This window comes from Sciurus carolinensis, chromosome 10 (assembly GCF_902686445.1).
Source record: "Sciurus carolinensis chromosome 10, mSciCar1.2, whole genome shotgun sequence".
NCBI classification, from domain to species: domain Eukaryota; kingdom Metazoa; phylum Chordata; class Mammalia; order Rodentia; family Sciuridae; genus Sciurus; species Sciurus carolinensis.
Window position 1 is genome coordinate 140,269,601 of NC_062222.1, and position 138,552 is coordinate 140,408,152.

Here is a 138,552-nt window from a genome sequence, read left to right on the forward strand (position 1 = left end):
CTCCAGGCGTGTGCAGTGCCAGGAGAGGGCCTCCTGTCCCCCGCTGGACGGCTGCTTGCCCTTGGGAGGGGTGCTGCCAGGGGCTGTTCCAAAGGATCGCGGGCCTGGAAGGCGGCTTCAGAGGGTGGACAGGAGCCGGCGCTGCCTCAGGAAAGCCTCGGAGCTGTGATGTGGACCTCCCACGCACCCCTCGCCTGGGAAGGAGGCTGCTGGCAGGAGGCAGCCTTGGCCTCTGCCAGTGTGAAGCGGCATCCAGTGACCAAAGGCCTAGCGTCATGCAGTGGTCCGGCCAGAGCCCTGAGGGCGTGAAGTGGCACACGTGGATGTGGGAAGGACCTGTGGGGTTTGCTGGTGATCAGCTGTGTACAAATAAGCCAGCCTGCGTCTGGAACAGACCAGTCTGCAGGCTCGCTGCACGTGAGCCCTGTGCTGACCAACCCACAGAAAGAAATGCCAGCAGAAGCCCATCATTACTGGACCCCACAACATGCAAAGTGCCAGCAGGGCCCTGCTCTGCCCTCTGACGCCTCCATCCCGCTACCGAACACGCAGGGCCGACCACTGATGACCCCACAGTGAACACCCCAGCTGGCAGCAGCCTGGGGCCGTGGCCCAGCACGGGGCTCAGCAAGGAGGCGCGGGTCACCTGTTTATTTGGGGGTGGTGGCAAACATCGTAGAATGCACACACTCCCGCTTAATAAACAAGTCCATTGCAAACCGAGTTCTAGCTGTTTATTTTTAGTGACTCTAACAATTCTTTTTCCAAAATTCACATGGAATACCAAAGTCCTTCGATCCTGAGGCCAGAGCCTCAGGCAGTCTTAAAAACACACGCAGGGCCCACAGGCAGTTCTGACTCGGAGGACAAGCTCCCCGGCACCAGGCTGGGTGTGCCCGTGCTGCCAGGAGACGTGGCCCAGGGCCCCAGTCATGGGGCTTGCCCTCTGGTTAGGGGGTTCGGGAGCCACCAGTGCAGGTCCCAGGTGACCAACCGGCTGGTGGGCTACCTTCAGCCTGCACTGCCCTGGTGCCGGTGGGGTTGGGTTGCGACTGGGGATCCCGCAGCCCCTCCTGTGCAGGGGACACTGAGCCCCAGCGCAGGGCCTGCCAGGCAGGGTGAACAGCCCGGGGTGGGGCCCCGCCCCTGCCCCCTGCCAGAGCCTCCTGGAGCTGCGGGTGCTGAGCACCCCAGGCCGGGTGGGCTCAATGCAGTGCTAACAGGCGGGAGGCAGGGCACAGCGTGCTAACCAGGAGGCCGAAGGACAGACTGGAATGGGAGGTCCATCAGCGCCGGACCCGTGGCGGCCCGGGTGCTGTGGGAGAGCCAAGCGGGAGCCCTGGGAGAGGGCCTCGGGCACTCGGGCAGGCGGGCGAGGGGGCGGGGGCTGCACAGGGCGGGCGCAGGCTCCTGCCCCTCCACGGACGCTTCCTTTCCTGTGACCCTTCGGCTCTCCGCCTGGGCAGGGGGAGGAAGGGAGGCCTGCGGGCCACTCCTGGTGGAGACTGTGGGGAGGCAGAGTCGTCTCCAGGCAACCTGAGCTGGGACAGGACGGGGCTTTTCAGCCCGTGACCCGAGCCCACCCTGGCTGGGTCCCCAGGCTGAACAGGCCCCAGGGAAGTCATGAAGCACCCCAGCTGCTCCGGCCAGAGCGCAGAGGAAGCTGCAGAATTGATTTTCCAGCAAAACACAGTGCACTCAAGCAGAAGAGTAGAGGGAGCCAGCTGCCCGCCCACCCCTCTGCTGGCCAGCCCTGCAGTAAAGAAAACCATCTGGTCTGTTGGGCTGGTGCCCACAGCCCGGAGGAGGACCTCTGGCCCCTCTGACCAGCGCTGCCCCTAGGCTGGCCCTGCAGGCCTCTTGCTGCCTGGCCCGCACCCCTTGGCCCTGAGCCCTGCTGCCTCATGGTGGCCCTGGCAGGGCTGGCTTGGCCTGGCAGCTGTGGCCCAGAATGGCTGTTGCCCTGAGCACCACCACCTGGTGAACCCAACTCTGCCCCCGGCCCCACGCCTGGCTGTCACCTACGCCTGAGCCCCTGACCACTCGCCTGGCCACCACGGCTGTCTCTGTCCTCTGTGGTCCGCCCTCCAGCCCCAGGACGTTAGGATGTCCCTGGTGGGCTGTCTGGGCACCCTGGAGCGATGTTCAGGACACACAGGAGGACAGGCCGAGCAGGCCCTGCCCAGGCTTGGGCAGCTTCCGAGTCTCCCCGACAGTTCCCGCCTGCAGGGCAGCGTCTCTGCTTTCCTCTCTTCGGATGGGTATCTTCATGGTGCCCACACTGGCAGGCTCTGCCCAGGAGTCCACTGCCCCCTGCTGGCTCTGTCTTCGAGGCTTCCACCCTCGCTCTTCGGTGTGCGGCTGGTCCTGGGTGACCAGGCGCGACTGTGGATCCTCAGGGAAGGGCCTGCACCCCGATCCGCACGTGTGATCTGGGGCTGCCGGCTACGCATCTGGCCAGGAGTGCCCGCATCCCACGGCAGGCAGACCCACTTTGCCGTCCACTCGGCGACAGGCCACCAGGAGGGCAGCAGTGCCCCCTGCCCTCCGTCCTCCTCATGACCTGGCTTGCTCCCCGGGTCTTCTGCCTGGGGATCCTGGCTGGTCCTTCGTCCGCCCGGCTGTGAGGGTTCTGTGAGGACACAGGAGTCTGCTCTGCCACTGTCCATCGTTCCCGCCCACGCTCGTCTCTCCTTCTCGCTGGAGGCCCAGGGCAGGGGCTGTCTGTCCCCAGCTCAAGTCTTATTCCTCGATTATGTGGGGAACATCGGATCAATGGGTGTGGTCAGATGCCATCACTCGGGTGGCAGACCTGGGCCCTGCTCCTGGGCCGAGCTGAACCATGAGCCCCTCACTTAAGAGGAGCCCCCACCCAGAGCCTGGGGCCCAAGAGCCCTGCAGGCCCTGTGTCTGCCTGCCCGGAGGGGAGGGCGCAGCCCAGATGGAGGCCACAGTGTCCCGTGGGCCTCAGGAAGAGTGTCCCAGGGGGTCCTGGGGGAGCCAGCAGGAGCGGCCAGGGGCTGGGGCGGCAGGCTCACTGCTCACTCTTGAGGAACAAGGGCTTTGATCCAAGATGGCTACTGTGTGGATTCACTGGTCCAGAAACCAAGCTTTCCCATGGAGGAGACTCCAAGGCCAGCAGGGCTCCAGGCTGGGCTGGCATTCGGCACCTGCTGCCGCTCCCAGGGCCAAAAACTGAGGGGTCCCGGGGCCGTGCTGGGTCGGGCGGGGCGGGGCTCAGGATGTGGGCACGTGGCCTCCGTCTGGCAGTCCTGAGAGGTCAGAGCTGGGGGTCCCCAGGCTTCCCTACCCCCATGCCTTGCCCATCCCTGAGGGGGACCAATCAGGTCCCCACAGCCCCAGAGCAGGGGACAATCACTAGCCACTCCCTAGGAAACCCAGCATAGGATGGCTCTTGGGACCAGTTCAAGTGTCCAGCTAGCCCCATGGGTCACACTGCCAACCCCAGCCTTGCTGGGAGGGGTGGGAGCTGGCTCCCATTCACGAGGTGGAGCCCCTCACGTGACCTTATTCGACGTCAGGCAGAACACTGAGACCCAGCCCCAGGGCTGTGGAGCCCCCGACCCCACCCCACAGACACCCCAACCTCTGCCCTCACCCCCTAGCTCAGGGTGAAGACCTGCGGTGGGTGGGCATCCAAGTCTGCCTGTGACACAAGGGTGCCCACCGCAGGGCAGGGGCTGCCCACTCCGCCCAGTGCCTGCCTCCACCTTTCAGCCTCGGGAAAGGCCCTGTGAAGACGGGCTCTGGTGACTCCCAGGGCCCGCACGCCGAGGGCCCCAGGGCAAGCCTGGCTCAGTGCAGAGACCAGGCAACCTGTCCCAACCACCAGCCCTGCACCCTGCTTCCTGGGGTCGGGCCTGGGGAAGGGGCTGGCAGGAGGGGTCCCACCCGGGGGAGCCACGACCCTGCCCCTCCAAGGGAGGTGCCCCGCCCGCCTGACAGGTCCTGCCCCTGGGGCTCAGCGCCCCCACACGGGAGGGCTGGTAAATTAGCAGCCAGGACCTCAGCCCCTGGCCCCCACCCAACAGGAGCAGGGCAGTGCAGGCTGAGGACACGTCCCCACCCCGTTCTCACTTGTCACCTGCACTGGTGGCTCCCAGACACCCTGAGCAGAGTGCCACAGCTGCTTGTCAGCCCTGCCTGCACTGGGGAGGCAGTGGAGGGAGGCTGGCCCTCATGGGGGGCTTGACCTCCTTTCTCCATGAACTGTGCCTGGGCTCCTCCCCCTGCAGCCAGGGAGAGCCAGGAGCCAGGAGCCAGAGCCAGGGGTGTGGGGCAGGCAGAGGAGGCTCAGCCAGGGTGTCCAGGGTGCCGTTGGTGAGGGGACCATGGGGCAGCCGTGACCAGGGTGGGAGACCCTGCCATCCTGCTGGGGAGCCGCAGGGTTCCCAGGACCCAGGACGCTGTGCCCTCCCTGCCTCATGTCCCTGTCTGGAGAGGGGGTCACAGTCCCCCAGGCCTGCCATTAGCCCAAGGGGACTGTTAGCAGCCAGGTGCCCCTGGTCCAGAGGCAGCTGAGGCTCAGGGTGGGAGCCAGCTTTCCAATAAAAGTGGCGAGTGCTTTAGCAAATGCAGAACCCTGGACGTCGCTTAGGAAAAAACCTGTCCATGGGCCCAGCCCATGGCAGGGACGAGGGTGGGAGTGGCTGGGGTGGACACAGAGGGCAGCCTCAAACCTCACCTCCACTGGGCGGGCCTCCTGGTTGGCCTCTGTAAGGACAAGACCTCTGCCTGTGCCCCTCTGGCCATGGCCGGCACTGGGGAGGCTGGTCTGACCTCTTCTCCAGCTGACCCTGGCTGGGTGTCAGCTGGGCCCCTGACCCGCCACGTCTCTGTCAGTGCAGCCCCTTCCTCCTGTCCCCTCCCCTGGATCACTCACCTTCAGCAATTCACCTGCCCTCCACTGGTGACCAAAGCCTCCGGCTGACATGCCTACCCCACGCCGGGGTCCAGCCTGGGCTTCGGGTTGCTCCCTGTGCTCAGACCACAGCCCCCAGGGGCACCAGACAGGGACTCCAAGCCAGCCCCTCCTCCAGAGCTGGCAGCAGCTGCCCACTGCCCACAGTGTGGGGAGGACTCCTGGCAGGAGAAGCGGTCGCGCCCCAGATGAGAACCACATGCTGGCTGGCCCCCCGCCCCCGCTGCCCCCGGGCACCTCCTGGCCCAGGGATGGGAGGCAGCGGGCCTCTGCAAGAGGGCACAGGTGGGGTCGGGGAGGGCCCTGCGTCCTGCTGCCCGAGCCCTGACCCCTGTGCTGTGGGGTCCGAGCGGCCCCGTCAGAGCGGAGGCCGCGCCATCCTCCAAGGGCCTACCTCCCACCCCTGAGTGGCTCTGAGGTGGGACGCGCCCCCAGCAGGGGCCCTGGGGTCGCTGGAGTGGGAGGACAGGCAGGCAGGGCAGGGGGGGCCGCCTCCGACCTGAGCAGCACCAGGCGCTCTGGCCCCCTGGGCACCCGCCTGTCTGGGGCCTGGACTCCGTTAGCGACCCTGGGTCCTAACGCCCACCAAGTGTCCCTGAGTGCCAGGCACCATGCCCTCCTGAAAAGCCCTCTGTCCTACAGGTGGCACTGGCCCAGCACTGCTGGTCAGAGGAGGACCCACCTGGGAGGTGCCTCCCACAGCACCAGCGCATGCATGGGCCTCATCCAGCCTGGCGGTAACTGTCCAGCTGCCCAGAGCATGTTCTCTTCCCTGGGACCTTGGCTGGGAGTGGCCTGTCCACCCACAGCCCACTGTCCACTGGGGCCTGAGCCTCAAGTCCTGCTCAGGCAGCCCTGGGCACTGGGCCTCCTGCCTCCGCAGCCAGCCAGGCCTCCCCTACCAAGACTCCGGGATGGGCTGGGCACACATGTGGGCCTCCTCCTGGCTCCTGCAGGCCTCAGAAAGACCAGCAGCAGACGCGGGTGGGCCCGGGAGGTGCCTGCGCTCTGCCAGCCCCACACCCAAGCCACCGCAGGAGGAGCTGCGCGCCGGGCGGAGCCCTCAGAGCGCACCAGGCCCGTCTGCCAAGAGGCCCACGCAGACCTGTCGGGGGTCAGGGAGAAGCACCGCGGAGCTTCTCTGTAACTGGGCGAGTTGACCGTGAGAAGCACCAAGGGCTCTGGCATCACCGCCAGGAGGGAGCCTGCCTCGGGGCGTCCACGCCCTGGCCCTGTGTGGACGGAGGGCCACAGGCAGGGGCCCAGAGCTCACCGCCAGGGCTGAACTGATGATGGGGGTGCGGCCAGGGCGGGGCGAACAGCTAAACTGCCCACTGCCCACTGCCCACTGCCCACTGCCCACTCAGGTTTTTAATCCTACCAATGTGGCCGAGGGCATCCAGACCCGTCGCCTTGGTTGGGTGCCCTTCCGAGGCAGACCCGAGCTGAGCCGTCCTCGCGTGCCGCCGAAGGCCTGCGTCAGGAGCCCTTGCGGCTCCTCCATTAAGAAACGAGCAGCAGAACTCACGGAGCCCAAGGGATGGAGCAGACAGGTCCCCGAGCCTCCGCACCACAGGCGAGCAGGAAGATGCTCACAGCACCGGCTGCCGCTTGGAACCCAAGGCGATGCTCCTCACACCTGTGTGCTGGGCCCCAGGGCAGGCGCGCGGAGGGGATGCTCGTGCACTGCTAGCCTGCGGAGCAGTCCGGGGTGGCCTGAGACCAGAGGGCAGCCTCACAACTGGCAGTGCAGAAATCTGGGCTTCCAGAGAGGAGTACAGTACAAGCCCAAGGCGGGAACAGCCTCAGCATGCATCAGCTTCTGAACTCGGGCTGTGCTACCCACCGTGAAATAGTATTCACCCATAAAAAGGACTGGAGCCCTGATGCTCGCAGCACAGGAGACACAGCTCAGGAACCCTGCGCAGAGTGAAGAAGGCAGGCAGAGCCACGTCCCTTCCCGTTACCTCAGGTGCCCAGAGTGCACAGCTCCACAGAGGCCATTGGTGCCTCAGGGGAGACTCAGTCCATCCCTGTGGCTGCAACAACACAGCTTGGTGTGGGACAGTCATAAGTTCACGCCTCACGTCCTGGGTGGGGGCCAGACCCAGGCCTGGGGACGCTGCTCCACCGTGGCGCGCTCTCTGGCTCAGCAGCGGGGCGCCTGCCTGGCCTGAGCAAGGGCTTCCTTCCCCAGCACCACCACAGGAGATGAAGGAGAGGGTGGTGGGAGCTGGCTGGGCCTCCAGCCCGAGACAGACACAGGGAGGCTGTCCTCGCCAGGCCTGACCCGGGCCTGCAGCCTCTGGTGCTGAGAGGCCGGGGTCTGTGTCCCTGGTGGCAGCAGGGACAACAACTGAGATGCACATTCCGACCGCAGCAGGAGCCGCGGGGAGCAGGCTGCCCTGGGTGCAGGGAGGTGGTCAGCCGCCGCAGGTATGCCCTTCCTCCCTGGCCGCCTCCTCTCAGGGCCTCCTCCTCGTGCAGTCTGCAGGGTCAGGTTCAGGGCGCCCGCCTGGCGGCTGGGGGTCCCCGACGGGGTCCTGTGAAGGTGGACACCACGCCCTTCGGGAGGCAGGGCTCGCCCGCCAGGTGACGTGCACACACCAGGGGAGGCCGTCCACACCTGGCCTGCAGTGCGGCAGCCCCGGGGTTCCCACTGGAAAGCAAAGAGTGGCCGCGGAGGTGGAGTGGATGCTGTGCTGATGGGGAGCAGCTGTCCACTGCGGGGGCGGCCAGTGGAAAGCACATTCCCCACGCAGTTAGCTCATAGTTTACACATTCCAGGCAGATTGATAAGGTCAGGGCAGGGAGCAGCTCGGAGTGGACGGGTCCTCAGGGTGCAGAGCCAACCCGCCCATGCCAGAGCCTCTGAGGCCTGGGTCTGCCACGTGTGGTGCTGTCCAGAGCCGGGGGCCTGTCCTCCCAGGGCGGGTCTCCCCTGCTCGGCAGCCCTGTGCCCAAGCCCAGGCCCAGCCTGGACGGCGCCCCCACACTGTCCCATCCAGGCCCCTGCCCATCCCTCCAGCTCCTCCAGCTCCGTCTCGCCGGCCACCAGCCCCAGCTCTGGCTCTGCCTGGCGGTCAGCACTGGCGCTGGTCCCTGAGGTTTCCCAGCAGGCCGGGCTGCTGGAAAGAGCGCCTCACGGCTGGCGCTCAGGAGCGTGGGTGCTGGAGCCCGGGCAGCAACCTGGCGGTTGCAGGCCAGGGCCTCCTGCTGTGGGCAGGCGGGGACGGTGCCCGAGCTGGAAGGGGGCTTGAGGCCCTGCGCTCGGCCCTTCCCGGGCGCCGCCAGCGTGGTGTCTCTGGCCCTGGCCACTGTTTCTGTCATGTGAGTGGAGGGCTCGCTCCCGGGCGGCCCAAGGCGAGTGCTGACCTGCCTCGCGCCTGTGGGGCCCGGGCAAGTGCAGGGGAGCAGGGGCCACTGGAAGGACGGGCCTCAGAGGCGGGTGGGCGCTCGGAGCCTGCGCCTGCTCCCCTCTCGGCCACCCCACCCAGGACTGCGGCTGAGGGCAGCAGGGGCAGGCCGCCCACTCTGGAGCCCCCGCCCGTGGCCAGAGGACCTGGTCCAGCCTGCACGCGACTCTGGTGGCCCTGGGCGTTCCCACGGCTCCTGTCCCCGGTGTCCCCAAGGGCTTTGCCCCTCTGTGCTGCCCCTCCCGTGACTAGACCTCCCTAGTTTTAAACGGAAGCTGCAGGGAGTCTGGTTCAGGGTCACGTCGTCCACAGCACGGTTCCTCGGCCGGTTCTCGCCCTGGTGCCTTTGTTAGGTCTCCTGGGCATCCGCGGTCAGGCCTGTGTCCCTCCACGTAGCTTTGTGACCGTGTAGAACGGTCTCCTCCGCCTTACTGAGCACTGCGGAGCACGGCCAGATGTCCTTCTGCTTCCCTGCGTCCGACTCTGGCTCCGGGGCACTCTGCGAGTGTCCAGCAGGCCCCACGCCTCATGCTGAGCAGTCCCCAGGCACGGGCGCCCGGCCCACCGGCCACTCCCAACGTTGTCTTGAGCTGTGTTGGGAGTGGGTCACCCCTGGTTCTCGTTTTGCCCGCACCAGGCTTTCGAATCTTCTCGCTCTGGCTTCACCAGCCTCGTTACGGGTTCTCCTTTCCTCACGCCCGAGCCGAGCGGAGGCTGGGACCGCAGTGGGTGTGGGTGTGCAGTGGGCGGCCCTGACTGCTCACCGGGGTCCCTTCCGGCTTCCCGACTCCACTGGCCACACCTTCCCCGCCTGAAGTCGCCGAGGTCGTCTGCCTCCACGGCCACCCTGGGTCTGTGTTGGGCCAGGCTGTCTTCCAGCCTCCTCCCTGCCTGGCCTCCCCACCCTTCCTACACTTATGGGCCTCTAAACCTCGGCCTCCACAAGAGCTGGGGAGTCCTTTCCTCATCCAGCTTTGGGGCAGGGTGGGGGCTCTGCTATAGAAAAACACCCGATCATTTCTTCTTTCTTCTTTTCTACTTCATTGCTTTTCAGTTTTATCTTTGTAACTCTCTCTCTACTTTCCATAGTTATTGTTTTCCCTGGATTTTGTCAAAATGGAGATGGAACCCCTCATGTCTACCCTGCGTTCTGTGCACACTCCTGCATTGCCCAGCTGTCCAGAGAGTGCAGTTCAGGTCTGACCGCTGCTTCACCTGGGGGGGCTGGGAATGTGTGTGTCAGCTTCTGAGTGGTGAGGTTTGGGGAAGAAGGTGTCACTGCTTATATTTTAAATTTTGTTGAACTATAATAAGGTCATTTAAAAAAATCTGCTTTTTAGTGCACCAGGTTTTCTCTGCAGCGGGATGTGTAACAGACGTGGACTTACAAAAGTACTGCATTTTCTCTGTCAGGAAAGCACAGGGCCTGATGGGGCTCAGCGCAGCCCCTGCCTGACCTGCCAGTTGACTTTATGTGTTTAGCTGCTGTGTTGTTTAGCGCCTAGAGGTTTATGGCTTGTGTCTTGGTCACTCCCAACACTGTTCTTGCTCATCGATGTGCACTTAGTGTGTGCTCACGTGATGCACAGGCTCCTTGCTGGCTCCCAGGTTTCCTATTGTCCTCTGCCCTCTGTGCTGGCTCACAGTCAGCTCCTGGCCTCCCTGGTGCTTCTGCTGGGCAGGACACAGAGATGGCATGTGCCCTGGCATCTTCTTTCCTGTCCACAGGTGGCTATTCTGGGCTGGTGTGGGTGGCTGATCCGAGGACGGTATTGCACTGTCCTTTGCTCCTGTACTGCAGGTGAGGATGCCCTTGTGGTCCTCCTGCCTCGGGGGCCAGCACCTTGCCTTTGCCCTGGCTGCCCCACCCTTCCCTGGAGGGTGCAGGGCACCGCGGGCAGTGGCTGTGATGCAGCACGCTCTGCCCACGGCACTGCGAACACAGCGTCCATCCCCTGTCCCTCTCTGAGCCTGCGGAGCTCATTCTCCTTCTTCCTTCTTCCTTCTTCCTGCTGGGCTGGCCCATCACCTGGGTTGGGCCCCTCTCGTGGTCAGCATGTGGATGTCAACAACAGGGTGGCTCACATGTCACCCTCTGTTGGGGTGGACAGGAGTGGGCACAGCCCCCCGGGAGGGCGAGTCCCTCCACCACCGCTGTGAGGCTGCCTGAGCCTCCGAGGGCCTGCCCTGCCTGCAGGCCCCCACAGGAGCTGCTGCAGGCCAAGCCCTGGGGGACGGGCCCAGCTATGCTGTGCTCTTGAGGCAGGTGAAGGCCCCAGGGGAGGCCAGGTGCAGGTGCAGGGGCTGCTGTTTTTGTGCCTTTCTGTAAGTTGAACTTATTTCAGAAGTAATCTCTTCCATGTCTTGGGGATAGAGCCTTGTCCCCCTAGCGCTCCCTCCAGGCTGACCAGGCTCTGCCCAGAGGATACCCACGCTCCCCTCAGGGGGGCTACAACTGCACCACCTGCCCAGCTGGAGCCCAGGCTCAGGCCTGTGCAGGCTGTGTTCCCTCTGCCAAGGTGGACACGTGGGCTCTGTGTCCCCATCCTGCAGACAGGAGGGCACCGCGGTAGGCCCAGGTCCACTCCAGGGCTGTCCTCTGGAGCACGGAGGCAGCAGCTCTCAGCGGGGCTGAGGGCCTACTCCTGGGGCCCAGGGGACAGAGCAGCCAGGAGCAGTCCCAGGGACTGAGGACTCAGGGGGACTGTGGCCTGCCCTGGCCCTGGTGTGGTGGGCGACTCAGCACGTCCCAGCATCTGTGGGGCAAGAGGCCACCAGATCAGCCCGCCCTGCGCCGCCAGAAGCTGCTGAGGGGCTGCGGCTGGTCCAGGTGCCTCTGGGGAGAAGAGGACCGGGCAGCAGTACGCCTCCTTAGGACGGCCACCCGGCCAGGCGGTCAGGGAGCACCCAGGGAGGAAGCAGGGGAATGGGCGCCACGCGGGAGCTCCCCTGGCAGAGCCAGGACAGGGTGGACGGGCCCTGGCTGCAGAGCCAGCTGGGCCTCTGGGAGGCAGGACAGGGTGCCCTCCCCTGCTGCCCCAGCCCTGAGCTGCTGGCCTGGGTGGGCGGCTGTGGGCTGGGCCTGGGCCAGGCAGCCCAGCGGCAGGGGCCTGGTGTTTTTCCTTCCACTGGCTCTGGTCCTGCCGGCCGAGCAAGTGCTGACCCACATTCCCCTCGAGCAGGGTGGAAAGTAGGCCACCAGCGAGGCTGGAGCCAGGCAGCCTGCTCAGATTTTCCAGGCCGGGAAGTAGGTCCCGAGCAGGAGGGGCCTCCCTGGGTCTCTGACGGGCGGTGCAGGCAGCGGAGGCCGAGGGAGGGACCGCAGCCGTTCTGGAGTCACCCCCACCCCACGACCTCCGCCATCCAGAAACCGCCCCGCTGTGGGGCTGGGGCAGGGGTGGGGGCAGCGGCTGGAGGCCCTGGCTCCCCCGGCCGGGCACTCTGCCCTTCCTGTCCCTCTGCCCATGGTGTGGACCCTGGGCACCCCGTGCGGCAGAACTGGGGGGAGGCTGGGCACTGACTGGAGGCCCAACAGACCCAGTGCCTCCTCGGGGTCGGGGTGCGGAGGTTCTTTGCTCCCACAAGCCCTGTGCTGTGCTCAAAGCAGGGCTGCTGCCTCCGCACCAAGGCCCCATGGCTGTCAGGCCTGTCCTCGTCCCAACCCCCCGGGGGGCTCACGGGCCGTGAGGCTGTGGGAGCAGCTGCTGGGGACAGAGAGGCTGCCCAGCAATGACCTGCAGCCCCACCCAGACAGGAGGAGGGAGGCCGTCCATGCCACCCAGCCCTGTCCTTGTCCCCTTGCCAGAAAGGCGCGTGTCCCAAGAGTGTCCCCACTGCTCTGGGAGGTGGACCTGGGGACAGCGGGCTGGGGTGCACTCAGAGGAGCCAGGCCTGTCTTCCCACGGTCCTCAGCCCTCTGCGGCGTGGCCTCCCTCCCCACTCCTGCCCCCAGGTGGGGGTCCTGGAGAAGGGTCAGGCCCTGGCCTACGGGCGTCTCTCCCCCTCACGACGGTCAACCCAGGAGGTTCACAGTGACCACAGGTGTGTGGGGCCTGGGATGGGACTGGGCAGGGCTGGCAGAAGGCCCTCAGGCCACTGGGTTGCCGTGTCCACAGGCGGTACCCTCCATAGCAGCGCCCAGGGCCTCCAGCAGGACATGCCCCCAGGCCGGCAGCAGGGTCAGCCTCGGACACTGGCTGCGCGTGTGTGTGCTGAGCGTGACCCTGGGCTCCATGCAGGCGTGCGTGTGCCCCCATGCCCACAGCGTGGGGCACATGCCCCTGCAGCCTCTGCACCTGGACACAGGTCTGACACCCTGGCCTGGCTCCTCCCTCCTGGGTGCTGGCCCCGCTGCTGGCGCGGCCTAGGCTGTGTCGTTGGCAAGTGCCCACCTGCCAGGGGCGTCTGCTGATGGTGCCGCAGGGCCAGGCAGGACGGGCGCTCTGCAGCTCGCAGCCCCACCCTCCCGCCGCGGCGCTCCGCTTTCCTGGGATCCTGCGCCAGTGGTCTGACGGGGACAGGCCCAGCCTCCCTGCCTCTGCCTGGGGCTCGGTGTGCCTGGGTCACCCTCTGCGCCCCGTGGCCCACGGCTGTCCCCGCCACCCTTCCCGATGTGGAGGTGTGGACAGACGGCCTCCTGTGCACTCGCAGCCTTTGCTCCCTGGTGCCCGCGGAGCCAGTGCCCAGGCCTGATGCAGCCCCAGCTCTGCCAGAGGCGCTGAGCCGGTGACAGAGGAGCTGGCAGACGCTGTGCATGCTGCAGCCATGTCCCAGCGCAAGCCCCTGCCCAGGAGCTCCGCCAAGCCTGCCGGGTGAGAGGCTGGGCTGACTCAGAACTTGGACTGGGTCCACTCTCGGCAAAGCCGCTCAGCCCGCCTGTGGGTCACGAGGCCGGGTGATCTCCGTGGGGAGGCATGTCAGACTGTGGGGCCGAGGGCCATCTGTGAGCCCGGCCCCACCCCACGCCCTGCAGAGGGAGAGACTGAGGCCTGGAGGAAGCGGCAGGCCTGGCAGCCGAGGAGGGGCCTGCTCCAGAGCCCTCTCCTCCACTCCAGCAGGGCAGGAGAAGCAGGCCAGGGCTGCCAACTTGGCTCCTTGTGGGTGGATCGCTGCTGCCCACACCCAGAGCCCTGGAAATGGGGCCCACGTGGGCTGGGGCCACCCTCCTGGCCCAAAACGCACGGCCTTGGGCCCGGGCTGCGCGCCCCCAGGCAGGTCCAGACCCTGCCTCCCCTCCCCTCCAGAGGCGCCTCTCTCCTGCCCTCTGCACAGGAGCCTGTAGGTGACCCCACTCGATGCCCCAGGCCTTAACTGTGTTTTGAGATGCCCTGCCACGTGACTGGCCCTCCCTAGGATGGGTCCCCAGGCACAGAGGTCATGTAGGCCATCATGAGCCCCCGCCCTCCCCGGCCCTGCTCTGGCCCTGCATCCTGAGGGTCAAGGCCTGGAACGGGTTGGAAAGCTTGTCCCCCACACCACTTCCCACTGGCTGCTAGGAGCTGATGGGGCAGGGGTTTTGGGCCAGGTGTTCCTACAGCCCTGGATGTAAGCACATCTCCAAAGCTCATGGCTGCTGTGTGGCTGCTGCACAGAGACAGTGACCTCCAGCCCTGTGTGCCCTGGGACCTTCCTGATCCCCATCAAGAGGGTAGATCAGGAGCAGCTACTCACCTCCTTCCTGGCTCCTGCTCCGTTAGGAACAGATCCACGATGTTGGGGAGAAGCCCAGGCCAAGTGTAACGGTTAATCTGAATTGTCAACTCGATTGGATTGAGAGATGCGGGTGATTAAGAGGCGTCTGGGTGTGTCCACGAGGGCGGGTCTGGGAATGGCTGGAATGGGGGACAGTGACGTGCAGTGGAGGTCCTTCCTAAGCATGGCCAGCACTGCACAAGAGGATGGGGCTTGGATGGAGAGAAGTTGGAAGACAAGGAAGCAGATGCAGATGCAGCTCGGCTCTTCTTGAACGGGTTCTTGATCGCTGCTTTGATCATCTGAGGACATCGGACTCTCGCTTCTTCACTCTTCCAAAGCAGACTCTGCCAGCGATTCTCAGGTAGTTTCCAGAAGCCCTGGTCTCGGACTAGGGTAGCAGTGCTGATCCCTCTTGTTCCGGGGCTTCTACCTCTTGGACTGCGTAGCTGCTGGTTCTTCCAGCTCTCCAGCTGCAGAAGGCCATTGTGGACAATGCAGCCTCTGGTCGTGTGAGCCCATCCAATAAATCCCCTTTTGTAATCACGCTTCCTGTAGGTTCTGTTCCTCTAGAGAACCCAACTAATGCACCAAGGCCACACATAGGGTTCTGGTCCCCGGCCCAGTGAGGGCCCAGCAGAGAACTCTTTGGCCTTTAAACTACCATCGTGACAGCAAGAGAGACCAGTGTCCACTTGAGTCCTGTCCTGGTGTGGACTTGGTCAAAACGGTTGCCATGGCTTGAAGCCATTGGATTTGGGTAGTTGTGCAGTAGGAAGTGGCCAGGGTGGACCCCGCGCAGGTCCCAGGTGCTGCCCGCAGGCTGCTGTCCCTCCTGTCCTGGATCCTTCTGGTAGACAGTGTTTGCGGTTCTGGGTACAAAAGCCCAAGAAGGCCCTCAGGTCACTGTGGACCTTGCTTAGCCTCCTGTAAAGTGAGCCCTGAAGCCGGCTCCCGGGGCTGCTGTGCTTCCAGAACATTCTGTGGTGAGGTGTGGGCAGTCAGGCCTTCTGCTCTGCCAGGGGCTCTTCCAAGGGTCTTGGTGCTGTTGGTCCTGAATCTCACCCCACTTTACAGTGAGGGAGGAAGTTAGTCGAGGACCAAGGCCAGTCCCTCCCTCAGTCCTCTCCGGGGGGAGTCCTCGGAGGGTCCTGGAAGTGCTGCACCATGGGGACACTGGACGAACGGGCCGATGTCAAAATCAAGACTTTCCTGCCCTCCGGAAGCCATCATGAGAGGAGGAGGGGCCGTTCAGACAGGGGCCTCAACAGGGTGTGCGCACGCTGCCTGCGGAGACCCTCACAGACGCCCAGGAAGAGCAGCACCACCGTGGAACCTGTAGCCATGTGGGTGAGGTCACGGGAGGCCAGTGAAATGACCGTCGGATGCCGCGGTCCACAGGCAGGCTCCACAAGCTAGACGGGGTGCACCCCTGCCAGGAGGCAGGGTGCCAAAGGAGGCTTGCTCTTGGGCCTCTCCTGGAGGCCGCCTACGCGGATGCACCTGCAATTGCCGGCACTGGCTCTGGCCCTCGCTGCAGCCCACAGGACGGTGGCAGCCACCCCTGCCAATGCAGCACCCCAGATCTCCAGCAGAGCATCTTCTTCGCTTGGGGCACCAACCGCGTGCTGGGGCCATGGGTGGAAGCAGTCATCCTCTCCTGCTGCTCAGCCCCGAAGCCACGGCCCACGCTGCCTCCCAGGATCTGCCTGCTGGACGCGGGGTGCCTGCTCCTCCCATGTGGCATAGTGATCCCAGGGCTCACTGACCTGCACCAGGGGCAGGGAACCCCTTGTGTGGCGGGATGGGCTCTGTCCTCGCCCGCAGGGGCAGGTCCAGCGGCTGCGAGGTCACATGAGTGTGTTTCGATGCCCGTCGTTTCTCTTGAGTGCCGCCCAGTGCCAGCCCCGCCGTGCACCTCGCTCACACCAGCCACACACGGCAGCGCCAGGCGCAGAGCTCCCTCAGCCACCGCTCTGTGCCACGCCGCAGGCCTGCGGCGTGGAGGTCCCAGCGAGCTTGTGGGTAGGATGACCGAGGCGTCCCCAGATGGAATGCAAATTCCAGGGGTGTCAGACAGGCCCGGGAGTGGGCTGTCCGCGTCATGGCCTTGCTGTGGATGTTCTGGGGAGGTGGCACTGTTCTCCTGTCTCCTTCGTTGGTGACGTACGAGAGCCTGACTCCTCCTCATCCTCAACGGCTCATTTACCCTCCGCCTCACGGAGAGCCTGCTGCTGTGGTTTGGATTGGGGTTTCACCAGGACTGGAGCTCAGCACCCTCTCATTTGTGTGTTGCCGTCTGTATGTCTGCTTTGGGGAAACGCCCCTTCCAATCCCTTGGGAGAAATGTCCCTTCCGCTTTTTGTTGGGTTGTCTTCTATCGTTGGGTTGTAGGGCTCTTTATATATTCTGGATCATGAACTCTACAGATGGCTCTACCCATATCGTGACTTGCTTTTGTCCTTCCTGACACTGCACTTTGAAGTACAAAGTGTATTTTAGGTTCTGATGAAGAATGATCTGTTTTTCTTTGCTTGTGCTTTGGATGTCACAGCTAAGATCACATAAGGTCAAAGAAATTCACACCCACGAACTCTTGTAAGAGTTGTATACCTTTAGTGTCTACTGTTTGGTCTTTGCTCTATTTTGAGTTAATATTTTTATAGGGCATGAGGTAGAAGTCTAAATTTATTTATTTTTGCATGTGAGTCTCCAGTTGTCTCCGTATGAATTCAAATTGCACATGAATTTTAGGATCAGTTTTTTCTTTTGCTGCAAAAACAAAGCAGTTGCAATTTTTATAGGAATCACACTGACTCTGTAGTTGAATGCAGGCATGACTGCTGTCTAGTGATACCGGTCCTTCAGCCGTGCATGAGATGCCTTTCCACTCATTAAGGTCTTCTTTGATCTCTTCTAACAATGTCTTGCAGTCTTTAGTGCACAAGTTTTGCACTCACTTCATTCCTAAGTATTTGTGTGTGCTGGTACTGCGGATGGAGTCGTGTCCTTACATTTGTCTTCATCTTGTTCATCACTGGCGTGCAGACATGCCACTCATGTTCGCGTGTCGCTCCCGTGTCTGATCTTGCTGAACTGAGGCACCAGCTCCAGTGTGTGTGTTTGCTGTTTGCAAAATCACGCCATCTGCAAGCGAGGCAGGTTTTCTCCTTCCTGGACAACCCGCATGGCTTTCTTCATCTTCTTGCCTAATTGCCCTGGCTGGGACAGCTCGCAGGGTGCTGGGTGGACGAGCTTGCCTTGGTCCTCAGGTTGAGGGAAGGCCCAGTCCCACCTGTGAGCGCGTGGACTGTGCCCCTTCCGAGCTGCCTTTCCGCGGTGCCTTCCGTGTGAACCAAGTCGGCGCTCACTCTGTGGGCTGTCGTTTCTGGGCTCAGTTTGCTGGTGTTCTGTGGAAAGTTGAGGGACTATCATCGTAAGCTCTGTCTGCAACTTTCCTTCCTCACGGTGGCTTTGCCCGGCTCCAGGATGCTCAGCTCTCTCTCCCGCTGCTGGGCTTCTGCTCCGACTGCTGTTGCTGACTTAGTCTCTGTGTCGGTCTCTGCAGAGTCTCTGCTTCTTCTTGAGTCAGTTTCCACTCTTTCCCTTTCTAGGAAGTCACACATTCATCTGGGTTGTCTGATCAGTTGGCGTGAAGTTGTTTGTAGCTTCTGTCACACATCTTTTTATTTCTGTGAGGTTGTTCCTAGTGTCTCCTGTTTCAATCCTGATTTTAGCAGTCTGAGTCTTCTCTCTTTCTCTTGGTCTAACTGTTCAATTCTTGATCTTTTTACAGAACCGAGGCTTCTGTGACGTTCTCAGGGAGCTGCCGGTCCTGCGCGGCCGGCTCCCTGGCTGGCTTCTGCAGGCTGCTGCCTGCACACCTGCCCGCCTCCAGCAGGGCTGGCAATTCCCTGCGTGCTGCTTCGCCTCCTCCAGGTCTTAGACCCTCGTTTTCATTTCCGAGGGTCTTGCAGTATTTTCTAACTTTTCTTGTTATTCCGTCTTTGAGGTTCAGTTACTAAAACAATGTTTCGTTTCAGCACATTTTTAAGATTTCTCAAATTTCTGTCACCGAGTTCTGATTTCATTCCACTATGGTGATTTTAATCGTTGTAACTTGTTAAGACTCACTCTGGGCGTGACCTGAGGTCTGACCTGGGGGGCACGCCGTGCACTGGGGACAGCGGGTTTTCTGTTGGGGGGACAGCTCCTCAGAGCCTGCCGGGCCTGCAGTCACGTCCTCCAGGTCTTCTATCTTTTGGGGACCACAATGGGTATCTTAATTTGCGACAACCAGTTTGGGGTCCACCTGATTGAAAGGGTGTGTAAGCCTCATGTGAGCTCTGCTCCTGCTTCCTCCCTTGGGCTGCCACCCTGACAGAAAGTGGGTCTTTGTCCCCTACCGTCCCTCAGCACAGATTGACAGGTGTCGCTCCATGCACTTGTCTTTCAGGTCAGAAGAAAAGAGCTGTGAACACAAGGCCTGCCATGCTGTTAAGACTTCTCCCAGTCTGGAGGTCATTGCTGTCGTGCCGGGGATTGAACCCAGGGTGCTCTGAAGCGGAGCCACCTCCCCAGGCCTTCTTGGTTTTAATCTTGATTCAGGGCCTCGCTCAGTTGCTGAGGCTTGGAACTTGCGACCCTCCTGCCTCAGCCTCCCACGGGGCTGGGATTGCAGGCCTGGCCACCACGCTGCTCCACACCCATCTTGGCTGGAGAAGACTCATGAAGTCCGCTCCCCTGGCCGTTGAAACCGCACACCGTGATGGAGCTGAGTAGGGTCACCGCTGTGGGACCGCGCCCCCGCCTTGCAAACCCGACAGGCACACTGACCAAGCAGTGTTATGGGCGCAACTTAAGAACAGACCGATCACCACTGAGAAGTCCAAATTTGAGAGTCTTTATCAAGCTGGCCGCTGACTGTCCCACACAATGTCCCCAAAAATGGCTATTGGGAGAACGGCCCCAACCAAAGGGGTTCTTATACCAAAAATCACATCAATCATAAGTGTCTGTTGCTATGATTCAAAATTACAAACTAACATCATGAGATCATCGACAGAGGGGGAGGTGGGTCAAGCTGACCCTCACCTAGGTACAAACTAAAGAATGGTCACTAACATCCACACGATTACCGTTTACATGGTACATTGGTTACTACATAGGAGTTGCCATTGTTATTATTAAACATGTCACACCAAGTAACTGATGATGGGGACAGAGGCGGGTGTTCCCATGGGAGAAGCTTGTTTCCTACGTAACATGGAGTCTCAGAGCAACATGGAGTCTGTGTAGTCACCTTAGAGTCTGGCCTAGGACATTCTCATGGAGCAGATCTGTCAGCCCATCACAGCAGCTGCCATGCCCACCCGGACAGGCCCCTCCACGTCTGCCCCTGACCGTGACCAAGGGTCTCCTGCAGGTGAGTCAGGCCCGCTTTTGTGAAGGTCACATGACCTGGGGGTCCTCCGGGCAGGCGAGCCGGGACTCCCTTCCTTTAGTGGGCCAGTCCCTCTGTGGGGCACTGCTGCGGCTCAGGCTGCGTCCGCTGCTGGACCCCAGGTGACTGACCTTTAGCCTGTGTGCGGGTCGCGGGCAGCTCAGATCCTGGCCTCTGAGGCTCTGTGGCCCTGCAGAGCACTGCCCGTGCTTCCCCTCTTGGTGACTCTTGTCCTGTCCTGGTGGTCTGCTGTGGCCACCTCCAGGAGTGTGGTGCTGCCTGAGGGCGGCGCTGGGCAGGCTCTGGGGCTGCTTGTGCAGGGCGGCAGGGGCTTCTGTGCGAGTGCGACTTGGGCCTTTCTTCTCCTGGCTGCTGGGCTCCAGGCTATGCGGGGCCAGTGCCCCTCAGACATGTCCACTCTGCCAGGGTCTCCTTGCCCGTGGGCGCCGTGCTGACCTTCACCAGAAGGGGGCTGCCTCCTGCCTCCCTCCTGGGGGGGCTGCCTCCTGCCTCCCTCCTGGGCTGCCTCCTGCCTCCCTCCTGGGGCTGCCTCCTGCCTCCCTCCTGGGCTGCCTCCTGCCTCCCCTCCTGGGGGGGCTGCCTCCTGCCTCCCTCCTGGGCTGCCTCCTGCCTCCCTCCTGGGCTGCCTCCTGCCTCCCTCCTGGGGGGCTGCCTACTGCCTCCCTCCTGGGGAGGCTGCCTCCTGCCTCCCTCCTGGGGGGGCTGCCTCCTGCCTCCCTCCTGGGCTGCCTCCTGCCTCCCTCCTGGGGGGGGGGCTGCCTCCGGCCTCCCTCCTGGGGGGGGGGCTGCCTCCGGCCTCCCTCCTGGGCTGCCTCCTGCCTCCCTCCTGGGGAGCTGCCTCCCGCCTCCCTCCTGGGCTGCCTCCTGCCTCCCTCCTGGGGAGCTGCCTCCCGCCTCCCTCCTGGGCTGCCTCCTGCCTCCCTCCTGGGGCTGCCTCCTGCCTCCCTCCTGGGCTGCCTCCTGCCTCCCTCCTGGGGGGGCTGCCTCCTGCCTCCCTCCTGGGCTGCCTCCTGCCTCCCTCCTGGGGGGGCTGCCTCCTGCCTCCCTCCTGGGGCTGCCTCCTGCCTCCCTCCTGGGCTGCCTCCTGCCTCCCTCCTGGGGGGGCTGCCTCCTGCCTCCCTCCTGGGCTGCCTCCTGCCTCCCTCCTGGGGGGCTGCCTCCTGCCTCCCTCCTGGGGAGGCTGCCTCCTGCCTCCCTCCTGGGCTGCCTCCTGCCTCCCTCCTGGGGAGCTGCCTCCCGCCTCCCTCCTGGGCTGCCTCCTGCCTCCCTCCTGGGGCTGCCTCCTGCCTCCCTCCTGGGCTGCCTCCTGCCTCCCTCCTGGGGGGCTGCCTCCTGCCTCCCTCCTGGGCTGCCTCCTGCCTCCCTCCTGGGGGGGCTGCCTCCTGCCTCCCTCCTGGGCTGCCTCCTGCCTCCCTCCTGGGGGGGCTGCCTCCTGCCTCCCTCCTGGGCTGCCTCCTGCCTCCCTCCTGGGGGGGCTGCCTCCTGCCTCCCTCCTGGGCTGCCTCCTGCCTCCCTCCTGAGGGGCTGCCTCCTGCCTCCCTCCTGGGGAGGTGCCTCCTGCCTCCCTCCTGGGCTGCCTCCTGCCTCCCCTCCTGGGGGGGCTGCCTCCTGCCTCCCTCCTGGGCTGCCTCCTGCCTCCCTCCTGGGCTGCCTCCTGCCTCCCCTCCTGGCAGGGCTGCCTCCTGCCTCCCTCCTGGGCTGCCTCCTGCCTCCCTCCTGGGCTGCCTCCTGCCTCCCTCCTGGGGGGCTGCCTCCTGCCTCCCTCCTGGGGGGGCTGCCTCCTGCCTCCCTCCTGGGCTGCCTCCTGCCTCCCTCCTGGGGGGCTGCCTCCTGCCTCCCTCCTGGGCTGCCTCCTGCCTCCCTCCTGGGCTGCCTCCTGCCTCCCTCCTGGGGCTGCCTCCTGCCTCCCTCCTGGGCTGCCTCCTGCCTCCCTCCTGGGCTGCCTCCTGCCTCCCTCCTGGGGGGCTGCCTCCTGCCTCCCTCCTGGGGGGGCTGCCTCCTGCCTCCCTCCTTGGGGGGCTGCCTCCTGCCTCCCTCCGGGGGGGGGCTGCCTCCTGCCTCCCTCCTGGGGCTGCCTCCTGCCTCCCTCCTGGGCTGCCTCCTGCCTCCCTCCCTGGGGGGGCTGCCTCCTGCCTCCCTCCTGGGCTGCCTCCTGCCTCCCTCCTGGGCTGCCTCCTGCCTCCCTCCTGGGGCTGCCTCCTGCCTCCCTCCTGGGCTGCCTCCTGCCTCCCTCCTGGGCTGCCTCCTGCCTCCCTCCTGGGGGGGCTGCCTCCTGCCTCCCTCCTGGGCTGCCTCCTGCCTCCCTCCTGGGCTGCCTCCTGCCTCCCCTCCTGGGGGGGCTGCCTCCTGCCTCCCTCCTGGGGCTGCCTCCTGCCTCCCTCCTGGGCTGCCTCCTGCCTCCCTCCTGGGCTGCCTCCTGCCTCCCTCCTGGGGGGGCTGCCTCCTGTCTCCCTCCTGGGCTGCCTCCTGCCTCCCTCCTGGGCTGCCTCCTGCCTCCCTCCTGGGGGGGCTGCCTCCTGCCTCCCTCCTGGGCTGCCTCCTGCCTCCCTCCTGGGCTGCCTCCTGCCTCCCTCCTGGGCTGCCTCCTGCCTCCCTCCTGGGGGGCTGCCTCCTGTCTCCCTCCTGGGCTGCCTCCTGCCTCCCTCCTGGGCTGCCTCCTGCCTCCCTCCTGGGGGGGCTGCCTCCTGCCTCCCTCCTGGGGCTGCCTCCTGCCTCCCTCCTGGGGGGGCTGCCTCCTGTCTCCCTCCTGGGCTGCCTCCTGCCTCCCTCCTGGGCTGCCTCCTGCCTCCCTCCTGGGGCTGCCTCCTGCCTCCCTCCTGGGCTGCCTCCTGCCTCCCTCCTGGGCTGCCTCCTGCCTCCCTCCTGGGGGGCTGCCTCCTGCCTCCCTCTTGGGCTGCCTCCTGCCTCCCTCCTGGGCTGCCTCCTGCCTCCCCTCCTGGGGGGGCTGCCTCCTGCCTCCCTCCTGGGGTTGCCTCCTGCCTCCCTCCTGGGCTGCCTCCTGCCTCCCTCCTGGGCTGCCTCCTGCCTCCCTCCTGGGGGGGCTGCCTCCTGTCTCCCTCCTGGGCTGCCTCCTGCCTCCCTCCTGGGCTGCCTCCTGCCTCCCTCCTGGGGGGGCTGCCTCCTGCCTCCCTCCTGGGCTGCCTCCTGCCTCCCTCCTGGGCTGCCTCCTGCCTCCCTCCTGGGCTGCCTCCTGCCTCCCTCCTGGGGGGGCTGCCTCCTGTCTCCCTCCTGGGCTGCCTCCTGCCTCCCTCCTGGGCTGCCTCCTGCCTCCCTCCTGGGGGGGCTGCCTCCTGCCTCCCTCCTGGGCTGCCTCCTGCCTCCCTCCTGGGGGGGCTGCCTCCTGCCTCCCTCCTGGGCTGCCTCCTGCCTCCCTCCTGGGCTGCCTCCTGCCTCCCCTCCTGGGGGGGCTGCCTCCTGCCTCCCTCCTGGGGCTGCCTCCTGCCTCCCTCCTGGGCTGCCTCCTGCCTCCCTCCTGGGCTGCCTCCTGCCTCCCTCCTGGGGGGGCTGCCTCCTGTCTCCCTCCTGGGCTGCCTCCTGCCTCCCTCCTGGGCTGCCTCCTGCCTCCCTCCTGGGGGGGCTGCCTCCTGCCTCCCTCCTGGGCTGCCTCCTGCCTCCCTCCTGGGCTGCCTCCTGCCTCCCTCCTGGGCTGCCTCCTGCCTCCCTCCTGGGGGGGCTGCCTCCTGCCTCCCTCCTGGGCTGCCTCCTGCCTCCCTCCTGGGGGGGCTGCCTCCTGCCTCCCTCCTGGGCTGCCTCCTGCCTCCCTCCTGAGGGGCTGCCTCCTGCCTCCCTCCTGGGGAGGTGCCTCCTGCCTCCCTCCTGGGCTGCCTCCTGCCTCCCTCCTGGGCTGCCTCCTGCCTCCCCTCCTGGGGGGGCTGCCTCCTGCCTCCCTCCTGGGCTGCCTCCTGCCTCCCTCCTGGGCTGCCTCCTGCCTCCCCTCCTGGGGGGGCTGCCTCCTGCCTCCCTCCTGGGCTGCCTCCTGCCTCCCTCCTGGGCTGCCTCCTGCCTCCCTCCTGGGGGGCTGCCTCCTGTCTCCCTCCTGGGCTGCCTCCTGCCTCCCTCCTGGGGCTGCCTCCTGCCTCCCTCCTGGGCTGCCTCCTGCCTCCCTCCTGGGCTGCCTCCTGCCTCCCTCCTGGGCTGCCTCCTGCCTCCCTCCTGGGCTGCCTCCTGTCTCCCTCCTGGGCTGCCTCCTGCCTCCCTCCTGGGGGGCTGCCTCCTGCCTCCCTCCTGGGCTGCCTCCTGCCTCCCTCCTGGGGCTGCCTCCTGCCTCCCTCCTGGGCTGCCTCCTGCCTCCCTCCTGGGGAGGTGCCTCCTGCCTCCCTCCTGGGCTGCCTCCTGCCTCCCTCCTGGAGCTGCCTCCTGCCTCCCTCCTGGGCTGCCTCCTGCCTCCCCTCCCGGCTGGGGCGGTGCTACTCTTATGGCACGGTGCGTCCAGCGGCCCCGACTTGCTGCTCTTCACGTGGGCCCAGGTCCCAGCGTGTCGTCAGCGTGGCTCTCTTCCTGGATGTGTCGGCACCTCCCTGAGCCGTCCCCCGGCCCCTGGGGGGCTCTGCTTCCCTGCTCTGCTCTTTCCTGGGACCTCCACAACTACCTGTCACTGTGTGCGAGTGCTGATCATCATCCTCGGGGCTCTGTGGTCATCTCTCTTAGCTGTCTGGGGCTCCTCAAGGCTCCGAGTGGCTTTTAGAATGAGTTTTCCTACTTCTGTAAAATCACTATTGAGAGTGTTCTAGGGAGCGCATGGAATCCGTAGATCACACTCAACACTGTGAGCATCTAGCCGATATTTAGTCTGCCAATAGGAGAACGGGATCACTTCCGTTTCGTTAGATCTTCACACCTTCGGGGATGTTTTGTGGTTTCCATTGTGCAAGTCTTTTGCCTCCTTGCTAATTCCTGGGCATTCTATTTTATTTCTGATGCCATCGTATATGTCCTCATAATGTCCTTGCAGATTGTTCATAATTAACTATAGCAACACGGCTGATTTTTGAGCGTTGGCGTTGGCTTTGCTGTAGGTTCCTTGGTTGGATTCATTTTCTGGTCCTGCAGTTTGAACGTGTGGATCTGTGCAGGTGAGCGCTGTGTGCTGTGCAGGGATTCCACATAAGAGGCCCATCGTCTGCAAACGGTGACCATCGCCCTTCTCTGCAGTGCGGATGCCTGCCATTTCTCATCCTCTCCGAGGGCTCGGGTTTGAAGGAGAAGCTCTGCATGGGGCAGTGGAGGAAGAGCTTCTGTCCTTCTCTACTGAGATATTCGCTGTGGGCTTTTCACATCCAACCTTTCTTACGTAGACCCTGTCACTCCTGGTCTGTCAGGAGATCTGTAAAGGGACCACTGTCATGAGCGCGTGGGTTCCGCTAAGTGCCGTCTCTGCACCCTGGGTTGTGGGCGGTCCTGCTCCTTCAGCCGGCTGCTGCAAAGCAGGTCCTCCCAGCAGGCTGCTGCGCTGGGGTCCCGCCGTCCACGGGACGCTCTGCGGAGCTTCGTCTGGCTTTAGTGCAAGGTGACGCTGCCTCAGAGACAAGCCCCTTCCACTTCGCTTCTGTGGACATTCCAGGAGGGCTGGTTGTCACTGTCCCCTGCTCCTTGGTGGTGTCCCTGTGAGGAGGGCAGGCCCAGGCTCGCTCTGAGGGGACGTCCACACCGAGCCGCCGGCCCTCGGAGCTCAGGACTCTGCACGCCTCAGCCCAGGCAGGCGTGTGTCCTGTGGAGGGCCCTCCACCTCCTGCCTGCAGGCGTCCTCCACTGTCTGCCGCCCTGCGTCCCGCGTCCACCCTCACCACCGGCACAGGGGTTCCAGGCTCCTCCCTGCCCAGCCTGAAGGTCCCCCGGTCCCCTGGGCGGGCTCTCAGCGTGGCCGGCTGCTGTGCGCCTCCTGTTTCTCCGCCTGTGCACGTGCACCCCTCCCTGGCTCCGCCCGCTGAGCCTGTGGATTCAGCGTGGTTTCCTGTTCCTCCATGTGCCTTCTCGCCCCTGAGTTCTTGGGTCCTCTGGTTGCACGAGAGTGTGCTGTTTGATTTCCACAGCTTGTGGGTTCTCTGGCGTCTCCGTGTTGCTTCTCCTGTTGAAGGGGTGGCCCCGTGACCCCCGTCACTGTCTGTGGGTTCCCAGTCTGTGTCCTAACACGGGATCCAGCCCAGAACCCGTCCCAGGCACCCTGAGGCGTGTGTGCTGACCCAGGAAGAGTGCCCTGGGTGGTGGGGCCGACCTGCAGGGTCCCACCGCTGTGCCGGCCAGACGGGCACCTGGGGCCTCGCTGCTCGGCAGGACTTCTCCTGCCTTGGGTCTGGCGGGCCTGTCAGCAGGTGAGAGGGCCAGGTTGACTGCGCATGCCGTCCTCGTCTCCTCGGAGGCCTGCTTCCTGGCCGTTGGCCTGGCCTCCTGCCTCTTGCTGCTGTGGACATTGAGTGCCCACGCTGCCCTCCTGCTCACTGCCCCTCAGGGCTGTTTGCCAGCTTCTCCTACCTGTGACAAATGCCCGAGAAAAAGCTTGGCGGAGGGAGGTTTGGTTTGGCTCCTGGTTTCAGAGGGTTCCTTCCGGGCCTGCGGCTCTGGCTCTGGGCCTGAGATGGCAGAAAGCAAGATGGGGAAAGCGACTCAGCTCGGGGCAGCCAGGAAGGGAGACGGGGAGCAGAGGGGCCAGGGCAAGCCCACTCCCACCCTGCGGTCTGCACCAGACCCAGCAGCCCCTGGCAACATGAATCCGTCCACGGGTTGATCCGCCGAGGAGTTCCGAGGCCTGGAGATCCGATCGCTCGCCAGAGCCCCTCCCTGGACACAGCTGCACTGAGGACCCTGTCGACACAGGAGCCTGGACAATGCAGCCTGAGCGTCCCCGGCTGCCCCGGGCTGAGTCTGCGCCACCTGCCCTTTATCTCCGCTTGAGTCTCCTGCAGCCCTTTGGGTCCCGCGCACTTCCTGGAGACTAATCTGCTGTGGTCACAGGGCCTGCCTCGGCGTCCCCTTCATTTCTCGATGACGGTGTGTTTTCTCTCAGCACTTTGAATGAGCCATGTCCCAGTCCACTGGCCCTGCGTCCCCTGGCCAGGCCAGTGTGGCTCTCCTGTGGGAACCTGGCCAGGGCGTTTGCCTGCATGTCCCAGTGCTCTCCCTCTCCCGGTCCCGTGGACTCGGTTGGACGAGGTGCCTGTTTCCCTGCGTGCTGGGAAGCCTGGTGGACTGTCCCTCGCCGCCATGTCCGCTGGTGGCCACGTGCCCCTGCACTGCCCACTTTCTTCGCACTCTCCCTTTCCCAGGCCAGGTGCACCCAGCGCCCTCCTTCCTTAGTGCAGGGCTCGGACCTCCTGCTGGACCCTGGTGCTTCCCAGTGCTGCTCTCTCCGCGCAGCCGGGCCCTTCCCCTCGCTGCTTGGTGTCCACCACTCTTGAGGCTTCAGACACGCTTCCTTTATTTGTTGCGCACACTTGGAGTGCTGAAGTCTTTGTCCAGCAAGTCCAGCATCTGGACCCTGGAAGCCCAGTAGAGCTGCCTTCAGCCACTTAACACCTGCAGCACACCTGCCCGCTTGTTCTGGTTGGAATGGACTTTCTTCTTTGCAGGAACCCTCATCAAAAATAAAACCATGATGTGTGTGGTAGGCCCTGTCCAGGTGCTCCTCTGGGCTGGTCAGAGGCTTTCTCCCTGAGACCCAGACGGGCGGGGCAGACGACTCTGCACGGAAGAGTTCTTCAGGAAGGGACTGGGAGTGCACAGACCCTGGGGCATGAGCAAGCTGGGAGGTCCTCGTGCAGGGAGGCCTGAGGGGTGAAGGGAGAAGTGGGCAGTGTGCCGGGGAGAGCCAGAGGGACAGGAGCCCCGAGGGTGGGAGCAGCCTTCAGAGGCGGGGCACCTGCAGGACCTGGCCTGAGGTAAGTGTGTGTGCCTGCGAGGGCTGGCACGTGCGGTATCCACGGGGAGTTTTCAAATGCACAAGGCACCAGGCGATGGCTGCAGGAGACAGCCTCTCCCCGGTGGGGACTCCGTCTGAGTCAGCAGAAGTGCCCTGGGGCTGGCGCCAGGCCCAGGGAGGGGCCCTGCCAGCCCTCAAAGGGCTCTTGTCATGCAGGCTTGCGACCTGACCGGAGGGAACAAGGCCTGTGTGCTGCTCAGCACAGGGGCTCCTGGGGTCCCAGCCCACCAAGCTCCTCCCAGCTGAGCGCACAGCCGTCTCCCACTCCCGGGGGGAGGGGCTTCAGAGTGCCTGGCAGGGCCCACGCTGGCACCTTCCTGGGAGTGCTGGCTGTCGGTCACTCACAGTGACCACCAACCTGGGCTTCAGCAAGGCTAAAGGAGGCCTGGGGCGTGGGCCGGGCAGCAGGCCTGTGGCTGTGTGGGACAGGGAGCCCCAGGGCACCCCAGACCCCGGCCCACAGCAAGCCCTGCCCAGGCCCCCCCGGAACCCTAGCTCAGGCCAAGGCTGAGTGGCCTCCAGGAAAGCCCTGTCCTCAGAGGACCCCGGTCTTGCTGAGTAACAGAACCTGGTCTACAGAACGTGTCCTCCCATGGCCGACCTGCGGCCCCAGGCCTCTTGGGTCACTCTGTGTCCCCACCTCTGGGAGGCAGGAGGTGCTCAGATCCTGTTGAGTGAGTGGACTTGCTCTGTGTGTCCCTGGGGGACCCTGCAGGGTGTTATGGCGTGTGGGAAGATACAGCGCCTGTTACAGAGGAGCTGAGGATCAGAGGGTCTCCAGCGAGTCTGTGAAAGCAGACAGAGGTGCTACTCTCCACCGACCGGGCTCTCTGCCCCTGCAGACTCCAGCCCAGCCTCAGCCAGGGGCCAACGGGCATAGGAATGAGGTCCGCCTGTCCCCAGGCCTCCTGGGTGTCCCTCTCCAAACAGGCAGAGACTCCCATGCCCATCATGTCCAAGAACCTTCTCAGGTGTGTTTGGTGGGGGCACCTGGCCACAGGTGAGCTGCTCCCTGCCACCCACGCCTGACTCCGGGGCAGCCCTGCCAGGGACACCCGGGGCCTTTGTGCCCCCTGGCTGCAGCTCCCAGTGGAGCCCAGGCCTTGCAGTTTTCCTGAGGAGACGGGAGAGGAGCCTCCTAATGCCCCTGGGCTGTGACTGCTGTCCTTTGGGTCCTAGAACACGAGCAAGCGCAGCACTGCTGCCCAGGCCTGAGAAACAAACTTCCGGATCGACTTCAGTCTCGGTTGGAGCACCAGGGATCCCTCGGGCTACACGAGGTCAAGGCTGCTCCGGAGAGCATTCTTTCACTGTCCCTCTGGAACGGGGGCCGGTCCTGCCGAGGTGGGCACCCTTTTCCAGTGTCCCTGCAAGGAGTTCTTTATGGGCTTCAACTCACACATCTGGCAGTTGCCTGCAGAAGTGGACACGCGAACCCAGCTGTCTCCTATTAGGCCAGACAGTGAGGATTTGCCCAAGGTAGAACCAGACCATGTTGCTAAGGCTTTTATTTTGAAAAGAAGCTGTTTTTTTAATACAACATCATGTTGCTTATGCTAACACGCAATAGCTGAATTTTGTTCTTTTTAAGTGAATTAGTAAGTATTGTGAGCACTTATCTAGAATATGGTAAGCTCCACAGACATAACCCACTCCGACAAGTGCTGGTGGTATCTCAGTGGGACTCCTGCGTGGGACTGGCCTTTCCTGGAGGCCGCAGGCTAAATCGGTGTCAGTTACTTCTCTGTGGTCCCGGTGTTTATTTGAAGTGCAGGTTAGATCATTTGTGTTTGCATTCTATTCTTGTTGATTCTATTTATTCCCCAGTCTGTCTCTGTCTGCATATGAACGTAGGAGGGTTCTGAACCCTACGTGCTCTGTGGGCTTGAGGGCCCCTGGACCTGCGGGTGGGCTGGGACCAGCAGGCGGGCTGGGAGCACCGAGCTTTCCAGTTCCCGACTGACTGCGCAACTGGGGTTCTGTAAACATTTTCTTGACATCAGGCTGCAATAAAACTGCAGAATATCTTTGCCTGTCTCCCTGGAGGGGAAGCGGCGTGAGGTCCAAGCCAACCTTCCTCCTGTCTGTGCCACACAGACTTCTCGGGGTGTGTGGGGTGTCCATGGGGTGGCTGCAGAAAGCACTGTCCCACCAATGCAGGCCCCTAGGGAGGGTGCCCCCTCTCCATGGCTCATCCTTAGCCCTGAGTACCTCACTGTGGCCTGCTTCTGAGCCACTCTGGGAGAGACTGACCCCAGCTGCCCTCTGGCCAGCAGTGTGGACCTTCTGGGCTGTTCTGCACAGTTGCAGGCTGGATGGGAAAGAAGCGACTGTGTTTGTCTGACACCCAGGGCCCCAAAGGCCTGGGGTGCTGTGTTTGGAGCCCTGGGCGCCCCAGTCCCCCTTCCCTCTTTTCAGGTCACACCGTGGGCAAGGTAAGAATGGGCACTCTGTGGCCCCTGGCCCCAGCTCTCCCTGACTGAGTACATAGTGGCTTACAGCACCACTGGGGAGCCGGGAGCCCAGCGGAGCCGAGCCGGGAGTGCTGGGAAGGAGGGAGGGAGGGAGGAGGGCAGGAGGGAGGGACGAGGGGAAGACAAAGGAGCGGGTGCGGCCAGGGCCGGCGGGGGCGGGAGCAGCGCTGCTGGAGCAGGTCAGCCCAGTCAGCCCGCGGGAGGCTGAGAGCAGCAGGCGGACGGAGAAGCCCTCTCCCCCTCGTCTGCTGCCACTCTGGAACCAGGCAGGGCATAAGCAGGAGCTCTGGGTTCCAGTGGGGCCGGCAGCAGCCTCTCGCTCCTGTCAGGTGAGTACCCTGTCACCCAGGTCCCCGGGAAGTGCAGACCAGAGAAGGCCCTGGCCCCTGGGACCTCCCACAGCCCACACTGGCACGGCCACCCGAGCTCTGCTGCTCGCCTGCACACACCGTGCGCCACGCACCCGTGCCAGGCCCGGCTCCGGTGCCTGGAGGCACACCAGGGAGCCACGGCCGGCGAGTGCCAAGCCCACAGCCCCGTGGGCCTAGGCTTGGCCCAGCGCCCTCAGCAAGGCAGGGCGAGCGCTGGCCACCCCAGGGCCGTAAGGCTGCGGCTCCCTGAGGTCCTGGCAGGCACGTGGGCCGTCCTCTGGTGCGGGGTCCAGGGCGCGGGTGTGCACGGCCGGCTGGGAGCCCCTCTGCTCTCGCCCGGCCCTGTGGGCAGGGGCTCCCTGCTGTCCCTGTGTGCAGATGGAAAGCCTGAGCACCACCGCTGCCCGGGGCAGCTCCCTCTGGGCCCTCCTCCTGGCCACGCTCGGCTCCGCTGCCAGCCGGCCGCTGGGGGGAGAGGCTGTCTGCACGGCCCGGCCTCCGGCCAAGTACAGCATCACCTTCACGGGCAAGTGGAGCCAGACGGCCTTCCCCAAGCAGTACCCGCTCTTCCGGCCGCCCGCACAGTGGTCCTCCCTGCTGGGTAAGCGGCCGCCCCTGCCAGCAGGTTCCGCAGGCACTCGCCCCACTGGGAGGGCTCAGCACAGGCCGGTGCCCCACCCGCGCCCCATGCAGCTCGCCGCGATTCGGGGCGCTCTCGTCCAGCAGACCAAGATATTTGCTAAGCACCTACTGCATGCCAGCCAGTGACGTTCTGAGCTTGGCACATAGTGAGCAGCTGGGTGGCAGTCATGGGCAAGGTCAGCTGGACATCAGTCGCCCAGCCAGGGGCCCCTGCCATGTGCAGATACAGAATATCACCGTCTGCAAGTGGCAGGAGTGGACGAGGCTCCTTGCTTCCTGGCCGAGGGAGCTGGCAAGCGGGAAGGAAGGACATGGCTGGCATCCACCTGGGCTGGCCAACTGGGCTCACCTGGGGGGGCGGCTGCGGCCACCTGCTCACGCCCCGGCTGCTGCACAGGGGCCGCGCACAGCTCAGACTACAGCATGTGGAGGAAGGACACCTACGTCAGCAATGGGCTGCGGGACTTCGCGGAGCGTGGGGAGGCCTGGGCCCTGATGAGGGAGATGGAGGCCGCGGGAGAGAAGCTGCAGAGTGTGCACGCGGTGTTCTCGGCCCCCGCTGTCCCCAGCGGCACTGGGCAGACTTCCACGGAGCTGGAGGTGCAGCCCCGGCACTCGCTGGTGAGCTTGGCCCCAGGGTGGGCGGGGGTGCTGTCCAGGCTGCAGCCAGCTGAGCCTCTGCCACACAGGTGTCCTTCGCCGTGCGCATCGTCCCCAGCCCTGACTGGTTTGTGGGCGTGGACAGCCTGGACCTGTGCGAGGGAGGCCGCTGGAAGGAGCAGGCCTCCCTGGACCTCTACCCCCACGACGCGGGGACAGACAGTGGCTTCACCTTCTCTTCCCCCAACTTTGCCACCATCCCTCAGGACACTGTGACTGAGGTGAGTGGGCAGGGTGGCAGGGCTGGGCCTTGGGCTCCTGCCTCTGGAGGCGCTGTCCTCCCACCTGGCCGCTGGCCTTGAGGCAGGGAATGGAGTGAGACCGGGGTCCTGCAGGCCCCCTCCTGGCCTGCTTCCCAGCCTCCATTTCAAGGCTGCCTGGGGTGGGAGCCCAGCCCACAGCGTCTTACTGAGCCCCGTCCTCCTCCCTCGCCAGGCAGAGGGCACGCGAGCCAGCCCAGGGCTCAGGGGGAGGCCAAGGCGAGCGGGCCAGCTGTGCTGGGCATGGGTGTTGCTCAGACGAGGCCGACGGGGTCTACTTTCCAGCAGGGCCCAGCTGTACGCTGGATGCTGTGCAGTGGGTCACACACAGGAGGTGGACTTCCTGGACCCCTGTGCCAACGCCCCTCTTTCTCCCACACAGATAACGTCTTCCTCTCCCAGTCACCCAGCGAATTCCTTCTATTACCCGCGGTTGAAGTCTCTGCCCCCCATTGCCAGAGTGACCCTGGTGCGACTCCGGCAGAGCCCCAGGGCCTTTGTCCCTCCTGCCCTGGACCTGGTCAGCAGGGACAATGAGATCGTGGACAACCTCTCAGGTAATGTCCAGGCGTCCGATCCCCTGCACACTGCAGGTGGACAGGCTGGCAGAGACGAGGCAGCCACAGAGCCGGGAAGTGCACAGGTCCCTCGAGGAACACGTGTGGCCCCAGGCGCCAGCTCCCAGCGTCCCACCCTGGGACTCCGTGTCCACTGCTGGCCACATGGGAAAGAAGCCACAGCCGTCTGTGGCCTGAGCCACCAGGGGCTGTGACCCCACCACCCAGCAGTGCCACTTGGCCAGGCTTGTCCTTCATGGTCCCTGAGCGTGAGCCTCCCTGGGGCACCCAAGGGACGGCTGCCCTCGGGTCACACAGATCCGAGTCCCAGTAGCTGCGGGGGACGTGCCAGCATCACGGAGAAGGTGCTGCTGGTTCCTGGGGATGCAGGACGTGTCCAAACTGCAGGTGCAGCTCTCACATGTGCAGTTCAGAACACCCTCCGCCACGGCCCGGGCGTTAGAAAGAGGTCCCAGGGACGACGCCCACCAGAGGTGCCCACAGTGCTGGGGACGGATCAGAGTCTGCTCGGTTAGGCCCCATTTTCTCTTCATTGACCAAAGGAGCAGAGGGCAGCCAGAGGTGTCGCCTCTCACAGGGTGACAGCTGTCTCGGGGTGGCAGGTGCCTGGGTGGGGCAGCACCGGTGGGCCTGGAGGGGACTGTTCCCTTACTGCCGGCCGCCTCCAGCCCCGTGGGGTAGCCAGTAGCTGAGCTGTCCCAAGGCCGGGCTTCCCTCCCTGGACACAGGAGGGGCAGGGTGAGCCTCTCAGCTGCTTACAGGCCTTAAGAGAAGCAAGGGCTAGTTCAGCTGGCCTCGCAGACGTTCCTGGGGCCAGCCAGCGGCGTCGGCTGAGATCTGGCATGCCAGGAGCCTGCTCACCTCTGCCTTGCTGCCCCAGTGACGGGGGTCAGGCCTCCTCACAGCCTCTGTCCTCACGTGCGGCAGGTCAGGGCCTCACGGGAGGCTGGCTGGCACCATGGAGATTGAGTCACAGCCTAAGTCCGAGTGCCTCCCGTCCTGGGACTCCTGCCCCAGCTCTCAGAGGATGGTTCTGGGGTCCCGCCCACTCAATGGGGGGACAGCCTGTGTCCCTCACTTGTGCCACTGGGGGGAAGAGCCACGTGTGGCGGATCACCGGAGAGGCTCTGTCTGTCCCACGCATGGCGGGCATCCAGCCACGTGGCGTGGGACGTGTGGCAGTCAGGGCCAGGGGCAGAGGGCACAGTGCAGGGAAGGGCAGGCAGGGACAGTGTGGAGGAGGGACACAGAGAAGTGTGAGTGGGGAGGATGGGACGGGCTGGTCAGCGGGGACCACATTGTGGAGTGGGGGATGTGGTGTTCTAGAGAATTCCACTTAGAGCTGTCACCAGAGGGCACAGGCTCAAGCTGAGCCCTGCCACCCAACACCGCGGAGTCTAGGAGCACAACGGAATCCTGGTACCCTGCTCACACAGGCCCCAGGAAGGGCCTCACGCCAGCTCCTCACACCCACCGCGCCCGAGGCCGTGGGTTCTCTGCCTGGCACCTGCCACCATCCCCGGGGAGCAGACCCCACAGAGCTTCTGCTCCCCAGGGCAGAGGCCAGGCTGGGCAGCAGTGGGTGCCGCCCAGGAAGCTCCTACCAGGCCCAGGCCCCCCTTGTTTCCAGCTTGCAAGTGACCCCTGGTCTTTAGGCCGGAGAGGTCCGCGGTGAGGCCCAGGCCGCAAGCACTCACAGCCTGGGCCAGGGGCCCCGGCTGCCTGGGGCTCTCTCGTCCCCCCAGCCTGCTGCCCAGGGCCCTCTTTCTCAGGCCAGGTTCTGGGAATGCCCTGGGGTGTGTCTGCCTCGGAGGCCCCGGCTCCAGAGCGTCGTAGAAGACCCTGTCTCACCCTCTTGCTTTGGAGACGGCTGCTCTAGCAGAGGCCTGGCTGGGGCTTCCGGACACTCCAGGTCCTGCGCCAGCTCCCAGGCCTGGTCCTCGCCCTCCTTCCTGATCCCTCCAGCATCTGTGCTTGTTCTGGGGTCTCGTCCTTCAGCGGCACAGAGCGGGAAGCACGCTGAGGGTGTGTGAGAACCGAGCCTCGGCGTGAGGCCACCGCCCTGCCGCTGGCTGCTGGCACGCACATCTGGGCTCCTGGTCCCTGTGGGGGAGACCCTCCCTGGGCAGTGACCACAGAGAAGCGCTGTCCACCTGGCTGGACAATGGGAATTACCAGGTGCTTTAATTGTGATCCCAAACTGATGATTTTAAATTCCATGAATACAATGAGAACAGGACCCGGGAAGAAAGAAGAACAATACCAGAAATGCCTGTGTCCACCAGGACGAGGCCCACACCCCAAGGCTCACCAGGGTCCTCAGTCTTCAGCAACAAGCTGATCCGCGGGCCACTGTGGCCCACAGGACGGGCTGTGTCAGAGGCCCTCCACCTGGGGCAGCCTTCCCCAGGAGCCCCCGAGGCTGCCCTGCGGGGCTGTGCCCAGAGAGGCAGGACCGTCCTGCTCAGCAGCCCTGCTGGGCGGCAGGTGGAAGCGGGTTCCTGGACATGGCTTCTGCTTCTCCAAGCGCTCCTCACCCCCGCCCTGTGCTTGGTCCAGTTCCAGAAACGCCGCTGGACTGTGAGGTTTCCCTGTGGTCATCCTGGGGACTGTGTGGAGGCCCCTGTGGGAAGTTGAGCACCAAGAGAAGGACTCGCTATGTCCGCGTCCAGCCGGCCAACAACGGGACCCCCTGCCCTGAGCTGGAGGAAGAGGCTGAGTGTGTTCCTGATAACTGCGTCTAACCCAGAGCCCGCGCCCCACGACCCAGGTGGCCTCGGGCTCGTCAGCTCGGGCTACACAGGGCACCCAGGAGGACACGGCTGGCGGCTGAGGCCAGGAAGCCACATGCCACCCACTCCCGACCGCAGAGGGCCCCTGGTGGAGAGTGGGCGCGGGGCGGGCACAGGCCCTTCCTCGGGCACGCTGGCCCGAGGCTGTGGGTCCGCGCTCTGGATCACGTCCCTGTAAGGTCTTGCTGGGAGGCCACCTCCGCAGGAACACCCACCCCAACCGGGCGGTGGGAGAGGCCACGCCTGGAGCCCCCCCCCGAGCCCCGTGCACACAAGGCTGTGGAATACCTCGCACCCGGAGCCCCAGGCCACCCCCCCCCCACTCCTGGGGCGCCGCTGCCACCTCGAGCTGCTGCTGGCAGGGAGCAGGGTGGCCACACGAGATAAGGAGAGGGGCAGACTTGGACTTGGTATCCTGTCGCCACCTCTCTGCATTGGAATAAAGGCTCTCTGTCCCTGGTAAACACTGGTGGCCATCCCCACACCTCTCCTGGACCCCAGGGCAGAGGGACACTGGGTGTGTGGTGATAGGGGACACATTTGGGAGGACGGAGGGAGTGGGGAGGCCTGTCGCCAAAGCCTCAGAAGCAGCAGTCAGCACCAGAACTACTCCCAGAGCCCAGAGCACACAGCGGGGGGAAGGACGGGAGGCCCGGAGCACCTGCAGATGGCTGCAGCCACAGGGCCCTGGCTCTGTCCCCTCCCACGGAAACAGCTCTGCTGGCCACTAGCAGGCACCTGCAGGGATCTGAGCTCAGGGGCCACAACCTCCAGCCTCGAAGGTACCTTTGGTTGTTGGCTTTCTGTCACTGTGACAGAATACCTGAGGTCATCTTGGATCAGAGTGTAGAAGGTTTCAGCCCGTGGTCTGGCAGACCTATTGTTTTGGGACTTGTGGTGAGGCAGTGCATCCAGGTGAGGAGCCTGTGGGGTGGAGCTAAGCTATTTACGTCACAGCTGGAGTAGAAGAAAGGGAAGGGGCTGGGTCCCACTGTCCCTATCAAAGGCCCAGCCCCAGTGACCCACGACCTGCTGAAAGGCCCCACCTCCTGAAGGCCCACCGCCCCAGCAGCACCACCCCTGGGACTCTGCCGCACAGCTGCTGGGGCACACTCCAGCCCACGCTCTGCCGTGGGCTAGGGGTTTCCCGGCACCCTTGCTGCACATGCCAGAGCCCCCCAGTGCTGGAGCACCGTGGGCCACAGTATGGGCTAGAGGCACTTAGAAGATGGGACCCCCGGCCCTCCCCTAGCAGCCCAGACATGGGGATGGGCCCCCCTGCACCCAGGGGGCCTGGGAGCCCACTCTCAGGCTGGCTAAGACCCCTACCCCTGATACTTCCAGAGTCAGACCCCAGGTCCACTCCCACCACCCTGGACCCTGTCATCCTTGGAAAGTCCTGGACACAAGCCCAAGCTCACAGGGCCACAGCTGGTTTTCCTTAAAGTCTCCTGCAGGGCAAAACCTGAGGCATGAGGAGATGAAGGGAACAGCCTGGCCCGGAGGCTGCACTCTGCCCAGGATCAGGCACCCGGGAACCCCGCCCATGCGACCCACCACGCAGGGGCGCACGGCCCTGACGCCCTCGGCTGTGGGTCAGCAAACTGCAGGACCAGACTGCCAGCCACAGGGCTAGGATCATCTTACGTTGGGAGAGCACAGACAGCAGCTCAGGCCCAGAGTAGGAAGGCGCCAAGCTGATGGACTTAAACCTGAGCAGATGGACGACTGAATGCCGTCGAGAGAGGACGATCCTCAGACCAGACCTCGACCTGCCTCATGAACTGCAGGCTGTGGCAGGGCCTGCAGTCCTGTGGAACACCTCTGTGGCCCCATGTCTACTTCCCCGCCTCCTGTGGCATGGAGCTGGGCAGGCCCCAGGGAGGCTCTGTGCACAGAGAGCAGCAAGGGGCAAGGGTGGGAGAGGGAGGGCAGAGGACCCTGGAGTCACCCAGAAAGACCACGCGGGGCCCCAAGGTGTGCGACGGGCGATCCTGGGCCAATCTTGTTGCCCAGGCAACACAGACATACAGACCTGCATTTGACACACCTCCCACCGACAGCCCAGCAGCCGGCCTGGGGTGAGGAAGGCCAGTTCAAGGAGGGTCCACACTGTCCACACCAGAGGATCCTGGGTGGGGTCTGTGGCCGCATCATACACTGAACACTGAGCCTCCTGCAGTGCTCCATGGGCTGGTTGTGCAGGGGCGCTGGGCCCAGCGTGTGCAGCGAGAGGAGGAAGCCGTCAGCTGGGGGAAGCAGGAGAGTGGCCCCTGTGCTGGGCAACAGGCAGTGACGGGACCAGGGCCGGGCGTCTGTGGCGGGGCAGGAAGAAGGGAAGGTAGGGCCTTGAGAAATGAGAGGTGGGACTTGCTGGCAGACGGCAGGCGGAACACTCACACCCGCCCCACTGCAGCTTCTGGGCAGGACGTGTAGGTGGCACAACCCAGAGGCTGCCTGCTGCCTCCATTGACTGCAGGGCTGGCCCGTGCTCTGGGGAGATGCCCGCCCACAAACAGCTGGACTGCACTGGTGGAGACACCATCTGAGACGCTGCCTTTTCCAGAAGACCTCCCCTCTACTTCTCAAAGCAAGCAAGCAAGCAAATTGGATGGAGCTGCAGCAAGAGAGGCTGGGGTCCAGCCAGGGAAGGAGCCCTCAGGGCACTGGGAAGGGCGGGCTGCTGAAGGCCACTGAGCTGCACAAGAGCAGAGTCAAGACAGGGCTGAGCGGGCTTCAAGCCAGTGCCACCCGCAGTAGGGAAGACAGCGGAGACTGTCGACCAGAAGTCCCCAGCCCCCAAGATGGCCCTGCAGACCCCCACAATCACAGCGAGTCATGGACACAACACACTGATCATCTCAGACAAGAAAACAGTCTCCACCATGGATGGGCACCGGCAGAGTCAACAGAACCAGACAGCCCAGATCACTTAGGGAAACTGCAGAACTATATAAACAGGTAGTACAAAAGGACCGGTTGTTGAATGGCCGTTAGAAACAAATTTGGAAAGGAAAAACTACTAAATAACAAGCTATATCGGTGGCCCAAAGAGCTGAGTAGGCATGCGAGCACAGAGGGCGAGGCGTGGCTAGGGAACTGCCCACCCCTAGAGGGATGAGCGCTGCTAGCAAGAACCAGGGGTGGCAAGAGAGGCAGGTGTGGCCAGAGAGAACAGGGCGTGGCTAGGTGAGGCTAGGGAGCTGGGCGTGGCTGGAGTGGGCGTGGCCAGAGAGAACAGGGTGTGGCTAGGTGAGGCTAGGGAGCTGGGCGTGGCTGGAGTGGGCGTGGCCAGAGAGAACAGGGTGTGGCTAGGTGAGGCTAGGGAGCTGGGCGTGGCTGGAGTGGGTGTGGCCAGAGAGAACAGGGTGTGGCTAGGTGAGGCTAGGGAGCTGGGCGTGGCTGGAGACAGCCCTGGCTGTAGCTAGAGAGCTGGTGAGCGGGAAGATGGAGCTGAGGCTATCACACCCAGAATGCAGTGCAGACACAGCAGAAGGGACCCTTAAAGAAAATATGGAAGACAAAATGGGAAATTCCAGGATTCTTAAAAATTGTGACTCTGATGGAGATGATAGGCACGATGGAGAAGAGTCCGATTTCAAGTGAAAACAATGCAATGTAGAGAGCCGGTCAGAATAACAGTTGTCTGCAGAGCAGCACAGTGCATCCGCAACAGAACCAACCAGGGCAGCCCTGCCCCGCAGCATGTTGGAACTGAGTGCGGCGCACAGCGACCGTCAGGGCCCCGGGGAAGGGACACTTGTCCACGGGGGCGCTGCTGTTCAGTGACACAACTGCTCAGCAGCAGCCCGGTGGTCAGAGGCAGCTGGATTAGGCTTCCTAATGTCCAAGGCTACTGTCCACCCGAGCTGTGGCGCGCGAAGCACAGTCATTCGAAAATGGCAAAGGCTGCGAGTGCTTCACGCCAGGAGATCCGTCCTGAGGAAACTTCTCAAGGGTGCTTCAGGATGAAGCAAAACCATTCCGAGGGGATGGTCCCGGACTCTTAGATCTCAAACAGCGAAAGCATGACTTCCCCAGGGATGCAGGGAGAATGACCACAGTCTGGAAAGTCGGAAAGCAGTGGTGGAATCACAGGTCATTCCCAGGCCCCAGGAAAACACATTCAGGCTGGAAGTTCAGGTTCGAAAATTCAGAGCCAGGCAGATTTTTTACCCAGAGTCTTTGGACGCTCGGGGAACTGGCCTTCATTACCAGGTTCTGTGATGCCTCTGTGATTTTGTTACTGGACACAGCCGACCTGGGGAGGTAGGTGCACCCACACTTCCCACTCCAGGGAAGACAGGTCCCTAGAGCACTCCAGTAGCCGGGTGGGAGCTCCGAGGAGTTTCGGGTGCAATACAGCTTCCTCGCTGGGTGGAGCTCTGCTCAGGTGGCTTGCTTTACTTGTGTGAACTTTGGGAATCTGTGCTCTCAAGGAATTTGTTGATTTTGTCTAACATAACTCATTCATATTCATAATCTTCCTTTACTTTCCTCCTATGCTTGTAGGATTAATAGTGATGTCCCTTTCTCATTCTGACATTGGTAATTTGTGGTTTTTCTCCTTTTTCCTTATTGGTCCAGCTAAGTGTTTATTGAATTTATTAATCTTTTCAAAGAACCAGTTCTTTGTTTGATTACTTTCTTTAGTGTGTGTACATTTTGTTTTGATGATCTCCATACTTTAGTATCGCTCTAATATTTCCTTCCTTCTTCTTACTTTGGGTATAACTTGCTTTTCTTTTTCATTTGTGAAGGTGGGAATTTAGGTCATTCATTTAAAATTTTTTAATATAAGCATTGTAAGGTATACATGTAACTTTATAAGCACTGCTTAGGTACACATACAATATATTTGCATTGTAATTCAGTTAAAATATTCTCTTTCTTCCCTGCATCTTCCTTAATGTGTGGTTTGTGTAACTGTGTTTGATTTGCAGGTTCTGGAGGTTTGTCGTTTATGTTTTGTTACTGACACCTGATTCAGTGACATGTGGCCAGGAACACACTCTGACTTCGACCCTGCTGCACTTGAGGTGAGTGTGCAGCCGAGGTGTGGTCTGTCTGGGCAGAACCACTCTTCTCTGGAGGGCGCACAGTCCCTCTGAGGGTGCGCCTCACAGGTGTGGTCAGGCCCTGATGGGCCACGTGCGCTGCTGGTGCCCAGGATTCGCTAGCCTGCCCAACGCCCTTGCTGGCCTGTTGCTGGTGGAGGAAGCTGGGACCAGCGGCTGGAGCCCTGGCCTCCCTCTCTGGAGCCGTGTCCTGAGGTGCAGATGCGCTCCAGGTGCGGTCTTGCTGCATGGAGTGTCCCTCCGGGTCTGCCGAGTGCTCCCTCTGGTGGCCGCGGAGCCCTGGCTGCACACCCAGGTGCGCGCCTCTGGGACTGGGGCACACGGCAGGGCTCGCCTCCTTTTCTTGTGCACCATTTGGTTGCTGTTTGCCTTCGAAGAGCCGCCCTGCATCAAGCAAGTCTCAGCCACCTTTCCAACACCAGCTGCTCACTCTGTGTCCCTGTGCCACATGCTGGTGACCTGCCCCACGAGTCCAGCTTCTCGTTATCACTTATCTGTTAAGGTGTCTGTGATCGCTGATCTGCAGGGCTTCTGCTGTGACCATCTGGACTGTCCCAGGCCATGCCTAAATATGACAGCAACTCTGTCCACAGAGGCTATGCTCTGGCCCCTCCTGTCTCCAGCCCTCTCCTCTGACCTCCCTGTTCCTGAGACACAGCAGCATTGAGTCAGGACAGTGAACAGCCCCATGGTAGCCTCTAAGTGCCCAGGTGAAAGGAAGAGTCACACATCTCTCACTCTGAAGTCGGAAGCTAGGAAGGACTCGGCGAGGAAGGCATGGGAAACCAGGAGGGCTGAAGTCCAGGCCTCTTGCCCCAGGCAGTTTGCCAAGCTGTGGACGCAAGAGAAGTTCCTGAGTGAAACTAAAAGTGCTGCTCCAGTGAACATGTGGAGGCCAGGGAGCAGCGCAGCCTGCCCCTGGTGCCCAGGAAGCTGACCCGGGCAGAAGCCAGCCCACACCCCTCAGCCAGAGCCAGATGCAGAGCAAGGCCCAGACTCTCTTCAGTCCTGTGGTGGCCCAGAGAGGTGAGAGTGCTGTGCAGAGTGAGGGGCAGCAGGTTGGTCCAGGGCCTGAAGGGAGGAGGCCATCGTGCCACATGGCAGTGGACAGTGCCGAGTGAAGCAGGCCCTGGGAGGGGTTGTGCAGCCGCCCGGGGCCACCAGGCACTAAGGGAGGCAGCTGCGCTCACAGCCCAGGTGGGCAGATGGGAAGAGGGTGCCACCCGGGGCTCCACAGCAGGGGAGAAGTCAGTGCTGGCCCCACAGCTTGAAGGACAGATGGACTCTCTAGGGCACACCAAAGCTGGTGGCTCATTCCCCATTCTGAAAATCCCGGGGCCTGTAAGAACTCTGCCAGATCATTCTGCTGTGATTACAGTGGAGAAGCAAGGCGGGGTGACAGCGCGTCTGCTTATAACATGGCTCACTGAACATCTTGGGCCCACTGTTGAGACCTGCTCAGAAAAAGACTCCTGTCAAAGTACGAGCTGGGCCACGCCCTGGTCACCCAGGAGCTCTGGGGAGATGTACAATGAGGTGAGCCTGCTTCCCTGCTGCAGCCTGTGCCTCAGGGCCATTTTGACTTTCAAGTCTTGTTATTTAAGAAATACATTTTGTGCTGGGCATAGTGGTACCTGTCTGTAGTTCCAGTGGTTCAGGAGGCTGAGGCAGGAGGATTGCAAGTTCAACACCAGCCTCAGCAACTTAGTGACACCCTGTCCCAAAATAAAAAATTTAAAACACCAGGCTGGGGATGTCCTCAGTGGTAAGCGCTGCTGGGCTTGATCCCTGGTGCCAAACAAACAACAAAAAGTACAGTTTGTAAGGCCACGGAAATTCTTCCAAGGGATCAGGGAAAACTCAGTTGAAAACCTCCTGGTAAGGACTCCCCATTCCAGTTTTCAGCAAGGGCTTATGTGGTTCAAGAAGGAGGTGGGGTAGCCTCATTAACAGGAGTGTGAAGTGAGTCCACCCCCCACCCCCACCCCCCGACAAAGCCAAGAGCAGAGAAGCTTTGGAAAAATCAGTGACACCAGAGCTGACTCGGGGCTGGGTCGTGGCTCAGTGGCAGGGCGCTTGCCGAGCACGTGTGAGGCCCTGGGTTTGATCCTCAGCACCACATAAAAACAAGTAAATAAAGTCTAAAAAAACCCTGATTCCACAGACACGCAAATGATCACTAGGTAATACTGTGAACAACTAGATGCCAACAAGTTGGAAAATCTAGAAGGAAGGGGTAAAACTCCTGGACATATACAGTCAAAACCAAACTCAGAGAACACAGAGAACCTGCCCAGGCCTGTAACATGCAATGAGACTTAACTGGTGATAGAAAGTCCCTGAACAAAGAAAAGCCCAGGACCAGATGGCCTCGCTGTTGAATTTCACCAAACTTTTACAGAATTCATGCCAGTTCTTCTCAAACTATTCCAAAGTACAGAAAGGAGGGAACCTTTTCAAACTCACCCTATGAGACCAGCATTATCCTGACACCAAACCAGTCAAGGACACAACAACAACAACAAAAAATCCCAAAGACCAACATCCCTAATGAACATACATGCAAAAATTCTCAATGAAATCCCAGCAAATTAACAATGCATAAAAATGATCCACCATGATCAAGAGAAATTCATCCCAGGGATGCAAGGATGATTCGACATGGGTAAATCAATAAATGTAATACATCACAGTAAGACAACAAATAAATAAATAAATAAATAGGACCAGAGAGGAAAGGCAGAGATTGAATTACCCCTGTTTACAGGTTACATGATTTTATACATAGTCAAACCAAAACACTGTTAACTAATAAACAAAGTGAAAAGTTTGCAGGACAAACTTTAGAAGGAATCAACATACAAAAATCACTAACTTTTTAATACATCAATACTGAATTTGTTAAAAGATCAAGAAAGCAATCCCATTCACAATAGTTATCAAAAATATTTGGGGGCTGGGGAGATAGCTCAGTCAGTAGAGTGCTTGCCTTGCAAGCACAAGGCGCTGGGTTCAATCCCCAGCACCGCAAAAAAAAAAAAAAAAAAAAAAAAAAAATTGGGAATAAACTTAACCAAGGAAGTGAATGATCTCTAAATGAAAATTACAAATCACTGATAAAATAAACTGAAGAGGACACACAAAACAATGGAAAGATATCCAATGCTCATGGATTGAAAGAATTAATATTGTTAAAATGTCTGTACAACCCAAATTAATCAACCTGTATAGTCAATGCAATTCCTGTAGAAATCTCAATGATATTCTTCACAAAAATAGTTAAAAAAAAAAAAAGACACTTAAATTTTGTTTGGAACCATAAAGGACCGTAAGTAGCCAATACAATTCTGAGCAAAAAAGAAATAGAAAAGGCTGGGGGTATTACTATACATGACATCAAAACACACTATAAAGCAATAGTAATCCAAACAGCATGATATTGGCTTAAAAACAGACATATAGACAAATGGATCACAGAACCAGAAATAAATATACATATTTACAGTCAACTGCTTTTCAGAAAAGACAACATTGGAGGAACGAAAGGAAAATCTCTTCAGAATATGCAGAAGAAATAAACTAGATCCCTACCTCTCACCATATACCAAAATAAACTAAATATAGATTAAAGACTTTAGTGTATAAATATGAAGCTTCCAGAAGAAAATATAGGAAAAATATTTCAGGACAATTATCTGGGAAATTTTTTTTTTGGATATGACCCCAAAAGCAGAGGCAACAAAAGTGAAAACTGACAAATGAGATTATGTAAAACTAAAAAGCTTCTGTTCAGTAAAAAAAAATTCAAATTAAAGAGACAACCTACAGAATGAGAGAAAATATCTGTAAACTGTTCATCTGACAAGTGATTAATTTGCAGAATATGTAAAGAACTAAACAGAAAAATACTCACAAGTAACCCAATTAACATTTCTCAAAAGATATCCTGAAGGTCAATAAGTATAGGAAAAAAAAAAATCTCAACCTGACTAGTCATCAGGGAATTGCAAATCAAAACCACAATGAGATGTTATTTCACCCTAGTTAGAAAATCTGTTACCAAAAAGACAAAAAATAACAAATACTTGTGAGGATGTGGAGAAAGGGAAACACCACTGTTGGTGTGGATGTGAGTTAGTGCAGCCACTACAGAAGGTAGTATGGAGGGTCCTCAAAAAGTGAGCACTAGAGTCATTGCCAGGCAGCCCAGCTATCTCACTGCTGGGTACGTAGCCAAAGGAGACGAAACCAGTATGCTGAAGATACATCAGCACCGCCATGTTTATTGCAGCACTAGTCATGATGGCCAGCATGTGGAACCAAACGAAGTGTCCAGTGATGGGTGAATGGCTAAGGAAAATGTGTTACACATACACAATGGAGTATTACTCAGTCACAAAAGAGAATGAAATCCTGTCACTGGCAGTGTTATTGTTTGGATATGAGGTATCCCCCTAAAGCTCGTGTGTGAGACAATGCAAAAATATTCAGAGGTGAAATGATTGTGTTATGAGAGCCTTAAACTAATCAGTGGCTCAATCTATGGATTTGGCTTAACTGGGTAGTCACTGTAGACAGGTAGTGCGTGCCTGGAAGAAGTAGGTAACTCAGGATCATGTTTTTAGGGTTTATATTTTGTCCCTGGTGAGCAAAATGTTCTTTCTTTCTCCTTTCCCTTCCCTTTCCTTCCCTTCTCTTCCCTTTCCTTCCCTTCTCTTCCCTTTTCTTCCCTTCCCTTCCCTTCCCTTCCCTACCTTCTCTGTCTCCTTCCTGGTTGCCATGTCTTGAGTAGCTCCCCTCCACCACAGCCTTCCACTATGATGTTCTGGAGCTGTGGAGTCAGTCAAACATGGACTGAACCTCTGAAACCTTGAGCCAAAATAAGTTTTTCCTCCTCTACATTGTTCTTGCCAGGTATTTTGGTCACAGAGATGAAAAAGATAATGAGAACAGAAATTGGTACCAAGAAGTGGGATCATTGCTGTGACTAACCTGGCCATGAAGTCCAGAAGCCCCCGGAGATGGTTGTCAGTGTGGGAGTTTGAGAAGTTCAGAGGTGCAAGTTGGAAAAGCTTTAGAACATTGTAAATGAAGCTTAATTGGTAATTCTGGTGGGAGGTTCATAAGACCAGAATGCCCAAAGGACAGTGGACTGTAAAGACTAGTCTCAAGAGGTTTCAGAAGAGGAGGATTTTGGAGATTGGACTAGAGGTTGTTTGTGTTACATTCTGGCAAAGATGCTGTCCACATCTTAGCTGTGTCCTGAGAATTTCTGTGAGGCTTAATTTAAAGATAATGAACTAATTAATTTGGCAACAGAAATATAAGGCAGCATAGCATTCAGGCAGTGGGATGGATATTGCTAGTGGCTTTTAGAAAAATTAATTGTGATTATTAGGAGCAAAAAGCAGAGAAGGGAGATTTGAAAAACTTGCAGTTTGGCCAGAAAAGTGAGTGGAAAACCAGGGTTAAAGAGTGGTTGTTAAAGAGATTCTGGCCACTAAAGATTAATCCTAGTACTTTATTCAGAAACAATAGGAAAATAGTTTGAAGGCATCTTCGGAATTGGCAAGACCCAGCTCAGTCTCAAGAGTGTAAAAATAAAAATTCTTTTGAGCTTGGGAGTGATACAGGCCAAATTATATATTTTGTGCATGTATCGAATATGTAACAACAAATTCCAACATTATGTATAACTATAATGCACCAATTAAAACATGGAAAGAAAAGATACCTTTAAGAAGAAACCAGTGGGGCACCCTACTTGCACAGGGGGGCCTAGGGAGTTGTTTCACCATGCTCAGTCACCCAGGCACTCAGAGGCTACTGCAGCCTGAGTTCATTGCATTTTCCACTTGTTTCAAGAGTATTCACAGTTGCTTATTGAAGCATTCTTACATAGAATACATACATGCTAAAAAAGTGGCGTGTGTGAAAGCTGGTGGCATCCACTCAGGTCTGTGGCCCAGCTCACTGCACTGTGCCGGTGCCCCACGCCAGTTTCTGGATGCAGCCATGGAATTGCCTCATTCATGCAGGACAGTGAGCTGGGGTTGTGGGCTGGGGGTTCACAGGCTCTCTCTGCTCTTGTGGGACCTGCAGGGGCAGTCCTTAGCTCTGCCTGGCACTGCCAGGGAGGTGGTGAAGGGGTGGCTGTTGGCTTTTCGAGGGCTGGTGGAGCTGCAGCTGGACACTCTCCCAGAGCAAGGCAGGGCTGTGGGCACTCAGGCCTGTTCTGAGAGTCTACAAGTATCTCGAATTAGAAGAGGAGACACTGGATGCCAGAACCAAAGGACTAATCTATTGCTAGGTGATCTCATTCCTTTTCTTGTGTGTTTGTTTTATTTGTTTGGTAGAACCCAGGGCTTCGCCCTTGACAGGAGCTCTCTACCACCGAGCGATTTCACTCCTTTCCTTATGAGGAAACAGACCGAGTCTCCACAGGGTGAGGTCTCAGCGAGGCTCTGTTCTCCTCTCTTCACAGTCCAGAATGTTCTCATCCAGCAGCCCACCCCCCACACTGCCACACGGGCTCTCCGCCCTGCCTGCCTCCCCCTCCCACCTCCAGGACGCCCCCTTCACTCTTCCTCCCCTGCCTCCGCCAGGCAGTGGAAACCACAGACCACGGTCATTCCCCACCTGCTCCAGGCTCTGCCACAGGGCCCCGGTGCTCAGGCTCAGCCTCCTCCCTGGGCCTGGCACCGCCTCTCACCCAGCGGAACACTTCAAAACCCTTAAAAAGTAGTGGGCGGAAGTGGACTCTGACGGCACTGTGCCTGGAGAGGCCTGAAGGTCCAGGTGCCTTTTGATCTTGTCCCTGGGATTTGCTGCAGTCACCTGCCCAAGTGTGTGCACACGTGTTGCTTCTCACGACAATCAGTCTCACAAGGTCACCCAAGGAAACATATGCTTGCAAGAAGCAGTCACGTACCTCTGACCCAGGCCATAGAAAGCACAGCTGCCACCGGCCTCAGCCAGGGCCATGCGAGTGCAAGCAGTTCTTGTGTGTCTCAGCCTCTCGCCTTTGGCTGCTTTTTATCTCCATGCAGGGGAACAAGAGCAGAAATGCCTAATAGAAGATGTTCCAGGGGACACGTGGGTAGCAGGTAGGTGACGCGTACTCGGCTGGAGGCTGACTCGGATCTCTTCCCGTCTACTACTGGGCAGTGAGCATAGTGCTGGTGGCTCTCTCTCCACCATTCACCAAGTGGCACGAAGCCGATGCGAAATAGGCTCAGGAGTGAATTGAGTTATTCTTAAAGCAGGAGATGCGACCCAACACCAAGCTTGATCTCTTCTTCTGGGTGTCAGGTTTCCATGAGCTAAAGAATCTCTGCTGGCATGTAACATGTTAATTGTGGTTGAGCAGCCAAAACACGTGAGAGGTCTTCAGACTGGTCCAGTAAAGCAGGACACACAGCAGGAGTCCACATGGCTCCCGGAGCCCATGGGCAGGGGCACCCGGGCAGACCCAGACGGCCCGCCAGGCAGACTGCCCTTAAGTCCTGTCACAGCGACCTCTGCACATTCCTGTGCTGCAAGCACATCCTCACGCAGTCGAGCTCGGCCCCCCTTCCGAGGAAGAAACCAGTGCCTGGCAGTCTCGACCTTGCACGGGAAATCTGGCACGATGCCCGACACTCAAGTCACAATCAGTATCGAGCTCTCGGATCTCAATGCAAAAGAAAAGAAAGGTGCACTGTAGATCTAGAGGCACCCTAAGTCCTGTTTTACATCGTATCATTTTATGTCCACTCACTCTCCACCTGGGGCAGCTGAGCCCTGCCTTCAGACCGTCTGGACCACTAGGCTTCAGCCCTAGGAACCAGTCCTGTTCTCGAGTCAAGGCCCAGCCTGCAAAAATCAAAGAAACGCAGCAAGCCCGGAGGGTAGGGCGAGGACGGGCAGTGCCTGGGATGACCGGGGGCCAGCAGACAGGCCGGGCACCGCAGTACTGGAGCCTTCCTGCTGTCAGGGTCAGCGAGGGGAGCAGCGTTCTGACCTGCCCCTGTCCATGGCTAGCAAGCTCCTCAGCCTCCCTGCTTTTGTCCACTGTGACTATGACGGTGACGGTGGTGCCTGCTCTTTCTAGCTGTGGGGACCGTGTATCTGCAGGCCCTTCGAGCCCGCCAGCACACAGGGGGCAGCAGGCTCTGTCTGGCGGGTACCCAGAGGAAGCGCCTCCTGGGTGAGCCCTGGGCCCCTGGTCTTCTTTGGGTAGCTTGTGGATTTTTCTGCCTGCCTTTTAAGGGGCAGAGGGGGAGTAAGAGGGACAGAGTAACTCCTGTCTGCCTGCTGTCCTGCGGCCACTGACTGAACAGACCTGGCCAGTGGCACCTTGCGGCCGTGGGCTGCAGTCACAGAACCACAGAGATGCCTGAGCCGTGTGAGCAGGGGCCTTGGTGTGGCCTGAGGGCACCCCGTCTCAACCCCAGCTCTCAGCTACCGTCAGGAGCTCAGGCCTGGCTCCCGGGACACTGTTTCTGCCACTCCTCCCTCACCCCTTGCCCTGGCTCTTCCCCAGTTGCAACTGCCCTCTCCTCCCTGTGTCTGTGCCTCCGAGTCTGCCACCCCACTCTGAGGTCTCCTCAGCATCCCTCGCATAGCTCTGCAGACTTAGGGTTGGGGAGCAGGGAGGCCAGGCGAGCTCTGGGCCCAGGAACGGGGCCTAGGTGTCACCAGTGCATGGACCTAGGTGTCACCAGTGCATGGGTCTAGGTGTCACCAGTGCATGGACCTAGGTGTCACCAGTGCATGGGCCTAGGTGTCACCAGTGCACGGGCCTAGGTGTCACCAGTGCATGGACCTAGGTGTCACCAGTGCAAGGACCTAGGTGTCACCAGTGCACGGGCCTAGGTGTCACCAGTGCAAGGACCTAGGTGTCACCAGTGCAAGGGCCTAGGTGTCACCAGTGCACGGACCTAGGTGTCACCAGTGCACGGACCTAGGTGTCACCAGTGCACGGGCCTAGGTGTCACCAGTGCAAGGACCTAGGTGTCACCAGTGCACGGACCTAGGTGTCACCAGTGCACGGACCTAGGTGTCACCAGTGCAAGGACCTAGGTGTCACCAGTGCAAGGACCTAGGTGTCACCAGTGCAAGGACCTAGGTGTCACCAGTGCACGGGCCTAGGTGTCACCAGTGCAAGGACCTAGGTGTCACCAGTGCACGGACCTAGGTGTCACCAGTGCACGGACCTAGGTGTCACCAGTGCAAGGACCTAGGTGTCACCAGTGCAAGGACCTAGGTGTCACCAGTGCAAGGACCTAGGTGTCACCAGTGCACGGACCTAGGTGTCACCAGTGCAAGGACCTAGGTGTCACCAGTGCAAGGACCTAGGTGTCACCAGTGCAAGGACCTAGGTGTCACCAGTGCAAGGACCTAGGTGTCACCAGTGCACGGACCTAGGTGTCACCAGTGCACGGGCCTAGGTGTCACCAGTGCACGGACCTAGGTGTCACCAGTGCACGGGCCTAGGTGTCACCAGTGCACGGGCCTAGGTGTCACCAGTGCATGGATCCAGGTGAAGGCTGAGCCCCAGCAGGGTGGGGGACCTGCAGCAGACGCCCCAGAGGGCCACCACCCGGGAGCAGGATCAGGCCCAGGATCAGGATGGAGCTGCAGCGGGCCGGCCCCAATGGCTGGGGAATGACAGCTTGGAGGAGCTTACCACGGGAGCTCCTGGTATTCCCCATCCAGTCAATAGCCGTGAGGCAGGCCTCCAAAGAACACGGAGGGACTGAAACCTGACGGATAGCCCCAGCCACGGGAGAGACGCAGAGGCAGCGGGCCTCAGAGCCTCCGGGGGCGCGGGGCACGCAACAGTGGCGGCAGGACTGGAGGGTCCCAGCAGGAGGGAACACAGCTCAGCGCTGGCTCGCAGGCACGGTCTGCAGCCCCGAGCTCGCGCAGCCGCTGGCCGCCTCCCGCGCCTCGCCTGAGGCACACCCCTGGCACACCTCCACCCGCACTCTGTCCCTACACGGCCACAGGCCTTCAGTGGCCACACAGCCACAGAGTCGGTGCCCACGACTTCAGGAACGCAGCGTGGAGTGCCACCATAAGGTACCCAGAACTCTCCGCGTCCACTGGCGAGACCACCGTTAAAAACAAGTTCTGACTTTTCAGGGAGCCAGGAAGCCCTGTGCCAACCGTCCTGTCTCTCCTTCCACCTCAGGGCCATCTAGATGTTCAAAGGGGACAACCCAGAGCCAGAGGCAAGGTCTGCCTGAAGGCGTTTCTCCTGAGCCCTGAACGTGGGTGGGGAGGAAGGCGTCCAGCCTCCCTGATGGAGGTGGCATCGCCACAGAGGAGTAAGGAAGGGCTGGAGACAGAGCTTTGGAACCCACTGCCCTTCCCCAAAGCAGGTGACTGTGCAGTGTCCTCCCTGAGCTGCGGACAGCTGGGCCCGGCTTGCAGGGCCACAGGTGTTTTGTCAAGGTCAGTTCCCACTGCCCGCCTGCCTCCAGCCTCCCTAACTTGGCCTCTGCTATCCCCCCTCACCTCTGAAGAAGCAGGGTGGCTTTGGGCCTAACCCTCAGATGGCTGTGTCCTCCCGAGAAGCAGAGGCTCCCACAGGAGGCCGAGGGGGAGACCAGGTGGGCTCGTGCCCGGGAACTGCCAGCCAAGGGCACTGCTGCCAACACGGCGAACCCCAGCACTGTGCGCTTGACCTCACTACCCCCGTCCTGCGCATGAAGGCCCTCAGCGGGGAGCCCCAGGCTTCTGGAGCCAGGAGGGTACTGCACCTCGGTGGCAAGTCTGGGAGGCCCCTGTGCCCCTGCCTGCTGGGGTGAACGCCGCCCTGGAGGGCTGCCTGCAAACAAGACTGGGACTGACAGGAAGGGGACATGCAGGGAGCCCAGTGGTCAGCGCGGGTGCTGCTAAGGGGGAGAGCCTCGTGATGGGTTTGCTCCTCGGTGCTCCTTCTGCAGGGCCCCTGGTGTGGTTAGTCCTTCAAGTACAAGTCTTCCTAGAGACCAGGGGACCGCAGGAGAGGGACTCCGGTGAGATAGCACCCATTCAAAATCCCGCAGGGAAACAGGCCCTGCCCAGATCCTCAGGGGGCCGCGCGCCCCTCTGCCTCCTCTCCTTGGGCTCTGAAGCACACCTGAGCTGAGGGTTCCCGTGCAGGAGCTCACCACTGAAGTGCTCCGGGCGGGAAGGGAAGGAGCCGCAGGTGCTTTCTAGTTTCCACGGCCCGTCCTGTGCCGGCGCTCAGGAGCACAGGATAATGCAGACCGGAAATTCCACTCCTGGGTCGCCACCCCAAAGAAGGGGACCCAGGCTCATGGCTGCGCCTGCCTCACAGAACCAAGTCCACCTACAAATGGGCAGATGAACAAGACTGTCCCGCTCCCCTGGGGTGGGAGGCCACCTGGAGTGGAACGGCACCCCAGAGCTGCAGGGCTGCCCCGCGGCCGAAGGTGGACAGACCCGTGGCCCGTAGGACCTGACCACAGGGAGCCTGTGAGGCGGCGCTGACCTGGGCAGCCACCAGGCAAGCGCCAAGCAGGCCTGCAGGGTGCTACCGAGAGCCACTGCGTGCCCAGGCCATGAGCAGCCCCCATTCTGGCCTCATGGAGGTCCAGCGGGGCAGCCTGCCACACAGCACAGGGAATACACACCCGGGCACCCTGCTCAGGGGCCCGAGGGCGGCCCAGGCACAGCGGGCCACCCTCCCAGCCCCACCCGGAGCCCGACAGTGGCGCACGCATGCAGCCAAGGCGGACCCCGTGTCTGCCCTCAGTCCTGCAGCCTCCGGGGCCGTGGTCGGAGAGGGGCGGCTCGGGGCCTCTGGGTGGCTGCTGGCACTCGGACGGCAGCTGTCCGCTGGCAGGATGCATGGACCCACACTGATGGCCTGTGTGGCGGCACGTTGCTGACCGAGTCCCAGCAAGGCCACGGGGAGATCCTCCAGGATCCTGGACAGCTCCAGAGATCACTCTGGACACCACTGCCCTCCACACCAGCTGCCCGCCATCAGGTAATGAGCACACCAGGCGGAGCCAGGCACCCGCAGGGCTAAGGGTCCCAGGCCCTGTGGCGGGCAGCACCTGAGAGCCACCGGGCAGGACTGTGGGAGTGCACGGCCTCCCAGGGTGAGCCTTGCTCCACATGCTCACCCTCCTCACGGGCACAGGAGCAGCAGCCTGGTCGCTGAGGGCGAGGGCCAGGTCCCGGGGTCCTGGCCCAGAGCGGGTGTGGGCTTCGTTTAAGCGTTTAAGAACAGGGTCTTCAGCGAAGGGGAGCCTCTCTGTTGACTGTGGTCCGCAGGTTAGGATGATGGCTCGGGCCAGCAGCCTTCTCAGCACTGCTGACTCCCCTACTCCAGGGCACCCGAGAGGAGGAGCGTGGTCACTATGCCTGGCCCACCGCTGAGGGGCAGTGTGGCTTGTGAGTGGGGGTCCAGGTCCGCCAGACTATGTCCACCCAGTCCGTGAACACAGACCCCCGCTGCCTGCCACCCTGTGCTCAGTGCCGGGCCATGTTCTCTAAACAGACCTCCATTTAAGGTTACAGAAGAAAATCTAAGACATGGAAAACTGATCACAAAAGCTAGGTTGGGAAATCAAGGCACAGATAGTATGCACGTTCCAAACTCATTATTATTATTATTATTATTTTGGTCCCGGGGATTGAACCCAGGGGCACTCAACCACTGAGCCACATCCCCAGGCCCTTTTAAATATCTTATTGAGAGACAGGGCCTTGCTACATTGCTGAGGCTGCTTTACACTCATGATCCTCCTGCCTCAGCCTCCCCAGCCACTGGGATTATGGGCATGCACCACTGTGCCTGGCTCCAATCTCATTTTTAAAACATTTATACACACACACACACACATTTTATTGTAGGTGGACACCATACCTTTATTTTTATGTGGTGCTGAGGATGGAGCCCAGGGCCTCGGGCATGCTAGGCGAGCGCTCTACCACTGAGCCACGACCCCAGCCCTCCAATCTCATTTTTGATAAAATATATAGCACATCTTTATAGGAGAAAGGCTGGAGGGATCATACCAATACCAGACATTCCTGGAGGGCTGACCTTTCTGAAGCCCCTGCAGTGAGCGGGTCCGTTCCTGCGATGCAGTCCACCACCCTGGCTCCCTCTCAAGGACGCGGCCTGGAGGAGTGGGATGACCATCCGTGGTCACAGGCCCAGAAGAGGTGTGGGGACCTCGCCCCACAGTGCTGGCTCTGACCGAGCGCAGGAGGAGGGTGCTGGCAGCAAGGGCAGCCTCGTGGGTCACGGGCTGGGTTGTGGTGAGGCCTCGAGCTCCCCCTCTGGTGCTCTGCTGGCTCCACACCAGGCAGAACAGGAGCCCCTGCTCCTCACGCCCAGAGGGAGCTGTGCCATTATCGCTCTCACTGTCATCACGGGCTGTGGTCCTGGGGACTGAGCCCAGGGCGCTCTACTGCTGAGCTGCACCCCAGACCTTTCTCTTTACGTTGGAGAGTCTCCCTAAGTTTCTGAGGCTGGCCTCAAATGCGTGATCTCCCTGCCTCAGCCTCTGCAGCACTGGGATTACAGGCGCAGGGCTCTGCCAGGCTGCAGGGCTCAGCCAGGGACGGCTTCCCCAGGAAGTGAGCCTCTCCTGCCACTGGCCGGGCAGCGGTGCCTCTCCTCTGCCATCTGCCGGCCTCCCTGGCCATGACACCTCCCGCCAACACACCTGCCTGAAGGGCACCGTGGGGAGCAGGCAGGAAGCCCCCTGCTGGTGCTGAGAGGGCCAGGCCCTGCGCCAGGAGCACGGGTGCTTCCGTGGACCTGGGCACAGCTGGCGCCCATTCGTCGAGCCCGTCGTCGAACCTGAACTGTGGGACGCTTTCACCCACTCCACAGACGTTTACCGAGCCCCCACCATGGGCCAGACCCTGCCCCAGGCTTACTGCCAGACCCCAGAGAGCCACAGAAAGAGGAGTACAACGCTGGTGGCTCCCAGCACCTCACAGTGCAGACCAGGGGCACTCAGCGCAGCGTGCAGGGAGAAGGGCTCTGTAGCGCCAGTCTGGGGATCCCAGGACTCGCTGCACGCTTAGGAAGGAGTCCTACTGGACGGGCATGGGGCAGAGCGGCTGGGGACGCGGGTGGCATGGTGCTGGACAGCAGGTCCACGTGTTGGGAGACCCTTCCCAGGCTTGCTGCCGCAGCCTCAGCACTCTGGGGTTTGGGCAGGGCGGGGCGTGCCCCATTCCCCCGCGTGGGAGACGGAGGCTGCGTGGGGGAGCAGCTGGCAGGCCACCCAGACAGCGCAAGCTGAACCAGCACCTCCAGCCATGCTGCCTGCCCAGAGCCAGACGGTGGGCGGACGGCCCAGTCCCCAGGGTGGAGACTGCTCCGGCCAGGGGTCCTCCGTGACAAAGATGAGTAGAGAAGGACAGCTGGCCTCCCCTGGAGGCCATGACCCACTGCTGACTCCCACATACGCAGTCACCATCTCTTGCTTGTGATACAGGGACTTTCAAGATCCAGCAATGGGAGCCAGGCAGTCACGGCTTCCGCGAACCGGCCCCTGGCCTGGGGATGTGGGTGACTGTCACGACCTACGGTGATGAGGTGAGCGTGCATCTGTGCCAAGACACTAAGAGCGCTTGCAGGACCCACCTGAAGCCAGCCCACGGTGTCACAGCTTCTGCCCACGCACAACTGAGCACCATCGGGCAGCATTCACAAGGTTATTCTTTGTACCAGGGGTTGAACCCAGAGGTGCTCTACCACTGAGCCACGTCCCCAGCCCTTTTTAGTTTTTCTTTTGAGACAGGGTCTTGCTAAGTTGCCCAGGCTGGCCTCCAACTTGCAATGCTCCTGCCTCAGCCTCCTGAGTTGCCAAGGTTATGGGTGTGCACTACCACACCCACCTACAACTTTTTATTTAGGACAGAAAGACTTAGCACCTTGCCCTCAAAGACCCTGGGGTCTAGAAAGTTTCAAGGGAAGTCAAGTGAGGGCCTCCTGTGGACCACAAGGAGGCTTGCCCATTTAGCCTGACTTGGGTCCCATCTTTGCTGGAGCTACGGCTTCCCCACAGACCAAGGGTCAGAAGACCACAGCCTGCCTCCTTCCCCGGATTCTGGCAGAGGCTTCCTCAAGTCATTCAGAAGCTCCTGTTCTGTCAGTCATAGAGAACCTTGTCCCCACAGGGCAGCAGTGAAGGAGTAGAGAACAGCTCCGTCAGAGAGAGAGTGCAGATCAGGAGCAGAGCTGATTTCACGTGCACACTGTCATCTAGGAGGAAAAACCCAGGTCAGATGACTTGACTGGCTTGACCCTCGGTTTCCTTGTGTGTACAGTGGATATTACAGTGACATCCAGATGCCACAGTGCCAGCACAAGGTGCTCTGCAATCCTCGATCCATCACCCACAAAAATAGTGGTCCGAGCAATGAGCTTATAAGCAGCTGTCAGTGGCAGAAAAAGGCCCTGCAGGACAGATGGGCCTCTCGGGAGACAAGGACAGGGTGCTCTATGGTCAGGAGAAATTAAAGCCTGTTTGTTTCAGAAGACAGAGACTTACTCTTTAAAGTACACAACTGCTCACCTGGGTGCAGTCACACACACCTGTACATCCCAGCTACATGGGAGTCTGAGGCAGGAGGATTGCCTCATTCCATGTGTGAAGTCCAGCCTAGAAAGTGCAGTGTATCTTCTCTTAAGAAAAACAAAATACACAACTGCCTGAGACAACCTTCCCTTGTAGAAGCAAGATGTATTTCCATCCACTCTGTAAACCTGTAACAAGCACACATCATGCGTGAAATATACGCCCAAGCCTCTTCTCGGCCTAGGAGAGGGACAGAATTCTTGCCCCACAGGCCTTACTTTCAGGAAGGTCTGTGTGGAGATTAGGTGACGGGAACCTTCTCTGCCGTCATCAGTTCTGAAAGACCAACGTCCTGACGATCCTCGAGTACTCTGCTTCTGCTCGGTCAGCGTCAGCTCAGGACTCTCCGTGTTGCCAGCCTTGATGAGCTGCCCATTCTTGCAGCAGCGAGGGACAACCGGAGTGAACGGGCAGGGCAGGCAGTGACCGTGGGTGTGTGCTCCTGAACCTCTACCTCCTCAGCCCATTTCCCACTCCCGACATTCCCGTCCTGCCCGGCGGAGGCGACTGTGGTGCAGGGTTAGACTCACAGATGTCAGAGTTGCAACTCTGAGATTCAAACTCACTAAGGGAAAAAGCATTCAAAACTGTTTGAATTGTATGTTCAGGTAACAAGGCAATGTAGGCTCTTGAATACAAATCTAAGTCTCAAAATGTGATTCAACAGGTAGTGAGTCGCCACTGAACATTTCTTCAAAGAGGAAGTTTTTGCTATTCATACAAAAATAGGAAGTAATTATAAAACCTCACCCTTGACCGCAGCCTTATCTGACAAACCTTCCCTTTTAATGGTCTATTGAAAGACATTAAGTACATGATATTCTTTATTTTCTCCAAATCAAAACTGAAAGACATTTTAAAAAGCATCTTTACTGCATTTTTCTATCTGTGTAGTATATATGTTTTTAAGACTTCCCTGTTTTAGAGCAGTTTTAGGGTCACAGCAAAACTGAGCAGAAAGTACAGGGACTTTCCTGCACTGGCTCAGGCTTGGCCTCCCTGACTACAAATAACCCCCAGCCCCTGAGGGCTTTTGCCACAACCCATGTGCCCAGGGTCTGAGGTTTAGAGCATGTTTTTCTTGGCAACATACATTTCATGGATCTGGACAAATGTGTGGTGTTGCAGGGCGATTTCTCCACCTTGAACATCCTCTGTGCTCACCAGATTCTCCCTCTCACCAACCCTTGGCTGTGCCTGAGTCATGTTTTCAGAATGTGATGCTGTTGGAATCACAGCAGTCTCTTCAGCATGGTCCACTTGATGATGTGCTCTTCAGGTCCCTGGCCTGGTAGTGCTGGGTAACACCACACATCCAATGTGCCAGTTTACACACTCGCCTGTGCCAGGGCAGCATGGCTGCTTATAAGTTGGGGCAATCATGCTCCAAGCTGCTGTGGACATCCACTTGCAGTCTGTGTGTGACTGTAGGTTTCAGATCACTTAGTAAATGCCAAGGAGCATGCTTGTAGACCATGGAGTCTTGGCACCATTCTGCTTTCCCCTAGCAGTGAATGAGTGCTGCTGTTGCTGTGTGTCCTTGTCACACTTGGTATGGGCAGTGTTTTGGGTCTGTGTCATTCTAATAGGCAGTAGGTGTGAGGGACATCTCCCTGTTGTGATGAGCAATTCCCTACACATGCTTTGAGTCTCTTTTCATATGCCTATTTGCCACCTGTAATCTTCTTTGCCAGGTGTTTGTTCAGATATTTGTCCATTTGAAAGTTGGGCTCCTTCTCCTTGTCGATTTTAAAGAGCTCTTTGTTTAGTTTGAACAGCTTGTTAGATATGTCTTCTACAGATATTCTTTCCCAGTCAGAGGTTTGTCTCATTCTCTTCTTCACCATGTCATATTTATTTATTTATTTATTTTTGGTACTGGGGATTAAACCCAGGGGTGCTTAACCACTGAGCTACATCCCCAGTCTTTTAAAAGAATTTTTTGAGACAGGGTCTTGCTAAGTTGCTGAGGCTGACCTTGAATTTGTGGTCCTCCTGCTCAGGGTCTTGAGTTGCTGGGATCACAGGTGTGGCCACCACAACAGCTTGACAGTGTCTCCCCCTGACCCCTTCAGTACTAGGAATTGAACCTAGGGCCTCAATGCATGCTAGGCAAGCACTCTACCACTGAGAGACATTCCCAGCCCTTGACAATGTCTTCTGCAAGGCATGAACCTTGAGCTTTTCAGGTTCATCTTGCCAGTGCTTTCTTGGATCATGCCTTTGGTGTTGAATCTAAAACGATCATTACTGAACCCAAGGTCATCTGTATTTTCTCTCGTAATCTTTGAGGAGTGGTATAGTTTTGCATTTGCATTCAGGTCTCTGATATACTTTGAGACAATTCTCACAGAGGGCATTAGGTCCACATCTAGGCTTTTTGCACATCGATGTCCAGTGGTTCCAGCACCATTTTACGAGACTGTATTTTCTCCACTGTATTGCTTTTTTCCTTTGCCAAAGGTCAGGTAAAATGTTTAAGTGGTTGTATTTCTGGACTCTATTCAGTCCTGTGGGCCCATTTTTCTGTCCATCAGTCATCACCCCACTGCTGCAATGACGGCAGCTCCTCCGGACATCTTAAAGTCAGGCAGCATCAGTCCTTGACATCATCCTTCTCCCTTGCGTGGGCCCTGAAGCCTTTCACCTCTGCATGTAAACACAAGAATCAGTTTGTTGAGTCACAAAACAACTTGTGAGGTTTTACTGGAATTGGGTTCAATCTGTAGACCAAATTGGGAAGAACCCACATCCTGACAATATTGAGTCTTCCTGCCAGTGAACATGGACTCCTTTCCATTTATTTGATTCTTAGAATTCATTCATCACAGTTTTGTAGGTCTTCTCACACTAATCTTGTGCATAGTTTGTTAGATTTATGAATATTTCATTTTGGGGAGGGTGCTGATATAAACAGTATTTTTCACATTTGTTCATTATCCACGCTGTAATATATTAATCTTATATCCTCCAACCTTGCTAAAATCACTTATCCCTTTGGTTTGTCAATTCTTTTGAAATTTCTTTTTGGTACTGGGATTGAACCTGGGAGGTTCTCCCACTAAGTCACATCTCCTTTTTTTGTTTTTATTCTGAGATGGGGTCTTACTAAGTTGCTAAGGCTGGCCTTGAACTTGCCATCCTCCTGCCTTGGTCTCCTGTTACTGGGAATTCTTTTGCATTTGGTGTGTATGTCATCATATCCTCTGTGAATCAGGACAGTTTTATTTCTTCCTTGCCAGTCTGTTTTCCTGTTGTTTCCTTTTCTTCTCTCAATAGCTAGACCTCCCAGTCCTGTGTTAACTAAAGTGGTGAGAGGTGACATCCTGTCTTCCCCCGACCTTAGTGGAAAAGCTTCTGGATTCTCACCATGGAGTATGATAGCTGTGGGTTTTCTGTGGATCACCTTCTTTAAATTGGATCAGCCCTGTCCTTGGTTTAGTGAGCCCATCATGGATGGGCAGCGTCTCTTGTCAAAGGCCTTCCTCAACAGTTGTTGTACCTGTGCTTCTCCAGCCTGCTGATGTGATGGCCCAGCACTCGAAGCTCAGCCAGCCTGGCACATGTGCCACTAGCCCCGCCGGCCACAGCACACAGCTCTCTTCTGCTCCTGTGCTGTGTACCATTTTTGTATGTATGTTCATGAGAGAGAATCATCCATAGATTTTTCTTACATCATCTGGTTTTGTACTAGGGCAATGTTACCTTCATAAAACGAACTTGAAATAAGAGTCAGGCACAGTGGTGAATCCCTGCAGTCCCAACCCTGGGGAGGCTGAGGTGGGATCACCTGAGCCCGGGTGTTCAAACAAAAATCAGGAAGTATTCTTTCTGTGTCTATCTTAGAAAGAGGTCAGTCGTCATAACTCATTTCTTCAGTGTTTGGTATGATTCACCAGTGAACCCATCTGGGCCCTGGTGCTTTCCGTCTCAAAAGGTTATTCATCCATTTTTTTTAAAATTCATTTTTTTTGTAGTTGTAGATGGACAGAATGCCTTTGTTTGTTTTTATGTGGTGCTGAGGATTGAACCCAGTGTCTCACACATGCTAGGCAAGTGCTCTACCACTGAGCCACAACCTCAGCCCAGGTTATTCAATCTTGATTCAATCTCTATTCAGATTATCTATATTTTCTTGCATGAATTTTGGAAGATTGCCAAGAAATTGGTCCATTTCAACTAGGTTACATATGTTAGTCAACTTTTCATACTATGACATAATATTTGAGAAAAACAGCGTGAATGAGGAGACATTTTGGCTCACGGTCACAGTCCATGCTTGTTGGGCCCTATGACAAAGCAGTATGTCACTGCTGGGAACATGTGGCAAAACAAAGCTGCTCACTGCATGGCGGCTGGGAAGCAGAAAGCAAGGAAGGAAAGGACCAGGAACAAGATATGCCCCTTCAGGACAAGCCCCACCAGGCAGACCCCACCTCCCACCCTTTCCAAACGGACCTCCTAATGGTCCCTTCGGCTGTGAACCCATTACGGACTCATTCACTGGTGAGGTCAGAGCCTCCAAGACCCTACCTCTGGGCACTGCTGCATCAAGACCCTGGCCTGAAACAGGAGCCCTTGGGGACCTTTCCGATCCAAACCACATCACTCCCGACTGTGAGCAGTTACTCAGCACTCCTTCATCACCATGCAGGGTCCACAGGGTCTGCAGGAATGCCCCTCTTGCACTTCTGAGGTCAGCGACTTGTGTCTTTTTTCTTCTTATTTGTCAAGAGGCTTACCCGTTCGACTATCTTTTCCAAGAACCAATTTTTTAGTTTCTTTGATGTTTCTATTTCCTGTCCAAATCCTCTTGATTTCTGCTCTAGTTATTTCTTTTCTTCTGCTTACATGGCATTTGCTTTTCTTTTCCTTGGATTACTGACTTTAGACCTTTCTTTTTTTCTAATTTATGCATTCAGTTTTAGATTTCCTTCTAATCACAGCCTTCGTTGCATCCCACGAGTTTTGTTAAGCTGTATCTTAATTTTTTGGAACACTCGTACAGACCTCTTGCGACCTGTTCCTTGGCTCATGTGTTGATGGAAGCATGCTAGCTTCCAAGGCTTCGGGGACTCCACGCCATCATTCTGCTATTGATTGCTAGTTTCATTAGACTGTGGTCTGAGAGTACACGTTGTATGACTTAAGTTCTTTTAAATTTATTCTGGTGTACACATGGCCCAGAAGTTTACATTCCATGAGAGTTTGACAAAAACAAACAAAAAACTGTATTCTGCTTTTGTTGGCTGAACTAGTGTATAGCTGTCAATTACCTTCCGTCAATTGATGATGCCAGTGGGAACTATGTCCTTATTTTCCCCTTGATAGATCCATTTCTGATAAAAGATGTTGACATCTGCAATTAAAACAATGGATCAGTCTACTTCTTGAAGCTCTTACTGTTTTATTTTTTCATGTTCTCATGCTTCATTCCTAAGTGCATGCACAGTAAGGATCACACACCTTCTTGGAGAACTGGACCCCTTATCACGTTGTGCTGTTTCCTAATTATTCCTGATAATTTCCTTTGCTTCTGAAGTTTACTGCCTAAACTAATACAGTTACTTTAGCTTTCTTTCTCAAGGTTAGCAGGGTATATCTTTTTTTGTCCCATTACTTTTAATCTATGTCTTTATGATGTGATTTTCTTGTAGACACGTAATTAGGTTTTTTTTTAAACCTGTTCTGACAATGTCTTTTAACTGATGCATTTAGACCACTGATATCTGAAGTGATTATCGATGTAGTTTGATTACCATCTGGAATATTTGTTATTTCTATTCATTGCCCTTGTTCTTTGTTCCAATTTTCTCCATTTTTCTTTTCATGGTTTTAATTGTGCATTTTCTATGATTCCCTTTTCTCTCCCTAACACATTAATTGTACTTTTTAAAACCCTTTTAGAGGTAGTTGTCCTAGAGTTTGCAGTACACATTTATAGCAAGCCCAAGTCTGGTTTCAGAGAGCACTGTACTGCTTTGTAGGTGTGCAGGTTCCTTCTGATACAGTGTTTCTGATTATTTTCCAGTTTTTCATCCATTGCCTCTGTTCCTTCCCTTACACTTGAACTGCCACCACTGGAAGCCCTGCTGCCGTCACCTGAATAGACCGTTAACCTGTCAGCCCATTAGGAATGAGAAGGATGCATCCCAGTAACCTCAGTCTGCAGTTCTCTAATACCCTTTATGCAGCTGGAACCTCTGGCCTGCGTTATCTCCTTCTTTCTGAGAATCTTATTTTAACATGTCTGGAAAGGCAGTTCAACTGGCAACAATCTCCCTCATTTTTGTTTTTCTGACAAAGTTCTTCTTAATTCTTGAAGGATGCTTCTGCATTCTGCATCCTAGGCTGGTGGGGGTTTGTCTTTCTCTCCCAATACAGTATTTCACTTCACTCTCTTCTTGCTCAGTTCCTGAGAAGTGAGATGTGATTCTTGCCTTTGCCCCTTGTCAGGCAGGGTTTTCCCCTCTGTCCCCTTTCAAGATGTTTTCTTGAGCTCTGATCTTCTGAAGTATGGGTGTGATATGCTATGTACAGTTTTTGTTGGTGTGCTGTTTTATTTGGGTGTTTACCTGTATGGTGTTCTCTGAGTTTCCTTGGTCTAACATTAACTTGGAGAAAATTCTCAGTCATTATTGCTTCAATTATTTCTTTTGCTTCCTTTTTCTCTTGCTGGCTTTCCCATTATGCCAAGTCCTGCCTTCTGCCCTGTCCAGGTTACTGGATATTCCTTTCCTTTCCTCCCTCTTTGTATTTCAGTGTTGCAATTATCCATCTACACAGCCTTAAACTCAAAGACTTCCTTAGCTGTGACAAGTCTACTAAAGAACCTACTATCAAAGGCATTCTTCATTGCTTTCACAGTATTTTAAAATCTCTACAATTTCTTCTTTAGAATTTCCATTTCCCTGCTTATATTACCCATTTTTTCTGGCATGTTGTCTACTTTTCCCATCAGAACCTTTAGCATATTAATCAGAGTTGCTTTTTAATTCCTGGCCTGATAATTCCAACACCTCTGCCGTATCTGTATCTGGTTCTGATATTTTCTCTGTGTCTTCAAACTGTGTCTTCTGTCTTTTAGCATGCTCTGTAACTTTCTACTGAAATCCTGACACTATAAAATATTCTAAGTAGGAAACTAAAGTTCCCTAGCAAATGTAACCACTGTTTACAGCTTGGAGAATATTCTCTGGCATTCTTTTCTATGAATATAGGAACATATGCATGCAGGTACACTCTTATAAAAAATATCTTTTATAAAACAGCATCCTCCACAGACTTCTTTATCAAGGATACGTCTGGTGCAGATGTGGGTTTAGCATCCTTTTCACTGACACACAGCAGTATCAATCCCCTACTGAAAGGTAGTTGCTATTTCAAAAATACAATTTTGCTATTACAAACATCACAGTAAATATCCTTTTACATATAACTTTGTCTTCTTACACATTTTACTGGAATAAGTTTGTATAGGTAGAATTGATGGTTCTATGATTTAAACATTTGTAACACATATTGCCTACCTGCTCTCTAAAACACTTGTTCTGTTTACAGTCAGACAGCATTTCTACAGTGCTTGTATCTGCACACTACCTGAGTACTTTTAAATCCTTATAAGGGACTGGGTTGTGGCTCAGTGGTAGAGCACTTGCCTAGCATGTGTGAGGCACTGGGTTCAATTCTCAGCACCACATATAAATAAATGAATAAAATAAAGGTTTATCAACATTTAAAAATATTTTATAAAAATCCTTATCAATCTGATAATACACAAGGAATGCCTAATTCTTGTCTGAATTTTTTATTACTTGCAAAGCTGAATATCTGTCATGTTTATTAGCTATTTGATTTCTTCTCTGGGAACTACATACTTTTAAACAGATTTATATAGGGAAATTTATTTTTAAGAATGTAGAGAATAATAAACTATGGAAATCCTTAACCCTAGGTATTATTATCGAAGTTATTTGGCCCAGAAGGAACATTCTATTTTACTTCATATTCACCTGGCGAACACATCATTTGCTTAGAATCTAATTCTACAAGGCTCACGTTACCTGGAGAGAGAAGGCTGGTGAGTGTGCACCTCTGGAGGCCTTGCTGACACCTAGGGAAACTTGTTAAGGTCCTGCCTGGTCTCCGTGCAGCAACCAAGGAGGGAGCTGGAGAGCTCAGGCAGCTTTCAGAAGGGAGCCACGAAGTCAATTAAAGGGTTTGAAAAGAGCTGAGGGAAGGTTTAAAGAACTGTGGCCACTCAGACTCAAAAACAGTGAAGGCTGAAGGGTGAGTTAATAATGGAATTCTAATAAACGAAACTCTTACAGATGGGTGGTAAGTGGCCATTCCCTAAGTGTGGAGGATAGATGAAGAGAATTTGTACTTTAGTATAAGAAATTCAGTTATACATAAAGAAAAGTTTCCTGAGAGCATCAATCAAATTTTCTCAGCACCTCATAGTAACTCTGATTTTCAAGAGGCTATAAATATACTCTCAGGTCATTAGGTTGGCACTTTCTGCATCATTGTTAAAGAAAGGCAATTGAGTAGAATGGGGACGAAAAGGGAGAGCAGGCATGAAGTGGCACCCCACCCCCCAGCGTCAAGAAGGGAAAGCAGGCGGAGGGAGGGAGCAGGAACAGTAGGAAGCACCCAACTGCCCTCCGAGCCTGCTTCCTCCTCTTCACTGTTTAAGCAGCGCATCCACTTGGATATTCGAGTTGGAGAACACGACCTTGATGCTGCAAAGGCTCAGGCAAAGGACAAAGTTAACGAAGTCACCTTCAAGCTTGAACATCTAACGGAACAAATTGAGCAAATACTAAAAGAACAAAACTATCAAAGGGTCAGTCCACCTACTCAGCTTCTTTGATCTCTTCCTGTCAAAAACTTGTTTCTCAACACGAAGCCCCTGGACCAGGGAAAGAAGGAACTGCCTGCTGTTTCCTGGTCTCCTAAGGTAGAACCGTGTGGACAGACAGCGAGTGGAGATTGTTGGCACTGTGCGGGGCTGAGCTCTGCTAGGAAAGGCACTCCTCTCTCTCACTCTTCTCTCCTTGTACCAGAAAAGCACACAGGAGCAGAAGGTGGGAGCTTACGCATTCTCTGTGTCTACAGGGCCAAGTGGGCCTATTTTAAAGATCAGTGTGCCCTTGACCCTGCTTTGAGTCACTGCTCAGTGGGCTCAAATCTGCTCTACCACTCACCAACTGTGTGTCAGCTCCAAGCCTGGGTTCCATGATCTGGACAGTAAGGACTGGGGTGACAGATAAGACAAGCATGTGGCACAGCACTAGTGTAAAGCAAGACTACAGCAGTGGATTCACGCATCTGGGCAGGCAGTGCTTGCTTTGCTTGATGGTGGCAAATAAGATGTATGAAGTCACAGATAAAATTCCTGTATTTTACACCAAAATGTGTTTTATAAGGTTGATTTTTACTCTTTCACACTCAGTTAAAACACAGATTCCAGCTCAGAAAATCAGACAGTGCACTTTAGCATAATATTAACTGGGTAATATTAAATACCTTGAACACATACAGCAACCTTCCCCTAAAAATCACACATTAAGTACTTTAAGAAACTAAACCCATCCATTTCTTTTCTGCATAGGACCGTGAAGAAATTTTTCGAATGACCAGTGAAGATACAAACAGCAATGTTTTATGGTGGGCTTTTGCACAAACATTAATCTTCATCTCAGTTGGAATTTTCCAAATGAAGTACCTTAAAGACTTCTTTATGGCTAAGAAGCTTGTTTAAAACATTATAGGTAATCGCAAATAATCTGCATAATGTTTGAATGAATAAACCAAAATACGTGCATAAATGTGTACTGTAATTTCAAAGATACCAGTGGTTGAAATCAATGTTACAGAATTGCAACATTGATAAAATATTACTTTAACAATGTAGCTTCTGAATTTTATAAAGTAAGCACATTATCTTTTTTTTTTTTAAGTTTGGTATGAATCAACACTAATAGGATTACAATGTGTCCTCATATGTGATTTTAAGTTTTCTGGTCACCACAATAAAAAGGATGTTTAAGAGGAGTAATAGCAACTCTAGTGACATATATTTAGCCAAATATGTCAAAAATATTACCATTTTAAAACACACTCAACATAGTTACTACTGAGATATTCTATCTTCTTTCAGTCATACTAAATCTTGAGAGCCCAGGTTGTAGACTGCACTCATAGTGCCCCGATTTGGACCAGTCACTTCCACGGTTACGGTACTGCCAAGAGCAAGTACACCCTGTCCCCAGTCCTCTCCCGAAACGGTCGCGCTTCCCCCGCGGGCTCCTGGCTCTCTGGCGGGCACTGGCGCCACAGAGCCCAGCACTTTCCTACCAACCCTTGCAGGCGGCCAGTATTACTTGAGTGGACCTCTTATTCTAAAAGTAACTTTTGTGCTTCATGACTTTTAATTTTGAAATAATCATATACTCAATAGAAGTTGCAAATACAGTCCAGTCCCTTCCCCCAACTGCTATTTTTAAAAGGGAAACAACCCTCCCTAAGTCAAGACGGCCGGCGCGCACGCTGGGGGCCCGCGGAGCTCTGCCCAGCGCCGGACAGTGGCTGTGCCCGCCAGGTCGTGGCTCGCTCACTCGGTTCTCCAGGACAGGCCTCCTGCCCGCTCCCTGACCCTGGCGGCCGGTGCCCAGTGCTCCGCGCCCACGGCAGGGGCTCATTCCCCGCCGGCTTTTCCCGGGGAAGAGACTGGCACTGCCCCCCGCCTTAGCCACGGCGCCCGCGCGGGGCCGGGCGCTCCCTCCAGGCGGTGGGCACCAGACCCTGGGCGCGACCGGAGGTGCGACGCGGCCCTCCGGAGCTCTCTTCCGAGCCCGCTGTGCCCGGCGGTGGGCATGGCCTCGGCCGGGTCCGCTGTGCGCAAGTCGGTGAAACGCTCTTTTTTCCTCAAAACCTTTCCTCCTACTGGACGGGCGACGGCGACCGGTGCTGAGCTTTCGTTAACAGCGAAGAGGACCGCTGGGTCTTGCTGCCCTCCCAGGAGGGACACGACGCCCAGCCACCGCGTTCTCCCCCGCGAGGGTTTGGCGGGAACAGCCGCCTCCCCGCCCACTCGCTAGGTACGTCCCCGCGTGCGTTTTGGCGGGACGCGTTCGGTGCGCAGGCGCGGGGTCGCGCGTGCGCAGGCGCAGAGCTGCCGCCTCCCCGCCCACAGCGTAGGTACGGCGGCGCGGCTTGTGGCGGGACGCACGCGTCACGCAGGCTGCAGGGCCCGTGTGCGCAGGCGCAGAGCCGCCTGCCCGCCCGGAGGTGTGCCCTCGAGGACCTCGCGCGCCTGGCCCTCGCTGGGCGCAGGGCGGGCGCGGCAGCATGGCCAGCGGGGTGTTCTGTAACTACTGCTTCCAGTCGCCGAGCAGGAAGTCGTCCTTCAGCCTGACCAGCTGTGGGCACGTGTACTGCGACTCCTGCCTCGGCAAAGGTCTCGGTGGGGCCGGGCAGTGGGGCCGGGCGAGCCCGAGGGTCCGGGTGGGGGAGTGTGGGGCTGGGTCACCAGGGATGGGGCAGGGTGGAGGACGGTGGGGCTGGGGTCCCCCAGAGACGGGGTTGGGGAGTGTGGGGTGGGGATCTCCAGGGACCGGGCGGGGGAGTGTGGGGCTGGGTCACCAGGGAGGGCGCGGGGGAATGGGTCCCTCAGAGAGGGGTCAGGGAGTGTGGGGTGGGGATCCCCAGGGGCAGGAATCCCTGAGGGACTGGATGGAGTGAGCAGGATGGGGTGGGGTTCCCAGGGGCAGGGAGTATGGGAACTTCAAAGCCCCCCAGAACATCTGCTGCCATGGAACCCCTGGTTTGGAGCAGGCGAGCTGGTCACACAGTCAGGGACGTCCTAAATTTTCTTCTGTGAATGTTTTATGTTGAGATAGAGTTCATACAGGGAAAAAGAACAAGAATACAAAGGCAGTGAATTTTCACAAAATGGCACTACCTGAGAAATGGACTCATGGCCAAGCCTGAAGGCCCTTGGGGACGGCTGCCTGACTGCCTCCATGGATGACGGTAGACTGGAATACCCCCAGAGGGATCGTGCAGCGTACAGCATGCATGCTTTCCCTTTGCTAGGTTCCTCTCAGTGTGCATACTGTGGTTCATCTGTCCTTACTGTAGGGTACACCTTACCTTACTCATCAGTTGGACTGATGGGCATGTAAGGAAAGGAGGCTGGGGTCGTGGCTCAGTGGTAGAGCTCTTGCCTAGCATGTGTGAGGCACTGAGTTTAATCCCCAGCACCACATTAAAAAAAAAAAAAAACTAAATAGACAAAGGTATTGTGTCTATCTACAACTAAATATATTTTTTAAAAGGAGGAAAGGTTTATTTGGGCTCATGGCTTCAGAGGTTTCAGTCCATGGTCACCTGGCTTTGTTGTGTCTGAGTCTGTAGTGAGGCAGAACATCATGGTGGGGAGCACACAGTACAGCAAAGCTGTTTACCCTTGCTTCCAGTAAATAGACTGGGGACAAGATACACCTTTCAAGGGCATGCTCCCAGGTACCAGCTTCCTCCACCTAGGGCCCAACTCCCGACGTTTTCACCACCTCCCAGACCTTCAACACATGAGCCTTTAGGGTATATTACAGATCCAAACTGTAACATTCGCTCCTAGCCCCCAAAGGCTCATGCCCTCTTCACAGTGTGAAATGCATTCAGTCCATCTCCCAAGAATTCCCATAGTCACCAGTTCCATCATTACTCCAAAGTCCAAGTCCAGAGTCTCCTCTGAGACTCTTAGCTGTAAGCCCTGTAAAAATCAAAAGCACAATTTCAACTTTCGGTGACACAGGTTAATTATTCCCATTCCAAAAGAAAGGAATAGGAGAATGCCAAGGAAGTATCAGAACAAAACAAGTCCAGAACACAGCAGGGCAAACATTAAATCTTATAGCTCCAGGTCTAGCTCATGTCCATGTGGTGATGGGATGTGGGCCCCAAAGGTCTTGGACAACCTGCCCCTGTGGCCTTGCTGGCTGCATCCCACATGGCCACACTTTTGCACTAACTCTGCTCATTGTCTGTGGCTTTGCTCTAGAGATGGTCCATTCCTGGCATCTCTAGGGTCTCCATTGCAGCTTTGGCTTTATTTTTATAGCTCCACACACTGCCTTCTCTGGGACTACCTTCAGGCATTGTAAGCCTACTACACTGCCTAAAACCTTGGTGAAACTTTGTAACCCTATAACTCCCACATTCTGCATGCCTGCAAAACCAGCACCTCATGAACAGTGCCAGGGTCTGTTTGAACAGTAGTCAGGCCCCCTAGACAGTGGCTACAGTGACCTTTGAGTGCCTGAATGACTGAACACAGTGAAACAAATACTGGGGAAAGAACTTCTGTATGGCCCATGGGAGCAGGACACCCAGGCACACTCTTCTCAAAGAAAAGTCTTTATTCTTTTCATACTCTTGAGGCTACTATTGGTGGGGGTCTGGCCAGTTCCTGAGATGACCTCAAGGCATCTTCCCTATTTTCCTAGTGCAAAGCATTTGGTTTAATTTTGTTGGTGCCAAGCCCTTCAGCAATTGCACCCTTCTTGCCTGCAACTTTAAGTGTGCTCCTTTTCTGACCAAACTGCAAATTTTTCAGATCTTTCCACTCAGCTTTTTGCTCCCAGTTCTTACTATAAATTTGACTGAAAGCAGCCCGCAATACTCATGACACAACCTGAATGCCATGCTGCCTTCAGATTTCTTCCACCCTATTTATTAGTCCATCACCTTTAAATTCAGCTTCATGCACAGTCTCAGGCATGAACAAAATGCAGATATGCTCTTTGCTAAAATGTATGGGTCACATCTAGTTCAGTTCCCAATAGAATTCTCATTTCCAGCTAAAACTTCATGAGCATAGTCTTTACTGTGCACATTCCTATTAGCAGTCTAGTCTTCTGAGGTCCACTAGTTGCGCATTAAGTTCTGCTTGAAGTGTTCTAAGCTTTTTCTAGCCTGCATCTTCAGACTTTTCTGAATCTCCCCACAAACCACCTGTGAAGACTTCTGAACCATACGATCAGTTACAGTCACAGCCACAAACCGCTTCTTGGTACCAATTTTCTGTGTTAACTTTCCATTTCTGTGACAATATGCCAGACATAACTTGAAAGGAGGAAATATTAATGTTGACTCCTGGTTTTAGAGGTTTCAGTTCATGATCATCTGACTCCCGTTGCTTCGGGCCTGTGGTGAAGCAGAACATCATGTCAGGGAGCCCTGGAAGCACAAAGTGGCCCACCTCATAGGAGACAGGAAACTGGGGGCTGGGAACATGATATACCCTTCACAAACATACTCCCCAGCTGCCTGTTCCTCCAGCTCCATCTAAACTCCTTAAGTTTCCATTCCTCCCAATAACACCACCAGCTAAGGACCAAACCTTTAATATTTGAGATTTTGGGGTACATTCAAAACTACAATTGGAGCAAAAAATATGGAGATGGTAATTAAAGTCCCTCGAGTATAGAAAGCACCAGGGGGAGACAACTGGAAGGTGTCATCACCTTGAAGAGGGTAAGTGCAAGTAGAACAAAGGTGGTGTAAGGTGGAAGAGGGGCGTTGATGAGCTGGAGTTCCCAGTGAAGACAGATCAGTGTTTGGGTGCATCTGCTGGGCTTGTGGCAGCAGTCACTACTGATATGGGGTGACATTAGAATGATGGAGACGTTTGCCTTTGTGGTGTTGGGAGTACAGAGACAGGGCTCAGAGTGGCAGCTCTTGAGGCCACAGTATCCTGTTAGCAGTTGCTTGGTGGAGGGCCTGGGACGTGAGGAAATTCCCAGGTTCTTCTGACTCTTGAAGCCTGAGGCTAAAGCAGGTCTCAGTTGGCTGAGGTTCTTCTTCCAGAAAGCCGCAGACACTGAGTGCTGGGAGCACACCCGATCCAGGTGAAAAGCAGGGCTGTGGGCAGAGCCATGATGTGGCTGTCCAGCCATCCACGCTCACCAGCTCTCCTTAAACTCTGGTGTACATCCTCCCAGACTTTTTCCTGTAGATGCAAAATTTTAAGTAAAAAGTGACATATATGTATGTGTATGCCATTATAATCTGCTTTCATTGATTACTGGGGCATCTTTCCCCTTAAAATACGTCCGTATCATTTTTAAGGTTTTAAAAGATCTTTTAGTTACTGTGCCCTGCAGTTGATTCCCTATTAGAAGACATTTAGGTTTTCTGACACTTTGCTGCTACACACTTGATTTTTTCCTTTGAAATACATCTGTAGGGGTGGAATATCCCCCTTGGGGTGTGCACGTTAAGGTAGGCCAGACTCCCCTCCAGAGAGGTGTGCCCAGTTGGATCCCTGGTGATGATGTGTGGTGCCTGTTGCCCTCCTGGCTTTTGCAGTTTATTCGTGGCCCGGATTCTTTTCACACACTTACCGGCTGTTTGCACCTTTGCTGTTGCTCGTCAGGGTCCTTTCAGCTTCTTCTTGGAATGTTTCTTTCTAGTTGCCTCAGAAGCACTATTTATGTATCAGATATCAATCCCTTTGTCTGTCTGAGCTGTGAATGATTTCCACTGTTGAGTCTCAGCCCTCCTCCCCCAGCAGAACACTTGGGTTTTTATGAGACGTCTCTGTAATCTTTAACTGAGTGGCTTCTGGCTATGGGGTTGCACAAGAGGAATTTCCTTGTTCCAGAATCTACAGAGAACGTGCGGGGGCACGCTGTCTAAGGTGGATGTTCTTAGGAGGTAGTACCTTATGTGTTTGTGGAAAGAGGGAAGGAGGCCATTCCGGAGGCTGTGAGAAGGTACCATTTCTTGCACACCCACACTCCCATTCTGTGCAGGGAGCTGGGGGAGGGGGCAGATGACCACACAGACTTGCAAGATAGAGAGGAAGGAGGCAGTGAGCTGGAGGTTCTGCTGGTGAGTCCAGAGAAGGCAGGGAAACAGAGTGGGTCGTGAGTGGGGCTGCTTTCGTCCCTCATGTGAACATCCCCACAGAGGCTGGAGAAAACCACCAAGAAAAGCAGATGGGTCGCAGAGCAGCATGGCAGACCCAGGAGCACTGGAATCCGCAGATCTGTGGCGCCACCTCTCCATGGAATCCCCATTCCCAGCTGCACTGACCAGTGAGAGGCAGGCAGCTGGGTTCATTCAGTTGGGTTGGGTGTACTCCCTGGAAGGGCAGGACACCTGTGGACCTGGGCTCCAAGCTGACCAGTGGAGAACAGAAACCAGAGGGCCTGAGGAAGTGGCCAGTGCGGTTTTCCATTGGTCTTGGGAAGGGGCTGACTTCTTAGTGATGCTGAGTGCCATGGGAGTCCAGGATGTGGCCAGGCCACATGCTGACCTGGGGCTTGGGTACCTCCACGGAGAGCTGGTGCTAAGCAAGGGCCAGCTACTGGAGCCCTGCTTTCCAGAGTGACAGTAGGTTTCTCAAAGAGGAGGTGGTGAAATAGGGTGGGGTTCTTGCTGGAGCTGGACCTGGGCAGGTAGGTTAGCTGGGTGTGGGCAGGCAAGGCGTGTTCACCTTTCCTGCTCAGGCCCTAGGACTGGCTCACAGCGGGAGCACATTGAGATGTACCCAGTGAGTGAAAGAGACGTGGTCTTCCCTGGGGCAGTGCCTCCTGTGGTGTCCTGAGGGGAGGCCGAGTAGGGAAGGATAAAACTCATTCCATCTTTTGGGTGGGTTGGAGCAGCCACTTGAATTTTAGATAGTTGGAACTTTAGATCAGGACATCACTCTGTGATCTAGTCGCAGTGAGTGTCTGTGGGAAAGTGACCTTACGTGTTATCTCTGCTGGGTCCTGTGTTGGGGCATATTTGCCAAGTGGGGGGACAGGGATAGTGGTGTCGATTGTCCAGCTCTCCACAGCCTCCCCCACCTGAGCCTGGACTTGTGTGGGTGCTCAAGGCTGCATGGAGACATACGTCCTCTAAGAGACTGAAGGAGCCTTGGAACGTCCGCATGGTATGTGATTAGAAGCACTGCAGCGCAGTGCACTAAGGTCTGCTTTGTTTTATAGGTAAAAAGAACGAGTGCTTGATTTGCAGAGTTCCTTGTCGTACAGTTTTGCTCTCAAAACATGTAAGTTGAAATCTATTGGATTCAAGTATTAATCACAGTAGTGTTTTCAATTTGAGATTTTTAGTCACATATGATAGCTAAAATTTTCATCTGCTTTATTGACTAAACTGGATCTTATATCTCAGTAATCAAAGTTCAGTTAGGATTTCATTTCTAAAACCTCAGTACAACTCCTTTCCCAGGCGTGGATTGGCCTTGTACAGGTTTGTTGGATTGTGCTGTGCCCCTGGAAACAGAAGTGGTTGGAAAGCTGTCTTCAGCACAGGGCCAGCTCCCTCAGAGGGGAGGTTTCCCTGAGGTCCTGTGTGTGAAGGAGTCAAACCCTGCTGGAGGGGCCTCAAAAGATGCCTTTGGTTCTGTCTACAGGAGACAGCGGTTTAACTTGTTCTTTGGTATAAACTTAGTAACAAATGATTGTTCTCTTTTATACCTGCTCTCCAAAAAATTCTAATGGCAAATGTGTCAGTCCTCCCAGTCCTTTTCCCAGGAGAACAGCATCCAGGAGTTTGGTGCCTGTTTTGCATGCGTTTGTGATGTACTTTTTACAGAAATGTTCTCCCACTTGATGTTGTGTGGGGCACGCTCTCTTAGAAATGACTGCGTAATATTTCAGTGTTTTCTTTTTGATGAATCTGTGATTTTTCCCCATTCTCAGTGTTCCTAAAAACCTTGCAGTGAATATTTTTCTCCAATCTCTCAACACGCTTGGAAGAATATTTTTGTGGCATATATTCCTAGAAGCGGAAAAGCAAGGGCAAAAAGTTTAGAAGTTTAGATTTTGAATAAAATAACCTGTGGTCTCTATGCAAGGCGGCATGAGCTCTGATGCTGCTGCTCTGCTCTGCTCACTCTGTGGCAGGGCCTGCCTTGGGACAGCTCCAGGCTCCAGGCTGGGGGATGCTGGGCCCTCAGCCTGTGGGTTGAATGTGGAGGACACTTTCTCCCTTGTTTCCTGATATATTTAAAATCCTCTGCTTCTTTCTGTGCACTGTGATTCTATATCACTTTGAGTACTGCCTTTCTCAGTCATTTCTAGATACTTTATGAATGGTTCTTTTTATTTTTTAGCTCAAGAATTATTTGAAAGAATTTTTTGAAAAATTTCTAAGTGTTACATTTCAGCTCCACAGTCATTTTAATGGTCAGTTCTTAGTCTTATGGTTCCTTAGCTACTTCTTGGTCAGGCCTGTGTTGTGGTGACTGCTCAGGTTCCGTGGGTGTTTGTAGAGAACCAGTCTTCCTTTGTTCCCTCCCAGTGTGTAAGCAAGCAAAGCTGTTGAAAACACCGTGGTCACTCCTGCTTCTCTTGACCCACGTTCTAAGCCATCAGCAGACTGGGCCCTCCTTAGACAGTCTCTCAGAGTCTGTCTTCCTATCACTCCATCCCTTATGGAGCTGCTGGTCCTTCCCTCTCTGTGCCCTGCAGCCAGCGGGGTCTGCTTGAATGTAGGTCAGAGTCATGCTGTCGTGAATCCCAACTTCCAGAAGTAAAACCCAAATGCCCCTCATGCCCACAGACTGTGTCGCCTGGCATCTGGCAGCCTCCTGGTCCCAGGCCAGCAGCCCTTCAGGCAGGTGCTTCCACTTGGTGCCTGGCCTTCCTGCTGTCTGACTTAGCATGCTCTCTCAGGTGGCCACGGCTCCATGCCCTACAGCCTGCAGGTCTCTGCAGGTCCCTGCAGGTCCCTGGGAGACGGTCCCTGGCTATTCTCTGTGACCCTGGGAGCTTCACCCCTGCCTGGCACACCCAGGGGCGAGCCTCCTGACGGTGCTCCCCCTCAGAGCGCAGTGCCCTGGCTGGCTTTGTCCTGACCAGTCCTTGCTCAGGGCTTCCCTGCCAGCACTGCAGACATCGCTGTGCCTGCACCAGGTGTGCAGTGACAGAGTTTACAGTTGTCACTAAAATGGATGTGGTTGTCACCCACACAAGATGGTCGGGTTACTGGTGGCAAGGGAGCAGACGCACTGAGCTCAAGCCTTCAGGGTGTGGGAGGGCAGTTGGGCCTCCCCAGCAGAGCAGAGGGCGCACGACACCCGTCAGCTTCCCTGAGGCGGTGGGACGGAGTGGCGCAGTCGATGGGAGCACTCTGGGCGGTGAGCGCTGCGTCTGGAGTCACAGGGCCCGACGGCGTGGCGGGCATACCCTCACCCCTTGCCTGCAGAACCCAAAGTGCAGCAGAGCAGACAGCTGCCCCAGCGAGCAGAGAGGGCCGCCCCTGAGAGGTCTCTGCTGAGGAGGAGCCCCAGGCTGCTGCAGACAGCCGTGTGTGCCCCTCCCCTGTGCTGTTGGCAGTGTCTCTTCGCTGCCCTGCCCTAGGCCCCACTGGATGCATGGCAAGGACCCAGAGATGTTCCTTGTCTTTCTGGTTTGTAGGTGTTAGAAGACGTCTGGACCTGAGGAGGGATCACACCTCCTCTAAAACCTGGGCCGTGATGTGCACACAGGGACAGTGGCAGTCAGGGTGTTCTGGAGAGAGGCTTCTGTGTGAGCAAGAGTGAGGTCAGGACCAAAGCAGGGTGACCCCAGGCCAGGCAGGTGGTTGTCCCAGGACAGGCACCCTTGCTCCCTGTGTGCCCAGCATGGTGGGAGTACAGGCGGGAGCAAGAAAGGTCACTTCCTGAGCTGGGGTCGTGGCTCAGTGGTGGAGCGCTTGCCTAGCATGTGTGAGGCACTGGGTTCAGTTCTCAGTACCACATGTAAATAAATGAACAAAATAAAGGTCCCTCGACAACCGAAAAAATAAAAAGAAAGGAAGGTCCCTTCTAGGCCTGGTCTGTGACAGCAGCCTTCTGGCAGCCCAGGGCCTGAGGGAAGGCCAGCCTCTGAGCAGCCTCGAACGTCCCGTGGGCAGGAAACAAGTGTCCCCGGAAGTGAGCCGCTGAGATGGAGGGTGGTTTTGATACGCCAGTTAGCCTGCGTTAGCCTTTGCATGTCCATAAAAGTTTTGAAATCAATTTATCAGTTTCCACACAAAATCTTACTGGGATTTTAATTTTGTCCTTACTATATTGGTACAGGGAGAATGGACATTCATGTCATGTGACTCTTCTAACCCACGAACATGGCGTGTGCCTCCTTTACTTAGATGTTCTCCAGTTTCTTTCAGTAATGTATGATAGTTTTCTCAGGCTGTGGCAACATTGTTAGGACTACTTTTAGGTATTTGATGATTAGAGTACTATTATAGTAGTTTTAAATTTGGGGGTTGGTACTGGAAATTTCACCTAGAGGTGCTTTACCACTGAGAATATCCCCAGATCTTTTTTTCTAATTTTTTTATTTTGAGACAGGTTCTCTTCAGGTTACTGAGGCTGACCTCATACTTGCAATCCTCCTCTCCCAGCCTCCTGAGCTGCTGGCATTGCAGGTGTGCACCACCATTCCCAGCCTAAAAGAATGTTTCTCTCAGTATTGAAAGTATCATCCTTTCCCATCTGGTTCATGTGGTGAATTATGTTGACTTTTTTTTTTAATAAATGACACACATGTTCCTTTTATTCTCCAGTGCATTTCATTAATGGAAGCACTTTATTTTACTTGATTCTGCTGCTGGTCACGGTCTGAGCTCTGCACACTCCCTTCCCTTTCACCTCAAAGGGGGCTCCTTTGCAGGTGGTCACACACTCATCGTTAGTGTGCAGGGCAGGCTGAATCTGCCCCCAGGTCTGCTTAGGATTTAGCTTCTTGTCAGGCTCTCCAGGGAAAGCATTAAAAGTCATTCTGTCTCCAGGAACAGATCCTTTAGGAGGAGCCAAAATCAGCTTTCCTTGGAGAACGAGCCACGTTACCATTACCCTGTCTCTGCAGGTTTCTGGTCACAGAGTAAAACCCCCATCCAGTTCTCTTCAAGAGGAGCATGATCCACCAGGCCACTGCAGCTGCCCCTGGGCTGTTGCTCCTACAGGTAGAGACTGCGTCAGAGTGTGTTGGCAGTAAGGATGCAACCAGTTCCATCCAGACAGGAAGCAGTGTGGGCGCAATCAGCAGCACTTCCTGCTCATGACTGCTGGTTTTTCTCCTCTCTCCTTTCTTTTCAGTTTTCCCTTTCCCCTTCTTTTCTTCTTCTTCCCCTCCTTTTATCTATTCTTTGGTATTAGAAAATATGGTCATTACTGGTGTGGACTGTGTCGCATTTTCAGAAATCGTAGAACTTGCGGTGTGGTACCACGTGGGAATGGGATTTGCCTCGTGCACTCCATTTTGAATTTCTGCTGGAGTAGCTCTTGTTTCAGTGCCTTAGTGTCTTTCTTCAGTTTCGCATTTTCAACTCGAAGTTTCTTCTCAATGTTGTGAAAATAGCTTTCCCTTAAGAAGAGCGACTTGCTGCTTGAGCCTCGGTGATTAGATCCACCTCTGCGCCCTTTTGTTCCACTCTTCAGAACACATCAATGGTTGCCATTTTTTCCAAGAAATACCAGAAAATCCTGAAGCAGTGGACAGCAGCTCCTGGGCAGCCTCAGTGGCCACCAGGCAGGGTCAGCCTCCAGCCTAGGGTGGCAGTGAGAAAGGCCCCAGGGCAGCGACCCTGCCCAACGCCTGCGTGTTCCACACAGTCACTCACCACACCAGGCTCTCAGCTTCCAGTCCCTCCCCCAAATTGCCAGCGTCCTGGGACCCCCTCCCCCTCCCTGCATTTTGTTGCCAGTGTGGGCAGGGGCTGGAGGGCAGAAGTTGGGGTCTTTCTCAATTGCACAGATTGTACTTGAGGGTGAATTCATTTGTGCTTCTGTTTTCCTTGGGATTTTTTGCACCTGTGTTCATGTGTGAGCTAGACCTATAATTTTTCTTTCTTGTCATGGTCTTTTCAAGTTTTAGTAAATTAATATGCCTTCATCAAAGAAATTAGAAATTATTATTCTTTTTATTTTAGCTGAAATTTTTTTTGTAAAATTAAGGTCATGTCTTAGAATGTTTGGTAGAATTCAGGAGTGATCCTGAACCTAGGAGGTTTTTCTGTGAAGAGGTTTTTAATAGGGATCTAACTTTTTGTTAAATCTGAGACTATTTAAGTTTCCTAATTTGTTGTGGGTCTATTTAAGTAAGCTCTATTTTTCTAGCAATTTGTGCATTTCACCTGAACTTTCAGATTTCTGGTCACTATGCTTGTGACCCTTCCTGAAAGGCCTGTCATGATGATGCCTCTTCACTTTAATAGTGCTCACCGTGACTTTATTTTCTTCTTGCCCAGTCTTTCCAAGAGTTTGTTGGTTACTGTTTATATGTTCAGAAAACTTGATTTGTGGCCCCATTGACCATTTTATATTTGTTCTGATTTGTTAATTTTCATTACTTTTCCTCTTATTCTTTAAATTGGGCATGGAGCATTCTTAAATCATTTCTATCTAGTATCCACTTGTAGGGTTGGACTTGCCTGTGTTCATCTTGTCCGCATTGTCTCTGTCTGCCGGCATCAAGTTTTATCATCTTTCAGTTTTGAAATTTCTAGTTGGTGTCTTCTGTGATTTAATGTTATCCAGAAGTATATTAACTAATTTCTAAATATTTGAGAATTTTTAGTCAGTTTCTGTTAACTTTTATTGAAGTTTAACACAGAAAAGTACAAAACTTACAAGTGAATAACTCAGTGATGGTCACAGTCAGAATACACCTCACACTCAGATCAAGATGCCAGTTCATGAGGCTGTGCTGTGAAGGTGACCCCAGGGATCTTGGTTAGGGAGTTTCCTTGGCACGTGGGCTGGGCCTTGGCCTGCTGAGGTCTGAGGTTGTCTTTCATGGTACAGAACTCTAGGCTGCAAGTGCCCAGTTCCATTGCTGACCCTCTGCCTCCACTGTGGCTGACGCAGCAAGAAGGCCCTTTCCAGAAGCCAGCAACTTGTGTGACTTACCAGTTTAGGCCGTCGGGGCAGCATGAGACAGCCTAAGAGGTGGCCGCAGCAGGCTGTCCCCAAGGTGCAAGGACTGCAGGATGCTCCCACTCCACTGGCCTGCTTCCTGTCGTCCTCTGGCTGCTGGGCCCCATGGCGCACACAACACCGCTGTGCACTGCCAGGGCTGCTTCCCGGGCCCCGTGCTTCCCCCTTCTGCTCTCACTACCCCCGAATCTCCACTCTCTCGTTGGGACCTTTTCCTACCTACAGGGAATTCCTTTTCTTATTTCTTCAGTGCCCATCCTGGTTTCCTCTGCCTAAAGAAGTGTCCCCTCCTTTTCTTGCCCTTGTCTTGGAGCACTTTTTCCCTGGGCACTGAAGGATGTGTGGCCCAGAGGCTTAGAGGCTGCAAGCTGGCTCTGGCTCTGAACCCTTCCCTCTGGCCTGCACTGTCCTGGAGCGGGCAGCCATCCCGCCTGTGCTCCTGGAGGCCGGGTGAAGGAGTGGTCCATTCTTGACGTTCAAGTGCGGCTCTTAGCCAGGGGCCACAGCTTTTATTAGAAGTGGTAAACCTAGAGTCGTTTGCTTCTCTTTCAGACTGACTCTGACATACAGGCATTCTTCATGGGCATCGATGGACTGTGCAGGAAGTACTCCCAGGACACCTCCCAGGTGAGCTCTGGTGCTTCACCTCAGAGACAGGGCCCGTCCTGGCAGAGCGGCAGGGGCTACGTCTGGGATGTCCTTTCACCTTGGTGGAGGTGCAGCATTTCTAGTACAAAACTTCCATTTTTGACACAGCATTGGATCCATTTTGCTTCTCTTTGTGTTCGATGGCACATTGAGACACCTGAGCTGTTTGGCTAGGACTTCCCACCTCCGTTTTATCCTGAGAATCTCAGGCCTGGAATCCTTCCTGGGTCTGGGTCTCTGGATTCAGGGCAGTAGGTTTCTTCCTGAGACTGTCCTTTGCTGACACTCACCCGGACCCACGTCCCCACTGCATCTCTGTCTCAGTGGCATTTGGCTCCAGGGCCCCTCCCCTCCTGACACCCCTTCTCTGGCTCCTGTGAGGCCTGCCTCCTCAGACCCTCCTCCCAAAAAACCACACACTGTGCTCCCCACCACGCCCTCCTGCCTCAGCGTTGAGTGCTGTGTGTCATTGTCCTCTGTGCCAGCCCTGATGTCACTGCACAGCCCGCAGCCCCCTGGCAGGGGGGCTCGTCATCCTCTGCCCCAGCCCACTCCTCCTGCACCTGAATGTGAATGGTGTGGTACACACCGCCCCCCACCTGGAGGGCAAGGTGAGTGCAGGACAGGAGGAACTGCCTCCAGCAGTGACAGGAGGCCAAGGAAGAGTAGGTGACCGCCTCCATAGACCCCAGAGTTGTCCTCCTTGGCTGCTGGCCCTATGTTCAGGCTGTGGCCAGCCAGGTCTCCATACCACCTCTCCCTCTAGGAAGCTGTTTCAAAGTGATGACTGAACTTCCCCAGGAAAGAGCTGTCCAGGTGTGACTCCCCTTGCAGATTGTGCCCAGCCAGGTCCTCCAGAGAAGGACACAACAAAAGCCAAGTCACAGCTAGACAGGCCTCAGGACACAAGGTGGCATAACGTGGGCACCAGAGCAGGACATGCCTGCCCACCTCTTCTGCTCCATCCTGCAGGCCCACACTCAGGCTAAGTTCCCTGGAGGCCAGAAGTCACCTGAGTTAGTGAGATAGGAAGGTCCTCATAGACCATAGAACCACAGGCAGTGTAGCTCCTGGGCAGTTCCCCAAGCAGCCTCCAGAGGCCATTGTCTCTCAGGAGAGAAGGCAGCAGACCATGGCTGCCTGGTGATGCCCACCTGGCTCCACTCTGTCATATGTGCCTTGCTGGCGTCAAGGTAGGCCATGGGACTGGCAGCTCCAGTCCAGTGACAGAAGCTGGCCCGGTGACCTCCTCCGACCTTCCAAGCAGGCTGCTTTGCAGCTGAGCCATGACTGAACTAACCTCTGCACTCAGGTTTCTCACACGTGTGGGGCGCAGTTCTCCAGAAACGGATGGTGCAGCAGTTCCTTACGTTGACGTTTGGGCTTGCTGCTTCTAAACACTATTTCCAGATTTCTGTCAGCCTCCGTTTCTGGTAGGGTGAATATTGACGTAAGACCATCACAAACAAAGCTCTCTGGATCTGCAGCAGCTGTAAGGTGCAAAGCTGGCTGGAGACCTCAGGCCCAGGACCCGCACCAGGACACCATCAAGGATTCACCTGGGCCTGGGCCCCGGCTCCTTCAGGAACGCCTCCTCTCACAGCAGCCTCTGCCCTGCAGAGGGCTGTTAGCTTGGTTCTGTAGGCCAGGCACCAGCCTCTCGCCAGAGAGCGAGCCAGTCAGCCCAGGAGTGTGTTGACCCAGCAGCCACTCTTCTCGACCAGCAGACGCCTTGGCACCTGCCGCTCAGGACCTCGAGATGCCTCTGGGGACACTCTCTTCCTCCAGCCCATTCTGCCTCTCGGCCTTCCATCTCCCGGGGTCTCAGCAGGCTGTGTGCAGGAGCGTGAAGGTGTGTGGGCCCTGGCAGCACTCAGCAAGCTGATCCAGCGTAGTGCTCCCTCAGCCCTGGGTTGACCCAGTCCCATCCCGATCCAGAAGGCATTCTCTTCAAAATGAGACTCTCAGTTTCTTTATTAATAAAATGTCCCTTGCAAGGCCACAACCAGTGTCTCTAGTCTCTGGGGCTCAGTATCCTACAGTCAGGGCCATAGAAACCCTGGAGAGTGTGAGATTGCAGGATGCAGCTGTGGTGCTTTGGACTCATGGGGTCTGGGCTGCCCCCATCCCTGGAGGCTCTCTGGACTCCACAGCACAGGGCAGTCCCTTCATTCACAGTCCCCTGAGAGGCCTAGCTTGGCTCTGAGCTTTCTGGGGCCCAGGGACACTATCCCTGTGGCCCTGTCCCTGCTGTAGCTGTGCCTGCCCTGCCACGCCAGCATATGCCTTGGACAGGACAGGTCAGCCACTGAGGCCTACATGCTGCCCTCCCAAGGTCCTTTTACCTAGAAGCCACCACGGCAGAGCAGGAACAGCATTCCTCGGCCCAGTGCCCACTGTCAGGAGCCCACAGACTTGGTTCCTGAAGTGGACCCCAAGCTGACAGTGCTGTGTGGTTAGGGTCGTCACATGAGGTACTCTTCTGTGCAGGTTCAGGACCTGTTGTGGATGGACAGGAGATGGGCAGCTGTGTGTGGCCGTCAGTCTGCTGCCAAGACTTCCCAGCTCCACCTGGCCCCCAGTTCAGGCTGGAACTTGGAGAGCTCCACCTGGCCTGCCATGAGCAAGTCTGAGGCAGAGCGGAATGAACAGCAAAGCCTCTCCAGTGTGGACATGATACCAGTTGGCCCTCCACCATCGGCAGGTGTCTGCCACAAGCCCTTCCTGTGAGCATGTGCAGCCAGAGGAGCGGGGCCCACCCTCAGGGCTGGATGGCCCATGAGACAGGTCGCAGGGGCTGGGCTGCGAGGAGTGAGTGCAGGTGTGCACCTGCCACCAGAGGATGCACAGCCTCCCAGCGCGCTCCGGCACAGCACCCACCACAACTTCTCACCGCCCCAGACAGGCAGCACCTGGCTGGCTTCTGCAGCTGGTCTAGAGCCGCGGGTGCTCCTTGCAGACCCTGAGTCCTGAGCTCAGGGGCCTTGAGGAGGGTGCTGGACCCACAGACCTGAGCTGACCCCCAGCATGGCTTGCCTCTGGAGACATCCTCTCTAGCAGACAGGGCGCAGGCACAACAGCCTTTCCTCAGCAGTCGGCTCCGTTTGTATCGGAGCGAGGACCATGGGAGGTGCAGAACACTCCTTGGTGTCTTGTCACCAGCAGGTGGTTGAGTACTGGGATGTGAGAGAGTTCTAGGACGCCACCCTGACAGGCAGCCCTGTTCTCCAGGGTGGTGCACTGAGTGGTGGCAGAACTCGGGGACCTGGCGATGGGTGTGTGTGTCAGGTGGGGCCCGTGGTCCGAGGCCTTGCCGGGTGTGTGTGTCAGGTGGGCCCATGGTCCGAGGCCTTGCCAGGTGTGTGTGTCAGGTGGGCCCGTGGTCCGAGGCCTTGCCAGGTGTGTGTGTCAGATGGGGCCCGTGGTCCGAGGCCTTGCCAGGTGTGTGTGTCAGGTGGGCCCGTGTCTGAGGCCTTGCCGGGTGTGTGTGTGTGTCAGGTGAAGCCCGTGGTCCGAGGCCTTGCCAGGTGTGTGTGTCAGGTGGGCCCATGGTCCGAGGCCTTGCCGGGTGTGTGTGTCAGGTGAAGCCCGTGGTCCGAGGCCTTGCCGGGTGTGTGTGTCAGGTGGGCCCGTGTCCGAGGCCTTGCCGGGTGTATGTGTGTCAGGTGGGCCCGTGTCCGAGGCCTTGCTGGGTGTGTGTGTCAGGTGGGCCCGTGGTCCGAGGCCTTGCCGGGTGTGTGTGTCAGGTGGGCCCATGTCCGAGGCCTTGCCGGGTGTGTGTGTGTCAGGTGGAGCCCGTGTCCGAGGCCTTGCCGGGTGTGTGTGTGTCAGGTGAAGCCCGTGGTCCGAGGCCTTGCCGGGTGTGTGTGTCAGGTGGGCCCGTGTCCGAGGCCTTGCCGGGTGTGTGTGTGTCAGGTGGAGCCCGTGGTCCGAGGCCTTGCCGGGTGTGTGTGTCAGGTGGAGCCCGTGGTCCGAGGCCTTGCCGGGTGTGTGTGTCAGGTGGGGCCCGTGGTCTGAGGCCTTGACGGGTGTGTGTGTCAGGTGGGCCCGTGTCTGAGGCCTTGCCGGGTGTGTGTGTCAGGTGGGGCCCGTTTCTGAGGCCTTGCCGGGTGTGTGTGTCAGGTGGAACCCGTGGTCCGAGGCCTTGCTTGGTGTGTGTCAGGTGGGCCCGTGTCTGAGGCCTTGCCGGGTGTGTGTGTCAGGTGGGGCCCGTGTCTGAGGCCTTGCCGGGTGTGTGTGTGTCAGGTGGAGCCCGTGGTCCGAGGCCTTGCCGGGTGTGTGTGTCAGGTGGGCCCGTGTCCGAGGCCTTGCCGGGTGTGTGTGTTAGGTGGGGCCCGTGTCCGAGGCCTTGCCGGGTGTGTGTGTCATGTGGGCCCGTGTCTGAGGCCTTGCCGGGTGTGTGTGTCAGGTGGGGCCCGTGTCCGAGGCCTTGCCGGGTGTGTGTGTCATGTGGGGCCGTGTCCGAGGCCTTGCCGGGTGTGTGTGTCAGGTGGGGCCCGTGTCCGAGGCCTTACTGGGTGTGTGTGTCAGGTGGGCCCGTGTCCGAGGCCTTGCTGGGTGTGTGTGTCAGGTGGGCCCGTGTCTGAGGCCTTGCTGCGTGTGTGTGTCAGGTGGGCCCGTGTCTGAGGCCTTGCCGGGTGTGTGTGTCAGGTGGAACCCGTGGTCCGAGGCCTTGCTGGGTGTGTGTGTCAGGTGGGCCCGTGTCTGAGGCCTTGCCGGGTGTGCGTGTCAGGTGGGGCCCGTGTCTGAGGCCTTGCTGCGTGTGTGTGTCAGGTGGGCCCGTGTCTGAGGCCTTGCCGGGTGTGTGTGTCAGGTGGAACCCGTGGTCCGAGGCCTTGCTGGGTGTGTGTGTCAGGTGGGCCCGTGTCTGAGGCCTTGCCGGGTGTGCGTGTCAGGTGGGGCCCGTGTCTGAGGCCTTGCCGGGTGTGTGTGTGTCAGGTGGAGCCCGTGGTCCGAGGCCTTGCTGCGTGTGTGTGTCAGGTGGAGCCCGTGGTCCGAGGCCTTGCCGGGTGTGTGTGTCAGGTGGGCCCGTGTCTGAGGCCTTGCCGGGTGTGTGTGTCAGGTGGAACCCGTGGTCCGAGGCCTTGCTGGGTGTGTGTGTCAGGTGGGCCCGTGTCCGAGGCCTTGCCGGGTGTGTGTGTCAGGTGGGGCCCGTGTCTGAGGCCTTGCCGGGTGTGTGTGTGTCAGGTGGAGCCCGTGGTCCGAGGCCTTGCTGCGTGTGTGTGTCAGGTGGGCCCGTGTCTGAGGCCTTGCCGGGTGTGTGTGTTAGGTGGAACCCGTGGTCCGAGGCCTTGCTGGGTGTGTGTGTCAGGTGGGCCCGTGTCCGAGGCCTTGCCAGGTGTGCGTGTCAGGTGGGGCCCGTGTCTGAGGCCTTGCCGGGTGTGTGTGTGTCAGGTGGAGCCCGTGGTCCGAGGCTTTGCCGGGTGTGTGTGTCAGGTGGGCCCGTGTCCGAGGCCTTGCTGGGTGTGTGTGTCATGTGGGGCCGTGTCTGAGGCCTTGCCGGGTGTGTGTGTCAGGTGGAACCCGTGGTCCGAGGCCTTGCTGGGTGTGTGTGTCAGGTGGGCCCGTGTCTGAGGCCTTGCCGGGTGTGCGTGTCAGGTGGGGCCCGTGTCTGAGGCCTTGCCGGGTGTGTGTGTGTCAGGTGGGCCCGTGTCTGAGGCCTTGCCGGGTGTGTGTGTCAGGTGGAACCCGTGGTCCGAGGCCTTGCTGGGTGTGTGTGTCAGGTGGGCCCGTGTCCGAGGCCTTGCCGGGTGTGTGTGTCAGGTGGGGCCCGTGTCTGAGGCCTTGCCGGGTGTGTGTGTGTCAGGTGGAGCCCGTGGTCCGAGGCCTTGCTGCGTGTGTGTGTCAGGTGGGCCCGTGTCTGAGGCCTTGCCGGGTGTGTGTGTCAGGTGGGCCCGTGTCCGAGGCCTTGCCGGGTGTGTGTGTCAGGTGGGCCCGTGTCTGAGGCCCTGCTCATAGTGCAGCTCCCCTCTTCAGCGTCATGGAGCACCCTTCCTGCCCCTGCATGGGGCCCAGAAGCCAGTGGCGCCGCAGCCTTGGCTCCAGTCATAGCTGGCGCTAGTCCAGACCAGTCAGGCTCTCTGGGCTTCTGGTTCTGCTCTTCCCACCCACTCAGCCCCAGTCCACGTATCGAGTTCAGGATGTCTTCTGGCTGTGCTGGTTGGACAGGAGGCCACTCCTCCAGCTCGTCACGTTGTCAGAGCGACAACATGCTGAGGTTCATGCAGCGGGGTCGTGTGCCCCCATAGTGGGGTGAGAGTGCCCTGAGGCAGCCCTTGACAGGAACGCCACCAGGGGACACAGCTGTTGGCATGGAATCAGCTCATCTGTTTTTGCATTTGGCCTCCTGCTGGCCTTCCTTCAGGGGGGACATCTGTGCCAAGCATCCATTGTGGATAGGAGCTCCCTACCCAGTGGAACCTGCCTGTGGGGGAGACCTGGGTCTGTGGGACAGTACGTGTACCAGGAGTGTGTTGGACACTCACAGGTCCTTGCAGCCCTGTGCTACCTCAGAAAGTGCAGGGTGAGCCCAAGCAGCCCCTGCAGCTCAGCCTGTTGCCTTCTCAGGTGTCAGAATTCCAAGAAAAACACAGGAGGAGATTGCTAGCCTTCTATAGAACAAAGGTAAATCAGATGATCTGTTGCCTCTTGAGCATGTTTAATGTTTGGTTCAAATTTCAAATTGTTTTCCGGCAAAAGAAGGGGTAAACTTTAGAAATAGCTTGATCATCAGCCCGCCCACACAGAGGGGACCTTGGGACTTGCCTTCTCTGTCCTGCCCACCTAGAGGACAGGTGCGATGGGCCCAGCCACACAGACATGGCCATGGGACTCACCTTCTCTGTCCTGCCCACCTAGAGGACAGGTGCGATGGGCCCAGCCACGCAGACATGACCATGGGACTCACCTTCTCTGTCCTGTCGACCTAGAGGACAGGAGCTGTGGACCCAGCCATACAGACTTGACCTCGTGACTCACCTTCTCTGTCCTGCCCACCTAGAGGACAGGTGCTCTGGACCCACCCACACAGACATGGCCACGGGACTCACCTCTGTTCTCCTACACATCTAGAGAACAGGAGCTGTGGACCCAGCCACACAGATGTGACCTTCTCTGTCCTGCACACCTAGAGGACAGGTGCTCTCAACCCAACTATACAGACATGATTTGATGATTAATCCTCTACCTTAGAGCCTTGCATGTGCCAGGTGACAGGGCCAGGGCCAGGTCCAGATCTTGACCTGATCCTGTTTTCTGTGCAGTTGAATGGCCTTCATGTAGACAGGTGTGCCTGACTGGGCAGAGTCCCCAAGGAACCTGGCCGTGCTGGCATTCTTTGGCCGCTACCCACTCTCGGCACTAGTGGCTGTGCAGGACTGTGCTGAGTCTGGATCCTGCTTCTGGCTCAGCTTTTCTGGTGGACCCCAGTGCCACATAGCCAGCATGGTGTGTCATGCTGATTTAAGAAGTTAGCGAAATGTGTTCTTGAAAGTGTCGTGGCTGGAGAACAGAAGTCATGTCATTGTGTTTATTTAGATCTCTCAGCTGGAAGAGTCTCTCAGGACCTTGGTGCTGCAGGTGGAGCAGCTGCAGAGGTAAGGTCCTTCCTAGGAGCAGTAGGCAGCCTGCCTGTTTGCCTCTTACACCAACAACAAGGGAGCCAAGGAGAGAGCGCTTTCATTTACTAGAAACTTCTATCAAGGTAAAAAAAAAAATCCTTGCAAAGGCTAGAGGGGAAATAAGGGAATAAAAAAGAAGAAAGTGGAATTAAAAGGGAAATAAAATCCATAAGCAGGGCCCCTGGAGGCATGCAGCAACTCCTGAGGCTACCAGTGGAGCTTGCTCACTGAGCAGGTCTTAGGAGCACCTGAATCAGGCCTGTGCCCTGAGCTCTGCTTCAGGAGCACAGGGGACGAGCTGCATGTCAGGAAGGGCACATGCCAGCAGGCTAGGCCACCTTTGGGGTGGTGTCACTGTTGTTGCACAATTGCCTGCCTGGCTCGTTTGACCAGACGGAACTTCTCTGGGCACAGACGGTCCTGAAGGTTGGCGCCAGTGCCCAGGCCCCGGGCTGCCATCATCTGCGTCGTGCGTGTGTGCCCCTCTGATTATGGAGACACGCCTTGCCACGTTCACACATGTGCCTCAGTGCATCTGCCAGGCCCAGTGGGCGGACAGGCCGGCCGGGGTGCAGCATCCTGCCTTGGCGTGCAGTGTAGCACCCAGTGGGCCTGAGTCGGAGTGCAGGTGTTAGGCCTCAGGCAGTGCCTGTCAGAAATCTAGGGTTTGCTGGACCATAAAACGCAATCAAGTAACTTGCCTCCGTTTCCCGCTGGCCTTTGAAGCCTGATGTGTTCATGGCTCCTGCCGTCCCGTTTCACATATTGGACCCCTAGCTGCCAGGGGCTGTTGGTCGCAGCTGCGGGAGTCTGCTATGTCCATGGCCAAAGCTTGCTTTCGTCTTGCTTCCAGGCTAGCGCAGCAGGGCAGTCAGACCAGTGGGGGTGGAGCTGTTAGATTTGTCCAGAGAGCCCTTTTGGCAGCACCAAGTGCTGTTTCAAAGTCTTCTCACACTCTCAGTTGGGGTGAATTAGTGGGAGTGCATTTTTGTCCTTTAATTCAGTACCTTTTCTCTATCTGTTCAGCGTGAGATCATCACAGCACACAGCCTTCAGTGCAGTGAAGAACTCAGTTTCAAGTGAGTAGAATAATGCCAGGAAGCAGTCCCACAGAGCAGGCTGCCGGCCACACCAGCATGCACTAACGTAAGCACCTTTGTCACCCCTCCAGCCCGGCCAAGTGGACGCCTGCTACCGCCACCTCACTCCTCAGCCCCGGACAGGTGTGTGGCCTGTGGGGTGGTGTGAGAGTGCAGACCCGCCTGCCTGGGAGTGAAGGGCTGGCCATCCTCTGACCCATGACCAGGGTCCTTCCCAAGGAGAACTTTTTTGTGCTGGCTGACACCTTTGTGACCCTTGTCTGACCCATGCCCCATTTATACCCACCTGACTGTTAGTCTGGCACTAGGAATTGACCTATGCTGCCCCTGGTGTCTCAGGGGAAACCCAGACTGGGGCAGTCCCCATTCCTCCCGGAGTTACACTACCACGGCAAGAGACAGCATCCTGGGCAGGGAGACCAGTGAGCAGGGTGGAGGCCTCTATGCTTAGGCCCAGGCGGCAGAAGTGAAGGCACAGAGGGAGGCGCCCATGGTCAGGCCTCGTGGGGGCCAGAACACTGTCCAGACAGGGTCCTGTGAGGAACTCGACTGGTGGGTCTAGAGCGAGCAGGCAGGAGCTCCAGGAGGTCACAATGCCACTGGGAGGTGGTCACCGTGCCATGTCCTCGAAGTCCGTGTGGGGTTCAGGGTCAGCAGGCTGGGAAGCAAGTCGGATAGGGCAGGTCTCTGGGCCCAGCACACTGGAGCTGGGGGAGGGGGGACCCAGACACTGGGCAGGCACTGCCCTGCTTCTGGTGTGGGAAAGTTACACTTGTTCAAGACGTGTGCCAGGGCAAGATGAAATTAGAATTCACATCCAGGCTGGACCAATGAGAGCCACCCTGGACTCCCACTGAGGCTGTTAGAAAAGAGTGGGTCTTTTTGCTCAAAGGTCACTGGCTGTCGGATGACCGGGCTAGGGGAGAGCCAGCCTAAAAACAAAGCCAAGTGATGTTTCCTATCCACTTTTTCACTGATGAAGGAATGAACACATACTGAGCTCTAAATGCTGGGACGTGGGCCAGGCAAAAGTCAGTGGACATGCCTGGTTGGGAGAGCAGAGGCAGGCAGGCGGGAGCAGGAGCAGAGGAGAGCTGCCCGGTCCCCGGTCCTGGGGAGGCTGCACTGACTTGACAGACAGTGGGCAGCCAGCAGGGCGTGCAGTAAGTGAGAGGGAAGGGTACACCGTCTCACACGGTCTTGTTTCATGCAAGTGTGTTTAAACTGGTGTTTTTTTAAATTATAGATAAGTCCTGGGCTCAATTAACGCATTTCACTGTTTCACAGAGTGGAGTCGATGGAAGTTGACCTTGCTCCTTCCCCAGTGAGAAAAGTAAGTCCACCTGGGCCACCTGGTCACTCATGTCCCATGCCTGCGTGCTCATGTCTTCCCTTGTCCTCAGCACTCATGGATGTAATCACACTTTTAACAGTAGCCTGACCCTGCCAGAGCTGTCTGCTGCGAGCTGGCCCCTGGGAGGTGGGTGTGAGTGAACGAGGTCCTGAAAGACACAGAACGCGGCTTGCCTGAATGGCCAGACCTGTGGTCATGGAGAGGGCAGCAGGGGCTCACTGTAACCTGGAGAAGAGACAGAAACACTGCTGGAGGAAACAAGCCTGGAGGAGAAGCAGTCGGAAGTCTGAGGACTAAGAAACAGACACAGCTGCGGATTGGAGGGAGCCGAGGGGAGGTGCCAGGCGGGCACACCTGCCCGCCTCAGGCAAAACTGGGTCTCCTGTTCAGCCAGCTGAATCAGCCAGCCACTGGGCAGTTCAGAGGAGGGAGGAAGATGGCGCTGGAGCTGGTGGGGCAGTCAGGGTGGGCTTTGGTCAGCTGGAAGGTCAAAGGCAGGACGCATGGGCTGGGGGCAGTGCGTGTGTGCTCTGGTGCGTGTCTGTCAGTGCATGCAGCTTCCTGAGCCCTTTGTGGTGCTGCTCATCGGCAGGCACCATCGTGCACACTCTGGCTGACCTGGTAGCCTCTGCAGTCAGCTGTCCTGGGGACTCATTAGTGGGAAATCACGCCACTTCCAAGGGAGTTTCCTGAACCTGATTGTGGAAGAGCCTGGACTCCGGTAAGGGGAGCTTTTGTTGAACAGGGGATGAGGAGCGGTCTTCAGCTCTGGGCAGGAGAGACCCAGTTCCTTGGTAATTGGTATGGGCAAAAGCTGCCACTCCCTGCACTGGGCAGCTGCCCGCCACCTGCCTCAGGCACACCTTGACTCCTCAGAGATTGGATGCCTGCTTCCCTCTGTGCCTGTTTCAGAGAAGACCCTGTACTAGGCTTCCTAGACCCACAGGGTAATGAAGAAGGCTTCTCACCTGTTGGGTCAGCTTCCGGTTTTCCTCAGTACCTGGGAAATTGGGCCAGGCTGTACACTGAAGATTGGCAGGCTCCGTTGAGCAGCACGTCATGGGGCCTCACAGGGCAACTGAAGGACCAGGACACATTTAATGGAACTCCAGAGCCAGGTGCCAGACCAGATGTTGGCAGACGTTTACTGGGAAGGACCAGATAGTGAAAATGCAGGACTTTGCAGTCTGTTGAAGCTTCTCAGCTCTGCCACTGACTCCCCAGCAACCGTAGACCATTTGGAAATGAGTGGGCACAGCTGTCCCAGCAAAGCTCTGTTAATACAAACTGGATGTGGGCCATGGCTTGCTACCAAGATCTGAAGTTTCAAGGAAAATGTCTAAATCCAGTTTTTCACCCCTGGAACTCCCTGTGACCCCTGGAGTGGGTGTGTGGAGGTTTCTGGCTGCTGTGGGTGCAGGCGAGGTGCTTTGGTGGGTTCCCACTGCAGCGGGCTCTGGAGACCAACTGCTGCCTGGGGCTGGAGTCTCTCTGCCCTCAGCACAGTGCACGCCTCTCTCCAGGTGTCAGGCAGCCAGGTGACTCTTTGTCCAGGCTTGACATTATGTGAGCACAGGACTCCTGCCACGCAGTCAGCCGGTGGTAGTGACCTTCTGTGTAAAGTAAAACCGCATGTTCCAGATAGAAAGCAGACACCTCTCACATGCTCTGTCTTCTCTTTAGTGAGGGAAACAGTAAAATGCTAGTAAAATGCTTCTTCCAGTACGAAGGAGCCCAGGGAGCAGGCATGTGTGGGAAGCCAGCATGTGGACCCAAGTGCACTGACAGGCGCAGTGCTGCTCCTGTGCTGCAGAGCCTACCGAGGCCGTGGACAGGAAGCTCCAGCCGGGACAGCTCAGCCAGAGGGCTTTCACACCTCTCTGACACCAGGGTCGTCTGGCAGGAAGCCCTCCTCTGAGTGAGTTGTGAGCAGATGGAGGGAGAGCAGTCTCTTTTGACTACCCGTGGGTCAAGACTCCCAGGGTGCTTGTTAGGACCAAACAGGCACTGGGGTGAAGCATGGTCTTGGAGTGGGCATCCAAGCTAGGAGGACATGCAGGGCAGCTCTCTGCCATCTTCATGCAGGTATTTGGGGCACCTGCAGAAAGAGAGGGATTTGAAATACCTGCTGTGCCACCTGTTGGTGGTTTGTGCTCTGGAAGGGTCCAGTCATCTCTCATGTTTCCTGTGGATGCCCAGCTTCTCATAGAGAGGCCTCCATGCCCAAAGACATGCTCCCCAGAAGGTGGCCCCAATGTGGGACCCCTCCCTAGGCCTCTTGTCTCTACTTTCCCAGGACCATCCAGAGGGACCTGGTCCTGTGTTCTACCTTGGCCCAGTTGCCTGACAGCAGGAATGTGCTCTTGCTGGGTTCTAGTTACGACAGAGACCTGCTGCAGCTAAACGCAGAGCTGGTGTCCCAGACCAAGGTGGCAGTTCCCAGATGCACCCTGGAGGATAGAGCGTATGCCATGCAGTCTTGGCACATCTTATTCCAAGAGCCCAAAACAGAGACAAAAGGCCAGAATTGATAAGGACACATGGCCACTTCTGAGCAGCCCAAGCCCTGGGACCAGTCTCTGCCCTCCCTCAGTGTGGGCCACCACCCTGGGCACTCCAGCCTCTCTGAATTCTTTTTGCTTCAGCTATTACCTGGCTCTTTCCCATTCAGGGCTCAAGAGCTGACCCAACAAGTAAGAACCCTTTCTCACTAGGTGCAAGATGAGAAAAACGGTTCACCCTCCTTAGGCTTAGCTTTTCTCTATGAAATTTCAAACTGTACATGCCTGACTGTGACCTGTGGAGGGCAGGAAGTGAAGGTCAGGAGCTAGAGGGGACAGGTACGAGTAGCACCTGTGGCTGTAGACCTTTGCTTGAGTCCCCATTGTGTGCCCATACCTGTTGGAGATGCCTTGGTACACAGCAGATCACAGGTGCCTGGACACCTGGAGCCAACGAGTGGCCACAGAGTGGCCCATGGAGAAGGGGAGGACTGACTGGGATGCTCACGGATGGCTTCCACAGAACAGTGGAAGGAGCCCAGCTGGAAGGGGGTGGTGTCAGGGCTTCTTCAGCAAACCACGTTAGATCCAGCCTGCAGGATGGGCCCAGCAGGGCGGTGAGAAGGAGCACTCTGACAAGTGAGAGGAAGCTCCAGAGCTGCCCTGGGGGCAGGAGCCTCCACCATGTTCACAGCATGCAGGCTGCAGCTGGGGTTCAGGGAGAAGAGCTGCCAGTTCCCCAGGTCTCCATCTTGCTGGGTGAGGATGAGGGTCCCAGCTCCCAGTGGATGGGGAGGAGACGGGGGTGGGAGTTGAGGCAGGATGGGGAATGTGCCAGGGGTCATCCAGTGAACAAATGGCTTGCTGAGCAGTGTGGAGGCCAATCACATCCCCATCTGCTGCCCAAGTCGGGGCTGGGTTAGGGGGGCCAGTCCTTCCAGGGCGGGACCACCCCTGAGCCAGTGGAGAGGCTGTGGGAACACAGGCAACTCCCTGGTGGCTTGGAAGTACCTGTGGGTCTCAGCATCTGTAGGGCGGGGCCAGTGAAGATGGCACCGGGAGGCCTGGGGCTGTGCCAGGGAAGGGCACCGAGGCTCACCAGGCCTGAGGGCCTCGACCAAGGAAGGGCACCGAGGCTCACCAGGCCTGAGGGCCTCGACCAAGGAAGGGCACCGAGGCTCACCAGGCCTGAGGGCCTCGACCAAGGAAGGGCACCGAGGCTCACCAGGCCTGAGGGCCTCGACCACAGCAGCACCACCTGGGCAGCCTCACAGGTCAGGCAGGGACGCTGACGCGTTTGACTCGTGGTCCTGCAGTGGGGCAAGCGGTCATTGAGCAGGGCTCAGCACAGGCAGCTCCCCCAAGAGAAGGCCCTGCATCCACTCCCTGCCTCTGGCCCTAGTGGGACATGGAGAGTGAAACAGGAAACCCCCGCCCCCTGCTATCCTGGGGCAGGGCCAGAGGCAAACACCCCGCCAGGTCAGACAGGAACCTGTCCCTGGAAGGACCAAGGAGGCAGAGCTCCAGGGAACAGGTTCTCCATAAGCAGATTCTGAACCTCACAAGTGGCATTTGGAATTTTAACAGTTGTTTTCTTTTTCATCCTTAGCCTGAGGTAGCAGCTGGCCCCACGAGAATCTCTTTGATTAGTCCACCTCAGGATGGACGCATGGGTAAGTAAAAGTTCCAGTCCACGCGCTGGTTAATCCGTTCCTCAGAAGTCCCATGTTGGCAAAGCTGTGAGAAGGTCCCCAGGCGCTGGCTGCCTGGCTGAGGTGGCAGACGTCAGCACATGGTGCAGGGTGCAGCTCTAGAGCCTTGTGGGCAAGCTCTTGGGCTCGGTCTCGGAGGAGCTGATCCTGTGGCGCTCTGTCCCGCGGGCCTCACTCGGAAGTTGAGGTGCCAGGTTGCTTGCTGGCCGGCCCTGCTTCCCTGCTGACTAGGCTGCTGAGCCTGCAGGCCCTGGTTCCTCCCTGTGGGGCTCTGCACAGCCTCTGGCCTCCTTGCGCGGCCTTGCCCTGGTGCTTGCTGGGAGTGCAGAGCCCTGTGCGTGCCGCTGCTGCCTCCCGTGTCCCCGCCGTCAGCCTGCAGCTGCTCTCCCCGCCTGGCTTCCCAGGTTTGGCAGTGGCTCACCATGGGGGTGGCACTTCCAGGGCCTGGCTGTTTTCCTCCCGGGGTCTGAGCAGTCATAGGAGGGCTGCCCCGCTGGCCACCACTGCCCCAGATCAAGCCTTGCCCAGGCGCCCTCAGCTGCACCTGGTGCCCTTGTTCCTTCTGTGCTAGCCTGGGAGAAAAAAGCATCCCTTTGATTTTCATTCCTCTGAGTGTTGATGCTTCTGAGTGTCTTGTTTTTTGTCATCTCTCATTTTGTCTCTTGAATTGTCCATTTTTGCTTTTTTGTGGGGAGTGGGGTTACCAGGGATTGAACTCAGGGGCACTCAACCCCTGAGCCACATCCCAGCCGTATTTTGTGTTTTATTTAGAGACAGGGTCTCACTAAGTTGCTTAGCACCTTGCTTTTGCTCGAGATCCTCCTGCCTCAGCCTCCCAGGCTGCTAGGATTACAGGTGTGGCCACTGTGCCGGTCAGTTTTTGCTTTTGACCTTTATGTACATGAAACCCTTCATATGAATGATATTAACCTTTTGCCCAATTTACTTTGTAGTTTTGCACTTGACTTTTGGGTTTTAGAAGCTTAACATTTTTATGTACTCAAAACACTATTGTCCTTTTCACTCTTGCCCTTTCCATTTGGTATGTGGTTAAGTAGTTTCTGTTTGTTTTACATAACTAAGTTATTTTCTCCTAGTTGACTTTTTGAGACTCTTTTCCATGGTGGTTTTAGGCTCTCTGCTGAGGGCAGGGAGCTGCCATTTGCCCTCTCCGTGCTGCACAGCCTCCCCGACCTGAGAGCTCACAGTGAGGGCCAGCCTGGACGCAGAGCCCACAGCTGGGACGCGCGCTCCGGGTCTGGGCAGAGCTGCAATGACGCCCATTGGCAGCGGGAGCCCTGCCTGCCCCTCCCTCCCTCTCCTGACCACCGCTGGCCTTGTTACTGTCCCTGGTTTGGCCTTGTCCAGCACGGCCTGCCTCTGGAATCGAGCAGGGCCCTTGTCTTGTCTGTGCTTTGAGTGCTGCGCTCACCTTCCGAGGCTCGGTCGCTCTTCTTCACCGAGGGGACGCCACTGTCGGTCTTCTGCTGCTTCCCAGGTCAGGCAGTCAGGAGTACCGCTGTGGCCATGTCTGTGCTGCCAGTTTCCAGCTCCTGCGGTGGACACCAAGCGGGACAGCCACTGCTGGGCCTTGCCGTGAGTGTGCTTGGTTTTGAAAGACGCTGAACTGACAGGTTGCGCGGGTGTGCGTTGTGCATCCGCCTGTGGTTGTGAGCTTCCTCGCTGCACAGCTCTCTCCGCAGCGCTTGCTAGCCTTGGGTTTGGTAGGCGATTCCTGGGATCTTGCCGCGGTCTGCGTTTCCTGAGGACCCAAGCAGTGGGCAACTTTTGTGTGCCGGTTACCATCTGGACGTCTTTGTGGACGAGTGTTAGGTCTTTGGCCGTTTTTTGATAAGGCCGTTTTCCACTGAGGAATCCTGTGTATATTTTGGGTAACAGTTCTTCTTCAGAGGTGTCTTTTGCAGAATCTTCTCCAGTCTGTGGCTCATCTTCTCGCTCTCTTCACATTGTCTTTTGCAGAACTGAATTCTTTGAGTTTTTAATGTTTATCTTTTTCCAAATTCTTAGGAGTCTGTCTTGAAGTGTATTGTTAGATGAGTATCCAACTTGCTTCTTTAATAATTTACTTGGAAACTACTTCAGACACAGAAGTATTGTAAAAACAGCAAAAACAACTCCCATGTCCCCTTCCAGCTTCCGTGGCCATTGACATCTTGTCAGATTTGGCCCCTGTTGTCCCTGGTGTTTTGCATGTCAGACCTGATGCTGAGACCTGAAGGAAAGGGACCCCCGGAACTCAGACCAGGCCTCAGCCTCCGCAGGGCTCTGCGTCTTCCCTCCAGCCAGAGCTCGCAGCGACGCATCTTTTCATCACCCTCCAGGCTTCCCCTCTGCTCTCCCGGTTCTTATCCTTAAGGATAACAGACCTTAAATTCTGGAACCTGGCTGTCTGGAGCTTCACCTGAGACCAGACCAGTCTTGGCAGGAGTGTTCCCGTCTTCCCACTGCCTCACACCAGGCACAGCTCACCGTCCTCCCTGGGAACGCTAACCTGACACACTGGCACCTGTCGGGTCTTCCCACAGCGGTTTCCATCTTCTTGCAATGGGTGGGATCGCAAAGTCTCCCCGACACTGAGGCCTGCCCAGCCTCCCACCGTACTCAGCCTCAGCTCCAAGAACCTCCTCACAGCCTTTTCTGTGTCCATGATTCCTTCTCCACATACCACTGTGAATACCCAAGTCAGGCACGAGGATTTATTGACTCATTACACTCTGGAATCATGGATTTCTGTTTTCTTCAATGAGTTTGGTTCTCTGCTCAGATTCTCCCAGATATGTCTGGGCATGGTGGTGCACACCTGTAATCCCAGCCATTTGGGAGGCTGAGGCAGGAGGATCGCAAGTTCAAGCCCTGCCTTGGCAGCTTAGCAAGACTCTGCCTCAAAATAAAAAATAAAAGGGACTGGGAGTGTAGCTCAGTGGTAGAACACCATGGATTCATTCTCCAATACCAAAAGAGAAAGATTGTCCCAGATACAGTCATGCAAACAACTGCTTTTTAAAAATGTCAACCAGGAATTCTATATTCAGTGGAGTTATCATCTAAAAGTTAAGATAAAACAGATATCTACAGAATAACAAAAATAATTAATTGCCAGGAGCAGTGGTACACGCCTGTAATCCCAGGGGCTCGAGAGGATGAGGCAGGAGGATCTCGAGTTCAAAGCCAGCCTCAGCAATGGCAAAGCACGAAGAAACTCAGTGAGACCCTGTCTCTAAATTAAATACAAAATAGGGCTGGGACGTATGCGGTTCAGTGGCTGAGTGCCCTGAGTTCAGTCCCTGGTACTACCCTCCACCAAAAACAAAACAAAACAAAAAAAACAACAACAAAAAAAACAATTTATTGCTCACTGACCTGCCCTATTCAAGATACTAAAGGAAGCTATTTAGGCTGAAGGGACATGATACCACCCAGTTACTTCAATCCATTAGAAAGAATGAAGAGCGTCAGGGACATAGGTGTATGTATGTACATAGGGGCTACACTTTTTATTCTTTTGTTTTCAGGGCAAACAAAGTTGAAGCAACAGTTATAACACTATTCAGTTAAAACATAAGTGGATGTAACGTGACAGGAAAAAGGAGGAGGGAGGAAGCAGAACAAGGCTGGATTTTACAAGAATTATGTTGTATTAACTAGAACTAGACTTATTTAGAACAGCCACAGAAAATACGACTCCCCAAAATACTGCTAACTCTAAGAATACTACTAAAGAAAGCCAAAAGGAATTAAAACATTGCCGTGAAAATCATCTGTTGAACACAAAAGAAGGCAGTGAAGGCAGGGTGGAGGGAAGAGATGTGCGGCACACAGACAGCAAATGACCAGACATCAAAAGGCAAATGAACTGCACAATGGTTATGAGAGACATACTTTAAATTCAACATCACAAATAATTTCAGAGTGAACAGATGGAAAAGATACCATGCAAAGAGTACCCCGAAGAGCCAGAGCAGCAACATTAACATCAGGTAGAATGGACATTAGGACAGGAAATATTGCTAGAGACATGGGCATGGGCTAGAAACATGGGCATGTTTCCCAATGATGGAAGTCCACACACATCAACAGAGCACCAAGTACACAGAGCAAAATGCACAAAGTTGAAATAAAAGGCAGTTTAACAATTTTTGTTAGAGATTTCAATACCCTCTTCTAAGAAATTGATATCATGCTAAGTGAGATAAGCCAATCTCAAAAAACAAAAGGACAGATGATCTTGCTGATAAGCAAATAAGCAAATGACACATAACGGGGGGTGGGAGGGGTTAGCGTTAGGGTTAGGGTTAGGTTTAGGGTTAGGGTTGAGGGGGGCAAGAAAGGAGGAAGGAAGGACTGTATAGAGGGAAAAGAGAGGTGGGAGGAGTGGGGGGAAGGGAAAAAATAACAGAATGAATCAAACAACATTACCCTATGTAAATGTATGATTACACAAATGGTATGCCTTTACTCCATGTACAGAGAAACAACATGTATCCCATTCGTTTACAATAAAAAAAAAATTGATAGAGCAGCTAACAAGGAAATGTGTAAATGGAAATAGGAACAAAAACATATGAGACATATATCAAACAAATGGCAGAGTGGTGTACAAATACAACTACATCAATAGCAGCATTAAATGGAGTGAATGAGACACAAGTAAAAAGCGGAGATTGTGCTCTGTTTCCTGGTTGCCATATCCTGAGCCACTTTCCTCCTCCAAACCCTTCTGCCATGCCATTATGTTCTGCCTTAGCTTGGGCCCAGAGCGACGGAGTCTGCTGACCATAAACTGACCTCTAAAATTGGGAGCCAAAATAAACTTTTCCTGCTCTACATTGTTCTCATTGGGTCTTTTGGTTACTGCAACAAAAAGCTGACTAAAACAGAAGTTGTTACCAAGAGTGCAGTCATTGCTGTGACTAATCTGATCGTGTGGTTCAGAAGTTTTTGGAGCTGGTTTGCAGGGGAAGGAATTTTGGAAAGTTTAGAGATGAAAGCTGGAAAAGCTTTAGAGTATTATAAATAGAACCTAATGGGCAATTTTGGTGGGAGTGAAAAGACCAGAATGCTAAGGACTGTGAACAGTAAAGACTGGGCTTATGAAGTTTCCAAGGAGGACTCATTGGAACTGCACTGCAGGTCATTTTGTGTTATGATTCTGGCAAAGAAGTTCTCTACTTTTGCCCATGTCCTGAGACTTTCTGTGAGACTCTATTTAAAGGTGATGAACTAGTTCATCTTTTTTTTTTTTTTTTTGCGGTGCTGGGGATTTGAACCCAAGGCCTTGGGCTTGCAAGGCAAGCACCCTACCAACTGAGCTATATCCCCAGCCCGAACTAGTTAATCTTGCAGAGGAAATTTCAAGGCAGCACAGCATTCAGGCAGTGGAATGGATATTGCTGGTAGTTTTTAGTCAAGTTTATTTTGATAATCAGATGCAGAGAAGCAGAGAGCAAAGATTTGAAAACTTCAAGTTTGTCCTGAAAGTGTGAGTAAAACTGGGACTAAGCAAATTGTGGCTGTTAAGAGATCACAGCCACTAAAGAAATGCTCAACACTTAGCCAGAAACAATGGGAAATGGCTTGGGGCAACTTGGAAATTGGTAAGACCATACCCATCTCAGGCTCAAGGGTGCAGAAGTAAAAATTCCTTTGAGGAGAGACCACTGGGACACCCCACTTGCACAGGAGGACTTAAGAAGTTGTTTTACCATGCTCAGCTGCCCAGGCGCTCAAAGGTCACTGCGGTCAGGGTCCCAGGAGCTGCTGCTTGATGTCTTGGAAGACACTGATGTCCACAATGTGGTTCTGGTTCTGCAGGATTATAGGATGCTGGAGGAAGGGGGTCATGGAGGCTTCCACCAAGATTTTTCAAAGGAAGCACTTGGAGACTAGGTCCCAGTCCCCGAGAGGCTGATGTGTGAAGATGTGAAAAGGAAGCCAAAACTGCAGTGGAGACCCCCATGGTTGAGGGACCCCCATTCCAGTACCATGGAATGTCTGCCAAGAAAATCTGCAGGAATCAAGCAGAGACAAGCCAAGAGAGAGGCTTGTGGACTGCAAACAACATGGCCATTGGGGCTGACCTCCACAGCCCTTTGGAGAGAACATCACTGTTATGGTTTAGACGGGGTGTCCCCAAAAGCTTACATGCGAGACAATGCAAGATTTGGAGGAGAAATGATGGGGCCATACCCTTAACTTAATCAGTGAATTCATCCCTGATGGGATTAACTAAGTGGTAACTGGAGGCCGGTGGGGTGTGGCTGGAGGAAGTGGCTCCTTGGGGCTGTGGCTCCAGGGTATCTATTTGTATCTGGAGAGTGGAGTCCCTCTCTCTTCTTTCTGATCGTCATGTGGGCTGCTTTCCTCTGCCACTCTTCTGCCATAGTGTTCTGCCTCGCCTCGAGCCCCGAGCAATGGAGCTGACCTTCTAAGACCTCTGAGACTGTGAGCACGCAAATAAACTTTTCCTCCTCTATAATTACTGTGATCAGATCTTTTAGTCCCAGCAGCAAAAAAGCTGACTAAGACAATCACCTTGCCGTGTGCCCCAAATGCCGGACGTAGAGCTACAAGACTTGACTGCCCAGCTGGATTTGGTCTTGCTTCGTCCCCATCCCTTCTTTCTATACCTCCGTGTCTTCCTTTAGGAATGGAAATATTTATTCTACACCATCATATGTTGGATGTATACGTAACTTGCTTTTGATCTTTATAAGGGAAAAGAGCTAAGAATTTGCCTTGAGTCTCAGATGAGATTTTGGACTTGGATTTTTGAGCAATGCTAGAACTTTTAAGACTCTGGGGGATGTTGGAAATGGACTGATTGCGTTTTTCATTGTGAGTGGTCATGAGCTTTTGGGGCCAGGGTGGAATGTTATAGTTTAGATATCAGATACCCACTAAAAGCTCACGCATGAGACAATGCAAGAGTTTTTGTAGGTGAAATTATTAGATGATGAAAGCTGTAACCTAATCAGTGTTAACCCTCTGATATGGACTAACTGGTGGAGGAGGTGGGTCACTAGGGACATATGTTTGGAGTTTATATTTTGTCCCTGGTAAGTGGAGGTCTCCCTGCTTCCTGGTTGCCATGTCCTGAGCTGTTTTCCTCTACTGTGTCCCCATTCTGCCATGACGTTCTGTCTCACCTCGGGCCAGTGTTATGGAGTTGGCTAACCATGGACTGAGACCTCCAAAACCGTGAGCCAAAATAAACTCTTCCTCCTCTGATATAGTAAAAAGGACCCCTTGGTATGTTATCTGTGAGAAACACACTCATTAATCTAAAGGCACAAATAGGTCAGAAGAAAAATGATATCCAGATATAGCAAGCAAACAGACCCAGAAGAGAGTGGCCATTCATGTCAGGCAGAGTAGCCGTAAGACGAAAATATTACTGGAGATGAATAGGGCTGATTCTTGATGGCAAAAGGATCGATGTATTGGGAAGATAGAATAACCGTTGTATACACACCAAAAAAAGAGTGTGCTAAGGCATGAGACAAAACTGACAGACTCTTAAAAACCACTGTTTGAACGCTTACGATCTGGGTGTTTCACTCACCTACTCCCAATACCTGATGAAACAACTGGACAAGTAATCAGTAAGGTAGAATCTAACACCACCGACCGGCCGACTGTGGCGGCGGTGCAGACCACAGTCTGAGCGCACATTCTTTTCAAGTGCAAGTGGGACTTTTAGAGTAGATCATATATTAGAACCAAAACAACTTCCATTTATTTTAAAGGACTGTCATCATGCAGTGTGTCCCCTGACCACAGTGGAATTAAGTTGGAAATCAACAAGATAATCTGAGAGTAAAACAAATATTCCAAAATTAAACAGTTCGATTCAAACTAATCCGTGGATCAAATAAAAGTCATAAGGGACATTAGAAAGTATCTTGAACTGGACATAATTTATATCATTACGGTTTGGACCTGGAATGCCCCCCAGTGGCTCCTGTGCTGAAGGTTGGCTCCTGAGGCCACAGTGTCCAGAGGCGGGGCTCAGGGAAGGGACTAGGTCATGAGGAGGGGTTTGCGACATGACAGCATCATGGCAAGGGCAAGGGTGGAGGAAGGTCTCTGGGGGCTCAGCCAGTCCCCGGCCCTCACCCTCCCTCTCCCTGCTTTGGGTTTGGCACAAGGTGAGCATCTTCCTGATGTTTCTCCTTGGAGCCAGCCGACCGTAGACTGAAACCTCAAATTGCAAGCCAAAATAAATCTTTCCTCCTGAGTTGTTTTTCTCAGGTATTTTGCCCCAGAGACAGAAAGCTGACTAACCTGGCGATGATGCCGGGAAAGCCCAGAAGGAGGTTGATGGCGTGAATGCTTGTGTTAGCAGGATATCTACACTTAGTAACCTAAGCTTAAGCTATGGCAGAGTAGAAGCAGAGCAGAAGTCTACCAAATAGCAAACAGGAACAGTAGAAATGGTTCATGGAACCTGAAGTTGGTTTGATAAGAGAAGCAAATTATCAAAACCGACTCAAAAAGAAGTAGTAAAACTGGACAGACCCTATCAGGTAAGTTGAATGAGTGACTTTGAAGTTTCCCCACAGGGAAAAACCTATTTCTTAATGGTTTCCTGTGTAAATTCTATCAAATATTTAAGGAAGAACTAACACCAGTCCTACATGACTCTTTCAGAAAATGAAAGACCAAACAATTTGCAGTTTATTTTCTAAGGTCAGCAATACTCTGTACCAAAGGTAACACAGAGGGAAAAAAAAACTTGAACAAAATTCCTCATAAAGATAGATATAAAACTATTTTATCAAATCTAACTACATGTAAAAAGGGTGATTATATGCCATTCCCAAGCGGAGATTGTCCCAGGTATTCAGGGTTGATTTTTGACATCTTAGCATAGATTAACACAATAAACCATATTAGCAAAATTTAAAAATACATTTTCAATTGGACAAAATTCTATAATTACTTATGGTATAAACTTTCAACTAACATGTAATAAAAGGGAACTTCCTCAACCTGATAAAGGGCATTTTCAGAAAACCTAAAGCCAACATCAAAATTAATGTTGAAGCCATGTGTGATGGCACATGCCTATAATCCCTGCTGCTTGGGAGGTTGAGGCAGGAAGATTGAGTTTGAGGCCAGCCTGGGCAACATAGCCAGACCCTATCTCAAAACCGTTTCTTAAAAATGATGTTGAAACATAATGAAAAGCTACTTTGAAAATCTGTATTCCAACAAAACAGAAACTACCAAAGACATTGACAAATTTCTAGAGACATATGCTCCTTCCAAACTGAAGCAGGAGGACATACACAATTTAAACAGATCAATATCAAGCAATGAAATAGAAGAAGCCATTAAAAATCTACCATCCAAGAAAAACCCAGGACCAGACGGATTCTCAGCCGAGTTCTACAAGACCTTCAAAGAAGAACTCATTCCAATACTTCTCAAAGTATTCCAGGAAATAGAAAAGGAAGGTACCCTACCGAACTCATTCTATGAAGCTAATATCACCCTCATACCCAAACCAGGAAAAGACACATCAAGGAAAGAAAAATTTAGACCAATATCCTTGATGAATATAGATGCAAAGATCCTTAACAAAATATTGTCAAACCGTATCCAAAAACATATTAAGAAAATTGTGCACCATGATCAAGTGGGGTTCATCCCTGGAATGCAAGGATGGTTCAACATTCGTAAATCAATAAACGTAATCCATCATGTCAGTAGACTTAAGGTTAAGAATCATATGGTTAGTTCAATTGATGCAGAAAAAGTGTTCGACAAAATACAACACCCCTTCATGCTCAAAACACTAGAAAAAATAGGGATAGTAGGAACATACCTGAACATTGTAAAGGCTATTTATGCTAAGCCCATGGCCAACATCATTCTTAATGGAGAAAAACTGAAACCATTCCCTTTAAAAACAGGAACAAGACAGGGATGTCCTCTTTCACCACTTCTATTCAACATTGTCCTCGAAACTCTAGCCAGAGCAATTAGGCAGACCAAAGAAATTAAAGGGGTACGAATAGGAAAAGAGGAACTTAAGCTGTCACTATTTGTGGATGACATGATTCTATATTTAGAGGATCCAAAAACCTCCTCCAGAAAACTTCTAGACCTCATCAATGAATTCAGCAAAATAGCAGGCTATAAAATCAACATGCATAAATCTAAAGCATTTTTATACGCAAACGACAAAACAGCTGAAAGGGAAATGAGGAAAACAACCCCATTTGCAATAGTCTCAAAAAAAATAAAATACTTGGGAATCAATCTAACCAAAGAGGTAAAAGATCTCTACAATGAAAACTACAAAACATTGAAGAAAGAAATTAAGGAAGACCTTAGAAGATGGAAAGATCTCCCATGTTCTTGAATAGGCAGAATTAATATTGTCAAAATGGCCATACTACCAACAGTGCTGTACAGATTCAATGCAATTCCAATTAAAATCCCAATGACATACCTTACAGAAATAGAGCAAGCAATCATGAAATTCATCTGGAAGAAGAAGAAACCCAGAATAGCTAAAGCAACCCTTAGCAGGAAGAATAAAACGGGGGTATCGCAATACCAGAACTTCAACTATACTACAAAGCAATAGTAACAAAAACAGCATGGTATTGGCACCAAAATAGACAGGTAGATCAATGGTACAGAATAGAGGACACGGACACAAACCCAAATAAATACAATTTTCTAATACTAGACAATGGTGCCAAAAATATGCAATGGAGAAAAGATAGCCTCTTCAACAAATGGTGCTGGGAAAACTGGAAATCCATATGCAACAGAATGAAACTAAACCCCTCTCTCTCACCCTGCACAAAAATCAACTCACAATGGATCAAGGACCTTGAAATCAGACCAGAGACCCTGCATCTTATAGAAGAAAAAGTAGGTCCAAATCTTCAACTTGTTGGCTTAGAATCAGACTTGCTTAACAGGACTCCCATAGCACAAGAAATAAAAGCAAGAATCAACAACTGGGATAGATTCAAACTAAATAGCTTTCTCTCAGCAAAGGAAACTATCAGCAATGCGAAGAGAGAGCCTACAGAGTGTGAGAAAATCTTTGCCACTCATACTTCAGATAGAGCACTAATTTACAGAATATATAAAGAACTCAAAAAACTCTACACGAAGAATACAAATAACCCAATCGACAAATGGGCTAAGGATATGACCAGATGCTTCACAGAAGACCTACAAGCAATCAACAAACATATGAAAAAATGTTCACCATCTTTAGTAATAAGAGAAATGCAAATCAAAACTACACTAAGATTCCATCTCACCCCAATTAGAATGGCGATTATCAAGAATACAAGCAACAATAGGTGTTGGAGAGGATGTGGGGAAAAAGGTACACTCATACATTGCTGGTGGGGCTGCAAATTAGTGCAGCCACTCTGGAAAGCAGTGTGGAGATTCCTTAGAAAACTTGGAATGGACCCACCATTTGACCCAACTATCCCACTCCTCAGCCTATACCCAAAGGACTTAAAATCAGCATACTACAGAGATACAGCCACATCAATGTTCATAGCTGCTCAATTCACAATAGCCAGATTGTGGAACCAACCTAGATGCCCTTCAATTGATGAATGGATAAAGAAACTGTGGCATATATATACAATGGAATATTACTCAGCTATAAAGAATAATAAAATTATGGCATTTGCAGGCAAATGGATGAAATTGGAGAGTATCATGTTAAGTGAGATAAGCCAATCTCAAAACTCCAAAAGACGAATGATCTCACTGATGAGCGGATGATGACACATAATGTGGGGTTGGAGGGGGGCAAGAATGGAGGAAGGAGGGACTGTATAGAGGGAAAAGAGAGGTGGGAGGGGTGGGGGGAAGGAAAAAAATAACGGAATGAATCAAACACCATTACCCTATGTAAATGTATGATTATGCAAATGGAATGCTGTTACTCCATGTACAAACAGAAACAACATGCATCCCATTTGTTTACAATAAAAATTTTTTTAAAAATGATGTTGAAAGATTGACTTTTTCCTCCAGATCAGGAATAAAGCAAGGATTGGTCTAGAGATTCCATCTAGTGCAGTAAGGCAAGAAAAGAAATGGCAAGCAGGAACCTGGGCACAGAGCCTGTGCCCGCAGCCCCAGGGCCCAGAATGAGCAGGCTGCAAGTTCAAAGCCAGCCTGAAGCAGAGAGGGTGCAAGGGAGGACGGGAAGGAGTCATTAGATAAGGACAGCTAAGTGTTCACAGTGTTATAAACAGGACATCTTGAGGAGTGTGCATGGGCACTGTTAGAAATAATGGAGGTGGTTGGGGTGGGATATAGTAGTATATATAGTGGTAAGGTTCTTGCCTCACAATCACAAGGCCCTTGATTCAATCCCAAGCAGGAAGGAAGGAAGGAAGGAAGGAAGGAAGGAAGGAAGGAAGGGAGGGAGTGAGTAAGTAAGTAAGTAAGTAAGTTACAGCTGCAAGATCAACATGCAAAAGTCAGCTCTACTCACAGGAAGCAATCTGGACTGTAGTTCTGAGGGCTTCCTTGTTATGGGGTTTGTGAGGTGTCATGTGTGAGATGATGCAGGTAGGTTTACAGGAGAAATGATCGGGCTGTAGCCTTAACCTCATCAGTGACTCGATCCTGGTGGGATTCACTGAGTGGTGGCTGGAGGGAGTGGCTCATTGGTGGTGTGGCCAGGGCGCACACTTTGTATCTGGAGAGGCGGTCTCTGCTTCCTGATCATCGTGTGAACTGTTTCCCACTGCCACACCTGAGGAATGGCGCCTGCCTTCTGTGGACTGGGCCCTCTGAACCCGTGAGCCCTCACGTAGACTCTCCTCCCCATACACCTGTGCTGCCTGGGTCCCCTAGTTGCAGCAGCAGAAAAGCTGACTGAAGCACTTATGGAATCCGTTCTGTTGAGCAATGATGTCTGACTTTCCACAAACACCTCATGATCTTGATTACTTTTGTTTTACAGTAAGTTTTGAAATCAGATGGTGTAAGTCTTCCTGTGTTCTTACCTTATCAAAGTAATTTTTGGCTTTTCTAGGTCCTTTGCATTTCCATATAATTTTGAGGATCCTTTTTTCCAAATTGTACAAAGCCTACTGATATTTTGATAGGAATTTTTTTCAGTCGGTCCATCAGTTTGGAGAGAATTGCCATTGTAAGAGTCTGTCTCTCCATCTACTATATCTTTATTTTTTCTCAAGAGTCTTTGTAGTTTTCAGTGTACAGTGTCTTATACTTTATTGATAAATTTATACCTCAGTATTTTATTTTTGATTCTGGAATCTTCTTCATTTAATTTTTAGATTGGTTACAGTTCACATGTTTATTGTGTCAGCTTTTTGTCTCTGTGTAGAAAACCTGACAAAATCAACTTAGAGGAGGAAAGAGGTCTCTTGGCTCCTGGTTTCATAGACGGCTGACTGCTGTGTCCTCAGGCCTGTGGTGAGGCACAGCGTCATGTGGGGAGCACGTGGTGGAGCAGAGCTCCTCAGTTCATGACAGAGGAGGCAGAGAGAGAGGAGGTACAAGGGACCAGGACAAGATGCCTTCCAGCACACACCCCAGTGTTGCCCCCCCGCCCCGTCTCCACCACCTCCCAGGATGCCTCCTGAGGCCAGAGCCCTCGTGATCCCCACCTCGGTGGCTGCTGCCTTCAACACACAAGCCTTTCAGAGACACTTGGATCTGAGCCATAACAGTGAGCTTTATCCATTTTGTGATTTCCAGCTTATGTGTGTCTTTGCATCAAGGAAGTGCTCTGACAAACTGCGTACAGTGATGACCCTGGTTCGCTTTGTTTTGTTCTGGTGGTACTGGGATTGGACCATTGGCCGTGCATGTGCTAGGCAGGTGCTCATCCCAGAGCTACACACTCAGCCCTTTCCTTAAATTTGATCTTGAGACAGGGCCTTGCTAGGTTGATTAGACTGTCCTTGAACTTGTGATCCTCTGCCTCAGCCTCCCAAGCCCCTGGGATGACGGGCATGCATTGCTTTGTGTGCCATGTCATTGTTTTTTGATCCATTCTTTTAACCTGTGCTTTCTGATGAAGTTCTTGAATCTTTTGAAATTTAATATAACTGTTATCATGATTTGACTTATGCCTGTAGTCTTGTAGGTGTTTTATATAAGACAGATCTTATTGGTATATCTTTACCACCATTATTTGCATTAAATATTTTTAGAGCACCATTTTGGTATGGACTCAATCATGTTCCCCCAAAATTAATATTTTAAAGCTCTAACACCCAATGTGACTCTCTTTGGAGACAGGGCCTATAGGAGGTGATTAAGGTTAAATGAGGTCATGAAGGTTGACCCCTAATTCAATGGGATTAATGTCTGTGTAAGAAAAGACACTATTCAATGGGGTAAGAAGCCTCTTCAACAAAAAGTTCTGGGAAACTGGATATCTATGTGCAGAATAATGAATAAACTAAGCTTGACCTTTATCTAGCATTGTACAAGAAATGAATTCAAAATGAACCAAACATCCCAAACCATAAAATTCTTAGAAGAAAACAGGGCAAAAGTTCATGACACTTGGACTTGGCAGTGATTTCTTGGATATGACATCAAAGGCACACACAACAAAATAACAAATAGACAGACTGGACCTCGTGAAAATTTTTAAATTTTGTGCAACAAAATTAGCTATTAATAGTCAAAAAGGCAACCCACAGAATGGGAGAAAATATTTGTAAATCACAGTTGATAGGAGATTAAGATTCGGAAGATATAAAGGACTTTTAAAACTCAACAGCAGCAACAAAAATATTCAAAATTGAGCAAAGGACTTGGTGGGCAAGTAAGAAATACAAATAGTCTACAGGCACTTGAGAGATGCCCATTGCTGACCCTTAGGGATCGCAAACTGAAACTGCAGCGAGAGACCTCATGCCGACCAGGACTGCCGTTTTAAAAGCGCGTGTGTCAAGTGCTGGTGAAATGTGGAGAGAAGCCGGCTGCTTTTCCATGCTGGTGGGAAGGTGAGGTATGCGCATGCCCTGCAGACAGCAGTTCGGTGGTACCTGCGGTTCCGGTCCTCTGCCTGGGTCTCGCTCTCAAGTTCCCAGCAACAGTATGCACAGGCTGAAGCCTGGAAGCAGCCTGCATGTCTGTCAACAGAAGAGGGGATGAACAGACTCGGCACTGCCTGAGGTGAGCATCATCCAGCCCGATGCTTGGAATGCTCATCATGCTAACAAAGGAAGAGACACCGCACAGCTTACACGGTCACAAGCACACTGAGAGGTCGAGGGGCATGGTGGTGTGGTTCAGTGAAGTGCTTGCCCAGCATGCACCAGAGACCCTGGAGGTGGTCCCCAGATCAGAAAACATCACCTGAGAGCAGAGAGAAGGCCAGACACTTCCAGCCATCTGAAGCCAAGTTACCCAGGACCTTCAGTCCAGGACTGTGAAAACAAACCACTGTGTTTAAGCACCCTGTCTGGTGCTGTTATGCAGCCCAGGCAGACAGGTACATAATTTAATTCCTCCGCTGCTATCTTATCTGTTTTATTACTTTCGTAGTGATTTTTCCAGGGATTGCAGCACACATCTTGAACTTACCGCAGTGTTCGGAGGTTGGTACCAGCCTGACCTGGGTGAGCAGCAGCATGCTCCAGTGTGGCCCACACCCTCCTCCCTCCTTCCTAAGACACTCATGGGTGCACATATATGTGCGACTTGTGTTCCCAGCCCAGCAGTGCAGCTCTGTGATCGTTCTTCAGTGAAGCAGACGTAGGTTCCTTAAAACTTCTGTGTGTGTGTGTGCGCGTGTGCACTTACTCTTACAAAACATCGGCCACTTCCGAGGTTCTGTATGCCTTCCTGCAGATTCAGCTGAAGCACCTCTTCATTTCCGATTGGTACGATTGGCTCGCAGTGAGTTCTTTGAGTTTCCGTTAATCTTTGAATAGCTTCCATTTGTCTCCATTTTGGGGGTGGTTTAACGGAGTGGAAGCTGGTGGAGGCTTCTTGAGGTGCTTTGTGAGTGTTGCCCCCACTTCTGTTGTTCCTGAAGAGGGGCCGGCCCTTATCAGTTGTACTCCTGGGTCTGAGTTCCTTTCCTCTTACCACTTTAAAGTTTTTGGGTGCTTTTTGGTTTGGTTTGTTGTTGTTTGATTTGCTCTTTTGCTTACTATAGCTTTGTAGTAATTTTTGAAATCATGAAATTCAAGTTTTCTAGCTTTGTTCTTTTTCAAGATTTCTTCAACTGTTCTGAGTTCCTTACATTTCCTTGTGAGTTTTAGGATCAGCCTATTCATTTCTACTAAGAAGGGGTTGGGATCTTGGTGAGAGATTTATGAACTTTGAACACAAATTTCGAGAGTGTTGCCATCCTAAGATATTAGGTCTTCCAGTCCATGAACACCGACTGTCTTTCCCTTCTGGGGGCCTTAAATTTCAGCTGTGTTTTGTAATTTTCAGTGAAGAAATATGTTTTCGTCAACTCTTCACTGCTGTGAATAAAAGACCCAACCAGAACAACCGTAAAGGAGGAAAGGTTTATTTAGGGGCTCACAGTTTCAGAGGTCTTAGTCCATAGAAGGCCAGCTTCATTCCTTGGGACTCAAGGTGAAACAGAACATCATGGCAGAAGAGTGTGACAGAGGGAAGGAAGCAGCTTGCATGATGATCAGGAAGCAGAGACAGAGTCTCCGTTTGTCGGTACAAATACCCACCCCAAAGCCAAGCCCCCAGTTCCCACCTCCTCCACCATATCCTGCTAGCCTTCGGTAACCACTCAGTTAATCCCTCAAAGATTGAGTTAACTCACACCCCAGCATTTCTCCTCTGAACCTCTTGCATTGTCTCACATGTGAGCTTTTGGGGGACACCTCACATCCAAACCATAACAAAATCTTACACTTTTTTGGTAAGATTTATTCCTAAACATTTTATTCTTTTTGATACTCTTGTACATGGAATTGTTTTCTCAGTTTCATTTTCAGATTTTCATTGCTGGTATGTGGAAGTACAACTGAGTTTTGTAGATTTATCTTGTATTCCACAAACTTGCTGATCTCATTTGTTAGCTCTAGGGATATTCTGTGGACTCCCTAGGATTTCTTATATACTAGGTCATGTCATTTGCAAGTAGAAATTGTTTCATTTCTTCCTTTCTAACCTTAATAACTTTTTCTTGCCTAAATACTCTATCTAAAGCCTTCAGTATGATGTCAAGGATGAGTGGCCAGAGCCAGGCACAGCAGGTGTGCCCATGACCCAGGTCACTTGGGGGCCAAGGCAGGAGAGAGGATCACAAGTGAAAGGCCAGCCTGGGAAACAGAGCGAGGACCCACCTCCTACTAAACATATAAACAGAAAGCAGCAAGAGAAGCCGTCCTTCCCTGTCCTGTTCCTGGCCTTAGGAGAGACACTTCCCGTTTTCACCATGAAGTGTGACCTTGGGTTCTTGGAGTGCCCTTCATAGGGTGGGAGGCTCCGCCGGGCCCTGAGCACTGTCTGAGACGCGAGAGCAGCACTTGGTCCTGCCTGAGGCGGCAGCGGCCGGCTCGGGGAGCAGCAGCCAAGACTGCCTCTGAACACCAGTGCTTTCCGCTTCGGTTTTCAGATGTGGTTCTTCTGAAGTGCCTGAGGCAGCAGGCTCCCCGCAGCTAACGTGACCTCCCAGTGTGCCCGCAGACCTGTGGGGCTCCCCCATCTGCTGCCCTGACCTTGCTGTGCCCTGGGTTTGGTGGCACCCCAGCCACCAGCTTCCTCCCACAGCTCCAGCAGTGCTGGCCATGCTGGATGCCAGCCCCTGGCCTGTGGGCTGCTCCTCAGCCCAGAGGTCCCCGCCCCAGGGCGGTTGTCCACTCTTGGACCTCTGTGGTATTGGAAGTGTAAACTAGGAGCTGCCCCACCTGCCATAGCAGTGTGGGGCGTGCAGTTTCCTGCCACTGTTATTACCTGTGGTTCTGTGTGGAAGTGGACCTGGGACCTATTAGGCACTGTGCCACGGGGGCACGGCGGCTGTCAGGAGGATGCGAGGGCTTTCTCTGTGGTCCCTTGGAGAGGGAAAGGGTGTGGCAGACAGAGCAGGCCAGACGCTGGGATTGGCAGGTTTGATGACCAGGTGGGCTCCAGGGTGTGGGCTGCCCTTGGATTTCCAACGACTGGCCCTGGAGTGGTCAGGCCTGGGGAATCTGAACTGTCTATCTTCCATGTCGGGTGAGCCCACAGGCAAGCAGTTCCCTGAGTCAGGAGCAGGATCTCCTGGGAGGGGCAGGCTGCAGCTGGGCCCTGCCACACGAGAGTGGAAGGACAGGCAGCTGACGAGCGGCTCTCCTGCCTGCTTCCTCGTCCTCCTGTAAGGCCTTCTGAGGGAGCGTCATGGTGCCACCTGCAGGGTCCAGGGAGCAGAGACAAAGCCACCAGGGTGCAGAGCGGCCTTGTGCCCCATGGGCCAGCATGCTCTGTCCACCCCACAACACACAGAGCCACCGTGCTCAGGGTGTCCTGAGGCTCAGGCTCCACGGAGGGGAGGGTTGCCGCGTTGCCCTTCCCACCTTCCCAGGGGAGTGGAAGGCCAGACGTGACCCCAGGGCTCACTGAGCTCCCGGGACACAAGCCTTACCTGCTGCTTCTGCGGCCTCAGGGACTCCAGGTGCCGTGCACTCAGGGGCGTGGAAGGCAGCAAGGGGTCTGCACCTGCGGTCCTGCCTGTGTCCAGCTCACAGCAGCCGAGAAGTCTGGGTGCCCTGGTCTCCACGAACCCTGACGCACCCCGGCACCCTGTGTCTTTCCCCCACAGGCAGCGTCTCCTACCCAGGCCCTCCGCGTCCCAGCCTGACACCCCGCCGAGTGAGCATGGCAGCGGCTCTCAGGTAGCGTCCCAAACATGACTTGTTCACGATGTTTGAGGGGACATGAACCGAGCGAGGCTTGCTGGTCCCACGTAGGAGGAACAGCACTGTTTGCACGTGCTTCCAGCGAGGCGACGCTGTACAAACAGCTTCATGGTGGGCGTTTTGGGAGCTGAGGTGTGACAGAGGCATCTACCCGTTGCTGAGAACCCCACAGGAACCACTGAGTGGCCACACAGTGCTTCCCTGCAGGAGTGGCAGGTGTTCTCTGCAGGGGTCAGGAAGTGAACGCTTTCTCATCCCTGCCTTTATGTGGAGAGACTGGCCAAAGGTGGCATGGCAGTGAGTAGACCGGCTGTGTCCCAGGAACGTCCCACAACAGGCCAGGGAGCGGCCTGGGTCCCCCTGGCATTTCGGCCCCCTGCCAGCCGCATCAAGAGGAAAAATGATCAGCCTGCAGAGGCGGCTGGGGGGCTTCTCTGCTGCTGCTACAGAAGCGGGCACAGTCTGTGAACCCAGAGCCAGGGACGTGCTCCCACAGACCCAGCCAGGCCATGCTGGGCCGAGGCACGAGCAGGCCCAGCGCTGCCTCAGTAGGCTGCATCTGGAAATGGGTAGCAGGCTGGGTTTTGCCCAGCGCTGCCTCAGTAGGCTGCATCCGGAAATGGGTAGCAGGCTGGGTTTTGCCCAGCGCTGCCTCAGTAGGCTGCATCTGGAAATGGGTGGCAGGCTGGGTTTTGCCCAGCGCTGCCTCAGTAGGCTGCATCCGGAAATGGGTGGCAGGCTGGGTTTTGCCCAGCGCTGCCTCAAGGCTGCATCTGGAAATGGGTGGCAGGCTGGGTTTTGCCCAGGGCTCAATTTGCTGATCCTGAGTAGACAGTGGTGCCTAGCCATGCCCTGCTTCTTGGACAGGTGGGCGCTCCTGCCTTCTCTGCTCTGTCCAGCCACACAGGATGTCTGTGTGCAGAGCTCTCTCTGAGTGTGGGAAGGTCAGGAAGCCTCTGCCCTGCCAGCCCCTTGCCTGGGCCCTTGGGCCACCTGCAGTGCCCAAGTCCCCCTTCACTGCCCACCACTGGCTCCCCACATGTAGAGGGCATGTGGCCTGGTCCATGCAGCCACTCCTGGACACTCTGCCCCCTGGGACCCTGAGCTGTCCACACTGGGCTACCTGATGAGGCGCAAAGCTCTGTCCACCCTGGGGAGGACGCAGCCTTCACTCACCGCCTGCTTTCGCATCCCCGGGTAGGACTGTGTGGTGCCGTCCCGGCACCCTGGGGCCATGTGTCCTGTCCGTCCTCTGGACACAAGAGGTGAGCACAGTGGGCCCTGGCAGGAAAGAAGCTGAGGATTCGGGCTTCATGTGACTTGGGTGGAGTAGGTGACTGTCGAGGCCCTGCCTTGGAGAAGGCGTTGCTCCTGCTCTGAGGCGAGGGCACGCACAGCCTCGAGGAGGAGGGCAGTGTGGCAGAGACCTGCATCGGGCCCACAGGGAGAGCGGCAGCACAGAGGTGCGAGCACCTCTGAGTGACTGGGCTCTGGACAGCCCCTGCTCATCCGCATGTGAGGCAGAGCTGCGCTGGACAGTGCGAGTTAGCTGAAGGGGGGGGCCTGCAAAAGGCTGGCCCACAGGCAGCTGGTGGCTCTAGAAAAGCTGCCCTGGAGGAGCAGGGCCTGCAGGACCAGCAAAGGCCAGATGTCCACCCGCAGACAGAGGAGGAAGGGCAGAGACAGGCAGTGGAGTCCAGTCGGCAGGCAGCAGCCACACTGCCGAAGCCCGTGAGGGGGACCCGTGGTTTGGGGTTCATCGCCCTGGAGAACAGTCGCAGGTGTGGGACGGGTATGCTTCCAGAGCCTCAGCCCGCTGAGGGTGGAACCTGAGGCCTTTGGCAGCTGAGGGATGAGGAGGATGAGCTGCCCACAGGACTGAGCAGGCTGAGATAAGGCAGGGGCCCAGTGGAGAGAAGGTGCCGGAATGGCCAGAAGGGTCAGGCCCGATGAGATGGTGGGAAGGAGCAAGTGGGCCGTGGACTTCAGTCAGCCTTGGTGATGGGGCAGGTCCAGGGTGGTGGTCACGGGGTTGCAGAGGTCCTGGGCTCCCCTGTTGCTCCTGCTCTGCGTCTCAGTAGCGTGACCGTAGGGAAAGGTGTAGCTCTGGACTTTGGTCAGCACGGTGTGGTGGAAGGGTCCCGCAGGGGGCTACTAGTGACCCCAGTGGCCTCCTCTCTAGATCCTCCTCGATCATCTCGGCCCAAAGAAGGCCTCCCTCGAGAGGCTGCCCCTGACCCACAGTGCTGGACACAGTAGGCCTGAAGGCCGGGGTGCTCAGGACATGCTTGTAATCACGGTGCACCAGGGGTCTCAGTGCTTGTGACTGCTTGTCAAATCTGTTGCTAGGGCCCCACCAGTGCAGGTGCCCTGCAAGGGACTGTCACCAGCTCCAGCGTCCCAGCCACCAGGCAGAGCGGATCCAGGCGGCTCCCCTGGAGGCGACAGCGCCCAGGCCCGGCCCCTCCGGCCTCCCATCAGCATCTCGGGCCTGCTGCAGAGGCAGTGCCTAGGCAAGTGCTCAGCTGACCACCAGTGGTACTTCTCAAGCTAAGTACCCACGGGACCAGGGCGGTGGGCTGGCGTCCTCGAGAAGTGCGCCCTGGGACCCAGCGATGCCCTTCCTGGCTGGTCTAGATGACGCCCAGGCACTTTGGCGGTACTCCGGAGGCCCGATGCTGGCACTGTGGAAGCACACGCCCAGCCTAACAGGCCTTTCCCAGACTGGTCCTGCTCATCAGTTTGCATTCATTCTTTCCTTCAGCAGGTAGACTCCAGAAGCCACTTCAAAGGTGACATCGGTCTGTCACAAGTCTACGCCTCCCACAGGGTCTGCTCCCCTCGGGGGACTGACAAGTGGACTGCGAGCACCCGCCTGCCGTGCACCCGCCTAGCTCTGCCCTTCGGCACCCCACCCAGCACGTGGACTCTGCTGCAGCTGTCTGTCTGTCTCTTTCTGGATGAGGCAGTCCAGTAGCATGACTGAATAAAGCTCTTCCTGACCACATGGCCGCCCGAGTGCCGCCTCAGCTTTGCTCTTCCTGAGCCCGGGCTCCTCCCTGTGTGGTGAGAGCACGGTGGGCACCCTGTGCTCCCTGCCGGGGGCCTGGCCCCTGAGCCCCATTGCGCACACGTCCCACGCTGCTCGCCTTGACCTGCAGCTCTATCCCTGGCACACTATGCCGGCCTGTGCCGCTCTGAGCCGTGCACGGGTCCCTGTCTGCAGAGGCGAGCCTCCTGCAGGAGAGGCCGGGTCAGGAGCCTCCGCTCTGCTGTGCAGCGGCCTCACAGGGAGTGCCACGTGCGAAGGAAGGAAGGCTGTGGGGCCGACCCTAACCCTTCATCTTGCACTTACCTAAGAACCGCCAAGGACGTGGCTGGTACCACAGTCACCTGGGGAGCGTGAGCAGAGGGGCCCCTGCCAGTGGGCAAGTGCAGGCCGGCAGCTTGGGCCGCAAGGGCCACCTGCAGTCACCATCACACTGGCCTCCAGCATCTCCCCTGGGCCTCGAGACACTGACACCTGGGCTGCGGGCAGGAAGGAGCCCCCACAGTGGTGGTCCTCCAGATCCTGCTGTCCTCTGCGTGGCCCAAGGCTGGCCGTCCCCCGGGGTCCACTTTGTCCTGGAAAGGGGCTGGAGCTGGTGCTGAGGCAGTGTGCGTCTTGTAGGTCGGCACAACAGGCAGACTTCTAAGCGTCAGGAAGTTCTGATGGCGATGTCTTCTCTGTGTCCGGTGGAATGGACGTGATCATTCCAACGCCAGGCGTGAGATGGCCAGGGAGACGTCACGCCGGGCGTGAGATAGGCAGGGGGACGCCACGCCGGGCGTGAGATAGGCAGGGGGACGCCACGCCGGGCGTGAGATGGCCAGGGAGGCGTCACGCCGGGCGTGAGATGGCCAGGGGGACGTCACGCCGGGCGTGAGATAGGCAGGGGGGCGTCACGCCGGGCGTGAGATAGGCAGGGGGACGCCACGCCGGGCGTGAGATAGGCAGGGGGACGCCACGCCGGGCGTGAGATAGGCAGGGGGACGCCACGCCGGGCGTGAGATGGCCAGGGGGCGTCACGCCGGGCGTGAGATGGCCAGGGGGACGTCACGCCGGGCGTGAGATAGGCAGGGGGACGTCACGCCGGGCGTGAGATAGGCAGGGGGACGTCACGCCGGGCGTGAGATAGGCAGGGGGGGCGTCACGCTGGGCGTGAGATGGCCAGGGGGGCGTCACGCCGGGCGTGAGATGGCCAGGGGGGCGTCACGCCGGGTGTGAGATGGCCAGGGGGGCGTCACGCCGGGTGTGAGATAGCCAGGGGACGTCACGTGAGATAGGCAGTGGGGCATCACGCTGGGCGTGAGATGGCCAGGGAGGCGTCTTCACTTGCCTCTTTCCAGCTCCTCGTCACAGGCACGGTGACAGCAGAGTTGACCCTGGGCCTGGAGGACTTGCTGGGGCCTTTCTGGGGTGCAGCCCGCTCCCGTGCTCGTGGCTGGGTGAGTCCAGGGACTTCTGGGAAACCTCCCCAGGAACCCTTTCGTGTGCCGCTCTGCCGTGGTGCTCTGCCTTTGGCACGCTGGGCCTGTGGGCTGATGGTGACCGCAGCTCTCCCACGACTCCGTGAACGTGCATCCATGCTTTCAGCGTTGCATGCTTCATTTTTGTGGTTGTCTGCACAGTGGAGCTGACGGTCAGCCGCCGAGGTCCAGCAGGCAGCTGGCGCGGCAGGACGTCTGTCAGGTTGGCCTTTCCACCTCTGCTCCTCAGCATCTCACTGGAAAGGCCACGGCAAGTGAGGCGCCCAGAGCCGCAGGACTCTGCTGTGCACAGCGCCGACGTCCAGCTAGGGCAGCAAAGCAGCAGCCGCCCAGCTCTGCTCCCACGTCACACACTGGCCTCCGGATGCCACCACTGCAGGGGGTTCAGAGGGGACCCCTGGGCTCACTAGCTGTGGCTTCCTGGTTCCCTGCCCCTCTGCATATCGGCTCATCTGCCAGCCGAGGCGAGGCCAGGCTGAGATGGCCCAGGAGCAAGGGGTCTCAGCCACCCACCTGTGTCAGAAGGGCTCCGGGAGCCCCTGGAGGCGGACACAGCTGCCCCGCACTCGTTCTTTTTGCTACACTCTGAGTTTTGGGGTGAAAAAACCTTCCAGACCAAAGCTGAGGCTTACAGACAGGAGATGTCCCTAATGCCACGCAGGATCTGGGGAGCTGCTCCAGGAGGGGCCTGGCCAGGGGTGAAGTTCCCTTGAGCTAAGTAATAGGGTCAGTGAGTTAGGGGGACACTCTTCAGGGCCAGGCCACTCCTGTTCCAGTTGAGCACACTGTTTCCTTTTACCATTGGGGTCCTGGGCAGATGGCGAAAACAGCCCTCTTGAGCCGGAGGTTCTTGTTGCTGTTCTAATTAGGGACACGTGGCAGGAGAAGTCTGATTTCACTGAAAAACCGGTGAGTGCTTCCAGGCGGGGGAGGGAGGCCGCGCTGCCGACCTGTGCTGGCTGGCGCTGCAGTGCAGCTCTGGGGCACTAGGTGGCGCTGGCCCAAGCAGGCCAGAGCCACGAGTCCCGCGGGCTTCTCTGCACATGAGAACAAGCTGCCTCTCCAGAGCTGCTCTGTGAACTATCCAGGAGGAAACGGAATCACTTGGGAAGGCTGGAGGTTCCTGGGCACAGGCCCTCACCCACTTCTGCTGAGCCATCAGTGACTCCAGGGGAGCCACGGGGTTCCTGCAGGTGTACTTTGGGAGCATTCCTTGGAGGGGTTGGACAGACTGGCACTCAGCATCCAGAGGAGTACACGCCAGTAGCCATCATGTGCCCAGAGGGACACAGTAGCGTGGAGTCCTGGCTGAGACTCTGGGTCACCACTCTAGACGGAGTTCTTGTTTTTACAGGTAGCCAAACCTCACAGACTGGCCCTTCCTTAGAATCCTGCACAAGGCACGGACGTAAAGTAATGAGACAACCGTAGACTTGTCCAGCGACTCAGCCTCCAGTGCTGCTCCTCACGTGTCCTATTCCAGCATGCCCCGTAGCTGGATCTTGTGCCCATTACTCTTCAGGGCGGGCACTCAGTAAATGCAGCCATTCATCTACCGTCACGGTTTTCCTCGTCTTGATTTTATTGCAGGATGCCCAAGACTGAGTGCAGCCAATCCTCCTGACTCAGCTCACAGGCCCTGTGAGCTGGGGGCACCCAGGTGTGGGTGTCTTTCTCCTGCGGCAGAGAGCATCCCCAGGCCCTTTTCCTTTCACAGCCCCTGTTTGTGTGGGGTCTGGCCATGTGTCTTCTTAATACAAATGGAACCACTGCACAGGTTGTCCTGGGACCCGCCTCTGCCGTTCCCCTCCAGCTCACCTGAGGGAGCGCGGTTGCACTCCACGCACGCTCTCTGTCCCAAGCATGACTGCTGTCACAGCACGTCCTGCCTTCCAGGCACCGAGGGCCGTGGGGTGCGGGCATGGGCCTTTGGGTGCTGCCTCATTTGCCCCTGTGGGACGCCTGGCGTCGTGCACAGGATGTACCCCAAGAGCAGACAGCCACAAGCCACAAGTGACACCCAAGGAGATCTGAAGCCTGAGGACACAGGAGGCACAGTGGGGCAGGTCAGGAGCCGGTAGCACCACCAAGCCCCGCCTCAGGAAAACCTGAGGAGGCAGTGTGCCTGCTGGGCACTGGAGACGATGGGGCAGGACCCAGGCAGAGGGGCACCTGGAGGTGCCAAGGGTGATCGGGGATTCCACAGGGGCCCCTCAGAGGTGCTGGCGCCCTGGTGCAGGATGTGGTGGGAGAGCAGGCCTGGGGGCAAAAGTGGGGAAGGATCTGAGTGTCACTAGTCTGAGCGATGAGCACAGAGCCCGCTGGTGTCCAGGAGAAGACCTGGGTGTGGAGAAGAGGCCAGGGTCCCTCTGGGACTGCTGGCTGGGCCTGGAGGCTGAGAAGGGAGAGAGTGGGGGAAACGCTGAGGGGTCATGGGGATACGTCAGGCCCAGCAAGACGCAGGTCGGGCGGGACAGGGCCAGGAGACGTGCAGCACCAGGCTGGCAGGGAGACTGGCCTGGGAGAAGACACCCCCTGCAGAGCAGGGCCTCCCCAGGGCACGCCTCCCGCTGGCTCCGCAGCGCTGCCCTTTGCCCGTGGCCTCCAAGACTGATTTCCCACCTGATTTGTTTGTCAAGTGTCCCCCTCGGGTCTGGCAGTCGGCTCTCCCCAAGGGCAGCTCTGGGAGCCCTGGTCCACCCTGCCCGCTTCTCTGAAGTGCACTTTCAGGCCCCTCTGGCCCAGCCGCAGGCACATGCCTGCAGGCGCTGGTCCTCATCCCTCGAGTGCCAGCCGTGCTCAGGGTGCCCCTCCTGGGCAGAAGCCGGAGCTCTGTGGCGTTCCACCTCCCCCCGTCCTCCTTCCCAGCCCGCCACAAAGGCCCCCAGCTGCCCAGCCAGCCCTCGGAGTCTTGGCTTTCACCTGGGAGGGTCAAGGTGGCTGCCAGCAGCAGGGATCTGATTTAGCTTCGGCCTCTCCGGGTGAAGAGCATGAAGTCAGCTGTTTCCAACTGCTGCACGTGCGTCTCCAACGTGAAGGAACACATACCACAGCACTGCGCAGCGACAAGAGCAGAGCTGACGCTGCTCTGCAGACGGGGCGGCGGACTCGGCAAGACCAGAGCCCTCACCCACAGCAAGGCCAGTGAGATGTCCTGGGAGCCCAGCAGCCTCCCACCCATCAGCCCCAGCAGAGCGTTCTATGGAGAGAACCGTTCAGAAAGCCCCCAGAACCAACAGGAGGAGCCATGCTCAGGAAGTGGGCTGGGAGGGGAGGAGGGTCCAGAAACCCCAGGGACCTACTCCAGCCACCTCCACTGACCCGTGCTGAGGGATGCCCACTGCATCCACCAGTCTGCAGTTCCCTCCCCACCAGAGCCTGGAGGGTCCCAGCCCCTGTGTCCACCCTCCAGGCGGGAGCATCACCCATGGCCAGGCCTGGATCTGGCCACAGCCAGGTCTAAGGAGCTATGTCTCCCTGCCAGCTTCCCAGAGCAGCACCGGCATGCCGAGCAACCTGGACCCTGGATGGAGTGAAGCTGTGGTGGGACCCGAGGCGCAAGCCCACTCCTCAGAAGTGCACACGGCCTTAAGAAGCCGCAGCAGCTCTGTTCACCAAGCAGTCGCAAACACAGGTTTTGAACAAGTTTTTGGACTCAGGAAATTCCTAGAATTCTTGGGTGGTAAGTGCAAGCCGCAGTACTCCTGCCTGGTTCTGAGTGGTGGGGTGAGGTGGCACAGGGGCGAGCCTGCAGGGGGCCTGGGAGGAGGCAACCGGGCGTCCGGACGCGCCCTCTGCTGGTGAGCGTGGGCCCTGCAGCCCGAGATGCTCCGGCCTGCTGGCGGCTGGCTCCCTGTTCCCCTGCTTCCCGCTGCTGTCCTCTAGAGGACCAGCCAGGACCGGCCAGGCCTCGGCCCTGTGCCCAGCATCCGGCCCACTCTGCCGCCCAAGGTCCTCCAGCGCTGGGGCGCATCAGCCTCCAAGGCCCAGCAGAAGCCCTCGTCCCCTTGGACACAGGCTCCTCCCCACGCAGACCGGCGTGCCCAGCGTGGGCACCTGGGCCCCAGACGCCTGGCACGGGAGCACTTCCACGGCATGCCTTTATTCCTGACGCTGACCGTGGCGACCTTTGCCTCTGAGCACACCTGTGGCCCCAGGTCCTCTCAGACACACTCTTCTGTGACCTCGGGGTGGGAGCTGGGCCAGGGGCGGGGAAGGGGACAGGTCAGCGCCTGCAGCAGGCTTACCTTCCCAGCCGCAGCTCTCCTGCATGGCCCCTGACGTGAGGTGGTCAGAAGACCATCACGGCCAGGCTGTCTGGTAAGGGGTTGAAGGTCTGAAGAATTTGGCAAGACAGGATCCTGGAGACAGGAGGTGGCATCTGCCCCAAGCTCAGGGACGTTCCACGGATACCAGCCCAGGCGTTTGCAGACAGGTGTATCAGGTGACTTTGCAAACACCCAAAGCATGAGCACCTTTGAATGAGACCTAACGTACAGGCAGGACTAAACCCCAGGACGTACCCAGAGCACGGGGTTGGTCACTGTGTGCACGTGAGTTCTGAGAGTAAGAATCATGCCCTGCTCTGTGCCTGCGGTGCGTCCCCGATGCGCCACACCCCTTACGCCTTCAGAGAGCCAAGAAAGTGCAGCAGCAGCACCAGCCCTGGCTGGATTTGGGTGCTGGGCACAGAAAACAGGGATGTGGAGGGGCAAGCCCAGCCGTCCCTGGAGCAGGCAGCGTGGCCACATGGTGCCCGCACAGCGCTTGCCCAGGGCCTGTGCCTCCCTCAGACACCGAAGCATGAAGCCAACGTCCCAGATCCCCTTCACCCTGGTGCCAGTGGGTGTCTCCTCCGCCTGCCGAGCACATAGGGACCCGTGGCTCCTCAGGGTCTCACATAGCTGGACAGCAGGCAGGGCTCCCAGGGACTCTTGGCGACCGGTACCGGGAGCTGCCTGGAGTGGCTGGACCAGAGGACCCTCGGGCCCCCCCTGCCATCCTCAGCTGAGGAGCTTCTCCCCCAGGCAGGGCAGGGGCTGCAGACCTCGGAGGAGATGGGAGAGTGTACAGTCAGGACCCTTAGGAGCCTCGAGAGCCCGTCGGGAAGGGCCCCTCCCCACAGAGACCCCTCCAGGCAGGAGAGCTGAGGAAGCACCTGGACCCTTGGGTCGGGGGCTCAGAGGCCAGCCTCAGGCACAGAGGTTGCTCCCCTCCTGCCGCCTCCCTGACCCACAGCTCCCCCCCCTCAGGCCCTGCTGTCCTGCCTGCTGCAGCCGAGGCCCCTCCTGGGCGAGGAGGGCAGGACTGGGGGCGGGTAGGTCAGTGCTAGGCCACACAGGGGGGCTGCGTCACTTCCGTGACTCGCCTCCCTTGCAAGGGTCCGGGATAGCCAGGACCCCCCCGGGTGGCTCTGGAGACTGATGAAGGGACAAGACTCACCCCTTGAGGCACCAGTGGGCACCAGAGAAGCCCAGTCGAGGACTTGCAGGTACTGGAGCCACAGGAATGGTAGGATGGACATGTTCTGTCCTGGGCTGGGGAAAGAGGCCCATTCCACACACACGGCCCACCCCAGCCTGCCTCTGGGGCTCCCCCACGCTCGAGTCCTCGCTGTGTGGACCCTGCAGGATGGGCCTGGCCTCTCCTGTCCCCCAGGGCACACAGCCCACCACACACGGCACAGGCAGCCTGCTTGCTTGTGTCAAACCCAGACTGCGGGAGGCCACACACTCCTGGCTTTTCCCAGTCTGGGTGGCTTGTCCCTGACTCCATTCCTGTGCCAGCAGGGCAGGGAGGACCCTCCACTTCCAGGGTGCAGGACCTCCTGGGCAGAGGCGACCTGCTCCAGCTGCAGCCACGCGCACCCGCTGCCTGGAGCTCCCTTCTCCTCACTGCCACGTTCAGCACTTCTGTTTTCTGCCGCTGAAATTGGCAGAAAAGCAGCTGGTGGCAGGACCCCTCTGAGCCAGGACCCCTTTGAGGACAGCACTGATAATGTCAGATAGGCCAGGCACTGGAGCGGGAGGGCCCTGCGGTGGAGGGAAGCTGAGCCAGGGGTTCCGGCGGGTCCTCTGGCTGGCTGCAGCCGGGGCCTGGAGAGAGGTGGACTTCTGGGATTCTCCTAGGCTCCCCACCGTCATCGGTCCCAAGCTCCTGCCTCAAAGCCAGCAGGGTCTGACCTGAGTTGCCAGAGCTGTGGAGGGTGTGCTGGCTGCACACCTGAGCCCAGGAGGCCAAGCGCAGGAGCGGCCAGGTGCCACCAGCCCCCAAGGTGGCCCTGGGCTCATGAACCTCTTGTCACCTCGGTTCCTGCTCCTGGGACCCATGCCCGGCACTCCACAGGGTAGCCATATCCACACGTGAAGAGTTCATCTAGTCCTTGAACGTTTCCCGGTGTGTGGGTGCAGGAGGAGGCCTGTGCAGCCGGGCAGGCCTCCGGCTGGCCAGGGCACTCTTGTCCCTGGCATAGCCAGCCCTGCACACCTGGGTGGGAGGCCTGGCCGGCCGTAGGCTCAGCAGTCCCACAGGCCCTGCAGCCCCAGCTCAGCAGACCCTGGGACCCACCTTCCCAGGACACAGGACCAACCAGGAGCCTGCCAGCCAGCGCCCAGCACGCAGGGCCTTGCACGGTGCGTCCTGCCCTGGCCTGGCTCCCTGTAGTTCGCGGGGCACAGGGGTCCCGAGCCTGCCCCGCCCCTGCACTGTGGGGAGACCAGGAACACACGCAGGGCGCACCCACACCCATGCAAGCACACACATCAGCACCACGTGCACACGTGCATTCTGGTGCACGGACACGTGTGCACACTCCCTGCACACACATGCACGCGTGCCTCAGGCTCACACACACTGACCACACCCAGCCACACGCACACCGCGGCAGTGGGTGATGGGCTTGGGCAGGACGGCGTCTGTACCTGACTCTTCCTTCCTCAGGTGAGTCTGCCCGGGTGGTGCCCGGAGGTCAGGGATGGCAGCTGCTGTGTGCCTGTGGCATGGAACAGCACCGGGGACCCTGCCTCCAGGGGGCGCTGGACCTCACGTGGGCACAGTGTGCTAGGGGCAAGCGCTGCCTCCACAAGCTGTCTGCTCACACCGCGGGCTCCAGGTCCCAGAGGCCCCAGCCTGTCCCTCCAGCGGGCCCCGGCGCCCACCCTGGGGAGGTCTAGCAGGGGCAGTCACACCCACCTGGGGAGAACGTGCCTGGGAAGCTGGAGCCACAGCTTTTAAAAGCTCGGAGCCAACACCCGAGTGGGGCAGTTCTTCCAGTGGAGAGTGACAGGAACCCAGGCCATTCGTGACCTTTCACAAGAGAGGGAGGCCAGCACCCTACTCAGGGCCCCACGGGGACAGCCACGCTGCCCGCAGGGTCCCCCGGGTTGGTGCCTGCTTTCCCTGCACACGGGAATCCTCCAGTGGGCGCAGGGAGGTGTGAGGAGGGCAGCGCCAGGGCAGGCAGCACAGCAAGGAGACCCTGACCACCCTCCTCCCGGGCACGCACAGCAAGGAGACCCTGACCACCCTCCTCCCGGGCACGCACAGCAAGGAGACCCTGACCACCCTCCTCCCGGGCACGCACAGCAAGGAGACCCTGACCACCCTCCTCCCGGGCACGCACAGCAAGGAGACCCTGACCACCCTCCTCCCAGGCGCCCTCACCACCAAGACGCCCCGGACAGGGCCTGACCGGGGCCTGCTCGTCCTCCTGAGAGCGCAGCCCGCCCTGCGCGGCTGGAGCAGCGGAAGCCAGGGCGAAGGCTGTGGGCACACAGAGCTCCCGGAGGCAGAACCCGGGCAGCCCAGGGGCTGGGACCTGGCAGAGGGCCAGCGGAGGCCCCTGGGTGGCGCCAGGTGGGGTGGCCTGCCCAGTCAGCTTCCTCCAGCCCTTCCCTGGTCCTGGGCCCTCACCTGAGTAACTCCCTTTAGGAGCCTGAGCCCCAAAGGAAGGGTTGGGGTGCCTCCCCACTCCAGCCTGAGGCTCCGGCACCCAGGTGGGCTCTTCCCACCCACCGGACTCGGGCCCCCACCCAGCCCATGGTGTTATTTTCTGATGTAAACTGCCCTTCAGAATGGAGGTGCCCACCGACCACAGGAAGGGGGATCTCTGATGACAACCTCTCCCCTTTCCTGGCCAAATGGTGCCCAGCACCACAGATGGTGTGTGTGATGTGGTGTGCAAGGGGCACCAGGAGTCCCCGGTGAGACCAGGCCGCGCCTCTCATGGCGGCTGCAGGCGGCCCCGGGAGAACCATCCAAGCTACCCAGTGGCGCTTTCTCAGGAACTTGTAAAGTTCTGTGGCGTGAGGGGACGCCACGGCTCTCTGCCTCAGCGGGGCCTCCGGGGATCTGTCCAGCCCCACAGCCCTGTCCCAGCTGACAGGCCACCCTTTCCTCCTCAGCAGGAGTCACGGTGGGTTTGTGCCCGAGGCACAGGTCCTAGCGCCTTCCCCCACTGCTGAACGGGGAACTCACACCTCTGTGCTGAGGGGTGCCTGGCCGGGCCCTGGGCCTGCCCCGGGGGGCCCAGCTGTTCTGGCTGCCTCCCTGCAAGCCCTGGGTGCTGGGGGATGCTCTGGGTGCTTGTGAACCCAAGGGCTGGGTGCTCAGGCTTGGGCTGAACTGCAGAGGAGGCAGGACTGGGACCCCAGCCTGGGCCCCCACAGCCAGGAGGCCGTCCAGGTGTGGCCTGCTGTCCAAGGTGGGCTATGCAGTGGGGTGACCAGAGGGAGACCAGTCCAGTGGGACTGTCCATGTGGCAATGAGGGTGGGGCCCCTTCTTGGGTGTGTGGGGTGCCTGCTGGGCCAAGCCGCCGCACTGGGCATGCCCTTCTCAGCAGCTGCTGGCACCACGGCCTAAGACCACGAGCTGTGTATGTGCATCTGCTCGGCCCCCAGGGTGGCTGAGGTTGAGGCCTCACAGAGTGGACACCCCAGGCCACTGGCTGCCCTGCCCAGGCAGGGCTCTTGGCATCTCAGGGTTCCACTCTGGCCTGTGGGGCAGTCCTGAGAGCAAGCCTTGTTCACAAGCCTGAGCCACCAGGATGAGGGGACAATCCCCAGCTCCTCAGGCCCTCATGGCCCTCCCCAGCATTCCCACCTCCAGCGGGCCTCAGGCCCCAGGCTCTCCCAGAGGGTCCAGCACAAGGACAGAGGTCCCAGTCCCCATGACTGGAGACAGGAGAGCCACCTGTGCTCCAGGTGAGACCCGCCCCTTGGGCGTGTGGACCTCGGTGGCATCTGTCTGCCAGGATCAAAGCCAGCCTGCCCACTTGGCAAAGCTGGCCTGGGAAGGAAGATAAGCATCAAGCCACAGCCAGGCCGTCGGAGCTCAGCTGTCAGCCCCTGAACAGCCCGGCTGAGGCGTGTCCTGGGACATGAGGAACAGCCCCTGGCTGTCCCCACTGAGACCCTGCCTGGGAGACACTGCCCAGGAGACCCAGGGGGCAGCCTTGTGGATGTGGGGCCCCAGGGCACTGCTGAAGTGAAAGGGGCATCAAGTGGACCTGACCTGAGCAAGCCCCCACCAAGGCTCTCCCCCCACAGCCTTGGCCAGGCCCCGAGGGGAATGGGGAACAGAAGGTGTGGAGGAAGGGCACCGGGCTCTGAACAGGCACACGCACACACGCATGTTCACGTGCGCGCGGCATGCTCACTATGTGTGTGTGTGCACAAGCACCTGTGTGCATGCACACCCACACGGGTCCTCACACACATACACCCACGGGTGTACGCGTGTGCAAGTGTGTGCCCAGGCACTGGAACACATGCACACTCCCATCTGTGTGGGAGCTGAGTCAGGTGGACGGGGACTCTGCTCACAGTAGAGGTCACCGGGGATTGGTTGACCACGACCATCCACCCTCTGCCTGGGGTCAGGGAAGGTAGAGGGTGCAGGGGGCAGGAGGCCACAGCAAGACGTGCGTCCTTGGCTGGGGGACAAGGTTGTGGACATGTCAGCCCAGCCCACAACCTGCATGTCCACACCCGGAGCAGGACCCCGGCCTCATGAACTCTGCAGGTCAGCCCGAGGCCAGGCACCCGCTGCTGCCTCTCCAGAGCTGCCCACGGTGCAGCATAGGAGGGCATGTGGACTGAGGGCTGAGCCCTGGGCTTGGGGGACACAAGCTTCGGACGCATGTCGCTGGGACTCCCACAGGGCCCCAGTGAGGAAGGGCTGGGCTCCGGGGCGCCCCTCAGGCGTGTCCAGCCTGTCTCTGCCCCGGGGCTGGGGTAGGGCTGTCTGTCTGTGCGTGCCCACCCCAGGCCACAGCCCTGCGTCCAGGCTGCCCCAGGACCACGGCCCCTGTGGATGTCCGGGCTGAGCTGGCAGGAGGCTGGTGGGACAGGGCCCTCCCTGGAGCAGGCCCCACAGAGCCTGGCTGGGCTGGAGCTGGCGGCCAGGCTGCCCGGCGGGCGAGGGCTGCTGGCTGGTGCGCCTCTCATTTCCTCTTGGCCCGCAGGCCCGGCTGCCTCAGGAACAAAGGGTGCATTGTGGCTCTAACCTGGGCCCGAGGCGCTCGCGGCTGCTGCCCCGGCGGGCCCTGTGGGTGACTGCGTCCAGCCCAGCAGGGCTCCCCTGGCGGACTCCTGCCCGCTCAGGAGCTGGGCCCCGTCCCACCAGCCCCAGGATCCTCCCAGGCACCCCCACCCCCAGAGCAGCGGCCAGCGGCCTCAGCTGAGCCTGCCCCCAGCCCGCCCCAGGCCGCCGCTTCCGCCTCAAGCACTGACTCAAGGAGGCCCAGCCCAGCCGGCCCAGCCCGGGGCCCCTCGGTGTCCTGTGCCCCCACCCCCACTCTCTGCCTCTTGTGAGCCAGGGCAAAGGAGCCCTTGCTGCCCACCTGAGCCAGGTTCTCCTGGCCCAGGCGCTGGGGCTACCGCATGCTCCGTGTTGGCTTTGGGGAGCCAAAGATCAGAGGGCCGTAGCCCCACGAAGGCTTCTGGCCCCGTGCCCCGGTCAACGTGGGCTCAGCGGCTCCTCCCCTGACCAAGCCTTCAGTGAGTGCCACCATGGGCAATCTGCCCAAGCCACAGTCGGGGCCACGAGGGGCATAAGACTCACAGGGAAACGCACCCCATTTCTCAGATGGACCAGGACCTGTGCTGCAGCCACCCCCAGTCCCAGCAGGCCGTCCAGGTCCTTGCTGGCCAGACACCCACACTGGGGAACATCTGGAGGAGGCCCAGGATGGAACACCTAGCCCCAGGACAGGAGACCGCAGGCCCGGGCAGCCTGGGGCTGGGGCCATGGCGCAGGCCCTGGACAGCACGGCCACAGAGGGAGCACTGGGCCCTGGGCACCAAACCCCGAGGCTGGCAGACAGGCAGGGCTGCCAGCCTCACACCCTGGGCAGGGGCTGCTGGCTTGACCCTAGCAGACAAGAACGCCTCCCACGCCCCCCGGGCGATGCAGGCCCCACGCACGGACCCTGCAGGAGGTGCCAGAGTGTGTGCCCTGGGTACTCCCCACTGCCTGAGCCCCGGCACTGACCTCCCCCCTCCTGGCCCTGTGGCCGCTCCACCCCTGCCCGCGGTTGGTTTAGCTCCCGTGGCCTCTTGTCAAAGGGGCTTTGTGGCCCGCTGAGCGGAGCTGGTGCCGACCGTCTTGGAGGGGCTCCAGGAAGAGAGGCAGAGTAGAGCTTTTGGAAGAAAGAGGGAAAAATCACAGGAAAAAGCTGTGAACTGAGAAGGAATTTGCCTCTGCGGAGACTGGCCCACCCCAGCAGCCCCTCCCCGCCGGGGCCAGGCTCACCTCAGTCCCTGTGGTGGCCACCAGCTCCCTCCAACGTCTGCACAGATGAGGACGATACAGAGGGTCGTAGTGTTTGGGCAACTGTGTAGGGTCTCACCCCAGGGAGAGGCCCATGCCAAGAGAGCGGGAGCTGTGTACACTGGGGTGGGGAGCTGACCCGGCAGGGCAGACAAAGATGGAGTCCTCGACACTGAAGCCCAGGCCTGGGCGTGACCCCCACTCCCTGCCGCATGTCAGCTGGTCAGAGCCTAGACTGAGCACGGGCTGCCTAGGAGGGCCACCGCCACTGGGGCTGGCCCCTGACTAAGGGCAGGGCCATGCACTGGGCCCTGGGGCGTGGCAGCAGAGCTGCACGTCATGTACGTTGCAGGCGGCAGTGGGGGTCCACGCGTCTGCTCAGCAGGGAGGCCATCGTCCTCCCTCACTGGGTCCTGCTAGGGAGGAGAGACTCCTGAGCTCCTGGCACCCCCAGCCCTGTCACAGGGTGTGGCCGGCAGGGTTGGGGACTTCCTGAGCTAGTTGTTGAGACCCCCTGGGCATGGGTGTGTGGCTGGAGGGACGGGGTCCCGGGCCCCAGGAGAAGGAGCCCTGTGGCCAGCCAGCCTGAAGCTGCCCCACGGCGTCCCCTCACTCTGGGTGGTGGGAGGGAGCCCTGTGCAGAGGGAGGCGACGGCTTTCCAGAAGGGCACGGGGCACTCTGGGCCCCTCTGCCCAGCCCCCCGATCACCCACCTTCTGCTGACCTTGCCCTGTTCCCGAGGGAGCCCCGCAGCCTGGCAGGGTGGAGACAGAGGAAGCCCCTGCGTCGCAGCCAGGCCGGGGGCCGTGGCACCCCTGGCCGCTCCTCACCCCGGCCACCCTCCGGGAAGCTCCAAGGGGAGCAGTGGCCCGGCCAGACCCACCCTGCCTGGGGGCCGCCTCCCGCCAGCTGTTGGCAGCTGTCACCACCTGCCGGAGCGCCAGGCGCCTGGGCCCTCAGGGCAGGGCGGGGGCTGCAGCTGCTGGGCCCGGGAGCCCCTCCCTGCCCTCTGCTGTCCTGGCCTGGGCACCAGGCCCCCGGGCCAGAGAAACGGACCATGAGGAGTGGACCCCACACCCTCAGCCCGGCCGGGCCTGGCAGCGACTCCTTCCGTCTCGCCAGCCCTTGGTCACAGCAAGGGTTGGGGCTGCGGGAGGGCAGCAGAGCCCCTGTGGTTGCCTGGGGCAGGGTGGTGTAGGCAGTGGCCCCAAGCTCCCTGTGTGGACACTATGCTGGCCACTGGTCCTGACCCTCCTTGTGACCCCCAACTCCAAGGTACCCCAAGAAGGCCAACAAGCTGGTCGTGCCAGGTGTGTGCAGAGACCCGACCCAGATCTCCCTCCCGAGCTGGGGTGGAGCCTGTGCTGGGGACAGCCCACCTGCTCCTGCTTACCCTGAGGGGTGGCCCAAGGAGGCTGGGCCTGAGTGGGCAACACCTCAGGGTGGACAGGCACACTGAACCAGGCCAGTGTGAGTCCTACGCCCTGCGGCCACTGCCATGGGGGGCAGGCTGACCCATGTGCCCAGCAGGATTGGCCTAGTGAGAGGCCCCCCAGTCCCTCACTCCCAGCAGCTGGACCCTGGCGGCTGAGGACAGCCCATGGCCCCTATACTCGGCTCTCCACCAAGCCGCAGCTCTGCTGAAGAGAGGAGAGAATCCAGCCCTTACCCCAGTTATGGCTAGGACCAGGTCCTCAAGGCAGGGACTGGCCAGGACCTCCTATTAAGGGAATGGAGTGACCAGGCCAGCCTCCCTGCTCCTGGGATGGACATGGCACATGGAGGAACACACCACTGCTGCATGCAGGCCTGACTCCACCAAGCAGAGGCTGGCCTCCAGCCTGGCTGAGGCTCAAGGTGGGGGTTGGGGTGCTGCCTGCTGACCCCACCACCTGACTCCTTGCCACAGGGGTGAAGAGGCGTCAGAGGCTGGCCAGTCCTGGCCGCTGTCCCCCAGCCCTCCCATGCTGCTAGCCTCCTTCCCCTTCTCAAGGGCCGGGGGTCTGCTCTGCCTGGTCACTGAGGTGTGCAGGCCTGTGTGGGGCCCACATTCCCTCCATACCCCTCACGGGCCCCAGCAGTCAGGAGCAGGGCAGCTGGACTGCACAACCCCACGCCCAGGTCAAGACTGGAAGAGGCTCGTGGGGCTGCAGACGCTTGGGCTGGGACCAGGGAAGGACAGTATGGAAGGACCACTGGGCCTGGGAGTTGAGGCTGGTGCTGAAGGACAGAGCGGCCAGTGGGGTCGAGGCCCCACAGAGAACTAGGGCTGCATCACCAGCAAGGCCTACGGCAACTCAGACTGGCCAGGAAGTGGCAGTGCCTAGGCAAGAAGGTGGCTGGGAAAGACGCAGGACTGGGGTCTAGTCCAGACCTGGAGCAAGACCAGCTGGACTGCGGGGGGCGGGGCAAGGCAGAGACCGGCCACGGCACCAGCGGTTCCGTGCTGTGCAGGCCACAGGGCCTTGGTGGCTGCAGTGCCGTCCGCACAGCTGCAGGGGGCTCTCAGTGGTGGCATGGTTCCAGAGACAGGGGTGCAGCTGCGGGTCCGGTCCCATGGCCAGTCAGAGGTGGACCCTGACATGGACCAGGTAACGTTGGTCCTGCCCCCTACTCTGATAGAAGCCCCTCCTTATAGACCCCGGGGCCATGAGGACTGGAGGCGTGGCTGCAGGGTCCCCCAGGGAGTCCACTCCACCAAGTGCCCCCTCTACCCCAGCTCTGCTGCAGCACCACCAGGGGCATGAGGGACAGAGGGCTAGGAGCCAGCTCAGCTGGCAGAGGAAGCAGGTGGCCAGCAGACCCCTGCCAACTCCTGGCTCTGGCCTGGGCAGGACCCACACCCTCCAGGACTGCTCTCCTCAGGACACACCAGTGGGCCAAAGGAACCAGAGGCTCCTCAGCCCAAGGCACTGAGCAGCACGCCCGGCCCCGTGGGGCTGAGCCCAGCACTGGTCCTGCCCCTAGCCGGCCCAAGCACTTGTCTTGGGAGGGCTCCACCTGGGACCCTCCTGCAGTGAGCAGCCTTGGGCCCAACCCACCACTAGGCCGGGCTCCCTGTGCCCACCCTGGTGCTGGTGCAGCCCAACCCGGGGAGCCCAGCCACCCACCCCCACCCGTCTCTGAGGCCACAGGCCAGCCTGACTGCTTGTGGTCCAGCCTCACAACCTGGGTGTACTCAGGTGTCCATTTTGTGGGCCAGGTCCTTACCCTGCACAGGGCCTGGGCAGACCAGGTCCCACGGCTGACACCTGAGAGCTGGGGACAACTTGGCTGGCCCCTCTCTGCTCAACACAGGACCCTGAGTCCCGCAGCCAAGTCCATGCCCGTCCCGGGCTCCCTCTTCCGTGTCCCAGGGCCTTGTGTCCCCATCCCGGGCCTGGCTGGAGCTCCGATCCCCTGCCAGGCACTTCCAGGGCCCAGGAGCGGGCGGCCGCGCCCCCTCACCGCTGCCTCACACACCACCCCTGCCCAGGAGCCACCTCGCCCCCCCTCTGAGACAGCTGCAGGCTGGCTTCCGACTCCCCTTTGAAGCCAGGAGGCTGGGAGGGGAGCGGACACACCCGAGGGTGTCAGGCCCGGCCGTCCTTTCAAGTTTGCCGGCCTTCAGAAGCAACCAGCTTATCACTGGCCAGGACATGGGTTGGAGGAAAAATCAGGCCTGGCTCCACATCCTGCAGCACCCACAGGCCCGCTGCCCACTGCCCCTGCCAGGACAGTCTCCTCCTGAAGTCCATCAGCAGTCGCTGCAGCCGGGCCTGGCCTGGGGGTCACCCCAAGGACCCAGCTGCATCTCCTCCTGACCCCAGCTGGGACCCTCAGGGAGGGAGTGCTGTGGACAGACGTGCCCTGCCTCTTCTCATAGCCCAGTGGATGACCACTGACCTTCCGTGGGGCCTTGACTGGTGGAGGGGGTCAGGACTCTCCAGCCCAGGTGCCTCTGCCCTTGGCCTGGCGAGTGTCCCACCCACAGCACCTGCCCCATTCCCCAGGGGCGCCTGGCCTGCAGAGGTGTCCGGGCAAGATGGGTGCTTGCGGCAGTATGTGTGCAGCGGAGCCCCAAGTCCCAGCCACGTCCTTCTGACACTGCCCCTAAGGCTGTCCCTCAGAAATGCCCTGCTCTGCCCTCCCACGTGCTGGAGGCACACAGGCCCACCTGTGCCCACCTGTGTCCCAGCTGCTCCTGCACATGCAGGAGGGAGCAAGGGCCTCTAGAATCCTGGGCACTAGGACAATGGGCACAGGGCCAGGTGCCCAGTGGGCACCTCTGCAGGGAGCTGGGAGCCGAGAGTGTCCTCGTGGGGTGGCACCAGGGCCCACACAAGAGGGTCCAGGAACACAGGCCCTCTGGGCTCCTGGCAGGGCAGCAGCCAAGGAGAGCTGGCCCCTGAGGCAGCCTGAGAAGGCACAGGGCAGCCACACGGGGGCTGGGAGGACCAGGGGCCCTGCAGGGCAGGAAGGGGCCTGCCCCTTGGAAGCCTCCTGCCCAGCATGACACCCAGCACACGACTGACCAGGAGCTGAAGCTAGCCCACCACCTGCCATCTCTCCCCAGGACCCCAAAGGGCCCAGCCAATATTGGTTAGGACACAGGTCCTAGGCCAGCCTGCCCTGCCCACCATGCACCACCTGCTGGGCCCAGACAGACCACCAGCGTGACCTCCCACCCAGCAAGGGTCTGGCCAGCTCTTTCCTGGCTTGGGCTAAGGTCTCGGTTGCTCCCCCGCCCACTCCAGGAAGCTCACAGAGCTCTGCACCTCGCTCTGCAGCCTCTGGGGTCTCCCCCACACCATCCTCCCCTCTCCAGACCGAAACCCCACCAGGCAGCAGCCGATGCCTGTCCTGCCTGGACATCTGCTTGTTACCAGCTGTGGGCCGCCTGGAACCACCCTGTGCCCGCAGTCACCAGGGCCAGGCCTGGATGGCCCGTCACCCTGTGTGGCTTCTCCCAGGGCTGGTCCCTGTGTCCTCAGGATGGCAGGGAGTCCGGCCTGGGGAGGGCAGGGGCCAGGGGCCCCGTCCCGTGCTGCATGGGGGTCCACGGGAGGGCAAACCAGCACCTGCCAGCCCCCTGGGGAGACCACATGCCACTCCAAGCAGCCCCCTGCCGCTGGAGGGCAGGGTGGTGGCTGCTGGGGAGCCAGCCGCCCCCCGCACACCAGGACCAAGACGGATTCCTGGAGAGTGACAGTGACCTGGGCTGGTCCCACCCCAGCTCCCACAGGCCACCAAGAAGCCCAGGAAGTGAAGCCCAGAAGGCGCACCCCTGAGCCAGGGGTGGTCTGGCCAAGTGCACAGGGTGCAGGTGCAGCTGGGCCCACACAGCGCCAGCCGGAACCCCAGGCCCCATGCTGCTGCTGGAGCAAACCTGGTGAGCCTCCCCAGAGGAGACCACCAGACCCAGGTAGAAACAGCACAGAGGAACAGGATGCACACTGCTTTAACAAAATAAATTAAATATCGGAGGCTTCAGCTCAAACGCTACATGAAGTCACAGAGGCGCAGGCTGCCTTGGGCAGGGTCGCTGGGTGTGGACGCCAGCAAGGCAGCAAGGCGGGCCGGAGTCCTGTGGCCCAGCCCTCCTCCATCTCTTAAACATAGATATCAAGGCCCCTCTCTGGTCGTGGAGAGGAGGCAAGTCCCCCGCCAGCCTCAGCTGCTCTGCCCACCAGGCCAGGGTGCTGGCGGGCACTAGGCACCCAGGGTGGCAGAGGCAGACATGGCCACCAAGCTGGGCAGGTGCACAGGTGGAGGTGTGGGAGAGTGACCCTGGCCATCACAAGACCTTCCCCACAGGACAGGGAGAGGCCTTGCTCTACGAGCTGTGGCTACGTGACACCACGAGCCAACTGCTCGTCTTCCCGAGGGCTGTGTGTCCCCTGGTCTGCACGTGTCCCTGGTGAGCGTGTCCCTGATCTGCACATGTCCCCTGGTGTGTCCCCTAGTCTGCATGTGTCCCCTGGTGTGTGTCCCCTAGTCTGCACATGTCCCCTGGTGTGTGTCCCCTAGTCTGCACGTGTCCCCTGGCGTGTGTCCCCTAGTCTGCACGTGTCCCCTGGTGTGTGTCCCCCAGTCTGCACGTGTCCCCTGGCGTGTGTCCCCTAGTCTGCATGTGTCCCCTGGTGTGTCCCTGATCTGCACATGTCCCCTGGTGTGTCCCCTAGTCTGCATGTGTCCCCTGGCGTGTGTCCCCTAGTCTGCATGTGTCCCCTGGTGTGTCCCCTAGTCTGCATGTGTCCCCTGGTGTGTGTCCCCCAGTCTGCACGTGTCCCCTGGTGTGTGTCCCCCAGTCTGCACGTGTCCCCTGGCGTGTGTCCCCCAGTCTGCACGTGTCCCCTGGTGTGTGTCCCCCAGTCTGCACGTGTCCCCTGGCGTGTGTCCCCTAGTCTGCATGTGTCCCCTAGTCTGCACGTGTCCCCTGGTCTGCACGTGTGTCCCTGGTCTGCACATGTCCCTGGTGTGTCCCTGGTGTGTCCCCTGGTCTGCACGTGTCCCCTAGTCTGCACGTGTCCCTGGTGTGTGTCCCCTGCTGAGCATGTCCCTGGTCTGCACATGTCCCCTGGTGTGTCCCCTGGTCTGCACATGTCCCTGGTGTGTCCCCTGGTCTGCACGTGTCCCCTGGTGTGTCCCTGGTCTGCACGTGTCCCCTGGTGTGTCCCTGGTCTGCACGTGTCCCCTGGTGTGTCCCCTGGTCTGCACATGTCCCTGGTGTGTCCCCTGGTCTGCACGTGTCCCCTGGTGTGTCCCTGGTCTGCACGTGTCCCCTGGTGTGTCCCTGGTCTGCACGTGTCCCCTGGTGTGTCCCCTGGTCTGCACGTGTCCCCTGGTGTGTCCCTGGTCTGCACGTGTCCCCTGGTGTGTCCCTGGTCTGCACGTGTCCCCTGGTGTGTCCCTGGTCTGCACGTGTCCCCTGGTGTGTCCCTGGTCTGCACGTGTCCATCGCCAGCGTGTCTCTGTGCACAGCCAGCACGTGTGCCTCGCACAGGGACCGGGTGCGGCCTCTCTCCCCAGGCCGAGCTGTCCCTCCCAGCCTCCCTGCCCGCCGTGGACACACGCAAGCTGGCAGCCGTCTAGCACTGGTAGTGGACGTGCTGGTGCTGGTGGACCTTCCCCTCCACGTGGGCGTGCGTGTGCGAGTGCGTGTGCGTGTGCACGTCCGTGTAGAGCCTGGAGTACAGCGTGGGGCCGGCAGCCGCTCCCGGGCCCAGCAGGTGTGGGGGGGCGCCCGGGGACCCATGCTCCGCGCACAGCCCCGCGGCCAGGGCAGGCGCGTCCTTGTCACCACTGCCGCGGTCCCGGGGTGCCCCGGGGGGACGGTGGCTGGGCACCGGGGGTGCAGACACAGGAGCACAGGGCTTCTTCTTGGCCTGGCAGAGCCACAGCAGCACGGTGCCCAGGATGAAGACGGCGCCGGCCGGGATGCCGATGACCACGGGCCACGGCAGGCCCGAGGTCGAGGACGAGGGGGCCACGGGCGGCCCCGGCGGCTTGGGGTCTGCAAGAGAGATGGGGAAGGGCTGGGGGGCAGCGTCAGGCGTGGACGGCCCCGGGCCCCTGCCCGCCCCAGCGGCAGCGTGGCCCAGCGGCGTGGGCTGGCCCGCACCTGGCAGCACCGTGAGGAAGGCGCTGCGGAAGCTGTAGCCCATGGTGTTGGCGCCCAGGCAGATGTACATGCCCGCGTCGTCCTGGCGGGCGCGCGCGATGAGCAGCTTGTTGAGGTAGGAGCCGTCGGGCCGCGACCACACGTCGCCCGTGGGCAGCACCACGAACTTCTGGCCGCCCACGTCGATGGTGGAGTTGTGGCGGCCCTCGGCGCCGTACTCCACCCGCTTCAGCCACTGGATCACGGGCCGCACGTCACTGCGCACCTTGCACTGGAAGGAGGTGGAGCCCCCGAAGTCCACGGTCGTGTTCACGGGGTGCGAGCCCGTCAGCACCGGCTTGGAGCGGGTCCGCTCTGCGCAGGGACGGGCGGTTGGCCGGCTCCTTGGCCCTGCTGGGCATGCCCACCACCCACCCGCCCCGCACTCACGGATGACGTCCACTTTGTAGGTGGCGTTGATGGCGCCCGCCCGGTTGGACACTCGGCAGGTGTACTTGCCGCTGTCCTCAGGACGCAGGTTCTTCAAACTCAGGGTCCACTTCTTCTTCCTGTGCTCACTGGCCTCCGGCCGCGTCAGAGCCTGGTCATCCTTCATCCACATGATGTCAGGCCGGGGGTGCCCGCTGGCCACACACTTGAGCCGCACAGAGCTGCCCACGGGCCGTGCGATCACCCGGCGCCGCATCTTGGAGGGCTGGGTGAAACGGGGCCGTGCTGCGGGGCAGGGTGCGGTCAGCGCGGTCTGTGGGCACCAGACGGGCACCGCCCCGCCCCGGGCAGATGGGGACGCCCAGCCCACGCTCACCCCACTGCTGGCTGGCAGGGTCCTCCTGGCCCCCCGAGGAGCCGCTGGGCCCTGGGCTCTCCCTCCCTGGGCTGACGTCGTCTGCGGAGAGAGGGGCCGCAGGAGGCAGTGAGAGGGCGCCCCACACGCCCCCGCTGGGGTGGCCCCGGAGCCCAGGCGGGGCTGTGGACACACCCACAGCTCAGAACCCAGGGACAGCTGGGCAAGGGCCCCGGTCTGCTGCCCGCATGCAGGTGACCCCGACAGGCGCGGGTGTGTCTGCGGGGCCACCCCCCCGCCCCCGGCTCCAGGGGTCTGCAGGCTGGGCAGAGGAGGGTGGGCCCAGTCAGCAGCTGCGGTAACCCTAGCCCACATCAAGGGGCCGAGGGTTTGGTGAGGAGACGTGGCTGACATTCCACCCGGTCACCGTCCCCTCTGCGAGGACAGTGGGGGTGTGCGTGGTATTCCCACTCCACAGCAGAGGCCCCTGGGCCTCGGGCGTGCCGGGGGCAGGGCCTGCTGAGGAATGTCCCTCCGTTCGCCTGCAGCAGCAGCCGTGTCCACTGAGCCTGGGACCCGGGGCCGGGTTGTCAGGCTGCCACCCTGGACGGCCACTGAAACTGGGCCAGCCTGGGCCCCACACCGGGGGCCAGACGGGAGGGGCAGGGCACTAGTGCCCGGTACCAACATGTGGAGGGCGTGTCCCTGGGACACCTGTCCCTTCCCCAGTGCCCAGGCCCCAGGGCAGAGAGAACAGAGAGGCCACTCGCTTCCCGGCGGTCCCTCTGAACTCTGAAACCCGATCCTCAACACCATGTCCACGCCAGGCACACCCTGCCAAGCCCAGGCCTGAGGGTGGCCCTGTAGTGGGACCACCGCCTGGGGCCCCTGTGTCCACCCCTGCTGCCTGGAGGAGGCCGAGGAGCAGGAGAGGTCCAGCTGCCAAGGCCGGCCGGTCCCAGGTCCTGTCCACGTCCTGGAGGGCCGAGCGCAGGCTGAGCAAGCAGGACAGGGCCACACACCTGGCCCAGGCGTGGTCCCAGGTGCACACCCTCCTACACGCCCCGGCCCCACCACCTCTGGCCCACGCTAACTGACCCATCACCACGAGAGTGTAGTTGACGCTGAGGCTGCCGAAGCCATTGGTGGCCTTGCACACGTACACGCCCGCATCCTCCGCCTCCACCTCCTTCACCTTCAGCCCCTGGGGCAGCACC

The 138,552-nt window shown here is 57.3% G+C and overlaps 3 protein-coding genes and 1 pseudogene across 5 annotated transcripts in view; 2 read left to right on the forward strand and 2 right to left on the reverse strand.

The window, feature by feature from the left end:
* Positions 1–30,041: 30,041 nt before the first annotated feature.
* Positions 30,042–35,656, forward strand: LOC124994561 (spondin-2). 3 transcript variants are annotated; one of them, XM_047566632.1, is made up of 6 exons: positions 30,042–30,228; positions 30,649–30,871; positions 31,310–31,512; positions 31,602–31,793; positions 32,215–32,389; positions 34,970–35,656. In XM_047566632.1, exons 2-6 carry the CDS (start codon positions 30,649–30,651, stop codon positions 35,152–35,154), a joined length of 978 nt encoding a protein of 325 aa, XP_047422588.1. In that variant the 5' UTR covers positions 30,042–30,228; the 3' UTR covers positions 35,155–35,656. The 3 variants fall into 3 exon arrangements, with proteins under 3 accessions (XP_047422588.1, XP_047422587.1, XP_047422586.1); XM_047566631.1 differs by having other exon boundaries at positions 30,047–30,228; positions 30,623–30,871; positions 31,310–31,533; XM_047566630.1 differs by having other exon boundaries at positions 30,048–30,228; positions 31,310–31,533.
* Positions 35,657–47,262: 11,606 nt separating this feature from the next.
* LOC124994075 (transmembrane emp24 domain-containing protein 11-like) lies at positions 47,263–65,654 on the forward strand. The gene is made up of 5 exons (XM_047565764.1): positions 47,263–47,386; positions 54,743–54,843; positions 63,843–63,968; positions 64,590–64,736; positions 65,505–65,654. Exons 1-5 carry the CDS (start codon positions 47,263–47,265, stop codon positions 65,652–65,654), a joined length of 648 nt encoding a protein of 215 aa, XP_047421720.1.
* A 10,836-nt stretch (positions 65,655–76,490) lies between these two features.
* On the reverse strand, positions 76,491–77,356 carry LOC124994874 (aminoacyl tRNA synthase complex-interacting multifunctional protein 1-like; annotated as a pseudogene).
* A 58,527-nt stretch (positions 77,357–135,883) lies between these two features.
* Positions 135,884–138,552, reverse strand: part of Fgfrl1 (fibroblast growth factor receptor like 1) — a 12,290-nt gene continuing 9,621 nt past the window's right edge. The window contains exons 3-7 of the mRNA XM_047567060.1: positions 138,434–138,552; positions 137,357–137,437; positions 136,981–137,265; positions 136,552–136,905; positions 135,884–136,443 (exon numbers count right to left, since the gene is read on the reverse strand). The exon at positions 138,434–138,552 is cut by the window's right edge and continues 154 nt beyond it. Of these exons, the coding sequence (XP_047423016.1) occupies positions 136,019–136,443; positions 136,552–136,905; positions 136,981–137,265; positions 137,357–137,437; positions 138,434–138,552 (1,264 nt within the window). The 3' untranslated portion in view covers positions 135,884–136,018. The remainder of the gene's footprint in view (positions 136,444–136,551; positions 136,906–136,980; positions 137,266–137,356; positions 137,438–138,433) is intronic.

What these genes read in the sequence shown, in the direction of transcription:
- LOC124994561 (XM_047566631.1), top strand. Translation starts at nt 30,649, where the DNA reads ATGGAAAGCCTGAGCACCACCGCTGCCCGGGGCAGCTCCCTCTGGGCC. An exon ending in TGCAGCCCCGGCACTCGCTG is followed by an intron (nt 31,534 to 31,601) that starts GTGAGCTTGGCC and finishes TCTGCCACACAG; the next exon opens with GTGTCCTTCGCCGTGCGCAT. An exon ending in GATCGTGGACAACCTCTCAG is followed by an intron (nt 32,390 to 34,969) that starts GTAATGTCCAGG and finishes TGCTTGGTCCAG; the next exon opens with TTCCAGAAACGCCGCTGGAC.
- LOC124994075 (XM_047565764.1), top strand. Translation starts at nt 47,263, where the DNA reads ATGCGAGTGCAAGCAGTTCTTGTGTGTCTCAGCCTCTCGCCTTTGGCT. An exon ending in TACCTGGAGAGAGAAGGCTG is followed by an intron (nt 63,969 to 64,589) that starts GTGAGTGTGCAC and finishes CTGTTTAAGCAG; the next exon opens with CGCATCCACTTGGATATTCG. An exon ending in AAGAACAAAACTATCAAAGG is followed by an intron (nt 64,737 to 65,504) that starts GTCAGTCCACCT and finishes TTTTCTGCATAG; the next exon opens with GACCGTGAAGAAATTTTTCG.